Source organism: Tetrao urogallus, assembly GCF_951394365.1.
Source record: "Tetrao urogallus genome assembly, chromosome: 20".
In the NCBI taxonomy this organism is placed as follows: Eukaryota; Metazoa; Chordata; class Aves; order Galliformes; family Phasianidae; genus Tetrao; species Tetrao urogallus.
The window spans coordinates 7,389,314-7,529,906 of NC_136833.1; the positions used below are offsets into that span (position 1 = coordinate 7,389,314).

At 45.9% G+C, this 140,593-nt stretch overlaps 8 protein-coding genes across 9 annotated transcripts in view; 6 read left to right on the top strand and 2 right to left on the bottom strand.

The window, feature by feature from the left end:
- Positions 1-3,035: 3,035 nt before the first annotated feature.
- Positions 3,036-25,785, bottom strand: TRIM37 (tripartite motif containing 37; the record flags this gene model as incomplete). The annotated part of the gene is made up of 25 exons (XM_079545127.1): positions 25,756-25,785; positions 25,343-25,444; positions 24,617-24,657; positions 23,989-24,105; positions 23,286-23,373; positions 22,253-22,375; positions 20,937-21,060; positions 19,384-19,451; positions 19,045-19,169; positions 17,915-17,965; positions 17,422-17,503; positions 16,269-16,345; positions 15,609-15,788; positions 14,776-14,890; positions 14,340-14,552; positions 13,851-13,981; positions 13,068-13,165; positions 11,918-12,118; positions 10,113-10,424; positions 9,544-9,672; positions 8,820-9,006; positions 8,068-8,186; positions 6,377-6,529; positions 5,467-5,551; positions 3,036-3,120 (listed from the first exon to the last, which is right to left on the bottom strand). Exons 1-25 carry the CDS (start codon positions 25,774-25,776, stop codon positions 3,036-3,038), a joined length of 3,027 nt encoding a protein of 1,008 aa, XP_079401253.1. The 5' UTR covers positions 25,777-25,785.
- A 984-nt stretch (positions 25,786-26,769) lies between these two features.
- Positions 26,770-34,060, bottom strand: SKA2 (spindle and kinetochore associated complex subunit 2; the record flags this gene model as incomplete). Its single annotated transcript, XM_079545347.1, has 7 exons — positions 34,004-34,060; positions 30,121-30,210; positions 29,251-29,427; positions 28,903-28,989; positions 27,928-27,967; positions 27,372-27,504; positions 26,770-26,896 (listed from the first exon to the last, which is right to left on the bottom strand). The coding sequence occupies exons 1-7, from the start codon at positions 34,034-34,036 to the stop codon at positions 26,770-26,772; spliced, it is 687 nt and encodes a 228-aa protein (XP_079401473.1). The 5' UTR covers positions 34,037-34,060.
- A 353-nt stretch (positions 34,061-34,413) lies between these two features.
- Positions 34,414-38,202, top strand: PRR11 (proline rich 11; the record flags this gene model as incomplete). The annotated part of the gene is made up of 10 exons (XM_079545317.1): positions 34,414-34,595; positions 34,637-34,809; positions 34,943-35,058; positions 35,843-35,965; positions 36,224-36,490; positions 36,618-36,716; positions 37,179-37,288; positions 37,421-37,480; positions 37,567-37,660; positions 38,134-38,202. The coding sequence occupies 10 exons, from the start codon at positions 34,414-34,416 to the stop codon at positions 38,200-38,202; spliced, it is 1,293 nt and encodes a 430-aa protein (XP_079401443.1).
- Positions 38,203-39,198: 996 nt separating this feature from the next.
- Positions 39,199-44,345, top strand: SMG8 (SMG8 nonsense mediated mRNA decay factor; the record flags this gene model as incomplete). Its single annotated transcript, XM_079545318.1, has 4 exons — positions 39,199-40,918; positions 41,620-41,765; positions 42,111-42,986; positions 44,148-44,345. 4 exons carry the CDS (start codon positions 39,199-39,201, stop codon positions 44,343-44,345), a joined length of 2,940 nt encoding a protein of 979 aa, XP_079401444.1.
- An 854-nt stretch (positions 44,346-45,199) lies between these two features.
- Positions 45,200-56,069, top strand: GDPD1 (glycerophosphodiester phosphodiesterase domain containing 1; the record flags this gene model as incomplete). The annotated part of the gene is made up of 10 exons (XM_079545319.1): positions 45,200-45,335; positions 48,741-48,783; positions 50,893-51,028; positions 51,499-51,544; positions 52,175-52,293; positions 52,733-52,822; positions 53,364-53,497; positions 54,547-54,606; positions 55,415-55,466; positions 55,947-56,069. The coding sequence occupies 10 exons, from the start codon at positions 45,200-45,202 to the stop codon at positions 56,067-56,069; spliced, it is 939 nt and encodes a 312-aa protein (XP_079401445.1).
- A 15,290-nt stretch (positions 56,070-71,359) lies between these two features.
- Positions 71,360-87,033, top strand: YPEL2 (yippee like 2; the record flags this gene model as incomplete). Its single annotated transcript, XM_079545104.1, has 4 exons — positions 71,360-71,476; positions 84,657-84,700; positions 85,462-85,570; positions 86,944-87,033. The coding sequence occupies 4 exons, from the start codon at positions 71,360-71,362 to the stop codon at positions 87,031-87,033; spliced, it is 360 nt and encodes a 119-aa protein (XP_079401230.1).
- A 13,383-nt stretch (positions 87,034-100,416) lies between these two features.
- On the top strand, positions 100,417-113,700 carry DHX40 (DEAH-box helicase 40; the record flags this gene model as incomplete). Its single annotated transcript, XM_079544947.1, has 17 exons — positions 100,417-100,555; positions 100,711-100,856; positions 101,906-102,025; positions 103,131-103,361; positions 103,551-103,617; positions 104,220-104,351; positions 105,146-105,245; positions 105,699-105,785; positions 106,293-106,475; positions 106,916-106,996; positions 107,584-107,741; positions 109,850-109,964; positions 110,250-110,358; positions 110,672-110,766; positions 111,278-111,347; positions 111,770-111,998; positions 113,561-113,700. The coding sequence occupies 17 exons, from the start codon at positions 100,417-100,419 to the stop codon at positions 113,698-113,700; spliced, it is 2,202 nt and encodes a 733-aa protein (XP_079401073.1).
- A 1,840-nt stretch (positions 113,701-115,540) lies between these two features.
- The window catches only part of CLTC (clathrin heavy chain), a gene marked incomplete at both ends in the record, with an annotated part of 28,369 nt that continues 3,316 nt past the window's right edge, over positions 115,541-140,593 (top strand). Inside the window, 30 exons of one of the 2 annotated variants that reach the window (XM_079545143.1) lie at positions 115,541-115,582; positions 122,596-122,827; positions 124,332-124,600; positions 124,691-124,852; positions 125,649-125,762; positions 126,147-126,320; positions 127,155-127,352; positions 128,020-128,220; positions 128,508-128,660; positions 128,933-129,055; positions 129,307-129,444; positions 129,723-129,887; positions 130,007-130,187; positions 130,648-130,811; positions 132,084-132,209; positions 132,800-132,942; positions 133,286-133,520; positions 133,875-133,997; positions 134,089-134,234; positions 134,401-134,584; positions 134,918-135,110; positions 135,582-135,739; positions 135,931-136,095; positions 136,187-136,294; positions 136,407-136,574; positions 136,731-136,880; positions 137,148-137,279; positions 137,446-137,556; positions 138,259-138,429; positions 138,736-138,957. In XM_079545143.1, coding sequence (XP_079401269.1) covers positions 115,541-115,582; positions 122,596-122,827; positions 124,332-124,600; positions 124,691-124,852; positions 125,649-125,762; positions 126,147-126,320; positions 127,155-127,352; positions 128,020-128,220; positions 128,508-128,660; positions 128,933-129,055; positions 129,307-129,444; positions 129,723-129,887; positions 130,007-130,187; positions 130,648-130,811; positions 132,084-132,209; positions 132,800-132,942; positions 133,286-133,520; positions 133,875-133,997; positions 134,089-134,234; positions 134,401-134,584; positions 134,918-135,110; positions 135,582-135,739; positions 135,931-136,095; positions 136,187-136,294; positions 136,407-136,574; positions 136,731-136,880; positions 137,148-137,279; positions 137,446-137,556; positions 138,259-138,429; positions 138,736-138,957 — 4,851 coding nt within the window. The remainder of the gene's footprint in view (positions 115,583-122,595; positions 122,828-124,331; positions 124,601-124,690; positions 124,853-125,648; positions 125,763-126,146; positions 126,321-127,154; positions 127,353-128,019; positions 128,221-128,507; positions 128,661-128,932; positions 129,056-129,306; positions 129,445-129,722; positions 129,888-130,006; positions 130,188-130,647; positions 130,812-132,083; positions 132,210-132,799; positions 132,943-133,285; positions 133,521-133,874; positions 133,998-134,088; positions 134,235-134,400; positions 134,585-134,917; positions 135,111-135,581; positions 135,740-135,930; positions 136,096-136,186; positions 136,295-136,406; positions 136,575-136,730; positions 136,881-137,147; positions 137,280-137,445; positions 137,557-138,258; positions 138,430-138,735; positions 138,958-140,593) is intronic. The other variant, XM_079545144.1, reaches the window with a different exon arrangement.

A 140,593-nucleotide genomic window follows, 5' to 3' on the forward strand; every position in this document is an offset into this window, starting at 1 on the left:
AAACTGTTTTTGTAGTTTTTAAAACAAATATTTCCTATGGCTAGAGGCGCAGCATAGGGAATGTCGTATATTTCTGGTGCTTTTAGTGGCATTTTTCTTCTTTGTCAGTTAAGGAAACTGTTCTCAGTTGGTTTTAATCAAATATGATTGTGCTTCATGCTTTGAGCCAACCTCTCTCCACCGTAACTTCATCTCAGGTCTTAAAAGAAACCACATCTGTGGAGATGTTCAGTACAGCACTGCTGTCACTCCACAAGGCAAATCAGAGAGCTGCTTGCTAGGAGTAACGAGCAATTCAGGAGCTGTTTGGCCGCAGCAGTGACTTCTAGATGGCAGTGGCATAATTGAACATCGGGTTGCAGCATGAAGGACAGTCAGATGCTGCACCTGCCAGGAGCATCAGTGCTGCAATTTGATGCTTTCCACAGTGTGTCAGAAGGGCTGCTGGAGCGATCCAAAGCAAATGGAAATGCCATGGATGCCTATGAGCAGGGGATGCGCTCGGGGGTTGGTGCAGGAGTGGGATTCTCTGACAATCCACAGCTCTGCTTTGGTCCAACCTGAATTTAGAAAGACAAGTGAGGAATGGCAGTAGACCTTATACTGAGTAACAGAGGGCTGCTGATCAAACTTGGGATCAAACAGTGCCCACCAGCTCTGCCCTGCTCTCGAGGTGATGTTAAACCCTCAAGGGAGCACTGAATGAGGACGTAAGTGAGCAGGCTATTCCCATCAGCTCCACTGAATAGGCATCCTGTTACTATTACTTGTTACAGTAAGGAGGAGTATGAATAAATAAGTCTTTGTGAGCATTTATTGTACAATTCATATCATTTTAGCAGTAATAATTTAATAACAGTATTAGTATTTAGCTAGCATTTGCAAAGTATTTTAATATTAAGTAGTCAGGAGATTATCCAACACAAAGAGATGGCAAGGTTTGAATTCCGCCAATTTCTGCTTCTTCTGTCTTTGATGCACTATTTTAAAAGCAATTTTATGAATAGCAAAAGGCTTTGTGAGTAACCAGGAGTTGGAGTGTGGCTTCAGATTCCTTTGATCTTTTTCAGACTTTTTTTTTTTTAAATCTTGTGGGATCATTGGCTCTTATCTGTCATCTTAGTAAGCCTTAGCCGTTTTCTGTGTTCTCTTTAGCTGCAGCATATGTTCCAAGTCAGATTTACTAAGGAAATTTGAGAAACGGTGAAATATGCAACTCTGGGGCATCTCTGTGGTGCCTTTGTTTTAAATTATTCACAGTAATAATAATGCGTTGAAAGTCCATCTTGTAGCTGACTGGTGTGTCTGAGAAGAACGGCGGTGGTGTAAGTGCGATTCTTTGTGCGATTGAACTAGAATGGCAAACTGTCACGGAGGACAAAACTTCTTCCCAGCCTGCTGGAGCGGTTGAAGAGCACTGGACTGCACGTGTGCTGTCTGGGGAAGGATAAAGCTTTTTAGGTGTGGATTCATCAACAATGCTGCTCACACCATCTATCTTGCCAGGAGAACAATCCGCCATCGTAGTTCCAGTGTGGTCAGGTTAAAAAACACAAACACAAACCATTGTATAGATAGCAAGTGTTCATTTCTTCACTAACTGCATATTTATAGAGTAGATAGGAACCATTTGTAAGGTAAGTCCTTTAAAGTTCTATAATATTAAAGTAGTGGTTATTGGTCTGATATATGCTGCTCTTGATTCTACACACTAGACAAAAAAGCAGTGCTTTGTGAAATGCAGTGTTTTCTCTTAATGCCACTGGTGATAGGAAGTAGTTCTCTTCAGTTCAGAATCCTGTGCCCTTATTTGCTGCTTGCTAACGTAAGCAATAATCCCCCTCTAATGGTATCTAAGTGTTCTGTATCTCGTACTTTGATTGTCTATCTGGTGACAATGTAAAAATATTAGGCTAATATAAAAGTATTTAATTGTATTTATTAACTGTTGATACTGAGATTGTCTGTGACCTGTGTTTTGTATTTTTATCGTGTATCTTAGTGGTGGAATTTGTATCACAAATCTTTCCAATAAAGAGCTGAAGTATCCCTCTCTGCATTAACACAACCCGCATCAGTTTCAGTTTACGTATTGAGCGTGTTTGCAGAACCAGGAGGTAGGCAGTGAAAACATTTCTCTTTTAATTGATGCTGGTTTTGAGCAATGGGCTTCAGGCTGCCTGAAGCCGCTCCAAACTCGCTTGTATGCTATTCACTGTGAGTGCCAGAGGGGTTCACTTCATCCCCACTCTGCTAAGTCTCCTGTGCACGCTTTTTGAACGTGCAACTCTGAGGAATGTCTGCGTTGCAGAGAGCAGTATAGCACCAGACCAGGGAGCTGTTAACCCATTTCAATTTGCACTAAAGGTGGGTGGAAACGCATGTATATAACTTTTCTTTTACCTAGAAGTGCCATCAATTGTCCTTGCAACTAAAAACCATTCAGCATTTGAGTTAGATTGCGTTATGAACACTGAAGGACAATGTCAAAGCAGACGAACTTACGCCACGTTTATGGTGGCACATTGTCATAGAAACTCCACGCTGTTTTTGGAACACTGTGTGTCAGTGAGAAATGCACTGTCCTATGGGCAGATCAGATGAGGCATAACGAGTTCCGTGCTTAGAGATATGACTGCTGTAGTTCAGCTCCACTCTCTCTTCACTAAATCTTCCCTACCCTGGCACTGGTCTGCAGGAAAAAATATAAGAAAGATTGGTCTAAATTAGGGGCTGTTTTAGCACAATTTATTCACTCAGCACTAGTCCCATAAACAAAGCCATTAAAGGGGATACCCCAGCTTTGTTCATGCCTGTAATTTAGGGCAATCTTTCTTTAATCCATACCTTCTTTACAACAGGAACAAAAACGTTCTACCCTCGTACTGTGCAATAAGTAAGAATGAAGCACCAACACAACCTCCAACTGTACATACTCTTTTCCAGTCCCTGATGATCAGGCAGTCGCACTGTAATACTCGCCAGCATTAAAGCTAAAGAAAAATATGAATCCCACCTCTTAGGGTCTAGTACAACTATTGTACGTCGCAACTGCATCTTGTCAGTGGTTCTTTTGGTTTTTGTTTTGTTCTCTCCCTCTCCTTCACTCCAGCTGAGATCCTGAAATGGGAACAGGGGAAGCTGGCTGAGCCCACCCTGAGCACCTCCACTTGTAGATGGCCAGGCGTGGGGCAGCTGCAGCACTGGGTGCTCCTGTCCACCCACCTGTAGTACCTGTTTGTGAAACTAACATGTTCTTTGTGCCGTGAATAAGTTAAAGCTCATCATTTAGCAATGTTGGGACTTTCCCTCTGCGATTCTGTTCTACAGTTCACATATGACTTTATAGTTATAACCATGTATTAGTCATCCATATTTTATTTATGAAGCTGTTTATACAAAAACTGTTGAAGTTTTACCAGTATCTTAATAAAACAGTAATTTAAACCACGCTCCAGCTCGTCTGTTTCTTTAAAAGCTAATAAAGACTTCATCCAGATGGTGGTTGCTGTCCTCATTTTGGTGAAAGATTTTCTTTGTGCTATATAGAGAAGAAATTCTACATACAGAAGAAAACATAACTCATTGCTGGGCTACCAGGTGTGGCTACTGGGAGAAAAGCTGCCCATTACAGCTCTCGGGGGTCTGTTCTACAGGCCATGTGCTGTTACAGCACAGGCACTTTCAGGACCAGCTCCAGAATCAGTTGCTTCACTAAGGCTTTGGAACCCGTTTCCCTGCCTCTGGGATAAAACCCAGCAGCACGCAAGTTCTTCGTGAGGTCAGCAAGGCACCAGAGCACTGCTTCCTCCTGTCCCTGCAGATGCTGGGCACCAACTCCAGAACAGATCACGTGGCCAATTCAGATAATTTCCTTCAGCTTGGGCCCTCAGTAAGAGTAAAGCATCCGCGAGTGCTGAAGAGGCAGAGCTCAGCAATCACAGCTAATTGAGCTGTATGTGATAATCAGCATGCCACTCTGTGCTCATGGCATGCAGCTCAACGCAGGCCCAGAACTCAGCAGCAGGAACAAGGGGTGCATAACCCACAGCAAGGCTGCAGCTCCTTCCTTCAGCTAAGCAGCAGAAAGACTCACTGCAGTAAGAGCAAGCATGGGGCTTCTTAAGGAAGCAAGGAGGTTCTACTTGAATGCACAGCTTCAGAATTCTCTATGGACATTCACCAAATAATTCAAGAAAAAAAAAAAAAAAAGAAGTCAGCAGCACCACAGAAGAAAGTTCTGCACTCAGCCAGGCATCACCACCATTCACTGCTGAAGAACCAGTCAGTTAGCAGGGGGTAACAGGGCGCTGCTGCTCCCAACAGATGGTCTCTGTTACATTCCATGTTTACACACAAACACCTCAAACTTCGCATCAGATTTTAACATTCATTTTATTAACAAAGTGCAAACAGTTTTAAACTACGAGTTGTACAGCACTTGCACTGTGGGACATTCATACAAAAACAAACACCAGTAGTCAGATGAGACGAGGACAACTATCAGACACAGTTATTCATGCTTGTCCACTAACCAGTTACTCGGCTTTCATCATAGCTTCACAAGTAGTTTAGCAGCTCAAAATGCAATGCACAGCGGCAGAAAGTTTGGCAATGAGTTCAGGTTGGTCCACATCACAGACTGAGGAAAACAACTTCTGTGCCCACTACTTCAGCCCACCTCCATCCACTGCAGCGCAGGGAGGCAGCAGTCTCACACCATCCATTCATAGCCTTTACAGCAAGGACGTTCAGACATCAGCTATTATTCCAGTGACAACAGAACACATCCTGGAACAGGGCTCCAGCACCTTCTGGACATCTTTACAGAGCAGCTGGAGCTGGCAGAGCCAGCAGGAATGCAGCCTTTACAATGAGGCCTTCAAAGGCCATTTTGCCCCAGTAACAGACTTAAGATGACTGCAGATGAACCACACAATGGTACGACAGAATGCAGTGCACACACAGCCATGAACAACAGCCTTGGACTAAGCTCCAGTGAATAAATGTATGTCTTCCCAGGACGTGACCCAGCGAGTCTTCAGGCCCCAGCGCCGTCCTCTATCTGGTGCAGAGAAAGCCAGCTTTCAGTGACGCCCTCATTCCAGGGCACCAAGGCTTCAACAGACACAGCCTGACAATCCAAAAATCCTACACTACATTCCAAAACCCAACAGGAGCTCCGTCCTGGCAGTTACATAAGCATGCTCAACTCAGCTGCTCCCTCCTCAGCACCACCTCATTTCTGAGGACTGCCTTAAAAACGCAGATGCTGAACAGCCAGAAGGAGGCAGGTCAGCCACACTGTCATCCCCCTGTGGCAGGCTGTGCAAACACCCATCTGTCTACTGGAAACAAAAGAGGAACGTTTCCTTTATTCTCTGCAGCTCCAGGAGCAGCAGGGAAAGGTGCATCCCAGGGCTACAGCCACGCCAGAAGCCAGTGAAGGCAAACAGTTAGAAATACCTGGTGGTGTCTTCTCCATTAACGAAGCTGCGGTCATCAGAACCCATTTGATCACCTCCTGGGAACACTGAGCACCGCTCTGAAGCTGAAAACAAACCAACCAACATTTGTTACCTTCATCAGGTGAGCAATTGGAACAGAGCGAGTTCACTTTCCCTCAGCTGCAAGCACTGCTGTACTGTACTTAATCACCAACACAGCTGCACCCGATGCCTTTGGCACCACATTAGGACTGCCATGGGGCTTTAATTTAAAGGTCACTTCAGTCAAACCCAGATATGAGTAATGCTTTGATTATTCTGATGAGTTGTCAAGTTTTAGTGCCTGCTGCAGACATACAACAAAGCAGTAAACCAATTACTTAAATGAGCCGTTAGGTCACCTGCTAATGCTGTGCGAGATGCTTACTCAAGCCAAAACGCAGCTTCATCCAGCATCAGATGTCACCTTACAGCTTGCAATTTCATCAGAAGGTTAAAGCTTTTCAGAGAGACATCAGTCCTGTTTCAAAAACTCATCTCAGGTTCTCAAAGCACACTCCTGCCAATTAAGATGCAAATTCATGCCTAAGACAGTGGTTACGTCCCTGAAGTTGCAGCCTACTTAGTATCAGTGCTGGTACACAGGGAGTTCCAATTCAGAAGGACTAGAGCTATGGGTTTTCCAACACTTCCCCTGGGAGACTCACCTAAGCTGACTTCTCAAGGCTACAAAGAGCTCCCGTCTCCTGTTTTGATCTGTTTTTAATTAGGATCCCAAGAGAGGAGTTCTAAATCTTATTGGCTCTTACTTGTGCTTAATACCTCTAAGGCATCACCAGTAATCTCTGCTGCAGGAGCAGCCTGCATTAACAGGCACACAGAGGCACCCGCAGGAGCACCTGGGAAGGTTTCTCACACAACCCATTTACCTTCACTTGAGGACTGCACAGAGAAGGCATGGTTAAACCCCTCCGACGTGGAGGTGGCATCCTCCTGCTCCTCGTTTTCTGTGTCACATTCAATGTCACTGTCACTGCTCATGCCTGGCAGGAGATGAAGGACGTGCTTCTGACATGACCCACCTGCCAAAGAAACGAAACAAATCAAACAAAAGCAAAAACAACAGTGGTAAGATCTCATAGCTAAAGCATTTGATTTTCTCACATGCAAGAGTTATCAGAGACCAAGAAAAAGCAGGTTCCAAACTGACTGTGTTTACTAGAGCACTAATGAAATCGACAGAACAGCAGGGAACACTTTGGAACCAGCCTAGTTTTGCTGTGCAGTGTAACTTAAGAGGAGCAGTTCCAACATGCCACCAGCTGAGAGCAGACTCAGGTTCCTTCCTGTCTGAGCTGCATTCCCCGCCAGCTGCTCTGCCTACAAGTAGGACAGAATATGAAGGTGGCTTTTTCGACCATCTACTCAGCTCTACCAACCTGCTGCTCAAGCAGCAATACTCTGTTACGTGCCCTTCCTACACAAGGGAACCACAGCTCTCAAAGTCAAGGTGGTTTGTTTTATTTTGCCAGAACATGGGAGCACAATGGAACCAGCCAAAGACCTCCACCTCCCTTTCAAACAATTTTAGGGGTGACCAAAGGAGTACATTCTGCTCTTCTACTTCTCCAGAGTTGACACTTCTTGCAAAGAGAAAGCAAGCAGTGAAGTGAGATGCCAACTTTACTGCACTTTTTCCTCTGAAAGGAAAAAAAAAGTAATATTTGTTTCCTGGTGTTTTTAACAACGAAGTATTTTAGTTTTTAAAACATTTTCCTGTTTAGACTCTCTGCTATAACAGGAGAACTGCAGGAGCACATCATGATCACGCTGCAGTGACTAAGAGCAGAAATTCAGTTTTGTCACTGAGAGACCTTCTGTAAATGCCAACTCCCACACAATATTGCACACTGCAGATAGAGATGGATGCTGGCACCTTAATATAGGCTTTGTGCTACAATTCAGTCATTGAAATTCAAATTAGTGCAGGGGTGGAAGGCAGGAGAGTTTTAGCAAGATAAGAAAAAACTCTTCTACGTGGACTTTCAAAAAGAATGCCAATAATACTTTTTTCCAGCATGGAAAGGATGCAGGAAGGGAGGGGGGGAAAGTTTCCTCCAAGTCTCTAAGGAAACTGGCTTATGTACCACAACACCCAGCACAAATGGACTGCTGAAGGAGGGTTCCAGTGCAAGTGTGGAGGTAGTTACCACTGTGGTGCATCCCTGAAAGCAGAAGACTTAAAAGCCAAGGTCACTGATTGCTGGTTTAACTAGATAAGAAGTTATTTTCAAGGTCACGATAACAACCAGCTCAGCAAGAGGTAAAAAAAGCAAGTCCAGAGAAACAGAAGGCACCGTGTCACATTACCTGCTAGGTCTCTGCATTCATGCTGTACCATAATATCACTGCTCATGGACAGCAGTGGCACACAGGTGCTCCCCCCCCTCGTTTAGCTTTATATTGCAGCTGCTACACGTTACAGCAAAGTTCAGCAGCCACAGAAACAGCTGTTGTTTTCTCATTCTTTCCCCTTCAAGCTACTTCCATTACAGAAACAAATGACCACAGACTGGAAGCACTGTAACACCGCTTTCTTCCTTTGCAACATCCAAGTTACCTTCCTCTGGTCCTGCTGAAGCTCCCTCAGGAAGCACAGCCTGCAGCTCTCCAGTTTCAGAGCTGCCTTCCAAACCACCCGACTGCGTCCCCTCAGTGCGATATCCTTTGGAATTTGATCTGAAAATTTAGGAGAGATACAGAAATCCACGTTAGAAATCTGGCTTTCATACAGCTCTGGAAAAAAAAAAACACCAACTCCTTTCAGTGCCACATCTTGTTTAATTCATTAAGCCACATCCACTTCCAGCTTTGACTAATTTAAAAGTACTTAAAATCTAAAAAAAATCCTTCAAAGTTTATGGTGAATATATATTAAAAAAGTGATTTTTTTGTTATTTAGAAAAAAAATTAAGTACTCCATTGCACTCAGCTTAGTTACACAACAGTTATTATGAAACTGCTGAAAAGTCACAGCGAAGAATTTTCTCTGAAGAAACCTTCAGTGAGATGATATTATGGCAAGGAATCGTGGAACAGGAGACTGTGCCCACCTTTCTAATCAAAGTAGCAGACCACACCAACTGCTGATCAGAATTAAAGAAAAAAAAAGAAAAGTACAACCTGTACTCTGGTTACAGAGCCAAAAATTGATATCCATACGGAAGAACAGCAACCAATTAAACTTTGAAGCAATTCCTCTTCTCTGTTACAAGCACTCATTTCAGCAGATTGGCATTTTTTTCTTCAAAGATCAAGGGAAAGGAGAGAAGAAAGGACAAGACGAAGGGGAGAACACACAAAAATCCTTACCCTACAGCACCAGATTTTCTGGTCTTCTCCACAGCAGCCAAACCATTTAAGCCAGAAACTCCCACATCAGAATCTGACCCTTCACAAGGCCTTTCCTCTGGCTTAGGCAGTGCCTCAGAAGCATTACTGCTAACCAGGGGCCTGGGGCAGTGATGCCGACTGCTTGACTTTGAACTGCCTACTCCACCTGGGAAAAGAGGGAGAAAAGCTCAAAGCCCACCCACTTTCAGAAGAGTCAATCCAGTCAGTTTACATCACTGGTTCAGTTCAACGTGCACAAGCACACCCCCCCTACAACCTCACATTTTAAGCATCACACAGGATGCAGGTACCACCTGTGCACTTTCTCTGACCACACACACGGTCTCTATTTCCCCAGCTCATGCAGTTAAAGTTCAACTTCTAGTATCAGAGAACTCTCTTCACTACTTTTCCAAGCTACAGATGCAAGGTTGCTCGGCAGGAGCAAAGCAGCCACTCAAGTGGTGAATGAGGCTGAATCAGGCACAGTGGCTGGTCACACAGTGTGCACCATCTTCCTGTGCTTCCCACTACCACAGGTCTGTGCTGGCACAGCAGTATTAGTTATGTTTGCAAACAGACCCAGCCAAGTTTCAGGCAAACTTCAGTTGCCACATACAGGACTTCTCAAAAAAAAAAAAAAAAAAACCAACAAAACACTCCTGTACAACAGATACAACACAGCACAGATGAGCTTGCTTACCTTCACAAGTCTGCCCATCTCCCTTTAACCGAAGATTACTATCCCCACAGTCCATAGCTCTTCGTAGAGACAGACTCCCTGCTGCTCCGGAGCGAACAGGTTTGGGTGAATTACTCTTCTTACTTACAGCTGCAAACACAATTTCAGATGCAACAAGTATTCAACCAAACTGCTTACAGCATTCTGTTTGTGCTCATTTTAAGGGAGGTTAGTGACCAATGAGACCAACGTGGAGCTCAGCTCCCTATAGTGCACAAAACTCCTCCATCCTTCCTGTCAAATGGGATGGAGGAAAGCTTAAGTAAGCTGGGAGCTTCCAGCTCCCAGGCTGGAAGATAGAAAGGATAAGGATAACTAGAAGCACCTCTCACGCTGTTTGTGGCTTCTCAAATTCACCGTTCCCTGAGCTTGTGGCAGTGCTGCAGGAACTTCTCTAAGTGTAGGAATGAGGAGTGGTAACTGCAACAGCAAAATGCCAAGCTTTGCTGTGACCACGTTTCAATGCAAGCCACAAGACTGTTCCTATTTTACAGAGCATCTATGTCCCACTCCCTCCTCTGAGTACTTACAGTTCCTGATGTAACAGCTGGTCACTGAAGACTTGGTCAGTAGTTCCATGCCTATTTCTTGCAGCTTGCTGCAGCTGTCTGTTCCACAGGCAGCTAAAGCTCCTTGCTCAATGGAGAAGAAGTTGGGCTGCCCATCGCACGAGCCAGCATTGCTGCTCCTTACTTCTGATAGCTGGTTTTTTACGTCAGACATTTTGCTTCGTACTTCAGCCATCTGAGTTTTAAGCCTCTTCAGCATCTTCAAGTCCGGCGGCACACGCCACATGGCCTGGTGCCTCCGCAGGTCTCGATCTTTGAGAGAGTACGACGACGCTTCACCAAAGGGAAGAGTTGAACTCAACAGGTAAGTAAACTGTTCTCAGACAAAAATGGGCATTTTTAATAGCCCTAAGAGTTCTACCTTTTGCCCTACTGTAGATACAAGAGATGAGATGCTTTCTTTTGTACACCTACAGCCCTGTAATTTAGGATACTAGAATGGCACAACCAAGGAACAGCACATTTCTGTCCTCTGTCTGAGGAAGGGCATAGACCTTGCTCTTCACAAAGAGCAGGACCTCTGATACTGTGGCATAAATTCTGATGACAGCTGAGTACCCTATGCTGCCAGATAAGCTTGAGTTCATGAGCCTGGTTTCTAATTAAAACATCAAATTTGTTAAATGTTTTCTATAAAATGTGTTAAAAGCCATATAAGATTCTCATACCACCACCATTTCACATTAACATGTAAAACTCAAAGAAATCTGAAACTAGGGGAAAAATCCCCTTAAGTACATAACACCACAAAATTGTGCCAAAGAACCAAGACCTGAGAAAATCTGCATGCTGCTTAGATAGAAATTGATCACCTTTGATGTCTGTTTGAAGTGCTACAAGTCCTATAACCGTTTTATTGCAAATTCAGCTGTTCAGAGCTTTTCAACACCTTCAACTTAGAAAGTGAAGCTCAGCAAACTCCAAATATAACCACAGCTTTCTCTTATTTGCATGACTCAAATAAGATCTGGGAACAGTCAAACCACACACGTACATCAGCAGCAGGTAACTCCAGCTGCATGGCTTGTAGCTTAAGATCACCAAAAACCCATTAAATACAAAAGATGAGCCTAATCTTGCCTAAGTAGTACAGCTCAAAATGCAGGAGCATCTCAGTTTAAGCCGTTGGATTTCATCACTTTCCTGCCTAAGCCCATCTCCTTTTTGCCCTCTGCTTGCTTTTTAACACAGTTTTCCAGTTTTCAGTGCCTTTTTCATATAGAAGTAAATTCCAGGATTTATCTCCTTGCTGACATACACTGTGCTCCCAGTAATCTCAACCACTAAGTGTACAAACTGTGCGAAGCACGAGGTGTAACTGTTTTTTCCTCAGCAGATAGCTGTTTTGAGTTGTTTTGTCTTCCACTGCTAACCCCTTCTAGAAAAGGGCCTTTCATGCATCCCCCACAGCAACTTTGAAATGAACTGCACCAAATGCATCACTACAATGTTACCACACAAAACAGCCAGCCAGGTCAGTCACATCCCCCTAGACGAGACAAGAAGATGCTCCCTGATAAACACTTCTGTTTTCAGTTGAGTCATACAGCGTTCTCATGCTGAGGTCACCCATCAAGACAAAGAACATGTTGAGATGCAGCATTCTGATGAGCACAGAAGAGGACATGAAGAAGTCTAGCTATCAGTGAAAATGATGGCCCCTCATTCTCTTTTTCCCTCTCCACAAATCTACTTCTATCTCTGGAATTGCATTCTCAAGAGACAGCTCCAGTTTGCAATGAAATGGAAATGTGATGTGCAGTTACCTCTGCTCTGTAGAAGAGAGGCAGGTGGACGTGGCTGGAGGCCCCAGAGGTTCTCCATACCATTTCTGTCTTTTAGATCCAACAGGTGGATTAAAATCAAGGGATCAATATCCAGTAAACTGCTGCTAGCTGCTGAGCCCAGGGCACTGCCTCCTCGCCTCGAAGGTCTTCCACTTGCACTGGTGTAGCCATGGCTGGTACCTGAGGAAGAGTTATGGAGACACAGCATGCATGTAAGTGACAAGAGCTGGAGAGTTCAAGCAGATCAGGCACAGAAGCACTCCAAGAAACGTAACAAGGTATCAGTATTATTTCATCCCCTTAAGCATTCTGAAAGCAGTCAGATATACTTCAACAATCTTTAAGCTAAGCACCACCACAGGAGAGGAAGGGAGGAAAAGAAGTGTTTGGCTCATATCTTCCATGTAAATCTCTTAATAAATAGATTGAATCAATCAATTAACAGATCAATACAAACAGCATTTATTCTCAAGGCACGCACATAAACCTTCTACCTTTTTCACCTGCCCCATTAGACTTCCTCTGCAGCATTTCTGGTGTCAGTTCTGATCAGGTCATCTCTATGGTTATCTCTACCATACAGAAATATGCATACATTCAACATTTCAGAGTCTTAGCCTACAGCTCACAGTTTGGGTTATAATGATCTCCAGAAGGCATGAGATCTTAGAACACCTTTCTATTTTAACAATTTAAATATCTTTCTTCTTGACTTTTAAGATTATTCACTCCCTTCCACACAGTTCAGGTTTTATAGTGCATAAAAATCTAGAGTGAATGTATCATGTGCTTGGAGGCCACACAGATACGAGTGAAAAAAAGTCTTCCAAATTCATTTTATTGAAATGGAAGGATTTTCTAAGAGGCAGAGAAATCTCCCTCCTAACTTCCACATCATTTTAAACATCTCCAGATTTCCCCCCACCGTTTTTATGCTTTTTTTTTCTAAACCAAACCAACGAGATGTTTCTGCTATGCTGCAATAATCAGTACAAACTACATGATGCAGCACTTCCAAAAATAGAAATGCCTGCAGAACACACAGCTTGACGTTGCTTCCAAAAAGAACAGGGGAAGAAGTCCAGCAGTGCTTTGCATCTACAGGAATTCTGAAGGCTATTTTTCATACCTGATGCCCCAGGAGCAGCAGCAGCTGCTGCATCTTCCATGAGATCTCCTTCTTCCAACTCCATATTATTGCTGTATTCCACATCGTTTTCTCCAGACCTGAAGAGAAGATTGGGGTGGAAATGGCAGAATTACATATTACATACAAAATACAGTTATTAGATTCTGGCTGCTCCCATTAAACATTATGGCACGCACCACTGAGAAAAACACAAAGCACCATGAACAGTTCCTTCTGCACTCCAAACTACACAAATTAGTGCGTTAATTAAACGGCTGACTAATAACCAGGAGTCTAAAAGTATCACACAGATCCAGGCAGTAAAATCTCATCCTGTAAACCTCTCTACCTGTGCTTGTTACTTGTTACAACACATTCTCACGTTTTAATGGACGCTCTAGATTTGGCATCAGTGCATCAGCTAAGAAAATGAAGTTCTCTGCTTTTCAGAAACTACCTTATCACCACTCCTACTGCATCCCTTTCTAATACCAAGCTCTATTTCATTGTGGTGCTGATCAGCACAGAAACAAATTCCTTCCTGTTTTGTCAAAGAATCTTTACAGGCTATCAAAAACAGAAGCACTATAAAAGCAAAGGAAGAGACCAGTAAGTAAAGAACCAGTGCCTGAAAATTCTTTAACATCAGCTTAAGTTGCTTCCAGCACAGGAAACATCCCTTATGTTGCACTGACTCCCAAATATACTGTAACTCTGTGCAACAAATCAATTTTTACTGCTTGGGAAACACAAGGTGATTATCTGGGATTTTAAGTTACTTACATAGTTTCTTCATCAATATCATTCTCTTCAGTGTTGCTGGTTGCCGTAGAACTAGCTGAGGAGCTGCTGCCATCAAGGTGGTTCACTTCATCTTCTCCAGCAAGATCCAAATCACCATCAGAGAGCTCGTGCTAAAGAACAAGAACATTTCACTCAGACTGCACTGCTTTTGTCAAGAGCTACAAACAGAATCCTTCTCCTGCAGCGGTGCCACCCTGCCAGATAGAAGTGATGGGTCTGAAAGCACAGTAAGAGCTGGTGACAAAGAAAGTTACATTGCTCAGCTGCAACTGGGAAACCTCCTTACAGCAGGATCATGTAGCTCTGCTCCAGAACATCCCTAAGACACCTCCTGCTGTCAAACCCATTGTCTCCTATTTCCACAAAGAGATTAAGTCTCATTTACAATTCAAAACTTCACAAGTGTTTCTACTGCTAACCTATTATAAAAAGCCACACAAGAGAAGGCAAAATAAAGACAGTTCCTACACTGAAGTCTTCATGCTGTATCTTCTCTTCATCCTCTTCCTTGTTATCTCGCATTAACCCTGGAGCAGCAACGTTCTCAAGCAGTACTTCAGTGCTTGGTCCAGACTTTTTTGATCTTGTTTCTTGTCCATCATCATTCTGGGGACTGAGGTGAGTGTCTGGGGGTGAAATGCCTCGTGACTTCTGAGTCCGGGAAAGCTCAATTGCGAGCCTCTTAATTAGAGAGACACACAGAAACACACACAGAAGATAACAATGGAGCAGCATCATTGCATCAAACCCTTCTTGTTGACTTGCACATATATTAAATGCCATCAAAGCACAGTACATGTGGCTACCCAGATAAACAAAAATGCCAAATATGAGCTCCATAACTTAAAACAGTTAATTACGAGGCAACAAAAAGTGATTTTATATCAATGTACATCAAACTTACTTCTTTGAGATTATTTATTTGTTGGATATAACTTGTCTGAGCAGCTTCCAACTGAGCAATATACCAGTGTTGATCTCGACACTTCTGGAAGAAGGTTGGCGAGCGCACCTGAAACCTTCAAAACAGCAGTTGAGAAGTCTGAATTTTCTGACAAAGTCAGAAAAGCCCTGCCTAAGAACACTGGATGACCAGAAATGCCATCGTAACAGGCATCACGCAAGGGCATCCCTGCCCACAGCAGCAGGGTTGGAACTACATGATCTCTAAGGTGACTTCCAGCCCAAGCTATTCTGTGATTCCATGAACAGTACTTCTGTACTCACTATCCTGAATGCAATGAATAGCAGAAGCAATTATAGGACAGACATTATATCATTGTCCCAAACCAACATCAGCAAAATCAACACACTACAAAGCATTTAATAGGAGCAAGAGAAGGTCTGTGTAGTGATGTCTGAAGTAGATGAACAAAGTTCCTACATTTGTCCTGTTATTGCAGCATTACCTCTTACATTACAGACTTCTTTCCTTCCTTCCCAAAGCTCTCTCATGCTCACTACCCAGAGAGAGAGAATACATCCTCTTTCTCACTTGAGTTACCTACAGATCTCTACTCAGGGAGTAGCAGTGTCAAGCATAGCTCCTTCTCAAATAAATACCAACTCTTCTCAACTCACTTTAGCAAGCTTGCCCCTTTTACACTTATGACAGTAAAATCCATTTATGAAAATCATGTCACAATTACTTTAAGTTTAACTAATTGTTTTTTACCTCAGTAGTACATATACTTCATGAAATAATATCACAAACCCCCCCCACCATGTCTACCTTACCTTAGGATCACAGTGTCATTTTGTCTGTTCAAATAGCCTTCGTTAGCTAACAAGTCCAGACGAAAGAATCTGTTGTAACCCCAGCATTCTCCAACTTCAAAATCAGAGGCAAACTCTCTAATTATGTTTTTAGTGGGATCGTTGGTGGACTGGTGAACCATTTCCACGCGGTACTCATACCTACATGTAGGAAGATCACAAGGCAAAGATCAAAACAAAGAGATCAGAACTGCTGAATGCACCGGGCCAAAGCAAGCTGCCCTCCCTGAGAAGCTACGTCCACCTGGAGAGGTGACTCAGTTGTAAGATGTTACTGAAGACAAGAGAACTGGGGAAAGAAGGCAGTAACAGGGAGTCATCTGGTAAACCAAGCCTACAACGGAACGCTACGAGACAGAGTCTCTCATCAGGTGTTCAGCCAGTTTGCTTCCTTCCTTGAACAAGCCACTGAGTAACGGCCTGAAAATATTTTCAGGCTCAACAGCCAACAGGAATCTCACCAGCCTTTTCAGCACCGACTTCACCAGTCCCCTGCAACACTGCAGGACTCCAGGCTGCTCTTTTCCAAACCCTTCAGATGCTTCAGCAATAGAAAAATAAAAACCACCAAGAAAACACAACATCAAAAGTTACTGCTGTTCTCAAAGAAGGTTTGCTTACTTGGATGTCTCTGGCAAGCCAGCTGACAGCTCCAAGAACACAGACAGGTAGTAGCCCCGTACGACTCCATTTCCATCCTTGAGAAAACATAAAATATAGAAATTAACTGATTACAAATAAAGCCAAAACCAGATAAAACCCACCTCTATGCACTCTTGAAGGTTTGGGAAGTAGTTTCAGGAAGCAGTTTCCATCAGATTTTCAGCAGTAGTCCATTTCATACACTACAGCTTTGATTTTTATTTTATTTTTTTTTTTTTAAGTCTCCTGTGACCTAGAACTCTTCCTGTAATTTGAATCAGTGTAGAGTTCTCATCTGGAAATGCATAAACACTTTATTTGTATCACTCAAAACTCAAAGCAGAGCTTTAGTTATTCTATTAAAAATTAGGAGTTCACTTGAGTGGCAGACTGAATGGACAAACAGCTGTCAGTGTACTGGAGCACAATTAACATATGAATGAAAAAGAAGTAAAAACAGCTGCAAGTTTACACATCAGTTTGTATCTGTCCAGTTTCCACTTGAATTCTCAAGATGAAAACAGCTCAGGTCAAATATTAGTTCTGAAGTACTTTATGTAAAGCTGCACTTCAAAGCCACTTCATTTTTGAAGGAAGAGTCATTTTTACTTCTTCAGAAGAACAAACAGTGAAAACGTTATGTCAGTTAACAGAGAAACCATGTCTGAATCACCAGAAAAAAACATTTTGACAGAACTTTCTACCCTCATTGCAATCAAGAACAAGGAATGGCTCAACTTTAACCCTCTGGATTGAAGAAGCGATTCAACTTACCGTTTGAAAATCAGCTTTAAAGCCTTCTAGCAGCACACCTTACACAGCCAATCCTGAATGCCCGTCACCCTGAAGGCTTGCACAGCAGCCCACCTGTGTGCTGCTCGAATACAGCACTGTGCATACATGTTAACCAGATTAACTTCCCTGAGAGCCTTCAGTAAAGGATATCTGGAGGCAGAGGAACGCCCCGCCTGCTCAGGATTAATTCTGCAGCCCTACGTTCCTCCCCTCCCCATCCCTCTGCCCATGTCTGCCACCAAGAGAAACTAACTGATGTCTCCTCACAGCAGAAGCACACGCAGGTCACTCAGGGAGTTTGGATGCAATGACAATTTCAGTTGAAAACGTAACTCACTGGGTAAACTTTTAACCTCCAACAAAGTCCTGACACCTGAAGAGGTGGGCTGTAAACAGGATCTGCTCGCTGACGCAGTGTACTATTGAGAGAGGAGAGAAAACATTTGCTATTGGCACAAAGCAAAACCCTCCAGACACTGCACATACACTTGCACTCTGTAGGACCACCCTTCCTGCTGCACAGATGTGTAGCAGCACGAGGCCACACACAATGTTAAGTCCTTAAGAATATATGTACTCCTTACAAAGTTACCCAATCCTTTGTATAAGGAGCAATAAGTACCTCGTCTTAATAATTAAAAATCCTTATCAATTTCCAATTTAGCTAGGATTAACTGCTGTTCAAAATCAGATTTTGACCAAGTCTGTCACATCCAGCAGCTTTCAACAAAGGCGACTCAGTGTTTAAAAAAAAAAATAATCACACATGAACAGAAGAAACAGAAAACGGCTCCTGAGAGTCCAAGAAATATCACAAGATCCATTCTTACCTAAAGTTTTCCAATACAAAAGTAGTTGAGTCATAGGCTGGAACCAATTCACTGGAAGGAAAAAAATACATTAGAATACATTCAATAACAACCTCTTAATAGATTGAATTTCATATCAAATTCACTGGTAGCACCAGGAGCATGAAGCTGTTGCTGTTAAGTGTAAAACTGAAATGCTTCTACTTCAAGAGCACAAGATACATCATTGGATGATGAGTATTCAGCTTAAGTTTACCTTAGAGAGATCTTTAAATTTTTTTCAGAAGACACTTCAGGACAATACAACTATTGCAACTTGAGATTGCATTTAAAAGCAGCCTAGATTGATTTGAGGGATTCAAATCAATTCCTCAGATTTCTCAGGCTTGCAGTTTTATGGGGATGACTGGCAGCCAGCTTTCTCAAACTCTGCAACTTCCCCAGAGCCCAGCACTAACAGCACTCTCTTTATGAAGAAGTGTTAGGAAGTGATTTTGTCTAAATATTAAGGTGACCTGCAGAGGCATCTCATGAGAGCCTTGCAATTATATACTGAATGATCCCATTAATTAGAGACAAAGGACAAACCAGTAAACTAAGTGTAAAAGGGGAAAAAAAAAAAAAAGAAAAATCGAGTGAGCTGGAACCCACTGTTCTGACTCCCCAGCAGGGATACAGACTAATGACAAAGGCCCTGCAGGAACAGAAAGCCTAAGTGAGGCGTAGGCTGCTAAGGGAAGGCACACAGTTGGACATTTCTGGTGTAAAAACTTGGACACAAACTGAGTCAGGGACACCAAGTTCAACGCCAAGAAATGAACGGAACCACGCTACCAGATCTCTCGCATGGCAGAGAAGTACAACTCCCCTGCACCAGAGGTGGTTATCAGGGAATCTCTCTGAAACCAACCTAACCATCAGAAATTCATCACCCGTTCCTTTAAACCCACACACTGCTATACCTGCCCTCATTTTACACAAGGTTTATGCACATGACATACATCCTACCTCCCAGACTCACTACAACATCCTCCTCCATACAGCTGAAATCTGTTTCTCGGGACATGGGAAATCCTCCTCTATTTTGTACCTAGCAAAGCAGTTACAAGATGCCTCTCACAACTGCAACAGAGAGGAAATGCAACACCTACCTTGTGAAGTCAGGAGGAACAGGAGTAGTGACAAATGAGGCCATAGGCTTCCGGTGAACCTGCTGGAACATCATCAGGATCTCTGAACTTTTGGATATCAGCTCGCTCTTACTGCATGACCGTAACTATCAGGGAACACATAAAGAAGAAGGATGCTTGCACCATCACTGCCAAACAGATGGTGGCCACTTTGGATTTCAAACAAATAGCTCTATATCAGGTAATAGTCACCCCTTCAAGTAACACTTGAAAAATAAGTAAATAAGAAAGAAGGTCAACTGAAGAACTGTCCATGTGTTATACATACAAACGTTACACTTCAGCTGTTTTCATAATCACCTGATGCTCCACTTCCTCAAGCAGGGACTCCAGGAGTTCAGTTTCTTGGGTAAGAGATGTCTTTTGACCTGTTTAAAGACAGGAAGACCTGTTTAAAAACAAGATGACACATTCCCAAGGTTGATTGAGAAAGCATTTTCAAAGCAAGCCTACGTTTTTAATTAGAGCTGTAGCAATGAACTCATTTGAGGTTAAGACAATATTGAAACATTCTCTGTGTCCCAGAAATGGCAGGTTTGTTGTTTCAGGGCACTTTTTTGAACAAAAAAAGCAGGACTGACTTCACTGCATTTGCTTTCCTCCAGAAATCTCTTTAATGTGAGCAGACACTTTGCAAGTCCACCATTTCTCCGGACTTTGATTTTTGTTTTCTTCATTAAAAACAACAACAAATGGAAAAAAAGAAAAAAAAAAACAAACATTAAAATGTGTTTGTGAACTTCAATTAGCATGAAGCCTGAGACAAGGAAGAGCAAAAAAGCTCTGTCACATGTCTGTTTTTTTCTCATGGGGATTTACTTTGTCACTATCACACATTAAGTGCCCCAAGAACGCTTGGTAATCCTTAGAAAAAGAGGTGTTACATGGGAAATGTTCATCTGGACATGCAAATAACCAAGGCTTTCTGCCACAGTTCTAAGAGTGATCTTCAAGCCATACACCTTAAAACAAACCTTACAACACAGATACAGGGCCAACAATGTATTTGCTCGTTTGCTCTGATGTGAGAGTTGTGTTCCTCGCAAGACTGAGTTCAGATGTGTAACATTTCAAGACTGTCTAAAGAGACTGGCATCTCACATCTCACAGAGCTGCCATCTCCAGTATGAGCTGCTATCTGTGTACTTATCAGCATGAAAGCACACGTGGAAAAAACAAGGCACACAGAAGCACAGATGAAAGACTGAGTGAGCAAAGCACGCAGGGAGCTGCTGCCTGCAGAGGAAAACTCAAAGTCAAAATAAAAATACTTTCTAAAAGCATTGCTCCTGTAAGCTTCAGTAACTATCACCCATCTCGCCTCTCTTGAAACCAAAGAACTCAAGTGACCAGCCTCCAAAAGCAAAAGCATTAGGAACTAAACTACAACTCTGATTCCAGATGCCCTGCTCTTCATTTGCAGACTGCCCACACACGTGGCTCTGAATGGCTGCTTAGCAGGCAACAGTGAAACTTCAAGTTCTTTCAATTACATTAAGAGGAGGCAGCATAACAAAGATGTCTCTCTGGGCTAACACCAAAGATCACGGAAACACGGTGCCACTGTGAGACAAAGCTCTACATATCTTCCAATTAAGTTTAAGTGTTCTCTGAGCTATTTATTATACAGGAGTTTGTAACTAACAGAACAAGCTACCTCCAGAAACTCAGGGCTGCAGCACAGTAACTACAATATTAAATACAAGGCCTACTGTAGGTGGTTTTCTGTCAGTTTCCCAGCTTAACCCCATTACACGGCACAAGCAGTCACGATCCAAGGCTAAGGAAGTTTCTCAGCACATTTACACATTTTGAACACATTGCTCCCATTCACATATCAGGCAAACACCCACCCATCAGTGTTATGAGCTTGTTCTTCAGCTGAGTGTCCAGCCGGGCAATCATCATCTCCACTGCATTCCTGATCTCCCGAACTCGTTCATCCTTTGCACTGCGCACTGCCTCCACGTTCCTCTCCTAAAAGAGGGTTCAGGAAAAAAACAAACAAACATGGATAAAGAGAAACTACTCACACTTTTGCACATTTTACTCATCGAAACGACCCCAGCGATTATACAGTGATCTTCCAGAGCCCGGAGATCATAAATCCATACAATGGGATGGAAGGGGCCCTAAAGATCACCTCGTTCCAGCCCTGCTGCCACAAGGCAGAGTTGCCACACGTTAAATATGCAACAAGACCTCCTAGAGCCCCTTCCAGCCATTTTCTTTGAGAAAAAAATAAAAATCCTGGTCTTAAGGAACTCAAGCGTGCACGTTTAGAACAAGAAAACAGGAATGTGTTTTTAGATGAGCTCCATTACAGGTTATTCCTGTTGCCAAACTCAGTACTTCATTATGTTGTTTTACACATCCTTCAACTGCTACTGAACACAGAAGTGTTGCCCTCTGGTGGGTAACCAAAGGTTAACAACAAACTTGAGCAACGTTTTCTCAATACAAATTCACCATTCGAAGATTATTCAGCATCCAGTTTAGAAAATACAACTATCAGTGCTTCTTCTGTAACCTCAGTAGTATAGGAAAAAAGAATTACTTTGTTGGAAACAGGAACAGTTGGACAGAACTTGTGCCCTTCTTCTTGCAAGGGATTTCTCTACACTTCACAAATACCTCCAAGTGAACTCAGTTCTGCACTGAAGCAGAGCTAAGCCACCACTGCGTGCAGCTAACAGCTGCCTGAGCTGCAGCACACCCAGGAACCACTGACACTTGTTCAAAAACAGGCTGCATTTAAGCTCAAGTACACTTTTATTTTATTTTCCCAGAGGAAAGGGAATAAGATCTGCCGTAACAAAGCATTTGTGTGCTGGTTTGGCACAGCAGACTGCACGTTTTATGTTTTACTGCTTATAAAAATAACCTTTCAAAGAACTGCTTGAGTTGAGTTTGACATACCACGCACAAGAGATACATTCCCTGCTAGCCAACACACACCTTTCTGTCTGACAATTGCAAAGACATTGAGAATGTGTAAATGGAACTAAGAAGTGAAAACTTCTGAGATAATCTGTTTACTTTCACAGAATCAACTGTGCACAGGCACCAAAAATATCTCTGAGCATATGAAATTGAATACTATTTCCATTATCCTCTGACAATGGCACACTGCAGGAAAACATGGTGTTATTTTGAGTCAATTTCTTACCACTTCTTGCACTAAACTGATCAGCTCCATGAGTCTCCTCCTAAGCTTTGCCACTTCTTCGTTCACTTTCGTGACGTGCTGTTCATATATTTCTGCCAGTGGCTTAAAAGTATGTCCTCCATGCTATTAAAAATGATAATAAATAAGTCAGGAGAGGAGAATAGAACATATCATTTTAACTTCAGTCTGCTCCTATTAAATTACTGACAGAGGGGAAGGAAGCCTCCTCATGTATCACTCGCTCTGGAAAAGTTCCAAAGCAGACAGCAAGTAGGAAGTCTGCCTCTCGCTTCCCTTCATAAGAAGTCATGAATTTGGCTTTCATAACACCCAAACTTCCTGTCAAGAAGTCCTCCAAAAATAAACTGCTTTATTCACTGGGCTGCTCTAACAAATCAAATAGAGACAGAAGGATCATTCCTACTAAAACAGCCTTCCCAAATAAAAGCAGCATCGTGTTAAAGCAGCATTCAACCACCGATATTCCAAGGCAATGCAGCAGTCTCTCCCTGAAATATTCTACTGAGAGGATAATAAACGGTGTGGTGAACTGCAATGCTAAAACACCTTTGCAGATATTCAGGAATATTACCCAGGATGCTTCCATAACATTATCTAAATACTCTGAGAAAGATTTCTTCCTTTACCCATAAAATTCCTCACCACCTACTGTTTGCCCATCCTGAAGCTTGTTACCTTCCTTGTTATTTTAGTCTCCTTTCAAAAAAAAAAATAATAATATATACACACACACACACACACATATATATATATATATATACATACATATATATATATATACATACATATATATATATTCACTTTGCTTCTCTAATTAGAAACACAAGAAACCCACATTTCAAAACCCACATTCACACTGAGTTATAAGAGCATGCACAACTATAGTACTGGCATGGTAACTCAATAGCCAAATTAAGTTCCATAGCTTCTCCATTTCCTCAGACTGCAGCTGGACTCGATGCTGGCACTCCTCACTGCAGCACCCTGCAGCATTCCAGCAGGCTGCTCTTACCATTCCTCCCCAGAGCGCACACTGGTGGCAGATGCACTTCTTACAGGTCCAGCAGAACACACTGAGCTTTTCGTGATGATTTTCACACCTCAAGCAAAACAGAAAAACAACGTATCAAACACAGAGAATGCTTACAATAAAGCCCAGAACTCCAGTAGAGCATGAAGCATTAGCGTAGATTCGCAAGAACATCAACAAAAATCTTTTTTAAAATAAACATCCTTAGTATTGTCAGGAAGTATCCCACAGAAAAACAAGTGTATTAATAAAAATCAGATTTATGCTCAGCAGGTAGAGGTTACCATCCCTGAATCAAGCTCAGAATCCTATCAGCAAGCCCAGCACAGCCCAGGCAAACCTCCAGTGTGTCTCCCCTGCTCCTCCACCAAGTTTCAGGTATTGCAGAAGGCACTGAGCACACAGTTAGTCTCTGTCCATTTTTCAATGCTTCTGCTCACATTTCCTCTCATTTAAGCTCTATTCATCCAAGTGAGAAACAGTATAATACAGGAGCTTTATGTGCTACTATGACAGAAATGAACTCCAACTTTCAGAGACAACACTGATTACGACCATTAAGCGATGGCACAATTCAGCCTTTAAATCAGAAAACTGTCCAGACTTAACAAAAACAAGATGAAATTAAAAGCTCATTCCCATAAGGCAAACTGCAAACCCTTCACGTGAGGAATGTTCTATTTACTTGTCTTTCTCATTTTCTTCATGCTTTGTGAGGCTGCACAGTTGAAGCGTATCGAGCTGCTGCGTGACCTCCTCTGCCCAGCGACAGTTGACGAGCTCTCGGAGCTGCAGTGGGGCTCTGCAAGAAGCATTGCTGAGAGTTACAGCGAGAACCGTGCTGCAGGAGCTAGCAGAGCACACTGAGATGAGATCAGTTCACCAAATCCACATCACTCAAAAAGTCAGTAGTTGTTTCAGACACACAGCGACGCGGTGTTTTAAGCTGGCTTGCTCTTACTGGAGGAAGAAAGGTCAAACCACCCCACAGCTACACAGGGGCTCCAGAACTACCCTCACAGTCACGTGTGCCTGGATAACACTTGGCAGATATTTCATTTCTCAGCATTTCAATTCTCCCATCACTCAGCCATCTCTACAGCTGTGCTTCAATGAACACCTCTGTAAAACACAGAAATACTTACCTCCTTACAAGCCTTTTAAAATTACACATTAAATACTTTCAAAGCTGAATATGAAGTTCTGCAAAAATGATTGGCTGTTTCCTCAAATACCTCCCCTTCCTTAGGGGAAAATACATCCCACCTTCGATTCACACAGATAATGTATTCCTGGTGTTCAAAATCCCTTACCTACAATGAGGGCACTGAGCTCTTTGTTCTGTCAGCCAACGCTACGAAGTAAAAAGGAAAGTTTTTAAAGAAACAGCAGGGAAAGAACTACAAGCAAGAACAATCTATTGTTATTTATGAGTTAATTCTTTTCATTAGTCTTCTACTTTTCCTTTTTTAGAGATTTGAAATCAAACTATTCAACCACTTGTTACAAAAGAAGCTGCAATTTGTATCTTAGAAACAGGACAGCTGCAGTCCTCAAATCAATCCAGTTAAAATGAATAGAGGAATTCTGCAGCATCCAAAGTTCCAGCAGCAGCCACGTACATACCTGGTGCAGGTTCCCAGAGCTCCAGGCTAACAAATACATCGCAACAAAAGAAAGCAAAAGATACTTCAAAGACCAGGAATTCCTGCTACAACTTATTTCCCCCTATTGGCGCACAAGTTAGACACCTGCAGACCAATGGTCAACCCCACGTGGAACCTCTGAATGTTTCTCCACCAGAAAGTTCCACACAAAGACAAGTGGCTGAGGAAGGAACGTTGAAGGAAGGGTCACAATACAGCTGTGCCTTAAGAGCAGAGGGCTGTTGAACACAGCAGGGCCTGCTGAGAGCACCGTGCAGAGACAGGGAACGCTCAGAACCCCACAGGGAGGGCAAGACAGAACACACCGCCTGCTGAAGAGCAGCTCCTAAGCTCGTATGTTTGCAAGCTAACGACAGCGAGGAGCAAACTCACCCGAATGCAGCTGAAGCAGCACAGCTTGGAGCAGTGAGGGCAGAGCCGCGCATCGCGCAGCTTCTCCATACAAATAAAGCATCGGAACACCTCGGCGATGCTCTGGAAAAGGGCAGACGGTTCCTACTGTCACCGCCTGCTTCGCACGCAGAGCTCAGCACCGCCATCCCGTAACATCCCGCCCGCACACCTCGCGCCCATTTTGCGACGTTCTTCTTCAAGGACCCGCTCCTCCCTTGGATCATTTTCTCTTCCCGAGTTCCGCACCTCCTGCCCGCCCCCCGGCTCCGTTACGGCACCGCAGCCCGCGGTCCCGGCTCCGTATTCTCCGAGCCCCGTTACACCGCGGAGCCACGCGCCGCCCCGCACAGCGCACCTGGGCCGCGCCCTGACGGAGCGCAACCGCCGCTCACCTCCACGCTCTGCTCGTCCATGGCCGCGGCTCTCCCGGAGGGAGCGGTCCCTTCCCTCCCCGGCTCTCCCGCCCCGCGACGGCCAAAATGCGGACGCGGGAAGCGCTAGGAGCCGCCGCGATGAGGCGGCGGACGGACGCCCCGCACCCGGCCGGCCGCAGCCATAGTAGCGGCAACGGGGCGGAGCCGCCCGTCAGCGAGCCAGCCCTGCGCAACGCACTGCGCACGCGCGGACGGGCCGGGGGCGGGCTGGGCGCTGTGCGCGCGCTGCGCTGTCCGTTGCCGTGAGGCGTTGGCTGCGCGTGCGGCGCGGGAACGTCTGCTAGGAACGTGCGTGAGGTGCGGGGAGCTGCCCGCCTCACAGCCCGCACCGCCACGGCACGGCACCGCCGTTCCCCCCCGTGAGCGCCGATCGAGAGCTCTCTCGTTTGACGGCCTTCATCTGTCACAAAATCAGGAGCTTAACGAACTTCAGACCTTCTGCTTTCTCAAATTTGGTGTAAATCGATGAACCAAACACCTGAGGGCGGTCAAAGGCAGCTCCGAGCACGGGGCCACAACCTCCCGTCTGTGTGGGGCTGCGGTTGTGCCGGGGTGTACAAAAGGCAGCAAAGGTAGGGACAGGGCAGCAGTCACCCACACAGAAGAAGAGTAATGAGTGTGTGGACACGCTCTGCTTCCATCATTTATTTATTCAGGAATGTGAGTAGAATGAAGTGGCCCAGGTTATTTGTATCAAAAACCCGGCTCAGGAATGCAAGCAATCACATGGAAATGACACCTGGTTAACAGCGCTGTTCAAAAAACCGCACGGGCTGCAGTCGTGTAAACATCCACGGGGAAATGCCAACCTCAACGGGTTTCATTCTGCAGCTCTTCAAGTACCAGAAATAGCATTTGTGTACAGAAATATTAACAGCCTTCAGCAGCGCTCTGTAACTCCCAGCCATCAAACAGCTGTCAGTGACACGGCCAAGGTGCTGTGTGCCCAGTGAGGGCGGACCAGGCCTTCATTTACACGACTAACTTAACATTGCCTTGTTTGTCAAGTTCCACAATAGCAAGCTCTTTCAAGATCCGTATCCTTGTGTCAGTGGCTCTCATGTTCATTTTGTTCATCTGTGAAATGCTCAGTGCCGCTCTGTAAGGCAAGAAAAGTGCTGAGCACAACGGGGCATGGAGCAGCAGGTCTGACAGAAAATGGCAAAAAAGCACTTCTTGTTTAAGGAAATATTTGTGCACATGCTCTGCCATTCTCAACGTTTATTCAAACTGTCCTCAGCTTTACCAGGCTGCATTAAACTGGAACAGTCACTTCCTGGCACAACTTCATGATACAGAATTCCTGCATCTAAAACTTCCTGACTGTTATCTCGTCACCAGAAAGAACACATCCAGTGAAAACGAGCATAAAAGTCATTTGTATGCAAATGAACTCAGGGTTTTGTCTGACACTCTGTGCTGCACACCCACCCAGAAGGGTGCAGAGGAGCACGATGAAATGCCAGTCACTATAGAGCAGCAGGTGGTAAATGAGCTGTTTCTGTTTCATTTGAAAATGCTGAATTTCTGTGCAGCATATACAATTCTTATTAATGAGTAGCTTTAAGTCTTACCTGTTCTTATTTACAACAAAGTGGTTAAATAAATCCTTGTACAAATTGTTCAAGTCTGCTAATTTAACGGTGCTTCTGATACTCCTTGGCACAGTCAGAAGTGTTTCTTCAGTCAGTGGTTTGAACTGTGACTCTAAAAAATTGCAAATAGAAGATAGTTGGTGCTTCAGAAATCAGGGCAAAAAAGAAGGATACCTGCACTACTTATTAACAAAGCTCCCAAATGAGTCTAAAGGAGGAAGGAGAGGAGGAAGATACTCCCCCCAGACTATCATTATTGCTACAGACACCGTGAAATATAATGGATTTAAGATCTGATGTGGATTTGAGATCTGATGTGCATTAATAGACGTGGTCTGTCAGACACCATTTGGAAAACAACAACAACAAAAATTCCTTTCTGTAAAGGATAAATGGATTAAACAAGGGTTATTTCTGTGGTAAAGTAGTATACCATCTGCTTCCAGACCACAAACATAAGACAAAAACCCAACAAATCACAGACGTGCACACACACACACACAACAACCAGCAGGAAGAATCTTCCACCACTCACCTTCAGCTGAGTCAGGGTCTACAGATTCTGAACAGAATGGCTAAAAATAAACAAAAAAATGTCAGGATTTCTTGTGAGTTTGGCTGAGAAATTAGATTTTTTTACAATTTCATTTCTGTGTGAGCTATTATGTCTTATTTGGATAACTGAGGATCTTGCAGCCACTGAAGCCAACAGCAGAACCTTAGGCATTGAACAAATCCTGGTTTTGAATAAAACGTGCTTAAAATGGAAACAGAAGGACTCAAATGCAAGTCAGACAGAGCTCTTCAGCTTTCTCCTTTGCATTCCAGTGCAGATCTTGCAAAAATCACTGCACGTGCAGAAAAGGAAAACAATGGCTTTCCTATTCCCAAACAACCTGCAGAGGCTGACAGTTCCAACAAGCAAAGGGAGCTGCATCAAACCTCAGCTAGAAATGCAGCCAAAAAATCCCCCCAAAATCTTCACTATTTTGCTGTTATTATGAGACCAAGACCAAATATTTGCAGATAATTATATTAAAATGTTGTGCTATAAATAAATATGGGAGAATATCCAACTTTTTAACAAGTGTTAGTTTAGATCTGTGTTCTACTGCAGTTAAAATACACTTAAATTATTGCTAGTCCCAAACTGCACTGAACTGAATCCATCACATTCTTCGCTGCCATCCAAAGTCTTATTAAATAATGTATTAAAAGAACATTTCCCAATGAAAAATAAATAAATAAATAAATTTTTAAAAAAGAGAGAAACCAAGCAAACAAACAAGGAGAAAAATCTTCTATCTTAACAGTTTTTCCTCTCTAGGCAACTTAATGGGGAGAAATAACCAACTTAACCAGTCAACAACAGAAGAGAAAAAGTTTGTTAGGAACTTCAGCACCATTTCTGAAAAACTCTACTCAAGGTGTGAAGGTGCCAAAGCAGCCCTTCTGATGTCAGCTGCTCGGGACTCAGCTTCTGCAGTACCAGTGCTCTGTGCCTAATTACCTTTTCAACCAGTGATTCCATTTCTTTAGCAGTTTGGCAGCCTAACTGCTGTGCTGCAGCCTGTTCTTCTTCTGACAGAGGCAAGCGCTGGAAAAAAAAGACATTTGTCATCTGAGCCACTGACAGGATAACTTTTAACTCCAAAAGTAAATACTACTGGCTTAACCACTGAGCAATGAATCAGGCTGGCTTCAATCTTATCTACATTTCTACTGGTACACTGTCTTATCTCCGAAGCATCCATGCATGCAATAGTTTCCAATTAAACTACCCATGTTACACAGAGGTTACACAAATGCCTGGTCATGTAGAGCACTGAGACCCAAGTTAGTGACATGGAAGCACTACCTGGAGATCAGTGCGTTGCTGCAGAGCCTGAACGATCCTCATGGTGTTCTCTAGAGCAGCACGGATGCCATTCATGGATTCTCTCTGCTCTAAGGAAACTTTTTCCAGCTGCACACATAACGTTTTGTAACGAGATTTCACCACAGAGAGTTCTTCCAAGAGAGCAACTGGATTTTCCTATGTAGAAAGGAAAGGTCCATTTAAACTGTCCAATAAGAGAAAATACCTGGGCACGTGAGAATTAAAAGCATGAGATTAAGACCAACTCTTTACAATAAAAGGTGCAGCTGAGAGTATCTCTTTTTTTCACAGGCACAAATGGCAGATGCTGTCAATAAACCTGTACAACTCCGTGGTTCCATAATGAATACAAGAGGAGGCCTTTATTGCGACGACAAATATGATATGGCTTTTCTGATTTGGAAGAAGGTAGAGATTTTGGAATAGAAGGGTTATATACCCAAGACTACATGTCACAATGCACATGGCAACAAGGGCTTTCTATGAGATTTTCACATGCTGCCATTTGCTGTTTCCCTCCCCAGCACTGTACTCAGCACTGCTGACCAGCAGGCTCCTCTCAGCTCTCACAAAGCGGCTGCACTTCAGGAACCATCTCTAACATCAGGTGCTACCATTACTGCTAACCTTACTGCTCTCCTCTCAACATAAAACCCAGGGGAATTTCACTGTATTAGAGATGCACACTTTCTGCTCATTGCTGCAGCTCATATACCTTGGTGTACATGCAATAAACATCTTACAACTAGATGAACATTCACATAATTTCAGCTTAAGGAAAAATAACTATTTATTACCAATTTCACGTAGAACGCCATAAAATCTATTCATTTAATTTGAAAACACTACCTCTGCTGCTGGATTATCAGGAAGACTTTTCATTATCTCAAATTCCAGTCTGTGTTGAATATAATCCAGATCAGATTCTGCCTTCTGGAACTGAAACATTCAGGGTTAGCCACAATGTATTACAACCAAAACCCAAAGACCAACCTCAGCCACTTGCATACACTGTATTTCAGGAAGGCAGAAGACAACTGCCTGCATTGTAAAGGCTGATGTCTTTCCAGCCCCCCCTGCCCCTCCATGCAAACCTCTCAGGACAAAGCTGAATCCCGCTGCAGGGGGAGCTCTCTCAGGGCACCACAACCATGCAGCTTTTTGAAACTGGTCTTCACAGCTTGCAGATGTTCCATTTGTTCTCCCCAGACACAAACATATTTCCCAGCAGTTTGTAAAGCTTTTTCTCAGTCAGCTGCTTTGCTTTTCAAACATTAAGAACTCTGCTAGCAAAACTGTAACACTCCATTATTTACACAGCAGAAACTAGGAAAAAAATCAGAGGAGTCGAGTGTAACAGATTTGGCTGTTAATTACATGAGGAGTTAATTCTCTCAGATGATTGTAGTGACTGTCACACATTCCATTATCCCCCACTAAAACAGACTGACAAACAGATAATACAGCTGATGACAACACATTGCTTTCCTTGGGATAAATAAACCACCAGAGAATGATGCCACTGCCTGCATGCAGCCTGCTGACAGCATCAGCACTGCAACTGTAATCAGCACCTGTAACACCTCTGGAGACTTCAGGGGAAGGTGTTCAGTGAAATCATTGGGGGGTTTTACAGTGACAGAACAGACTGTGATAAAAGTAAGTCAAAACTCTTGTAATTTACTTAGCTCAGTGTTGTTGTCACTAATTGTATCAAGCTTAACTCTGAAGTAATCAATACAACATTTGTAAGGATCAAAATAAGGCTGCATTTGTGAAAGCTCCTTATTAACTACTGGGAATGCAGACAATGAATATGGATGGATTTCAACATTGTCCATGAAGATCTGTTCTTGAAATATTTCAGTATCGATCACGTGGGAACGCCAAGTGAATGATAAGCCATGAATGCTGTGCTGCTGCTGTCCCTCAGGACAGAAATGGGGACAGGAATGTGCTGTGTATCCATCCTGCAGCCCTGGCTTCACCCTTTGTGCTCAATGAAAACATGAGCGCAGGATCAGCATTCCTGCTTTCTCCTGAAACTGTGCTAACTACAGAAGAGACAAAGGTTGCTATCAGCAATTTCAGAACATTTTTATAGGCCCAAGGATGTATTATCATCCACCTGCCTTTAGTTTATAACCGTTTATTTCTTGTAGTATTTATGTGACCATACACCTCCAAACCCCCAAGTGAAGGTTATGGGCTGTGCCCACCTGTATGACGAGTTCTGCACAGCAGTCACATGGGAAATGCAGTTTCTGAGACATAAATGTGTAACTTACTCACAGGCTGAGAGGAAAGCAATACAAGTGGAGGCACCACACGCCATCGCTGCACGCTCTGCTTTCAGATGCTTTGACAATACTATTGCACTGCTAGCTGTGAAGTACAGTAGTGCAATAAAGTCAGAGCATTCGTTAGCAGCAACAATTCTCAACAAGCCAATACACCCAAAATATGTGTTGGAAAGAAGAAAGTTGAACCAGGTGGTGCTTGCTGTGGGTCGTGGACATTGGGTAAGGGAATTCACCAAATCCAATTTAAGAGTTGTTTTTCCAATCACCTCCAGTCTCAGACACAACAGCACTTATGGATGCAGCTCCACAGCAGGGAGCACTGCAGACAGCACTGCTGGCCAATGCCCTTTTAACATTGCACTGCTTTGTGTATGATCACTAGTAGTACAACATAAAAAGGGCGCTGGACAGACACCGCTCAGAGGAACAGGCAGGCTCACCCCTCTACCAATGGTAGCAGAAACCAACTGAAAGGCTCTGAGTGCAGCACCTGCCCACTTCTCTACTTCTGCTAATTGTACTAAATGGACGTGTGCAGAATTTAAGTACCTTTCAGTGCAGACTGCTGAAGTACACACTGAAAAGCACTGCAAGTGAGTCAGCTTTACAGTTTCTTGCATAATAAATCTCACACTGTAGATGTTGTGGTTCATTCAACTCTTTGTGTTACTGTGCTTGAGTGCTGGGCTCCATTAACTGGAGGTGACCATTCACACTGCTTTGTAAGCTCCTACAAGTTAGTTTACCCCTGGTTCCAAGAGGCTGAGGCAAAGCTCTGCACAAAACGCGCGTCAGAACCCCTGGGGAAATAAGAAGTGTTATTTCACCACACTTCTGTGGGGAGAGCCAACCTCATGGAAGGAAGAAGCAACAAGCGGAAGGGAAAGTAAGAGGCATCAGTGAACACAGATGTCACTGTACATATATAAATGTATTGACAAAGAGTTATTACGTTTCTATAAGAAGTTTACATACAGGAAATCAGTTTCCAAATGGATTCCCCAAATGATTTTGGATAAAGACCCGGCTATAATCTCAAAACCCCTATCATCCACTCTGTGTCCCTTCAGCGATGTTACTGCGTTCTGATAAGAATTAAGAGAATATTATACTCGTTTTTCCTTTTCTTTAATTAGGAATTGAAACCAGTGCTATCAGAATGGGGGAACAGCAGGCAGGAATCAGCTGGGCTGCTTCTCTGTGTTTGTCTCTGCACTGAGATGTCCTTCTGCCATTCATGTGGAGCCCCTTTCTGCTTTGTAGGTACCTAATTTTGTAATAATTTTACGATAATTTATAATAACTTTAAATGTTTGGGATTCCAAGAATTCCTGGAAGTTTCCACACAGAGAAAAGACACAAAGGAGTGCCGTGCTTGACAAGCAATTCCAGTGAGAGCACTTAACTCGTGTAAGGAATGAAATGATCTCATTAAGCATCTACACGCATAAAATATTCCCAAAGGGCTTCAGATAGAGGAGAAAAAAAAAACAAAAAACCAAACGAGCTATGCATGTCACAAAACGACATGAAACAGCCAAAAAAAAAAAAAAAAAAAAAAAAAAAAGGTTGGGACGCGAAAGGCGCCACAGAGAACTGCGGCTGAAAAGCTCGGCAGCCCTGAGGGTGTGAGAGGACACAGCACCGCCTTCCTTCGCTCTTTAACTTTCTTCCCGCCGCCGGAGGACGGGCAGCGTTACATAACGGCGCTGCGCCGCCGGGCCGCCCGAGAGCAGCGGAGCGCGGTGAGGGCCGGGACCGCGAGGCCGGGCGAGAAGCGGAGCCGAGGGGAGGCCGGGGCGCGGCGCCGTCTCAGCGCTGGGCGGGAAACCGCCGCCCCGCTCCCCCCTACGGCTGTGCGCGCCGATGGGAGCGGCCGTCCGGCCTCCACCCGCCGGCCCAGGTGTGAGCTGCGCCCCCCCACCGCTGACTGAAAATGGATTCGTCCGAACGCGCCGCGCTCCACGCCCCCCCAACCCCTCCTCATGGGGCGGCGGGGAAATGGAGCGGCGCGGCCCAATCCCTCCGCGGGGCCTCCAACGGGCGGTGGTGCGGAGCGGATCGGAGCGGAGCGCGATTCCCCCCAGGTAGAGGGGAGTGGCGAGGCCCGGCCGCGGCGCTCAGGGCGGAACGGAGCGGCGTGGGGAACCCCGCCCCCCCGGGGTGTGGGGGGGCGGCGAACAGAACGGACCGGCCGAACCCGCCCGAGCCGGCGGCGGGCGGCGGCCGCCCCCTGAGGGCCGCGCCCCCGGCCTGCCCCTCCCGCGGGCTCCGCTCGGGGCCCGGCTCCGCTTGGCGGACGGCCGCTCTCCACCCTCGCGCCCCCGGCCGCGCCCGCGGCCCCTTCGCTCCCCTGGGCCTCAGCCCCGGAACTCTCCGAGCCGCGGCCGCCGCCCCCCGGCCCCGGCCCCGGCGCCTCCCGCGCTCACCATGGTCTCGAGCCTGGTAACCGCCGTCTCCATGTTGAATAGTTGACATTCCTCAGGCGGCGGCGGGGAGATGCCCACCCCCCGCCCCGCGGGGTGGGAGAGCCGGAGGCTCCGATTGGGCAGCTGTCACTCGGAGTTCCCTTCCCATTGGCTCGCGGCTGACAGAGGGCGCTCGCTATTGGGCGGGAAGGAATGTAAACCCTCTCTGAGGTAGAGGAGAGGCTATTGGTTGGTGGAAAGGCTGCGGGCGGTGAGTGGTTGGGGGAGGGAAGTCCGCGAGCCACCATTGGGACAGAGTGGAATCCAGCTGCGATTGGATGGAGAAGAGGGTACTGGGCTGCTATTGGCGAGAAAGCGGAGCTCCGTGAGCTGCAGCCTATCGCAGCGCGGCGAGGGCGCGCCTTGATCCAATGGCGGAGCGGAGCAGCGCCCGGCCCACGATTGGCCCTTTCTCCTCTCCCGTCGAGCTCAGGCCCGGCGGCCAATCAACGCGCGGCTGGCGGGGGCCGCGGGTGGAGGCGGCGGAGAACGGCGCTGCCATTGGCTGCGCGCGGCGCGAGGAGCGGTTTGAATCGGCGGCGCCGGGCAGGAGGTGAGCGGACTGAGGGGGGCTGGGGGGGGTTGTGCTGACAGACCCCGCGGTAACGGACCGCCGGGCCTGGGGCCGCACCCGGCGGTCTGCAGGAGCGGGATGTCCCGCTGTGTGCCGTCACGGCGCCGTGAGACGCGGCTGCGCCGTGTGTCCGCTGGGAGCGGCTCCGGCTGGGGCCGCGTTAACGGCTACCCCCTCCTTTACAGCAGCGATGGTGAAGCACAAACGGCGCCGCCGACGGCCGAGAGGCAAAACCAAAGCCGCCCCGCAGTCACAGCGCCCGGCGCCTCCTTGCGATCGCGGCGCTGCCGTCCGCCCCGCCTCGGCTCACCTTCCTCCGGTCGCAGCTGCGGCCCGGCCCTCGCTCTGCCCGCTGCCTTTGCCCGCTGTGACACACGTGGTTCAGCCTTTGGCTGCGGTCGCGTCGCTGCTGTTGTGCTGGTGCCGCAGCGCCGTCGCGCAGGTACGTTGTCTGCTTCGTTGTGCTGCCCGCCCGGCCGCGGGGCTGAGCCGTAAGTGCAGCCGTGTCCATTGCGGCACCTGAAGTACGGCTGTGTTGGATGCTGAAGGAAGGGAGCCTTAAGCAGGAGGGGAGTCGACTCTTGGAAAGGGCGAATAACAGCAGGACAAGGGGAAATGGTTTGAAGTTGAGGGAGGGAAGATTGAGAGGATGTCAGGGGGAAGTTCTTCACGGAGAGAGTGGTGAGGTGCTGGAACAGCTGCCCAGAGAGGCTGCGGATGCCCCGTCCATCCCTGGAGGTGTTCAAGGCCAGGTTGGATGGGGCCCTGGGCAGCCTGGGCTGGTATGAAATGTGGAGGCTGGTGGTCCTGCCTGTAGCAGGGGTTTGGAGCTTTGTGATCCTTGAGGTCCCTTCAACCCGGACCATTCTGTGATTCTGTAACATCTTCAAATACCTGAAAGATATACATTAAATGTGTGAAATGGAGCTTTTGTATTGCAGTATCAAGAGGATTTGCAATGTCTGAAGGCACTGCCTTTCTTTAGTAACAGAGATGACTGCTCACATTTGATGTGAATCAAGCCTTAGAATTCATAAATGGAGTGAGAAGGTCTGTTTGAGAAAATCACTCCTTGAGTTCCTGCTGTTTGATGAAACTGTGTATCTTAATGCTGTGTGTTCTGCTGGCCTTGGTGAGAACTTTGCGCTGGAACTGCCAACAGTGATCAGAGCTCTCTGGAAATGCAACTTAGTGAAAATATCCATGCGGTTTCTCTTTATTTCTAGAGTTTCACGGTGGTTAAAGAGGTGATATTTCCATCACGAGTCTGCTTAAGGGAGCTAAATGCATTCAAAGAGCAGCTGGAAAAGCTGGAAACTGAATTTTCTAGACTACAAGAAATACTGCAGGTCAGTCTCAATCCCAGTGGGGCAGGGTGGTGGTTTTTTGTGTCAGTGAGGAGGAAATCAAGATTTCACTGCAGAGTGTTTCATCTCTCTGCATACAGCGTTGCTAAGCTGCAGTTACTTAATGGCAAAATGGAGCTGGTTGTCCAGTGAGACCTTCTACCTCTTTCTGGATCAACTGAAGCCAGAATCTCCTTTCTCAAAAAATTGCATATGCTTTTAGCAGTGGATTTAACATTCTTTTATTTCTGTTGTTTTCAGAAGAGTGGAATTACGACTTTGTCTGCAGAAAGCTCTCACTGTCAGAGGTGCAGTAAAACAGTTCTGGGTGCTCCTGCAGAAGTGCAGCCAAACCCTCCATCATCAGTTCCTGGGCCTCCTGCAGTGCAGCTGCAGCCTACAGCTGTGCCGCCTCCTCCTCCTCCTCTTCTTCCTCCTCCTCCTCTTCCTCCTCCACCACTGCCACCACCAAAACTGCCTGCAGCACCTCTCCTCCTCAAACGTGGCAACGCCTCTAAAGCACTGCTGGTAAGGATTGAGGTGATTCTTCTACTCATGGGCTGAGTTCTTTTGTGGGTTCATTGGGAACAAATCTTTGTGAACGAGCAGCCCCTTGCTGATCCTCATCTCCCTTCCAACCATGTTTTGTTCTTAGGAGCCATCGGTAAAAAAAGATGCACCGATGCACATCACTCTCAAAGATCTCCTGAATGTAAAGCTAAGGAAGACAGACAGCAGCCTGAAAACAAACAAGGTGAACCAGAGGACTTGTGGATAATGGTGCACTGGGGCCAACTGTGCTTGTTTTGCAGTTTTTTTGCAGTGCTTGTTTTGGCCCCTCAGAGAATTTTTCAAGAAATTAACTATTTCAAAATCTCAGTGATCAGCTCTAAGGAATCCTAATTCTGTGTGTTCGCACTGGAAATGAACAAATTAAATGACTAATGCCAATGTCAGCTCACGTGCAGCACAGCTCTTCTGATTTTAGATGAAGGGCTTTACAGTATCAATATATTTTGCAGTTTCTGGAGGTCTTGTTTGCACTTGTTTGTTTTTAAACAAATAGAAGTTTATCCAAGACATATTGAAATCATCATTCAAAAATGCATGAAAGCCATAAGTCACTGAAATCTTTCAGGATGTGAATCTGAAATGGATCTGTGATTAGTAAGGCCTTCTAAAGTTTATCTGTGGTAACATTATTTTCTGTCTTCAGGCAGGATCCCCAGAGAGGACACGCAGGGCATTAATTACAGTCTCTGATTTACAGAGTGTTAATCTGAGATCCAAATCCAAGCCATCAGCTCACATTACAAGCTCCTTAACGTAAGATGCTTTCATTCTTTCTTCAGTATTACATTCTGCCCTTCAAAATACATCTTTCTGTTCAGAACAACGATGAACACTTTACACAGTGGAAGCAGTTTCATTTAAACCTGTTTTGTTTTCTTGCAGTAGAACCCCACCTAAAAACCAGTTAGATCTTCGGAAACATCTTAAGAAAGTCAATATACAAAGGTAAGCTGCACTCTGTTCTCTTGCTTTGTTATTCTAAATAAAATCAGAGAACTAATCCCAATTGCCCTCATTTCCAACCTTTTCAGAAGTCCTGGTGGCACTCCACTAAATAAAGAAAACACTGAATGTGGGACTGGGCTGACACCCATTATGACACAGGCACTGCGGCGCAAATTCCAGGCAAGTCACGATGTCTGTCTTTTTGGAACGAGGAGCTGGCTTTAAAATCCATGCAGTTTCATATGGATTTTTTTCCTGCAGTGCAGTGGTATCAGTGCCCAGTCCATAAGTATCACTCCAGCGTGCTCATTGCCCACAGATAAAGGTGTTTGTTCTATCACTCCCATTTTGTTGGTGAGGAAACTGCAGAAGGCGAGTGGTGTTGCCCCTCTTCCAGCAGGTGATCTGACCTGGCTAAGGACAAAAATGGCTTTCTTTATCACCATTCCAGTATTGTCAGCACTATCTCTAAGATCAGAGATCTATCTGGGTACCAGGAGAACAGAACCTGAGGATTCATCATAACTTCTACCTTAAGGATTGGCCGCATCTGTTCTCTTTTATGAAACATCAGTTAAGAATTACATTTTGTCTCAGTAGCAATTAATACCAAGCTCACATCCCAAGGTCTGACCCAGCTCTTGTGTTAACAGATGGCACATCCGAAGAGCCCCTCACCGGCCCGGCTGAGCGCTGCCAGCAGCTTTGATGAGCACAAGTAAGGTTTACACAGCAGTGTGTTTTCATTAATGGTCAGGGAGCTCCTTGGATCACGTTTTAATGTCACTGAGGCACAATGAATGTGTGTGAGTGCATTTAAGAAGGGGGCATTCTGAAAGCACTATATCCAAAGTCTGCCCTTTTTAAAGGCAACATCTTTCCACTGCGTCTCAATCTGGTTTTGTATTTTGTAAGACAAAATGAGGTTTTCTCAGTATTTTAATACCTGGCTGCTGCTGAAACAGGGACTGTTGTGTTCCTGGTGCTGATTCTGCTTGTAATATACGTGTGTTTGTTTATGGAAATTCAGTATTTTTTATAACAAGACTGATCTTGACAGCAATTGCACAAATTCCAAGCAAAGCAGCAGTTATGCCCTCTGGTGCTCCTGAAGTGAACGTTTACAGTCTTCCACAAACAATTACATGGTTAAAAGCACATGAGACAACTGCACTATGTATCGCTTTGGGGCCAGATGAGGTCACCTCTGCTATTAAAGGCCGCACTGCTTGGAGGCGGGCAGCTGAAGGCTCCCAGGGCACAGCAATGGAGCTCACTGCCCAGCGTGGACACGGTGTGGCCTTGGGACAGAGCCCTGCTTTACAAGGACTGGGTTTCAGTCGCACTCGGGCCCCTTTCCCAGAGCTTGGCCATGCATCCTGCATGGCTTCTGCCACTGGAGCATCACCCCAGAGCTTCGTGGGAGGAGGAAGAGCAGCGGGGCCGTCCTGGGACCGGTGATGCTCTGCAGGCAGTTCTGGGACCACCCTATGATGAAGCGCTGCCTGACACTCCGCTCCTGCACTGCTTGTCGTGGAATAAACTCAACTCGTTTCAAACCGACCGACCGCGCGTTAAGCTGAGCTCAATGCCCCCGCCGTCACCGCGGCTCGTTCCTCAATACGCGCGCTTCAATCGCCGCGCGTTCAACGCTCGCAGTGCCCGGGGCGGGGCGGCGCAGGCGCGGCGTTGGCGCAGGCGCGGGGCCGGGCGGAGCGATGGCGGGGCAAATCGCGGGGCCGATGGCGGGGCCGGGAGGAGCGATGGCGGGGCCGGTGAGCCTGCGGGAGCTGCTGCTGGCCGGCAGCGAGGCGAGCGGAGCGGCGGCGGCGGCGGCGGCGGCGGCGGGGCCGGGCGCGGCGACGGCTCCAGGAGAGGAGGAGGTGTGCGTGGTGGGCATCTTCGGCAAGACCGCGCTGCAGCTGTGCTCGGAGAAAGCGGCCCTGGTGAGCACCGTGTGCGACCGGCAGGTGTTTCCCCTCTTCGAGAGGGAGGAGGCCGAAGAGGCGGGAGGCGGCGCGGGGAGGGAGGGCGAGACGGCCGGCAGGGACTACAACCATCTGCAGGCGTACTACAGCCAGGAGAGCCGCGTGCTGTACCTGGTGCTCACCTCCATCTGCGATACGCCGCAGCTGCTGCGGGCGTGCGGGGACCTGGCGGCGGCCGAGAGCCGGGAGAACGGGCCCGGGGTGCCGCTGCCCCACGCCGAAGCGCACGAGTTCTGGAAGCACCAGGAGAAACTGCACTGCCTCAGCCTCCTCTACCTCTTTTCCGTGTGCCACATCCTGCTGTTGGTGCACCCCACCTGCTCCTTCGACATCACCTACGACCGTGTCTTCAGGGCGCTGGATGGGCTGCGGCAGAAGGTGCTGCCCTCCCTGAAGGCTGCCATCAAGGACTGCCCCGTGGGCAAGGAGTGGAAGCTGAACTGCAGGCCCTGCCCGCCGCGCCTGCTCTTCCTCTTCCAGCTCAACGGGGCCCTGAAGGTGGATCCCCCCCCGGGCAGGGGCCAGGACCCCTGCGGCCACCTGGAAAAGCCCCCCCCCAAGAAGCACTCCCCCAAGAGGAGGCTGCAGCACGCCCTGGAGGACCAGATCTACCGTATCTTCCGCAAGAGCAGGGTGCTGACCAACCAGAGCATCAACTGCCTGTTCACCGTGCCTGCTAACCAGGCCTTCGTGTACATCGTGGCTGGAGGGGCGCAGGACGGGGAGGATCCCGTGGCCATGCTTCTCGATCAGCTCAGGAGCAACTGCACCATGAGGGAGACGGACTCCCTGCTGGCTCCCACCCTGTCGGGACCCCGGAGGTACCAGATGATGCGTCACGGCAGGCAGCAGCTCTCCTTCTATGCAGAAAGCAGCAGCAGCAGCTCCAGTTCCTCAGGGCAGCTGGTGGACTGTACCCTGAAGGAGTTCTTGTGGCAGCACGTGGAGCTGGTGCTCAGCAAGAAGGGCTTCGATGACAGCGTAGGGAGGAACCCGCAGCCCTCTCACTTTGAGCTCCCGACCTACCAGAAGTGGGTTGCTGCAGCTCTAAAGCTGTACGAAGTGACCATCGAAGGCAAAGACGACGACCCGACTTCACTCACTGGTGAACTGAGCTCAAAAATCATGGGCAGCATCAAAGTTCTGGAAGGCTATTTAGATATAGACACCAAGTTCTCCGAAAACCGTTGCCAGAAAGCCCTTCCCATGGCCCACAGTGCCTATCAGTCCAACCTGCCCCACAATTACACCATGACAGTCCATAAGAACCAGCTGGCCCAGGCCTTGCGAGTGTACAGCCAACACGCCCGCGGCCCGGCCTTCCATAAGTATGCCATGCAGCTGAATGAGGACTGCTACAAGTTCTGGAGCAACGGGCACCAGCTTTGTGAGGAACGAAGTTTAACTGACCAGCACTGCGTGCACAAGTTTCATTTGCTCCCCAAAGCAGGTAAAGAAACTCATTTGTGATTGGTTCTCTCTGCTTAATTTTGTACCTCCTTTAAAACGCCTTCAGCTTCAGTGACCAGTTTGGGCCCTGTGTTCTGAGCAGTGTGTTGCAGATAGGGGGAGCACGTACAGTGCGATTGCAATGCACAGGACCAGGGTATAGAAGGAACTATAGGTGGTAAGGCCTTGTTTCATGCTGTCAGTGTCACATAGGCATTCTCACTCTCAACTATTCTCACATCCTTATGCCTTTGCGTCCTCTGAATTCTATGTAAAACAGACACCACGGCTCCACTCACATGAAGTAAAGTTTAGGAGCAAGCCTGCTCAGTGATAACTTTGATTGTGCATTGCTAATTGGAGGTGTTACACTGGAGCTCTTCTAACAAGAGATACAGGGGATAAAGAAGTTCTTTGGGAAAAGTTCTTTGCCCTCTGCCTCCTTTTACCCAGCTTGATTGAGTGCAATCAAGGGATGGAAACTGAGATATAAGTGTTGCAGGCAGAAGAACTACTTATGTCTTGTAAGAAGCTTCTAAAAGCAAAGACAATACAGTTTAGAGGTGTAATCTACACTGGAACTTTGTATACAAGAGGGGAAAGAGAAAAGGAGTTACTGGTTTTGTTAGGTAAGTAGCAAGGAAGAGAATCAGAGTCTCTAGAAATAGGGAGCGTTTTATCTGATTGGTTTTTTGCTTCTAGGGGAAAAGCCAGAAGCAGACAGAAATCCCCCAATCCTGTACCACAACAGCCGGGCTCGTTCCACTGGTGCCTGTAACTGTGGAAGAAAACAAGCTCCTCGTGATGACCCCTTTGACATCAAAGCAGCTAATTACGACTTCTACCAGGTAATTATTGAGTCTCTATTTTTGCTTCACGCGGTGTTTTTGCATCATCAACACAGTCTGTTTTCGGAAAGGACCACAAATCAATGTCCTCTTAACCTTATCAACATGTGAATGTTGCTTAGGGAAAACGTGCCTGGAAGCACGATGGGCTGAGGGGGCAATTAAAGTCTTCTCCACTGCATGCTAATTGCTAAATCCATCCTGCTCAGACTGTCCTCCATTTGCTGTTTTGATTCTCACATAGCACAGATCTCTTGAGCCTGAATTGTACCTTCTGAACGGTCTGGCTGAACTCTCCTGTGCCAGTGACAAGTTGGAAAGTTAACCACGTTTTGTTTTTCGTAGCTGCTGGAAGAAAAATGCTGCGGGAAACTGGAGCACATCAATTTTCCCATATTTCAGCCAAGCACACCTGATCCAGCACCTGCGAGGGATGAGGCATCGCCTGCCCCTCCAGAGGGCGAAATTGAGAAACTTAAAGAGAAAGAACCTCAGACTCAGGGCGAAAGCACAGGTCTGAGCTTAGCCCTCAGCCTGGGTCAGTCAACGGGCAGCTTGGGCACTTACCCACCAGATGCCCAGGGAGGAGGGGACAATGCAGAAGGCCAGGGGCAGAGTGGGGAGTCCAAAAGCGAGAAAAGGCCGAGCCTGGTGGATCGCCAGGCATCCACTGTCGAGTACCTCCCTGGGATGCTCCATTCAAATTGCCCCAAAGGCCTTCTGCCAAAGTTCTCCAGTTGGTCACTGGTTAAGCTGGGGCCTGCTAAGGCTTATAACTTCCACACAGGCCTGGACCAGCAAGGCTTCATCCCAGGAACAAACTACTTAATGCCTTGGGATATTGTCATCAGGACAAGAGCTGAGGACGAAGGAGACTTAGATACCAATTCCTGGCCCGCTCCTAACAAGGCTATTCCTGCCAAAAGGAGTGCAGTGGTGATGGGAAGAGGAAGACGGAGAGATGACATAGCTCGAGCTTTTGTAGGGTTTGAATATGAAGATGCACGTGGAAGGAGGTTCATGTGTTCAGGGCCTGATAAGGTCATGAAAGTGATGGGAGGGGGGCCGAAGGAGTCCGCCATCAAAGCCCTCAATTCTGACATGCCGCTCTACATCCTGTCCTCGACTCAGGGACGGGGACTCAAGCCCCATTACGCTCAGTTCATGAGACTTTTTGTGGTGGTTCCCGACGCTCCGCTGCAAATAACACTGACACCTCAGGTAAGAAATGGAATCTGTTACCTGCAGAGCAAAGGTTGAGTGCTGAAGCATTAACTGCAGGGCCAGAGGGCGCAAAGTGGGAGCCAAAGGGTGCTGGGGATTTTTCCCTGAGTTGGGAAAGTTCCTTAATGCTGACAATGGAACTCGCTTCTATGATGGGATACATTTAACTACTCACATAGGAACCTATTTCTGTTAGAAGTTAAAGAAGGGTGCTAATTGAGCCTTGACTCAACACCAGAATTCCAGCAGTAATATAAAAGCATGCAGTTTAGCTCAGTGGATACTTAATTTTGTTCTTGTCCTCCTGTCTCACTCATTTCTGATGTTTTTGTGAAAGCCATCAGACTCCACAGGGAGCATTTCAAGTTTATCCTTTTAGAGGAAGGTGGAATGAAGTGGAAGCAAGGAGATGCAGTAAGCAATCTGTCAGCTTTGAAACTCAGGCAAGAACTGAAGGCTCTGTTTCTGCTGCCACCATTTTGTTGCTTATTCCCAGCTTGCATCCATATGACACCTTATAACTCCTAAAAGTGTAAAAATGTTTGGAAAACTTGCTATGCTATGCATTGTAAGTTCCATGCGTCAGTTCCTCGTGTGAATAAGGCTTTCTCAGTTTTCTAATATAGCTTATAGATGACCTAGAGTAAGTGCTGCTGACATCCTTCACTTGGCTTTCAGTAACAGCTCAGTTGTCTCTGTGCCACAGCATTGAAGTCCCATTAATGTGGTGATTAGTGCTGCCTGGAGGGAGGTGGGCTTGTGGTTTATTGAGAGCTGCAGCCTTAAATCCAGCATCTTGCCTACGGTGGAAGCCTATGGATGGCTCACAGAAGTGAGGCACAGTGGTTTCCTGCAGCCTGCTGAAGTGGATGAGATCCTGACTGTAGGCAAGATCAGTAGACTTCCTTGGATTCATTTGACTCTTAAGTCTTCATTTTTCACGCAGAGGAACAGGCTGCCCAAGAAGGCTGTGGATGCCCCATCCCTGCAGGCATTCAAGGCCAGGCTGGATGTGGCTGTGGGCAGCCTGGTCTGCTGGTTGGTGACCTGCACACAGCAGGGGTTGGAACTGGATGATCGTTGGGGTCCTTTTCAACCCGGGCCATTCTATGATTCTGATGGTGATTGACGATCTACTCATTTGCTTCTTCTTCTCAGGTTCAACCCGGGCCACCACCTTGCCCTGTGTTCTACCCTGAGAAGCAGGAAATCACGCTTCCATCGGACGGGCTGTGGGTGCTCAGGTTTCCCTATGCATACGTGACGGAGCGTGGGCCGTGCTTTCCTCCAAAGGAAAGCCAACAACTGATGAGTTACAAAGTTCTCCGAGGAATACTGAAAGCGATGACTCAGTAAGGAGTGCTCTGGGAAATGGGTTTGAGTTTAAAAAGATGGTCCCGATCCAAATTATGGATTTAGATTCCTGGGTATCACTGATTTTGTGACTCCCACTGCGTTTCCCAGGAACATGGAACTGGAAGTAAAGGCAAAGTGAAGAAGGCAGTCCAAGAAAACAGCAATTTTTCTTCTGTTTATTCAGGTTTTGTATGTAAAAAATAAAAGCTGGTTATCACAATACACTGAGCCTGTACTACTGATGTTTGGGTGATATTGCTTCTCCCTCTTTCTAATACTTATTAGGGGGTGATGAAGCATGGAACAGGTTGCCCAAGGAGGCTGTGGATGCCCCATCCCTGCAGACATTCAAGGCCAGGCTGGATGTGGCTCTGGGCAGCCTGGTCTGCTGGTTGGTGACCTGCACACAGCAGGGGGTTGGAACTGGATGAGCGCTGTGGTCCTTTTCAACCCAGGCCAGGTTACTATTAGAGAACGCTTAGCAACGAGCACAGCCTAAGATCACGACTTGTCTCCTGGGCTGAGAGATGGAGCGGCGGGACCTTACGTCATTTCCCCGCTCTCGGTCTCCAATTAGGCGCGCATCGTTTCACTGCCCGCTTTGCAACGCACGTTTCGCAGCGCGCTTCGGGAGCCCAGCGCGGAGCCGCGCAAAGCCCAGCGCCGGGCTCCGCGCATGCGCACTGCCGCCTCCCCGCGGCCCGGAGGCGGAGGGAGCGGTGCGGCTGCGCGGCCGCAGTGGTAGCGGATCCCGCAACGCCGCCGCCCCGCGGGGAGCTGGGCAGGGCAGGGCCGGGGGTGGGGCGGGCTCGGCCGGGCGGAGTGCGCGCTCGGGGCGGCCGGAGGAGCGCAGGATGTCGGCGACGCTCTACGTGCTGTCTACGCTGGGAGGATACGTCCTCACCTCGGCGCTGCTCCTCAAATGCCCCGGGCTGCTCCACCGGCCCAAGCGGCAGCGCTTCCGCTGCCGGCACATCTCGCACCGCGGCGGTGAGTGGGGCGGGGGGCGGTGATGGGGCTCCCTCATTGCTCGGCGCTGCCCCTCCGGCAGTGCGGATCTCGGCCGAGCCGTGCTCGCTGCGCGCCCAGCCTTCCTCCCCCCGCCTAATTTTAGGTGCCACCTGCTGACCGCCGCTTCATTTCAGAGCCGAATTAATCTCCCGGCGTCAGCCGCGTTCAGCTCCGTGCGGTGCTTTCCCGCTCCGGGCGCTGCGCTGACGATCCCCGCTCCGGCAGCGCGGATCGCTCCGTCCTCCGCGGCCCTCAGCGCCGCTCCGCAGTGAAGATGAGCGCGGTGCTAAAAGCGCTCCTCTAAAAGACCCCGAAAGTTTGGGGTTGGGGGTTGTTTTTTTTTTCCCCTCTACCTTCTGCAAAGGGGGAACTACAGAGAAGGTTTCGTCCTGTGCTGATGGGGGTCAGCGCCGAGCCGTGCTCCGTTGGTAGAAACGCCACCCGTTGTCTCCTCGGGTTTTTGCCCTATATTCGGTGCGAGGTGCCGTAGGCTGAGTGCTTTGGATGTGCTTTGTGTGGGCTTTGAGTGCGGTTCCATCGCCTCTCCTTTTCTGTGAGTTATTAAATCACACGATGCGGAGCTGAGCTCTGAAAGCTTTTCCTGCTTGGATTTGTTTCCTTTGCTTTATGGGACATGCTGAGCTTCTTATAACTCATCACCTTAAACATAGCACAAAGCACGCCTCACTCGGCACGTGTCTGCTGCTTGTTTCCTGCTGGGCAGATCATTTTGATTACCACCCATTCATTAATTGAGAAGCCATTGCAAACTTGCGGGTGACTTTGCAGGCACTCGGTGTGACCTCCTTAATCTGCTTTTGTTCACGCCTCTACGCTGCAGCCTCAGCTCAGACGCAGCCCTGAGCCTCCGAGGGAGCACTGAGTGCCACCAGAAGCGCAGAAGGCTTTCCTTAAAGGAAACATTATTCGTCGGGTGCTTGGAGACAGTCTGGCTCTCAGAGCTGCCCTGTGTCTGTGTGAGCAGCACAAGTGCACCTGGGTGGAAATAAAGCCTGAGTGGCGTCGGGGCAGCGTTGCTCATCGCCCGCCACGGGGCTGAGGATTGCTTACATTTCATACCCTGCAGTGTTTACCTCAGGATGGATTCCTGTGGGACTCTGCTGCTCCTTGTGCTGTGGCCTTACATGCAGTGTCAGGTTTCCTTGTTGCATTGCTCCAATTGACTGCAGAGCTCAAGGTAACACTTGTTTGACTTTTTCCTCCCCGAGGTGAGGCTTTGCATGCTTTGGTTTGGCTTCTTTCTTCACGCAGGACTCTGTTATCTAAGTTTATGGTTCCTCAACAGAGACCTCTTTCATACAGGAGCTTTCTTATCTCAGTTCATAGCTCCTCTTGGATGCATCCCTGAGTTATTTCTTTGCTTTTGGCGTAGTTTTGAAATTGCTTGTTGCCAGGGTCAATAATGAGATCCTGATTCTCTGTGCTGGAGTCCTCTGTCTGCACAGACCTAATGGCAGAGCTGTTGTTTGACCAAGGTGGCGTTCTCAGACGTGTGTCAGCCTGTGGGAGATGTCATGAAATGGCAGAGTGGTTGGAGTTGGAACGTGTCTCAGTGATTTCCCACTCAGCAGGTACATATTTTCATCTAGCAGTCGTGGGTTGGACCTTCTGGAGGTCTCTGTGTCCAACCCTGTGCTCAGAGCAAGGCCACCCTCAGCAGGTTGGTCAGGGCCCTGCCCAGTGATGAATACATCCAAGGATGGAGACTCTGTAGCCTCTCTGGGCAACCTGTGCTTGATCACTCTTCCAAAAAGAGGTTGTTTTTTTCCTTGTGTTTAAAGTGAATGCCAGGGTTTCAGTCTGTTCCCATTGCTTCGTCGCATCTCAGTGGTGCCCCATGGCAGGGCTGGCTCAGCCTCCGTCCCGTTGGGTGTTTGTACCTGAGGATAAGATCTCCCCTGAGCTTCTGTCCCCCAGGCAATAATCCCAGTGCTTTCAACCAAGGATCTCTCACTGCTTAACTTTCACAGCCCTTCTCTGGTGGATCCATGTCTCACTTGTATTGAAGAAACCAAATTTAGTAAGGGTCATTGCTTGTGGGACACGAAAGCTTGCTTGCTGTAGTTCCCTTTTCTGAGAGTGGTTTACAGAAGCCATATTGCTGATGTACAGCTCCCGTTTCAGCTGATCTCTGAGTGCTTTTCCTCACTTCCCCATAACACAAGTCAGGCTTTTTGCTTCCAGCTGGTTTGACTCCCCACTCCTCCCTGCCCAGCACATAATTTGTCGAAGGAGTCATCACAATTCTTCTTTTTGTACGTTTCTGCCCATAAATGTTGGGATAATGTTCTGGCTGCGGTTTTCTTTCCCTCTCTCCCAGCTCAGGATATAGGGCTGTATTGTCACGGTTGATAAGTTATCTAAAACTTTTTAATTGTAGTTAATTTATAACTAATAATCTGTGTGCTATGCGGGGCTTTCCCATCTGTTAGGCACTTATCAGAGGTGTCTGATGGGGTTCTCATGCTCTCCTTTATCCCTGTGTCACTTCTACCACTTAACCCTCTTGCTAATGCTAAAGCCAAACTTCATAAAACATCACCAAATGCCAAACTGCAGAAGCTGCAGTGGATTTACCATATGTTAAACCTCAGAGGTTTGGTCATTTGGATTCTGTCAGTTAAGCCTCTCTGTAAGCTTACCAGCACAGGTAACTCAAGGAAAACAGCTGTAAATTGCTGATTGGATGCACGTAGAATTTCATTGCTTTACTGGCTAAACACAGACTTAGATAAGTGTGTATTGACAAAGCCTCGTTAAGGGGCAGGGCCTTGCTGCAGCTCCTATAATTCCTGTTTACAGAGCCTGTCCTTCCTCGCTGCAGAGTAGTTAGGATTTGCATCAATATCCTTCCTTGTTCCCTGTAGCTTCCTGCAGTTCTGCTGCTCCATACGTAGCACCTTTCTGGGGCAGGGTGAAAGCACAGCCCTCACCGTGCTGATGCTTCAAAGGTTTTTATGTAAAGAATGACGAGTTGCAAGGTTTATTTCTGCCAGAGGAAGAAATGAATTGGCTTCTCCTTTCTTTTCTCCACTGGAGTTAATGTGCTTCATTCCCCCTGTGTGAGACCGCTCTCTGCCAGCAGCATTGCCCCTTGCTGACAGGTTGGTGCTGTTTCAGGAGCACTGACAGAAGAGTTGTCACATTTGCTAAAATAAATGCTCTCATTTGTGTATTCAAAGTATGCAGATCCAAGGTGACAGCCTTGGCTTTTCCCTCCCCCCTCCATCTCTTCATCCTAATTCCTCCTAATGTCTTCATCCTAATTCCTCAAAATGTGTTTCTAATCTAAAACCTTTGTATTTCTTTCCTCTACTGAGGTGAAGGAAAGGGTTTCAGTGCCTGTTCTTGTTATTTTTATAGGTGCTGGGGAGAACCTGGAAAACACAATGGCAGCCTTTCATCAGTGAGTACAAATGGAACCTGTATGTCTGTATCTGTGGTGTCCTCATTGTCTTTAATGAGTGAAGTAATCACTAATGACCTGACTTCCACCAGTTTGGGTTACAGCACTGAAGTCATCTCCTGTGCATGACTTGCATGGGTTGCTTAACGTGGCTCTAATTTCACATGAGGAAATCTGGGGTCTCATTTCCTCATCTTCCAGCAAATTAAGCAGTGGTGCTTCTACGTGCGATGGAGATTACATCTGTTGGGTTGTCGTTTTGAAGCTGTTTTTGTAAGTAGCACCAGACGCTTTTTTACCTTCTCAGAAGGTGTTTCAAATTCAGATACCCACGTGCTGCTGCCCTTCAGGCCATCTGAATTTTGGATGCTGGATGCACTGCTCTCCATACTCTGTGGTTTAATGGCGTTCAGTTTCCTCCTCTGTACAGAAGGTTAAGAATTCATCTCCCACTAGGACTGGTCTTAATGTTAATGAACTTAATATACCATCTGTAAAGCTGTTAGGAAGGTTTGAGTTCTGTTTTCTCCCCACACACACATAATTCATTTGCACAATGTGTGAAAGCCTCTTATCTACGGGTTTGCAATCGAGTTGGTACTGGAAAGCCCTTTAAGCCTCCAAGCATTTAAGAAGCGGTGCATTCTAACAGCGTTCTCAAAAGCCCTTGGAAAAGCAGCACATCTCAAACCACAGCCGCCAAAGAGCAGCAACCAAATTATGTGGGCTCCTCTTTGTTCCTTTGGGGCTGCTGTTTGGGTTTAACTGCACAGAGTGGGCTCAGCAGTCTGCACAGTGCCTTGCAGGCGGAGCTGTGCCAGCTTCCCCATCCAAACAGTGCCATTGAAAGTGCTGCAGTCTTTTCTATCTCCATGGAAGCTGAGCAGAGCTGTGTGTTTGGTTCCTGCTGGCCTGCCTCTCTCCAACTCCGCTATGACACTTTCCAGAAAGTGCTTCTTTTTCAACCGTGTCTTAATTGTGATGTAGCATCACACTGGTTTAATATGGACAGAGCTCTTAAAAAGAAAAGTTATGCCACAGCTTGTATTTAATTCTCAGAGCTAAACTCTGTTAAGGACTGTCCTGGGACTCGCGTCGTGCTGTGTGTTAACACTGCTTCTGTTCTGACCACTTTAATTACCTTACTGTCATAGAATAACACATGCACTGAGGTCCAGATCAGTTTTAAACTGATCACAGCTGCCAATTGCAGATAGCATCACTGCGTTCTGGAGAGCAATTAGTTCTTTGTGCCAAAGTGGTTAAAAACATCCTTGTGGACTCGTTGGGCTCTTACCATCGTATGCTGTGAATGTTTCTGTGGTGGTTTGAGATTTTAGAATAATTATTGTTAAGCTAAAGAAGACATTTGCACTGTGTTAAAGTACCTGGGGCTCTGGCACAAAAGAGAACCCAGCAGTTCATTCACAGACACAGCTGTCCTCATTGCAGTGTAGGTTAGTGTTGTCCTGACAGGAAGCTGCTAAGTAAACTCTCCAGATATTTTTATCCTGCTTCATTTCCATTTCTTTTATGATCAGGCTTGCTTTAGAGAGAGAGAGTTTTAAACACTGTGTTTACAGCAATGAAAGCTCCTGGTCAGCTCAGCATTTATAAAATCTATACATTGTGCTTTATTAGGCCTTGCTATGTGCCATGGCTTGAAAACAGTTGAACTTCAGTGAGCAAAGAACTCTGCCATCCTCATTTGCAAATGTGTTCTGCTTTTCAACCTGAACTCAGAACACATTTTGCTGAATCTGGAGCATGCTCTGTGGTGATACAGATCTCACACTGGTACAGAGCTGTGGAGCCAATGATCCATTAAACTGTGATATTGCTATATGTTGAGTGGTAGGTTGCAGTGCCAAGGCTCCCAGTCCAAATCCCAGCTCTGATTCACAGTGCTTTGTTTATTCTTGCATCAGCTTTCTGCTGCAATAGAGTTATTTGTTCCTTGCTTGGCAGTACAGCTGTGAGGATTTGTTACATCATAAAGCAGACAAAGTGCCTTCCCTGAGATTACTTCAGCTGAATAACGCACGTGTGTTAGGCCTGGACCTGTACAAAGTACATGTGTGCTTCAAGGCAGACTTTTTTTGCTTCCAGTGCTGTTAACATAGGAACAGACATGCTGGAGCTGGACTGTCACCTGACCAAAGATGAGCAAGTGGTTGTGTCCCATGATGAGAATCTGAAGAGATCGACAGGAGTCGATGTCAACATATCTGACCTCAAGTACTCTGTAAGTTGAAGGAACATCTTAGTGCTCAGTGGTGCTTAGGAGTGTGTTTGTAGAATGGTTGGGGTGGGCAGGAAAGCTGTGTGTGCATGCAGAGCCTAAGGAGGGGAAGCTTAGCTAACAGGGTATCCTATAACCAGCTACTTGATGGGCAAATTGGAAGAGGAATCCCACCGCACTGCTCTGCTGGACTGCCCTTCCATCCAGTATAAGTGGAATTCTGTTTTCAGGGGGTGTCTGGGCACACTTTGCCTCATTGAGCAGCAGGTAGCAGAGCTCCAAGAGTGCCACATAGTTCCAGAATGAATGAACAGAATGCACAATTGCTTTCTAGGCAAGAAAGAGAATTGATTAATTTTATCTTTAAAGGTAGCTTACCTGGCTTATGAATATCTATGTGTTTTTCAAGAAGAGTCATGATTGTATCCCTGCATTTAAGTTACTGGTGGTTTGGTTTTTTTTTTCCCTTTAAGGAACTTCCACCATATCTCTGCAAGTTGGATGTCTCATTTCAGAAAGGTGAGCTTTTGTCTTTTGCTGTTTGGGTTTGCGGTTTTGGTAACTTATTTTCCATCTGGCAATGTCTTATTTTGGCAAAGGGAGTGGAGAAGTGTGTGTTTGCTTCCATCAGGATCTGGAGAAGTGTCAAAAAGCAGATACAATCGTTTTGGTGATGTGTGGTGATGCACACGTATGATCCACAAGCAGTTTCAGACATTATAATTTGGGGATTTTGCCATCTGTCCCCTCTGCTTAGGGAGTGCTCTGTGGTGCATTTTCCTAGAAGGAAAGATTTTTCTTTTTGCATTTGCTATGTGGCAGCTGAGCCCATGCTGGCTCATTCTTGGTTTTAATGATGCCTGGACTCCTGCTGTTGCAAAAATAATGACTAAATCTTGTGCAGTTTGGACCTAGACATCAAAATATCTCAGTGCGTTTTCATTGCAGGAATGAGCTTTTCATAATTAACTTACAACTATGGGTGAAGGTGGTGCTGTTGTTTCGCTGGATGGCTGATTGAATTTGGAAAACGTGCTTATTTCTGTGCACTGTTTTTACTGCTAAGATAAGAAATGCTCTGACATCTCAGCTTTTGCCTGCAGTATGTTATAAATGGCCACAGTGGCGACAATTCTCTTGTTTCCCCAGAAAGTCACTCTGAGGGAAAAGATAACCGCATCCCTCTCCTGAAGGAGGTGTTTGAGGCATTTCCACAAACTCCTGTCAACATTGACATCAAAGTGAACAACAACGTGTTGATCAGGAAGGTGCGTGTAAAGATGTGAGGCTGAACCTCGTGTGAGGACGTTGGAGTTCCAAAAGAAAAGAGATTCTTGGAGTTGAAGTCTTCCTAGAACATGGATTTCAGACTGCTGGCACCCTTCACGTTAGATCTTGGACCGCATATGGAATAATGTGGAACATAGAGATCTACTGCAAGATCTAACCATGTCAGCAGACAAGGGAGGAGCCCCTGGTGTCATCTGTCTGGCCAACAGTAGGGCCTTTGGCCCTGCCTCCCTTGACATCCTTCTCTCTTTGTCCTGAATGTAAATGTAGTGTAATTATCTTAAAATGGGAGAGGATGTAGGAGATCTGTCTTTCCTGTGGTGACTGATGTAGTAAAAAAGTAGCAATTAAATTATTCTGCGTGTAACAGTCAATGAAAGCATGTTAGATTTCTGCTTTTTGGATTCTGTATTGCAGGTCTCAGAGCTGGTGAGTCAGTATAAACGAGAGCATTTGACAGTATGGGGGAATGTCAATTACGAGGTGGTATCCAAGTGTCTTAAGGAGGTAAGAATGGATCCAGCTGAGCTTTGTTCTTGCCCTCCTGTTGCTGTGTGATGACATGTACAGAAAGCACCCTGTAAATCAAGACTGATGGAGCCATGCCAGCCTTTTAGTAATGATCTCAAATTTTGCATTAGTGTTGTAAGCACAATAAGAACTGTTAGAACAAATCACGCTTAGCTAGCACCCATGTATTCTGCAATACAACACTTTTTACAACAAAGCTTAATTGTTCTGTAATATGTGGAATCTTATGATTTTTATGCCAGGACCTCCTGTTGCCAGGGTTGTGCATCATTCATCTGGTGCAAAAGCAATTCTTATAAAGACTGCTTATTGTATGTTTCTTTTTATTGAAGTAATGGGTTTTGATATTAGTTGCCACTCACTTATAAAGCTGTTTTACAGCTGAAACTGCTATTCCTTTTTGTGCTAAGAAATTATACAGTTTAGAAGTAAATTAAATTATGCCTAGTCCGAAGGGAAGCTGATATGGTTATCTTGACCACGATGAGGTATAATTGTTCATTCCTGGTTCCTGCAGAATGCTGACATTCCCATCATCTTCTGTTTGCAACGTGTCCTTCTGCTTCTGGGACTCTTCTACACTGGTCTGCTGCCATTCATTCCTTTCAAGGAGGAATTCTTGGAAATCCCCATGCCTTCCATCATCCTCAAGTGAGTTGGAGTTGGTTGGTGGGTGCCACAGTAGAATAACTGTAAAACAAGTGGGTGATCATGGCAGCTTGAGCAGTAAATTGAGCCATGAACAAAGAGTGAGGTGGAACATTTCCGAGGGAAACACGCTGCGCAAGCAGGTGGGCAGACAGAGATGTGGTACATTCTGAAGGAGCTGCGCCACAACTTACAGTGAAGCTCTGTTGCAAGGAGTGCTTTTACTTCAGACTGGAGAGATAGGAGGCTCCCAGTTACTGAAATTTTCATTTCCTGATCAAGTAAAGGGGCACTGAGACCTATCTGAATCGATGACCGAAGTGATGACTCCATTGCTGTCAGTGTTCTGGTGGTTTGACCATATCATATTAAAAGTTCTGTAGTGATGCTTGTCCTGCAGAGGTAGAAGTCAGTCCATTCATTTCTGTCCATCAGGTGCAAAGGGTGATTGTAAAGAATATGCTCAGCATCTTTATAGTTCTATCCCAGATGATAACAAATAGTATTTATTTCCTGTTAGGTCAGCTGCTTTTGGGTATTCATAAGTGAAAGTTATGCAAATTTTATGGTCCTCTATGTTTAACATGTCTCTAGCCAGCTCTGAGTTAAACTATTACTAGTGTGGGATCCTTGTGCATATCAGTGTTTGGTAGCATGTCCTGCAAATGCCACCTTCAGGCTGCTGGTGCTGGTGCCATCCAGATAGCAGTATGTTGCAATGCTGGACAAATAACTGCACTTTTCTTCTTTCTTAGATACGGGAACAGAACAAATTAGTTTAAGGCCAGGGGGAAGTCAGTACCAGGGTAGATCTGAGATTTCCCATGCACTTTTTTTCTCATACTATACTGAAAATGTAACACCCATCTCTGCTGCTCCTCTTAAGCGTGGCACATTTCTCTTCTGCAACCCAATTCCAAGTCACTGTCTTGAAATGAAAGGGAAATTACTGCTCTGAGAAACTGCAGGACTAATTCTTCACGTTTCTTTTGCAGAAACATCTCAATACTTTAATCGCTGCCCTGCTAATTTTTTATTCTCTTCCTCAACAGACTGAAAGAACCAGAAAAGATGTCAAGAAGCCAGAAATTTATTATCTGGCTAGCTGACACGTAAGATTTTAACCTGATTAAATGTTTAATCATATTTAGTCTCAGTATTGACAGTTGGCTTAAGCAGCGAAGAGCAAATGATGGCAACAGGTATTTCTTGGGCTGTCATTTCTTTCAGATTCCTCTAGCATTTTTTCAGTGCAACATAAATCATATTCAAATCTTTCCTTTATGTTCCTGTATACTTATTTTTTTCATGCGCACACACAGAAACACCCTGAGATACAGTAACAGTGCAGAGCATTCCAGTGTGACTTAAAATACTTGAGCGTGTGTTCGGTTGTTTGCCATGCAGGCAGATGCACAGCACAGCTCTGTTGTGTTTCACAAGGTTGTGACTGCTTCCTGGTGTTGTCAGAGGAGATGCTGTTTGGCTCACACTGAGTGTCTTGCATTTTAAGGCTATTTGTGCTTCAGAGGGAACTTGGACGATTTCACAAGATGCAGTGAGAGTCTGTGCTGCTTCTGGGTTTGCCATCCATTTGCTTCATTAAGTGGCAAATCAGGAGAGTTCTCTCATCTGATGTGAAGAACAGAAATCTCATCTGAAGGCAAAATATTGGTCATGATACAGAGGTGTCTGTACAGGAAACAGGGATTTGATCTTCAGAACACTGATACAAATACCTATTATTAATTCAGACTGGAAATGTTAGGTGGTCTTGAGTTGTTCAAGCTTTCTGTAGTAACCACTTTCTTGTGGAAACCATTGAATCTAATTGCTATATGGTAATTGTATTGCAGAGCATCAATTGATGTTAAAAATCCCATCTATGTTCATGAACAAATATCTTTCTCTTTTCTGCAGATTGCTAATGAGGAAAGCACTTTTTGATCACCTCACTGCTCGGGGCATTCAGGTACAGTGTGTCAAAGCTGGAGGAAATCTGCTTTAGATCTGAATCTGAATCTGAACAAGACAGACGTGGCCTTAAGATGGGTTCATGTTCTCTGTCCCTTTCTGTGAGGATTATTTCAGTTCAAATCCTTTGTAGAGCTACATAACCTGGAGCAAATCTCCATTACTTGGATTGGGGGTAGATTGGGGGTGGACAAAGTTAAGCTACAAAATGTGCAAAGCTGCTTTCCTGATTGGGGCTTTTCTTGACTTTTGGAGATGCCTGAAGATTTGGGTAACACTGGAGTTGAATTCAGCCAGAAAATGTCTTCCCACACACTGTTTGCCTTTGAGGAAGGATACATTTGTGTGCTTTGGCATCGCAGCGTAATGGTTTTAATACATGTGGCATCATTTCTGTCACACATGAAACAATCTAGGTCAGCAGTCACTACTCTTTATTTGAGTATTTCCTGTAATAATGGGTCTTTCTGTATTGCAGGTATATATTTGGGTACTGAACGAAGAACAAGAATACAAGAGAGCTTTTGATCTGGGAGCAACCGGAGTCATGACAGACTATCCAACAAAGCTCAAGGAGTTTTTACACAACTATCCCATGTAAATACAGGAAAACAAGGAAGACTTTGCAGAACAGATGGAGCCAAGAAATTTAATCAAAAAAAAAAAGAGTTGAGCAACGTACACAAATCACATTGTTGGGAAGGTGATTCCTGACCTTGTCAGGTTGCAACCTAATGTAAAGGCTGTCTATTTATTTTAAGACTTTAATTACATAGTTTACGTTTGTAAATAGATCATGTAGCAAAGGTGCACTTCACTAATAGTCGTGACTAAGAAGAAAGTTGCTGGATAGGATACCTGTAGATAGAAGTGTTGTTTTATCAGGCACAAGTGTTCCTAAGCAGATGTCAAGACACGTCAGTTACTCCAATTATATTTTAGTGTGCAGAAACTAAAGGGTTTCTGAAAGTGTGCCCTTTGTGTATGTATTGCTTGTGTTGCTTTTACTTTCTGAATAACTTGAAGGGTGAGAAAGAGAAACAATGCACAGGAGAAAGAATCTGTGGACAGCCGGACAGTTCAGCCTGTGAAGTGTAGTAAAAGCAGTCACTTTTTTCTTTCTTTTTTTTTTTTCCAAACCAAAACTAACCAATTTGGTCAGTGCAGGTTTCCTCAATTATTATTACTGATAAGAATGCTGAGCTTCAGTTGCAGCTGTATTTAGACTTCTTTTTGATGTGATGGTAACACAGTGACTCACTGGCCAACGTCCAGACACAGCATTTAAGCTTGCTGCTGAGTTTGCTTAGTTCTTCTGCAAGGATCTGGGTTTGCCCCTGGTTCTGAGCTGCCTGTCAGGCTGCCATGGCCTGGCAGCAGTGAGCTGCCCAGAGAGGAAGATTGCACTTGGTGTAGACTACACTTCCTTTGAAATACTCTTTTCACAAAGGAAACTGATGTTTTTAGGAGTCTTTTGCACTTTCATAGTTCTGACACCTCTTGGCTTGATTAACGGGAAGCTGTTTTTTGTATGAGGGACCAAAGAAGATTTTAAATTTGGTCAGGAGTTTTAGAAACGAAGTAAAAGGTTTGTTTTAAATGAATTCACCCAAAGCAGATATATATATGCATATATATGCCTGTAAAAGGAGCAGCTATCAGTCTAGGATGCCTGTAAGTTTTAGTCTTTTTCTCTCCACGTTCAGTATTGATGAAGTCTATGGGCATGGACTCAGAAGTAATTTTACCAGCAGAAGCCAGGAATCCCCAGGTGTCATGAAATGGGGAAGGATAGGAATGTATTTTTAGAAGCTGAGTGCTGTTCTGCCCCTCTGAACAGATGCTCTGAGTGTCAGAAATATTTGAGCCTGTGATGCCCTGGGTTTTGGTGTCGTCATGTTAGGGTTTTTCAGAAAGAATTTGACTCTTTTAGCTCAGTTATTCACAATGACATGTATAGAGCCCAGTCATCAGGTGGCACTGCTGGAACACAGCTGTTGTGTAGTGATGATAGTATCTAATTCCTTATGGACCTCCATGTGAAAATGATATCACTTAATAATGAACACAGTAGCCAGAACAAGAGAGAGATTCACTGCAAGATATACTCATTATTCTAAAAGTTTGTAAAGCAAAGAATTTTTTCCCTTCCCATCTCAGACTTGGAAGGGCTCTTGTTTCACTGCAAGGCTGCTGTGCCATACCTGTAATCATGGAGCATCTTTGCTATTTCATTATGCCCATCCGTGGTAGAATGTCACGTCCATCTGAATGGATGATATTCATCTGTGTTGTGCAATGTCCACTTCATGGAAGCTCCTTTCCAAGGAGTTCTTATGGATGAAATAGAAGGCATTACTGCATTTACACTTTAATTGAACGTGTGACAGTGGTGGCAAGTGAGTTAATGGTGTCCTTCTCAATGTCTGCCTACTTAAGATGGCTGTAGATTCGATTTCCTTTTAATTTAATCAGGCTTGTTGTATACTGAATGGCTGAGAGGAAAATGTAACTTCCTACCTGCTCATAGGAATAAGGATTACATGATTTATCATGTGCTGTGCTTCTTGTTTCCACTTCAGACCAGTTATGCTGGTCAGGTAACTGCTAATAATCAGTCTAGCAATATTTCTTCCTGTTTTCTAATATTCACAGAATAGTTTCAGAATAGGCTCCATATGGATCTCAATAGGAAAAGAAAAACCTTCTACCCTCTCTGTTCAAATTTGGTCTGCTATTCAATTATAGCTCCAGATCCTACATTTTTGTGCAGTATATACTTTTTTTCTACTCAGTTTTATTGCTGTCCAATTTCCAACGTGCACATCTCCACTGAGATACAAGTACAACTCTGGTTTTATCAGATGCTACTGAATAGCACAAGTTAGGACTTCTCTTAGGCTAGGAATAGCTGAGTTTTAAAACACCACTTTTGTTTTCTGGACTCGATCTCTCATGGGACACAACGATGACTTCATTTTTTCTCTTAAGCTTTCCCCATTGCTGCATAAGCAAACTATCTTGCTTTATTCCACATTGACTGACAAAACACTGCTATTAAAATGGACTTTACTTTTACATTACAAGCTACCTGTTTTGCTGCAGCTGCAGTGTTGGGAACTTGTGCCTTCAAAGATGCTCCACACATTTTTCAACCACTGCTCTTCCTACGTCTGCTGTAGCTTTTGACTGTGCTGTTCATACGTGAGCTCTCTTTGATAAATCTGCTACTTGATACCTGAAGTTTAAGTAAGATTTATGGAAAGGAGTGCTGAAAAAACTGCTGAATTCCTTCAGTCACTCGTTTGGACCACAGTAAAGGAGCTAAAGTTTGGTCTCTTGAGGCAGACAGCGTTGTGTGGAAGAAAGCATGGCTCTGAGCTCCACTGCACAATAGGCCGCGGTAACTATCTGTAACAAAATAACATGGAATTGAGGGAGTTGTAGGATGTTTGTTCTGAATTGCTTTGTTTGAATGTTCCATAACCTGCCGCTTGATTTCAAAACCACTTGGACAGAAAACCACTTGTTGAGGTCTTGCTCAGCCGCCCAGCAGGATGTTCAGTTAATCTCTGTCTCCCAGGAGAGATTTTTTTTTTCCCTTTGGGTAATTTTAACTCTAAGTATTGTTTAATACGTACCGTGTTCTCAATCTTTTGCAAAACACGTGATGTATGAAGGATGATGCATGTATTCCATGCACTTTTGATCTGCAGAAACAGTTTTGGACCTCTAGCTGAAAATCTGTGAACTGATATATATATATTTTTTTTCTTTTCTTGTAAGTAAAGATTGATGCTCTTGAAATGTGACACATTCAGATATCTTTGCTCATAAAAGATCAACTAAATACTACTTCTTTATGAATTCTTTGTGTGATTTCTGTTATGAAGCTGTGCTTAGAATGTAGTAAACTTCTTAATGGTGGCCTTTGGATGGATGCTCAGAAGAATTATCTTATATACATTGAACTCTTTGGAAACTTTTGGCACTTATATTGGCTTTCCCATACCTCAGCATCTGCCAGTATGTGTGGCTAAAGAAAGCCTGCAAAGGAGGTAAGCCTGTCTTCTGTGTGCAGAGCCTTCGGAAACAAACCTCTGAAATCAGTTCCTACTTGATTTATCTACAGTTCATTTGAAGACAGAAGCAGTAGAAGATAAACTTGATCATAAATGGAGAAAAAAAAAATGTGATCAGCATATTATGGGGTATTAAAAGCCTCTAACAGGTGAGAGAGCTGCTGGTGAGCTGGTGGCAAATAACCAGCTGTGTTTTGAATGTGGTTGGTGCTGCTGGATAGCATCGTGAGTGCAAACTTCTGTGCAGGTTGTGTGTCCTTAGGTGATGGCCTGCTGTGCTGATAAGCACAGCACTGATGCCAAAGTGCTTTTCCTCATGGTAAGCTGATGCATATTTCCTCTGCTCCTCTAAGTACAGCTACAGCTTTGCTGCTGGGTTGCCATTGATTTACATCTAGTGCTGGGTATTAAGGTCAAGCGTAGAGCCTCGAGGTTCTGTATTAGCTAAGAGGCGAAGCAGGCTTTTTGTAAGCAACAGCAGTTAGTAACTAGGAAAGAATTTGGGCAGGCCGACGGGAGGCGGCTTCCCCGCCGGCTGCGGGCTGCTCCTCGTGTCCCGGCGCTCCCACCCGCCCCTGTCGTACCGCTGGAGACCGCCAGGAGGCGCTGCAGCCCCGCGGGAGCCCACCGGGACCGGGCAGCTGCTGGCGGCTCCGCGCCGGTTACGGAGGGTGCGGCGTAGGGGGAGCAGCGCCTGTGTGTTCGTTGGTGCTGCGAGTGGGGAAAAACCTTTCGCTGCTGACAGCTGAAAGCGTCTTTCTTTGATCTGCCGTACCTGAAGGTGTTGCTTTGAGCTGTCTGAAAAGGTTTGCGGTGCCTTCGTTGTATAACTGAAGAAGCTGCGGCGTCCTCGAGTGAAGAATCTCGATTCGCAAGTCCCGCGGCATCAGCTGCAAACAGAATTTGTGAGCGCTGACAGAAGACTGTTAACAGATCTTATGGCGACCGATTTAAGTACTGTGCAGCACCAAAAGTCATGAGTTAACCGGACGGATTTGGTGCTTTCTCCCATCTCAGTGCTGCCGTGGTACATCAAATAGCAACATTAATTAAAAGGCACGTCTTTTCAGAGGGGGCAGCGTCACGTCTCCTGAATAATTGCCCTTTTCCAGGTTTATCACGTTAACCCGGATCAGGCACCGATCTGTATTAAAAGGCCTCAGGGCTGTTGGGAGGAGCCCGTGTGCCTGCGCCTTTAAGAGGAAGCGGCACTGTTTGTTATTCCCCCTCCGCGCTGCACGCCGGCACGGCCAGCGCCGCTCCCATTGGCTCCCGCCGCCCAGCTGCTGCCTGCGCGAGCCCGACGGCGGCGGGGCGGGGGGAGCGCTGCGTGCGTCTGTCTGTGTGTGGCGGAGACGGAGGGGGGGGGCGGGAGCGCCCCTCTGCCCCGCGCTCCGATTGGTGAGGAAAAAATGGGCTGCGGCCGTATCTAACCAATCGGCGGGTTGTTGCTATGTGCCAGCGAATGGCGATTGGTCGGCGGTGACGCCACTCGCGGCCGACGGGGTGGGCGGGCGTTCTTATAAGGGGAGGACGCCGGTGGGAGGGGGAGGGCGCTGCGGGGCTGCCTGGTGCGCGTCTGCGGCCGCGCTCCGTCTGCGCTGGGGACGCGTTTCGAGGCGGCCGCGCAGCGGCGAGTGAGTGCGGTGGGGCGGTGGGCCGAGAGCTGAGGCCGGGTGCGGGGTCGGCGGGACCGAGCTGCGCCACAGCCGCTTCCTCCCGTCCCTCCATCGGGGCGCGGGCCGCCGCTCCGCCCGGCATCGCTGCTTCAGCGCCGCGCGTCCCGCTGACGGGGGGGAGATGGAGAGGAGCGGGGGAAGTGGGGATGGCGGGCAGGGAAACGCACCGGTGAGCTGCGGGGCCTGGGGTGAGGCCCGCCGTGCTGAACTGAGGGCTGCGGGGGCTCGGAGGGGTTCCGGCCCCGGTTCGCTGTGGGGGGGGGGGGGGGGCGAAGGGCCGCTCCTTTGTCTGCTGCCTTCCGACGGGAAGTTTTGGGTTCGGTCCAGAAACGGCGGAGAAGTCGGGGATGGCAAAAGGAGCCGCGGGTCTGGAGCCGAAGGTTGCGGTGTTGAATTTGGAATCCCGAAGAATCCGTGTTTTATTTATAATTGTTTTATTTCTTTTCAGTTTGAAATGCGGTCGTAGCGATGTAGGAAAAAAGGAGTTTTGGCCTCTGCCCTACGGCTGAATCTGCTGCTCTGCCACCTCTGCATGAGCGAACAGAGAGAGGAAGCTCTGAGCCGTGCCTGGGCTCACGCAGTGCCTTCCCAGGGCTGTGCTCCCAATAAGGATTTTCTGCTAATGCGTTTACAGTTACTTAAAGCTTAGGCTGGGTAGCACAGAGAGGCCTTTGCTGAGTTAGGAGGTTGGAAAGGAGCAGATGAGCTGTGCTTACAGTGCGTGAGAGGATTCTGCCCGGATGGGACGTGTTTGGTGACTTCATGCTTGCAGAGCAGCCCTATCTGTTTTGTTCAAGACCTCGTTGTGGAGGTCTCCATGTCTCTGGTTTCCTTTAAATGCTGCTTGCTTGGCAGTGCTTGAATGGGGAATTAAGAGGATGTTCTTTTCCCCTGCTGGGGGGAGAAAGAACCTCAAATATTTAAAAGTGAACCCTTGGTTCTTTGAAGGTAATGTTGGGAATAGTGATGATGTCCAGCACTTTTTTTTTTTTTTTTTTTAATTATTTTCTTTCATGTTGCCAGTGTTGGAACAGCTGGCAAAAACTGGTCACTGATCTCCTTTGTGTTCTCTGGACCACAGATCTTGACTTCTCTGGACCACAGATCTTGACTAAGTGATTTCCTTGCTGCTTGGTATGGGCAGTTGAGTCAGGGCTGCCCTGCAGAAGGCAGCGTATCTACCTGTAATTCCACATTCCCTCAAAGGCTCATGGATGAATACCTGCTGCTGAGAGAGGATTTAATTAAGGAACTGGTCACTCTGGTGTAGCTTTTTAGAAAGTGGGAGCTCCTTGATCTAGTGTGGTGCTATACAAGCTTTACGAGGATTGAGGAGGAGTGAAAAACATTTATTTGTTGTTCTTGCATCATGATCTTACCTTTTGCCATGTGTTAAAGGCTCTTGAAGAAAAGTCAATAAAACACAGGCCTTCATTGTGCTCTGGTCATGAGCTGAGCTGGCAAAGCTTTGTTAGCTTGAAGTTAAAGTGAGTCTTCATTAGAGGTCAGCTGTGAAGTGCCAGAAAAGTGGAATTCATGAGTGATCACAAAGTGGAGCTTTGAGTGGAAAAATTGAGAGTTATTGAGAGTTGTTTCTCTTAGCTGCTTTGAAGCTCATCAGTGAGGTGTGAGGCAGAATTGCAAAGCAGAGTGGATTTATCACTTTGAAACCACTGCAGACATACAACTTCCCTTCTATTCTGTAAGCAAGTCCTTCAGTTAGTTCCCTCTTTTCTGTGCTTGTTAATTCTGAGGTCTTGTCTTCTAGATCTAATGACAGTAACAAAAGGCAAAGGACAGGTTTTCTTTTCCTGAAGCCAGGGCAGGTCCACAGAAGAGATCTGCCTACTCACACTGGAGGACTTTTCATTTCCTTAGAACACATCTTTATCTGGAAAATCAGTACATGTGCTGGTGGTGTGATGGACCTCTTCTTACAGAATCAAAGCCTCCCTGTAGTTTGGCCTCTGGTGGGAGGAGAAAATGCTGTCCAGGCAGTGGCTCTGCAGCGTGTGAGCTGATTGCTCCCCTGTTCTGGTCGTGCCAGACCTGTCTGAGCACCTTCACCAGGGCAGGACGGCGCATCGGAAGCGTGGCTGGACTGGCCGAGCCACTTAAGGCTGCAGGAAGTAACGTAATTAATAAGACTTAGCTCTCCCACATCTTGTACCTGACAATCTCCAGTCACTTGACAGTGCTAATTAAAGCTAATCGCACTCCTCTGTTTTTAGTAAATAGCTATTATCCCCACTTCACTCTTGCTTTAATGAATGGCAGTGTCAGATGATGTGAATCACTGGCAGCGGTGGGAATGCAGCCTGTGCATGATGCCTTCCTGTCTTTGGGCCTGCTGACATGTCTGCCTGGACGTGGCTTCTTCACGCCTGTTCCAGCACTGTTCCAGCACTGTTCCAGCACATTAGAAGGTGGGATGTCCTGCTGACTCACAGAAATAGATAACTTTTCACCTGACTGTGGTTGCCCTCGTGCAGAACCGATCTCCCTGCATCTTGCTAAAGCTATTAAAAGTTGGAAAAGCTGAGGATGCTTTGAGTTTGCCCTTCAGAGGAGCTTTTGATCCTCTGAGGGGGGAGGCAGAGTGGTGTCAGAACTGCACTCTTGCTTCTCCTGTTTCACGTTGGCAGCAACTTCATTATGAGGAGAAAAATGTAGTGTGGTGTGACCTAGAGATTGCACAGCTCAGCCTCAGAACTCTGCAAGAGTTATATTTCACTCATGAAATGTTACTAGAGGATGGCTCAAGCAATGTGGTATTAAAAACAGATAGTCCAGCCTCACAAAAAAAGAGTTAATAATTAACTATGAAAAAAATATTAATGAGAATCCCAGGAACTCCCTGCAGAAGCGTTTGTCTGTAGGCACAGAACTATGAGAGGCGAGTCAGCTCGCATACCTTGGCAGCACTGTGCAGGCTGGTGAGGATATCCAGGAGGAATTAAACCACAAGCTGGTAGGGTAACAGCTGACTTGACCATTTAAACTCAGGTTGGTTATAAAGTATCTGTTGTGCGTGAGGAATGGAGCTGTAAATCCTCACCTGTGTTTTCTCCCTTGGCATAGGTACTTTGTGCTGTCAATGGAAATGTGAGCTAGAAGAATGATGACTGAACTGCCATGGAAAGCATGTACCTTGTTAGTGTGGCAGCTGTTGCATAGAAGAAAGTGTTTCTGAAGGAGGTTGGTCAGAATTTGGGTTGTTATCCTTTGCATTAGTTAGAAAAGGAGGTCTAGTAAAAAGTAAAAGGCATGGACTCTCCCACAGCACATGCTTCTGGGCAGTGCAGGCCCAAAGTGATGGGGCCTTCTGTTTTGTAGGATGCTATATGTGCATAACTTGAGCAGAGCATAATATCCTCCACGTGCCACCACCGTGTTGAACACGCAGTTTTCTTCAGCAGGAAGACGGCTGTGGATTGAGAGCCGCAGCTTGTGTGCGTGAGCCACGGCTGCTCCCTTGCCCTGCTGCATTGGATGTACCTGGCCAGTTTGGAGGAAGGACTGCCATCCCTCAGTGTGGGATGCTGGCATGACTTTTCTTGAAATGTAAAGGAGGAAATGGAGTCATTTGTGTTTTAAATGACTTCAGCGTGCAGTTTTTATTTATTTGTGGCACAAGTGGGATTTGCTGGTAGGAGCGAAAGTAAGTGCTGGCTTGTTCCAAATCTGTCCAGGCTGCCGTGCTGCTTTTCTGCATCTATGTGTCCTCCTCCAGCTTGGCAAAGTGATGCTGGCATCTGTTGTGACTGATGGTGGAGCTCAGCCATGCCTGGTACCTGCCAGGCGCAGGTGGGCAGCGCGCAGCTCTGATGCCTGCAGTGCTCCTGTCCTCAGCAGCGCAGGCTCTTCTGCATTGCAAAGATGCTGCTGCCAGGCAACTCGCAGGCAAGTGGGATGAGAATACAGGCAGAAGTGTCAGTCATTCTCCTGGCAGAGGCTGAGCCTTGCAGTCCGTGTGCATGTCATTTCAGAGGCAGGCCCAAAAACAGTAGCTAATTTTGAAGGCAACCCTGTACGTCTGTCCCGGCTGTCCTGTCCTGCATCTTTTTGAATTGATGAAATCGTAGAGAGAAGCATTTTCTGGATTTTTTTCTTCTGCCCAGATTTATTTTTCTCCCTTGCTTTTCGTTATGGTGCCTGTAGTGTACTGGATTGTTTTGAACAGGATGCTTTGTTCTGTTGTGCAGGGAGAGATGAGTTAGCAGTTCTGACGCTCGGTGGGCCTGAATGGGCTGAGTCCAGTCCCAGCACTGTAAATAAATCCAGCAAGTTCTCTGCTAGTCTGCAGCCACATCTCTACAGCATCTTGCTGAGATACTTTAACCTGTTCCTTTTGTTTCCAGTCAGTCATGAGCTGTAGGTTAATGCAAGAAAGCTTCTGCTGAGAATGCAGCCATCCTCTGGAATTGCTGTACTGACACCATTGCACTTGAGCTCCTGAAAATGCACTGATGTGGATGTTGGCTTCTTTTAAACCTTTTTGTTTTTTTTTTCCTGTTTAATTTGATTGAATCTCTAAACTAGCAAAAGGTAAATCAGCTATTTAAAGAGCAGTTTTTAATTATTTTTTTTTTTCCCCGTAAATTACTTTGGTTTGTGGACAAAGTGTTAGTTTGCATAGTAACAAAGCCAGACAGACTTTGTGGTGAGGGGAGGAGGGGAAATTAACCTAAGTGAGATGTGAAGATTTGCTGTTTGCTCCTTTGATCGGTACAACTCTGGTGATGTTTTTAGCCTGGATAGCAGAGCTGTAACTGATGCTTTTCCTGACGAGCTGTGTGGAACACGGCAGGTGCAGCACGGTTGGTGTGCCTGTCCTGATTCGTGATGGCCAGGTAGCATCTGATTGCTGCTTTCTGCATCTCTTCTTGATGCCCTCTAGTGGTTACGTGCCGGCTGTCTGCAGTATTTTTGGTGTCAGCGTGGTGTATTTCCATCCACCTCTGCAGATGCTTTTTCTCAGCGTCACGGAGTGCTTCCTGAGGTGAGGACTGTCTCCAGGCTGTGGATGAGGGAGCCAGGGCCTCAGAGATGAGTGGCTCATGGAGATGTGTCCAGAGGAATAACGGAATGAGGCTTATTTCATTTTGAGAGTGATCTAAGAGAGAAACATTCTCCATTCTGTTTCTGTCGTGCAATTATGTGCACCAACCTGAACAGAGTAAAGGTAAATGTAGTCTGTTGTTTCACTGTTATTTTCCTTTCTCTGTGGGCTTGCAGAGGTTGGAGAATGAGCTGGAGGAACACGGGCATTAAGAGAAGACACAGCTCATGTATCAGTAATGACTTCTGTTGACCATGACAGTACTGCTGGCACTTCTTACCAAGTGTTTGAAATTGGTGCATTTCAGATACTGGAGAATTAGGGAAGTGTTACTTACCCCCATATTTTACTTAAGCATCTTTTATTGTTTTTTCCATTGTGTTCCATGTTTAATTTCAAGATGATCACCTTTCTTTCAGGGCTTTTGGCTACATATATCATCCTTTGCTATCTTCAGATCTAGCTTCAACTTTCCAAAGCTGTTGCTGACCTATGCTGTGGTGTGAGTCTCCCAGACTGCCCCAGGATCCTCACTACAGAACTGCATCATCTGAGTGCAAAGACTCCCAGCTCTGCCAGCTCTCTCTGCACTTCTGATATTAATCCTGCAGGGAATGGGGAACCCAGCCTGCCCTCTTACTGTGCTGTGTGTTAGAGACCAGCCTCTCTCAAGCTGCAGTGCATTAAGCATTGTTCAGGTAGCTTCCACGTGAAGAAAGCACTGATAAGTACATGTGCTTGCCACAAGCCTTTTATTAAAACCATGCTAAGAACCTGGAGCAGTGTTGGCTGCTAAGGTTGGTGACCTTGTGGAAACAAAGAACTCCCCAGTCTGATTCCCCCTATGCTCTAATTACACTCAGCATAAGTACATCTCTAGTTCTTCCTATGTTAATGAGAAGAGACACCAAAGAAGGAAGGTTGGGTTTCCAGACAGATGGGCTTTTTCAGAACTGCTCCAGACAGCTTTCTGTGACATTTGCTGTGTTCTGCTAAGCATTTTACCAGCTAAAGTCTTAAAAAGCAAATAATCTGTAATACAAACCCTCAAACCCAACAGACCTGCTGTTTGTCCTTTCAGAGTGAGCAGGAACACTTGCCTCTGGGCTGCATTGCACATGGGTTTCATGCAAAACGAGGCTGTATAATAGCCTTTGTTCTCTGCTGCTGTGGCATATGGGCTTGTACCAACAGTAACCTCACGTAGCCAGCATTTGGCACAGGCTTTGCCTTTCTCCTTTTTTGTGTTTCCTGAATTACTGAACAGCTTAATGTGAAAAGTGGCTGTTAGGCAGATGAAGGCTGAGTGCTGAGCTGAAAGCTGTCTGAACAGCAAAACGTCATGGGATTTTTCTTCTTGGGGTGATATCTGACTTTGCAGGACTAAGCAGGGCAGCTGTGACATGCACACTGCTCTCCAATGGTTCTGTTTGCCACAGCAGATGATGCAGATAAGCTTTTCCCTAGAATTCATTCCTTTTGTCTCAGCCAGTTTTCTGACTTCTTGCAGGTGAATTACTGCGTACAAATTTCTGTTCCACTGACTCGATTGCATACATTCCAAAATGGAATTTCTCTTGAATAATAAAAAAGAAATACTGGATTATGTGGAATGCAGATTCTCATCTCTCTAATTGTATTGGGCACAATAATTAAAGTCATCAAAGCTTTTTTTTTTTTTTTTTTTTTTTTTAAGGCAATGCTTATGTGATTTATGGAGTTCATCTCAAGTTTAGTTTTTGTTTTGTTTTTAAAGCCTTACTCAGCATCTCAGCCAGGTTTCCCATCAGAGCCTTACTTCCCACATCTCCTGCCTTTGGTGAAGTGATCCATTTGTTTTGCCTTCTCAGCACAGTACTGAGAACAAGAATCACAGTACATCTCAATCTGTGCCACAGATACCTTCTCACTTCAGTTTGTCTCCTGAAAGGCCGCATGTTTTTACTGACATTAAATGTGTTATGAGATCAAATGAATGAGTTCTCATGAAATATTTTTTCTGCACATAAAGGTGCAGCAGGTAATGTGTGTGTGTGTGTACTCTGGTTTCTCTGTGATGCCACGTAGCTGTAGTTCTTCCTGTTCTACTCATTGTTCCAGAGCACTGATGCTTAGGTCAGCAAACAACAAACAAGGCATTCCTCTTATGTTATTCTGGCTGGGCATTGTTTGTGTCTCCATTTGGCTTGTAAGGTGCCTGTGGAGTGCTTTTCAGTGCTGCAGTGCTGAGTTGTTGTAGTGGTGGGCAGCTGATGGGAAAAGAAACGTTAGGCACAGCAGCCTGGGAGGAAAGTAGTAGAGCTGCTGGCTGGTGTGTTTAGCTGCTCATCTTGTAGAAAAGGGAGGAAAGAGAGAGAAGATCACACCATTTGATGAGGTCAGTGTAGACATGGGATTTAAGTCTGCTTAATCAGAAGTCAGGTGAAATGTTGCTTGTTCCTCACCTGGTCTGTCTGCTGTCAGGTGTTGCTTTCTGACACCACTTTGCCTTGGAATCTGGTTGCTTTCGGTCCCCATTCTGATCTGCTGAGGTCCAGAGGTGCAGCTGTGCACCAAACAGGGCACAGGTTGGCCAATTCCACCCCTGACAGAGCCTTTCTGCCTCAACGGGAGCAAGTTTTGTTTCTGACAGACTGGGGAGTGAGCCCTTCTGTGTCAGGATGGGCCTTCCAGAGCTCTGGCTGCAACTTTAATTGCAAAAGGTTAATCTGATTAGTTAGTGTTTGCAAAGAGCTTTAAGGATGAAAAGTGCCATGTAAGTGCTGACTATTATGATGGTGATAGATGGGCTTTATCAGCAGTTTGCAGGATGAATAAGAATCTTTTTCCCATTTGAGTAGAGGAGGAACTGCCTTCTGAAAAGCAGGAAAAAAAAATATATTTTTGGGGGGGGGGTGAGGGGGGAACCTAAACCAACAAACCAAGTATCAGGTTGGCTTACCAGTGCCTACCTCCTATTGACCATATTGTGGTGAGCATTGGGCTGTGCTAAATGGTGCCCATGTATATCTGTGGCAGCTCCCCACTGTAATGCTTGCAGTACTGTGCTGGGAAGCTGTGCACACAAGGCAGGCTCTGCAGGGCTGCCCAGCCTGCAGTAGGTCTGGAGGGGAATGCCTTTAGAAGCACTAATGCATCTTTGGTGCCTTGAGTCTTCCTTTTCAGCAGTGACAGGAAGATTTAGGAGCAGAAGTGTTAAGAGGCAGAGCTTTCCATAAATGATGCTTTGGTACCAAGGTGATGAGTTTTGGGGTGGGTTTTTTGTTTTTTTGACAGTGGTCACACATGAAGCTTACCAGCAGGCAGCAGTAATGGATTCACAGCCTGATTCTTACTGCTCTTTCAGTCTGATGTGCTGTTCATTAAGTGGGCTGTGGGCAGGAGTTCTGCAGGACCACCTCCTGCAGCAGTTCTCTTGGGTCCTGCCTGCAGTGCCTTAATAAACATTTTGGTTTCCATCACACTCTGATGGAACAGTTTCCCCTTCAGTAAATAGAGAGATGCATTTGCTTAGAATCATCCAGCAGCACTGTGCTGTGAACCCTGAGCTTGGTGCTTTGCTGGGGCTGTGCCTGTGGCTGCCCATCCTGGTGAGCTGCATCACAGCCAGCTCAGCATGCAGCTCCAGGGAGCTCTTCTGGCCCTGCAGGGACCTCAGCTGGCTTTACTGTAACCTGGAAGATAATCAGATACACTTCAGGGCAGTTAGACGTACTGGCTTAGAGACCAGCTTTAAGCTTTTCTACTTTTCTGTTTTGTTCCCTTCAGAAATTGCCATTGCAGGTCAGGTTTGGGTGATGTTTTTTTCTTGTTTTATTTTAGAAGAGGGGATTGTTGCAGTATTTGATACACCAAGTGCAGACTCAGGAAGTGAGCACAATCACTTATTGTATGGAAGGGAAAATCCTCACGGCAGGAGCAGCCATGGTTAATTTCTGGAGCATGCATGCACACCACGTACCAGGCGGGGAGGGGAGCTGCTTCACTTCTGCTGCTGCTTTCATCCTTAGAGAAGCATTTGTTACCTGGTAAGGTTTGTGCAGGCAGGATCTGAAAAAGTGATTTCTGCCAGCAAAACAGCCCAGGCTTGAGCTGCCTAGCAGGTTGTATTGGGTAATGTTGGAAGTAAATGGGTGTTTGCATCCTGAATAGGATTTGTAGCTGTGTCCCCTGTTATCAGGGGTAGGCTTGGAGGCTGATCCTCACTTTGGCTGCTGTCAGATATTCTGAGGGTAAAAAAAACACTAGAGTGCAGTTGGTGGAGTAACTCCTGCCTTCAGAGCTCACAAGCAAACTACAAAGATGAGCACGGTGAAGTAATCCTCTATTTCCCATGTGGAAGTTGGAGCAGATGGGAGGGCAGAACTGGTCTGGTGAGTCGTGCACTTGTTGGTGGCAGAGGAAGCCCAAGCTCAGCTCCCAGCCTTCCTGCAGCCCGCAGTGCTGCATTGCACTGTGCCAGGCCCGGCTTTCTCAGGAGCTGCTGGAGTCTGGCTGCTCCTCGGGCTTCTGCAGCGCTGGGCCTGGGTGTGTGCTGTTCCCTGAGGTGTCTGGGAGACGAGACTTGATGAAAGTGAGCTTTTTAGCATCTTTGTATGCCTGTAGTTCTTTCCAAATCCATTAAGTGTTGGAAGAATGAACAGAGATGGTGAGAGCTTGAGTGATAGGAAGATGGTAGATAGCAGCAGCGGGAAAATGTGAGGGCAGGCAGCCAGCAGGCATGAATGCGTGTCAGTCTGACCTGCAGACAGCTCACCTCTCCCTGGCTGCTCACTCCTCTCTGCTTGCCATCAGACTCTTGGCCAGGAGACCACTGTAGCTCGTTGCGACACCTGTGCTGAGTGTTCCATCTCTGTTCTGTTTTAAACGTAGGTCTTTGTGAAGCCTTCCGTTCCCAAGACCTGAATCTCTTCCTCTGAAGCTGTCACCAGCGTGTGGAGCCTGCCCCACACCCATCCCCTGCCAAACCACGGCCTTTACCTGTGTCTTCCGGTGTTTCCCGTGTGACCCGTCCTGCGGCAGTGCCTCCTGGGCTACCCCGGAGTTCACGCAGCGCTCGGTGGCTCCAATGGTGAAGATGACAAGGTCCAAGACTTTCCAGGCATATCTGCCTTCGTGCCACAGGACCTACAGCTGCATTCACTGCAGGGCTCATCTTGCTAACCATGATGAACTCATTTCCAAGGTACGTACGTGACCTCACCCTGCGGGTGCGGTGCATTTGCTCGTGCTGCAGATCAGTCTGTGTACAGGTGAAGGCCTGGCCTTCAACAGCACTGCAGTTTCTGCTCAGAAAATGGGCTCTGAGACTATCGGATCTGTATGTAAGCTGCTGTTTTTCTTTGAAGTCGCTTGGAAAATAGCTGCAGGGGATGGGTTTACAAAATGGGGGCCCTTAGAGTGCTTTCTGGGGGGTCTGTTTCTTCCCATGATATTGCCTTCTCCCTCTCATTTCCGGCTGTAAAACTGCATTAACTGATGGCTAGGACTGCAAGTTGCCTTCCCAGTACTTGTTTGTGTACATGCTTGTCAGCATTGCCAAAGGGTTGTTGCATGATCAGGAGCTGTAGAAGTGCCTGGAAGTGTTTTCTCTGTTAAATATTGATCTGTTCCAAGCAACTTCCCTAAAGCCCTTACTTGAGGGAAGATTTGCTGATGCTTCTACTGAAATGTTAGATGTCTTTACGAAGACTGTTGAGTTGTTGTTCAAATCCACATCATTTTGACAGCCTCTAAACTAAAAAATCTGTAGAGAAAATGCGAGGGATGGACGCTGGGCTGTGCTCTGTGCTGGTAAGGCTTGAAGGATGCTTTCTCTCTTATGATCTCTCAGTCACAAAGGAAAGAGTCTTGAGGATAAGCTGAATGAAAAGCATTCAGAGCTAATAAGTTAGGGGTCTTTGCAGGGGAAACAGGCCAGTTAGAGAAGCTGAGGTGCAAAAGCTGCTGCTAAACTTTCTTGGAGCCTGCTGTGCCTGGCTGTGGTCAAGCATCAGATTTCCAGCTTTTGGCTGCCTTGGCAATCAACTCTTCCATAAAGTTTATTCAGCTCATAAAATATGTGTTCAGAAAAAAGCAGACGCACTGTAAGATTTATTAGCTGAGATGAGAGGAAATTGCACTCGAGCTGTGTGTGTATGTGTGCAGCTTCAACGAGTTTAGCTTCTGGAGCAGCCTTAAGAGAGGGCAGGATCACAAGGCACAGAGGTGCTCTGCCTAGTGGAAAGGGTGTCATGCTTCCCCCTTCCTGTTTGCACAGCAGAGATAAGAATGTGTCACCTTGCATCAAGGGCATTGGTTGTACAGCTGGGAAGATCCTCTCAGATTCTTTCTGTTAGCTGCTCAGATGTATCATCTTCCATTGGAGGCTGCCTCTTCCCTTTTTCTCTTGGTTGTTGCCTTTTTGGGTTGGTCTGCACCTCTGTGATGTTTTATCTGTGTGCCTAGCAGTTGAATTTCAACATTCTGCTATGAATTACGCTGATTGCAGACTGTTACAGTTGTTTTGTTTGTTTGTTTTCAGCTTCTGTAGACAAACCTCCTCTAAGGCTATCACATCTGAGTCATTCTGGGCCTCCTGGGGGCTGCTCTTGTTCTGGTACAGGGGCAGCGGCTCTCAGCAGAGGAGGGCTATAAAGCCTCCAGGTTTTAAAGAGCAGGAGGTTGTACATTTCCACAACAGAAAAAGATTTTGAAATGTTAATGTCAACAGCAGAGTTAGCAGTGTGTGTGCCCAGGTCTGGGCATGAAGCACATCCTGCCACTCAGACCAGCTGGGTGCCTTCAGGCCCTTGCTCCCATGCTCGGTTCGGATATTTGTAAAATGAAGCAGTAGAATTTGTGCTTTGTTCTTTCCAACATGCCTGGTGCTGAGTGAGGGAGAACACATAGCAATGCATGCCCATTGGTTTTATCTTTGACACTTCTTTCTCCTCCTTGTTCTACGTCTGTGCCCCTATGTTCCTGTGTGCAGTGCAGCCAGCTTTACAGGTAAGTAGCTTCCAACTGGGCAATACCTGCTTGGAATTAGAGCTTCCAGCCATCAAGGCATGCAGGATCTGCCCAGGAATGCTGATTGGTAAAATATGAATGCAGAAGAAAAGATTGGAAAACACGAAACAAAGCTGTGTGTTGAATTATGGCAGTGTTAGCTACATTGTGGTGGGATGCTTGTGTCTGCTGGTTGTGGACTGGGGTGTAACCTTGTAGCAGAGTTGGGAGAGAGCGCTGCTGATGGAATATTAGTGGGTCGTGCAGCTTCAATCCAGAGGCTTTGGGGTTTTAGGTTTTATTTCTCACAGTTATAAACCTCAGTAAGATACATTCTTAGTGTAATTGGAAACTTTATAAAAATAATTGTGCAATCGTAATTTGTACAACAGACCATTAAACTGAGAACAGAAGGGCAGTCCCTGCCTCAAGGGGTTTCCAATATGTGCAGAGACTTTCCCAGGCAAACTTAAATAGTCATCTTTTTATCTGTTTGAGTTAGGATTTAAACATCTCCCCGAGGCCTTCTGCAGTGCTTTCATCACAGACTTATATTAGCATCTGAGAACCAGGAGGTGGAATTGCCACGCTCATTTTCCATATGAAAATCTAACAAATTGAAGGAAGGAGCAAGCGCTGTGAGGACTGAAAAAGGATCAGGAGATTATTTCAAACCAGTCTTTCTCAGGCTGCAGTGCACCCATCTTGAACCTGAGTGTGGTTTGATTCAGAACAGCCTAAATGGCCCATCTTTGGAAGCCCTTCCCAGAAAGCAGGCTTTTATGTAACAGCAGGGTGTCGGTGTTTTTGCTCACATAAATTAATTCCTATATTCATTTTGCTCCAAGTTGTACAGAGACCACATGAGAGCTGTGCTGCTACGCGTGCTGTGAGCCTTCAGCGCCTTTTGGGCTCATGCTGCTGGCTGAAGCTCTAGCTGGAGCTGAATCCCACTATTGTTCTGGGTCAATCCATACTTTATTTCCCTTTCATCCCTGTGTTTCTCCTCTTAGTCCTTCAGCACCAGTGTTAAACTTTGGCTTCAGTGTTTTGCTAGGACTGGATATCAGAAACTCTAACTTTGCTAGGACTGGATATCAGAAACTCAACTAGAAACAACAACGCCTTTGCAGGACTGATTTTTGCTTTCTTTCCTTCTTCAGGAAAACCTTGTGCATTAAAATGGATGGAAGGTTTCTCAATAACCCATTGCTATTTAAGGAAAATAATCGATGCTGAAGCTTTTAAGAAAATCTGAAGCTGTTACGTGAAGCCTGTTACTAAAATGTTGCCCGTGCACTTGGCCTTTTATCTTCTGCAGCCAAAGAGAGAAAGTGGTTTAGTATGTCTGATTTGTAATGAGATCCCAATTGTGGGCTGGGTCGTCTGGCCAAGAAAGGTTTTACAGACTTCGGAAATAGAAGGTGATCAGATAGATGGGTGGAGTGGATAACTAGTTCTCATTTAGGTATTCCTTCAGTGCCTTGCATTAATGTGAGTGGAGGTTCTTGTTCCCTCATAGCAATGGATGATTTAGGAATGAGTGCCAAGCATAGTGCATACTCTTATTTCATTGCTTTTTCCAATGCCTGAGTGGGCTGAGACTCTGGGAACATAATCTAGGCCTGCAACAAGTTCCTGTGTGATGCTGTGTAAGTCACTGAATGTCTTTGTTCCTCTTTTCCCTCCCATACCATTGAAATGCTGCTGTTTTCTCCAGTCTGCTTGGAAGATAAAGCTCTGGAGCAGGTACTGTCTGCTCTTGTGAATTAGTACAGTATGTCCTAATCCCCTTTGGCTTTACTATAAAAACCAAATATCGTGCCAGGCAACTGTAGTTAAAAAGCATATTTCAGTGCTTCTTATTTCCAGTTGCCAAAAAACCAAGTCAAAGTACTTGCTGCATTTCTCTTTCTCAGGCACGACATCCCATGGATTTTGGAACCTTTAAGAAAGAAGTGTTCTGTAGTCAGTGATGGTGTAGCCCCTGTGGGAAGGGGATGGAGGGCCTTCTCTTGAGAAGTCTTCTTAAGAAGACTTCTTAGTGTGGCTTGGGGAGCAGCTAACACAATAGACATTCAACAGTGTAAAGAGCATTTCCTCTCTTTTTTTCACACCTGCAGATGCAGCGCTGGTTTCTATCTGCTCTGTGCCTTTCAAACTGTCAGGTTTTTTCTATAGGAGCTCGTATGGATCTGGTGTCTGGTGGAGAAGGATGGGAATGAGCAGAAGGGCCGAATAAAGCCACATTGGTGTCTTGGTTGCTGACTTTTTTTTGTTTGCCATGTGAACAGTAATCCGGCAGAAATGTCCCTGATTATGGAAGTATGTAGGGAATGTCTTGTGGGCGTCTTGCAGTTTCTTTTTCCATGCATTACTTGATCCAAATGCTAAATATTATGCAGTGATGTATCCTCTGAAGTTGGCCTAAGGCTTGCCTAAGAAGTTTAATGTTTTCCTTTGATGTCTGCTTGGGACCCATACTGAACATGAATGTGAAATCCTTCAACACAAAAGGCTGTGGCAATGCCAGCACAGAGAATTTAGGAAAAAAAACCCAACACTTGTGTGTGCTTGACTTCCTCAGCTGGGTTGGGTTTGGCTGTAGAATACACTTACAAGCTCTTTGCTGTCTTTTGAGACAGGAGTTATGTGGTTCTCAAGCAAACCTCGCTCCCAATCATTATGCATCCCTGCACACTGTGCATGCCTGGCAAGCAGGCTGCTGAGCTTGCTGGTACAGTAGTCTCAGTGATCCTGATGGCATATTGAAAGCTTTGCTCTGTGTTACAACTGTGGGATCTTAAAGGATGTGAGACTTTGGTGGTAGCTTTCAAATAAGTCATGTATGAATTTAGCTGCTTCAAAGCATTCCCCTGCACCTTGTATAGGTGTTGTGTGTGGCTCTGTGGTAAGTGGCAGTTGTTGGGCTTTCCTTTTGTCTTTCCCCTCTGGGCACAGAGGAAGGCAGTGTGTGACGTTCCTAGAGCCTGGCTTCCCATGCAGCAGTGCTGCCAGGTCAGCATTTGTTTGTCAGCTCACCTTGAAGACATGAAGTTACTTGCTGGGGGGGAGGGAGAGCACGCACGCAAGCTGAAGAATAACCCTAAAAAGGTGATGTGTGTATTTCAAAACTTTTATCTGATAGGAAAAGGGTTCCAAAGCTAGTCAAGGGGAAAATCCTGCATTTCTAATGTGGGGACAAGCTAAATACTGTGGGGAAAAGTGTGTGTTCCCTTTTTGGGATAAAGTTCTTGCCATTTTTCGTCCCACTGTGTCCTTCTTCCTTTAAAAGTAGGTCTTGTTTCTTCCCAAATATGAACTTCAGCTCCCAGCTCGGCGCTGATGAACTCTTAGGGTCAGGAGGGACTATTATGTCTAGCACAGGCCAGTGGGTTTCATCATGATTGCAGCATGTCGTCCTGAAGAAGCATTTAGTCTTGATTTGAAGACTTCAAGAGAAAATTCACTGCTCTCCTTGGTCATTTATTCCAGTGGTTAATCATCCTTACTATTATAAGTTGGAGACATCAGATTTAGACTTGTCTGGCTTGTGCTTCTAGTCATTGACCATTCCTTTCATTATTAAAGAATAGATAGATACTGCCTACTATTTCTCAATATAAAAGCTGCTGGTACGCAGTGACCCGGGTCACTTTTGATCACTGTTTTGATGGGCCAAACAGATGCAACTTTTTCTGTCACAATGAGATATTATTTTTTCCAGTTCTTTATCATTCTTGTGGTTCTTTTCTACATTTCAACATCATTTTATAAATGGAAACAGGGCTGGTCTCATTGTTCCAGCCTCAGACTGAACAGCACACAGCAGTAATATCTTCACAGTGTATGCATTTCATAATTGCATTAGTCTTACTGGCTCAGCTCTGCACAGTAAGCTTCTGTTCATTTATTCTGCTGTTAGCTCCTTATCCACCAGGTTTATCCATTTTGCACACATTTCTTGCAGCTGTCCAGAGGCTTTTCCATCCTGCTTTTCTGCTTTTGTTCTCTAATGAATTGTCTTTTAGATATTATTTGGAGCTTTGTTCCCAGCTGCAAGTATTACTAGAATTCAAGCTGTAAGTGATGAGCAGCAAGGCAGTTCTGGAAGAATTCACGAGTGGGTCTTGGTTTTGTTTTGCTTTCTGCTTCCTGTTTGACTGCTATAAACCTTGAAGTAGGTTTCCATGCAGCTTAAAATAAAGTGGGCACCTCTTCCCTTCGTGTGCTGCCCAGGAGACAGCCCTGGCTGGGCAGAGCTCCTGCAGGCAGGGTGCTGTTAGGGACAGAGCGGAGCCTGCTGGCCTCAATTGAAGCTTGGGGACAGGAGTGGGTCTTGGCAGCTTTGAAAAGCTTGTGTTTGAAAGGGAGAGGGAAAATAAACAAACAAAAGAGCCCTTTGCTGGAAGAAGTCAGAATATGAAATCTGAGCGGCGTCATGAGTATTTGTAGTACCTGTTCCATAGTGCAGCTACCTAAATTAGATTTTTGTTCTGTGTAATTGCTTCCTCTGGGGCTTAGCCTGCGAGTCACTGTGCTTCCTCCATTCCAGCTGGTCTTAATGGGAGTGGAAGGCGGTCAGGATCAGGTCTCTGATGGAGCAGGATGTGGCTGCTGAACAGAGAGAGCCCAAGGAAAATCGTGCCTCCTTGTGTAATTGTGTTTATACAGCAATTAATTGCTGTGTGATTTTTAAAGTATTTCATTCTGTTCCAAAAAGGAAAAAAAAAAAAAAAAAAAAAAAAAAAGGTAGTAATTCAAAATGGTTTAGAAATCCTTGTCAGGGAGGATAAAAATGGATTTCCTCATCAATCACTTTCTTTATGGAAATAAGTCTCCTTTCACCTGCTGCTTCCTCTGCCTTAAAATTGATGGCCTGAGCATAAATAAAAGAGAGTTCCCATTTATTATCTGGGGAACTGCTGTGGACACACTGGTTTTGCTGAGAAGCAGATCTGCTCTCTGTGTCAGCCCTGGTGCTGTTGTGAGCTCAGTGGCTGCATTAATGGAATACGGTGTTCTGCTGATCTATGGATAGCTGCTATTATGCTGCTAATTAAATATCTGTTGCATTAGCAGTTTCCATCTTCTATTCCAGTTCTGTCTTGTGTTTATCTCTAAAGCCCATATAGTAGCAATAATTAATGTGGAAAGAAAGGGCGCTACCCCTTCCCTGCCACTCCTTTTCCAAATAGTTTCTTTGTTGGATGCTTTGAGCCACCATCACCCAACAGGAAAACAGCCCCACGTAAAAATGAGGGGAAAGAAAAACACACTGCTGCTGTAGCACTTGTAGATTCACAGGAACACACACATTTTTTCGTCATTCTGTATCCAGGAAGAAACTGCTGGGCTTTGTTCTCACCCTGTAGATTTTTCCACAGTAAGTAATAAAGTGCTGCTGTCTTCTGCAACAAACTGTAAAGGGTTGCATTGGGTGGATGTTGTTGGTGGCTGAAGTGCTGGGGGTTTTCTTTTGACATAGGGGGGTTGTACAGGAATGTGGGCAGCAGTCACTCCGTGCTCCCATGGGAGCATGCATAGCTTCTTCCACATCCATCACCCTCTTCTCAGCTCAGAGAAACCCCTTCTTTGTCTCATGGAGCTGCTCTGGTTTTGCGTGCCTCCCTATATGTGGAAGTAAAGATTGTCTGCTTCATTCTTTCTGTATTCCCATCATTTTTCATTCCAAAGTCAAGTTTTGAAGTGCACCAGCAGCAACCTGAGGCCACCAGAGATGGCAGGAGAAGCCCCAAAATACTATGAAGTCATATAGACCTAATAAATTTGGTATAATTTTATTTGTCTTCTGTTGTTTGTGCCTTTAGCATTCACATTTTGAGATTTCCCTTTGAAGTCTGTGGGCTAGAAACACAAAAATAAAAGCAGAATATAGAATCTCAGGGCTTGCTGAAATGCATTGGGCTCATGGTAACTTGGTGGGACTTTGGGTTGTGTCAGAACTTTTGGGGCAATGAGGGGAGCCCAATGGAGGGAGAATGGGGCAGAGCTGTTTGCATATAGTTTCTGAATGTTGAGATGCTTTACAGAACTTTGGCTTTAGCTTAGCAGTGTGATGGTTTAAATAGGTATTGGAAATCTGTACCATAGGGAAAAAAAAAAAACAAAAAGAATGCTCATTTGTCTCAAATACTGATTTTTTTCATTACTGCAAAGCAGGGAAATCTCTCCGCACTGCTGATAATGGGCAGTCTCAGTGGCACGCTGCAGAGCACACAGCTCCCTAGCACTCTGGGGAGTCTTGTGAACAATGCTGGTTTTTCTTAGCTTTATCTCCTAGAAACCTGAAAAGATGAAAGCATCTCAAAAAAAGAAAATTAAAGAAGGCTCATGGTTGCAGAGAGAACGAAGGGCTTCAGTGAGCGCTGCTGCTGGCAGGGTAGGAGCTGATAACATCTCCTGTCAGCATGAAGAACCATCACAGTGACATCATCCATCTCTGAGCTGCAGCTCCCTTCCCTTCCCACAGCCTGTGTAGCTTGAGATGCAGGCAGGAGCAAGCTGCTGCTTTGAGGGTGAAGCACAGAGCAGTTATTCACTGTGCTACAGCAGCATAGGCTGCTAGGGAATAAGACCATGCCAAATTAATTGAATTTACTTCAGAGATGAGTTTGGTCCACCAATTCCATATTGACTTTGGGCTTTAATTGGTGTTGAAGCTCAATGAGAAGTCAGGAGTACAGCTGGAGCAGGGCAGGGGCCCGGCTGTGCACCAGGTGGAAGAACATAAGCAGTTCCCTTGACCTGGGTCCATATCCAGCATCAGCAGAGCAAAATTGAATCTCAGTTAAATCAGATCATTGGCTGTCCCTTGTGGGGAAAGCTGGGTGCAATGAATGAACCCTGCACAGCCTGGTGGGTGTGAGGGTTGGCTCACTGAGCTCATGCTCCCCCAGAGCTGCAGCGCCTCTTCCTTATTCCATTTCCAGTTTCTTTCCACTGCACAGTGACTCATGAGTAATCTCCTGTTAGAGCCATCCTATACCTAGTGCTGTTACTAGGCGTACTGGTTGCTGTAAACACATAGCAAGCTTTTTTCTTTGTCATCCATTCATTTTTGCCATAATTAATAGGGCTTGAGAGGTGCCATTCAGGCAGAGCTTTCAGTGTGATGTTGGTTGTTGGGTGGGACAGCAGCTGAGTAGAGTTGGGGTTTAGTGCCAGAGACAGTGAACTGGAATTGCTGAGTGTAAGAACTGCAGCTTTCTCGGTGTAATGGGGCTCCCTTGGGTTTCTACACATTCTTTTTGGGCATGGGGAGCCTGTGTCACAGGGCACAGCTTTGTAGCAAACTCACTCCAGTCGGATGGCCGTTGCACTTGGGCTGTACTCCCCTTGCAGGCTGTGTTTTTTGTTAGCTGAAATGTTGTCCTAAGGTGTTCAGAGCCTGAACGTGCCTGGAGGTGCAGGCAGGCTGTGGGCTCCAGTCCTGTCTGTGTGCTTGCAGTGAGAACTGTTTGCAGCTCTCCCAGGGGTAGCTTGCAGGGGCAGGTTCTGTTCCTTCTTCCCTCCCTGGGACCCGTAGCCTTTTCATTTTTGTTTTATTGGTTTGCTAAAGGACTGCCAGCTGGACATAGGTAAGGGGCAGCACTCTCTTCAGCCTGCAGAGAGCAGGCAGCAGTATGGAGCCGTTTAGTCCTGGCAGCTGCTTCCTGGTTTTCCAGATGATTCCAGACAGCTTTTTTTGTGTTCAGCCTATTGTCAAAGCTGTCTCAAAGACTTGGGATGTTAATCCTGTCCTCTGTTCGCTGAGCGGGCTGCATACATGGTGAATGGGAAGCTGTAGGTACTGAGGGACGGGATGTGTAGGTGTGGGCACATTCAGTATCTATGCTGTTCCTTGGCTGTGCTGATTGAACCTGCAAATCCCCTGTTGTCTCCAGTGGTCACCAGGGACAGGAAGGTGTGAGTGCAGAGCTGATGGTGGAGGGGCACAGCCCTTCTCATGTTTGCCACGGTTTCCAAGGGCTGTAGCTGTACTGAGGAAGGCTTGGAAGGACTTGAGCATCTTGCCAAGGAACCACAGGCAGTGCAAACAGAGCGGTGCAGTCAGCACTTCCATTTGAGGTCAGAATATAGCAAATGGACTGAACTGAAATGACAGCTCCCAAGGTCGTGGGTATTGAATATGTATGGATTCAGTTCTGGATCCTGCAAGCTCAGTCTGTCTCCGCTGTGGCAAGCAGCATGTGCCTGCCACAAAGAGCTCCCACTTTAGATGCTGCATCCACACTATGCTTGCTTCTGCAGCAGATCCGATCTGCTGTGAAGCCCCAGCTCCTGCCTTGCAGTCTGCTTCTTGCTGGAGCTCTCATTCTGCACTGTGAGTCTCTGCCAGTAAATTTAGATTAAGAACTCCCTACACAGAGTGATTTTCCTCTGCCTCTGTACTGTGATTATTTATCAGTTTGTGTTATTGTCCTTTAAGCTGAGAAAGAAAAGGATATTTAAATCCCTGCGTGCACAAAAGAAGTATTTGTTTTTTAAAAATAAGGATTTCACAGATCTTGTTTGGAATCAACGTGGCTGAGGGGCTGTAATGAGGTTCTATAGATTGAATGACAGGTACTTCTTCAACCACAGCAGCTGCCAAAGGCATCTTCACATGGAGCTCTTGTTGGAACAAGAGGCAGCTCAGCCTGGGAGGTGTTCCCACCTGGGTGCTCAGCCCTGCGGTTCTTGGGTGCCTCTGCTGACTGGCACAGCAAAGGGTTTGGGATGTGAGCAATCAGGAGGAGTAAGCTGTTGTGTGCTGCACATCACAAAAGCTTGTTTTGTTTTTTAGAGGGCTCATGGAGGACAGAGAGGGAGCACTTTGTTACTGGCATATACACAGATGTGTTTCCAGCCAGACATTCAGTGTTAGCGGTGCAGAGAAAAATATGTGCTTGGGTTTTCAGCAGGAAACAACAACCAAAAATCCTTTCCGTTTCTTTCAGCTGGAAAGTGGTGCCAGGAGCTGTTCCTTTAGAGAATCTGAAGTCTGGATTTATATGCATGTGTGAGATACACTTTTGAATGTATGCCTGGAAAATCTACACAGAGAGAACATACAGCACAGAATGTATATCTTACTGCTGACCTCACTGTGCAGCAAACACCAAGCGTGTTGCAGAGTTCTTTTTCTGTGTGTGTTTAAAACAGACAACTCACTACAAAGAAAAGGACATCTGATTGGGTAAATCAGGACATCTGGTTTTGTAATGCCCATTATAGCATGTGCCATTTTTTCTGGAGCCCCAGCAGAGAAGGGACTTCTCCAGAAAATGCTGAGGTTGCAACACCCAGGTAAAACCTGTCTGTGTGCCTTTATAAAGATACCGACAGCTTCCTCTTGCGGACAGCAAATGCATTAGTGACTTTGAGGTGGCTGCCAGACCTTCCTCACTTCTTTTTATGTGATTTGCCGAGGCCTTGACTAGCTGGCGGGTGGATATCAGGACAGGCAGCAGCACTGAGAGCTGCGTGGTGGCACACAGAGAGGTCCTGCTTGGGCAGAAGGTTATTTGTGGGACTTCTGTGTGGTGACCACCTCAGATACCCTAAAGCCCTGGCTGAGCTGTAAGGAAAAGCATCTCTGGGGATGCCACTGTCCTGTGGGAGTGCCCAGGGAGCCCCAGGCACAGAGCCAGTGGGTATAGTTTTGTTGTTTATTAAAGACAGGCATTTGCACAGCAGTAATGGAAAATCCTATTTCTGTACCAATAAAAACTTTTCTCCCATGGTTGTTTTTATTGGCAAACTTATTCTCTTTGGTGTTTATGGAAAAGTATTTACTGGAAGAGCTGGATGGCTAGCAGGCTTCATCTGCTTTCATTCTGCTTTGATGACACACATGTTCCTGGGGGACCTTCTGTTTCATCCCATACCCATCCACAGCCCGAGGGCTGCCAGGGCCCTGCTGTTCAGGGCAGCAAGTTGGTGTGTTATGTGGGTCTGGCCTCTGTCTTCTGCCCTGGGAGGGGGCAGTGGGCTTCGTGCTGTTCCCATTTCCCACCCAGGTGCTGAGCCAATGCTGCCTGCACCTCAGAGTTACCAGGCCAGCCCTGCTTGGTGTGCGGGTATCAGTCAGCTGATAGCAACAATAAGGGGCTTGAGGGCTGCAGAAAGATTAAAAGAAGCTCCTCTAACAAATGCAATTACACAAACATACTTGAGCCATGTGTCCTATTTAATTCCTTCCCAAGAAAAGAGGCATTCCTCAAGGCAGTGCTTTTGTCTGAGTGAAAGAGATATCCTCGTGCCCCAGGCATCCATTCCTTCTGCATCCGAGTGCCTCTTCAGTGCCCTAGGAGGTAATAACATGGGGCTCCAGACTCAGCTGAAGAGCAGCTTCTCCTCAAGGACTCTTCTTTCCTGGCACTGGCTTGTTCCTTGGCAGGGTGGTTTTAAATTGCTCCTTCAGTGAATTTTGATTTCTCACGCTGGTCAAGGCAGGAGCTGTGAGTGCTGGTGGTGTGGATGGGGCTAACTGCTCCTAAAGCAGCTCTCACTTTGCTTCTCCATGAGGCCACCTGTGGTCATGCAGAGAATCACTCAGGTTGGAAAAGAGCTCCATCTGTAGAAGCTGAGGTTTAGGAAAACCATTACATAGCCCAAGGTTCCTGGTCAAAGAGTTAAATAATCCTGAAAAGCTTCTCTTCAGCTCTCCCAGCTCCTCAGCCCTTGATGCGTGCGTTCCCTGAGGTATCTCCTCAGGTAACTTGTGCTCAGACAGCACCTGTGCTCTTGCTCATAAGCACCAAATGTTTAATTCAGCATGTGCTTGTCAGAGCGCGTTCACATTGCAGGTAGCATTTGCTGTGTGTGAGCTGCTGCTGCCTGCGAGGCTCTGGGCAGTGCAATGGGACAGCAGAGCAGCCTGCTGGCTCCCAACCACATGGCAGCTCTGCAGGACTCCCTGGTTTTGCAGCAAGGCCCTGGGAGATGTGGAGCAGAGGGGATGTGCCCAGACAGCACGAGAGCAGACGTGTGCTCAGCGTCTTGCACAGAGCTTCTGCGCTTGGTTCAGTTTGGCACGTGCCCATGAGCAAGAGAACAGCTGAACTCTTGGAAATAGGCTCTCACGGCACGTAGATGCTGGAGATAGCAGGTGATAAAGCAGGTGAGGCTGCCAGCAAGATGTTGTGTGGGCAGAGGAGCCCGAGGCAGCTGCAACCTTCCAGGACAGGGCCTCTCTTTATCCGCGCTTGTTGCCTGAAGCTGTGCCTCTTCCACCTGGAGGCACCACTCAGGCCCTGGTAATGGACAGTACTGACTATCTGTGGTCATTAAGGTGTTGGGAGTAGTTCGTGGTTTAGCCTTATTTCTGCCAACCAACCCAGGCTGAATTTTGTTTTCTTGCCTTTCAGTCCTTTCAAGGAAGCCAAGGACGAGCATACCTCTTCAATTCAGTGTGAGTAGAACTCCATGCATGTCACCTTTGCATGTTTTTATGATGCATTTAGGAAAACTCTCCTAACTAGTACAGAAAAGTTTTCTTGTAAGAAAACCTCTGCCCAAGCCTGCTGAAAAACAGTTGGAGGAAGGCAGGAAATAGCACTGATTCATGTTTGATTTTACGTTCAAGTTTCAGATAAGCAGCTAGGAAAAGGTGTTCATTTTCATCATCAGTTTGAGAAATCAGAGCTGAGAGGTGACTCATCTCTTCCCAGAGAGGGAAGTCGGACAGAGAGTCAGGGCTTTGTAAATGCAGAGAATACAGAATAACCAAGTGCAAACTTCTTTTTAGAGCTGGCATAGAAGTTAACTGTAAGTTACCCAATAACTGAAAGTAGTTTTGGTCAGGCTACTGCTGGGATGTCTGTCAGAACTGCTTATTTCAGTTGCATTTCCCTAATTCCCACTTGGGAAAGTAGAAGTACCATTCTGGCAATTTGGAAACAACAATCTTTCTCAAGTGCACCATGAGTGCGATGTACTAGAATGTTATTAATCTTCTGCTCAAAACTTGTTAGAATGTTGAGTTAAATAGAGACTCTATTTTACCTTTTCATTCTGTTCTGGAACTGCATGAGACTTCTTTCAGGAACAGCCATGGTACTCAGTATTCTGAATTTCCTGCTTGTGCTTTCAAGCACTGCAGTTCTCAGCTTCGCAGCAGTGTCTTGCTGTGGGAAGATGCACTAACAGGGAGCTTCTCTCCATTTTCTCCAGAGTTAATGTGGGTTGTGGCCCTGCAGAGGAGCGGGTGTTATTAACAGGATTACATGCGGTTGCAGACATTTACTGTGAAAACTGCAAAACCACACTGGGCTGGAAATATGTGAGTATCAGCATCATTTGTTTTTCCTGTGGATGTCTTTGCTGCAGCTCTTGCTGAAGGTTTGTGTGGTAGAACGTGGTCTGGTGGAAAGATCATTGACTCAGGAACCAGAAATGTGGATTTTGGTCTGTAGCCACGTTGTTTTTCCTTTCTGCATTTCCATTTTCCCTCCTGTCCTTTGTTTATTCTCTCCTTTCAGACCATGAGCTCTTTGTGGCCGATGTTTCATCTTTCTAAGAATTTCTGGTGTGGGTTTGGTTTTGGTTGGGACCCCCAACCAAACCTCAGTGGCACTTGATGTAAAATTCAGTCAGCCTTTGTGGTTCACGTTGTCTGTTTTTCCAGACCATCTCAGAATAACAGAGGGATCCACATATTGCTAATCCTGTGTCCTTCCCACTAGAAATGCTATTGAACATGAGTTGATCTGTTTGCTGTCTCTCGCGCTCCATAAATTCAATTACCTTCAAATAAAGGCTTATGCTACGTTCTAATTTCTGCTCCAGGAGGCACACGGTATTCTTGTTTGTCAGAACATTTTGACCACTCTAAACAAAGCATCTATTGCATCTGTGGCCTCTGGACAGAAATATTCTTTAAAGTCAGTCAAAAGGCTATAAAAAGCAAAGCATCAAAAATTGATGGGGTGGGAATCCGTGCAGAAACACAGCGTGGATCTCACAAATGGAGAAGGACGCTAAGTGCAGAAATTGAGTTTATTGTAAAACACAATCCAGAATTCCATAAACGCAGCAGTAAGCTCAGGTCTCTCCAGCAACAGAATTACATCCTCTCAGATGCATGACACAGGTGTGCGTGCAAACAGTGAGCCTGAGCTGGAGCTGAACTGCCTTTGAGAATGCAGCCAGAATGCATAAGTGGAGTCTCTCCTGCTTAGAGATCCTATGCTTCGTTCATCCTATCTCTGTTAGAATGGGTGCTTCCCCTCAGCTCCGTTTCCAAGTGAAGCTGTCCACAGCCCAGCTCACTCCCAGTGGCAATGCCTTTGCAGCAAATTTCCCCAGAGTAGCTCTGGATTCCTAATGTTAATAAACCCTCAGAATGCTCCAGAGAGGGTCAGATTTCATCAGTGATCATTTCTAAGGCATAGTTCAAGGAGCAGTTGCCAGTAGCCTGCCTAAAGCTGCATGCTCACAAGGTGCTGGTTGTGCCTATGAAGACGACTAGAGTCAGATTTAAGATCATTCCAAATGTAATTTTTGCAGAATGCCCTCAGGAGCTCCTGCAGTTTGACTGTCCTACCCAGCAGACACATCTCCTTGCCAGGCTGGGACCCAGACCAGCATTCCAGGTTCTGTCAGTGTGACCATACCTTCTGACCATACTGATTGCGTTCTTTCTTCTCCTTTTAGGAACACGCTTTTGAAAGCAGCCAGAAGTATAAAGAAGGCAAATACATCATTGAACTAGCTCACATGATCAAGGATAATGGCTGGGATTGAACGGAGGGAGCCCAGCCCTACCAGTGTGTAAGAGAATGCCATCCAACCGAACATTATATCCAAGAGTGAGAGAGTGACTGAACGCTTGGTTCCATGCATTTAGAGGCTCTGCAATCTGGGAGCATCTTCACACCCTTCTCCATCTTTATTGGTGACTGGCCTCTAAATTTCTGTCTCTCTGTCTCTTTGCTTTGTATCTGTTTGTGAGTTGACCCTGGCTGCTTCTCTCTCTGTTCTGGCGTTGGCTAAGAGAATGCACCGAATGCCCGACAGCCATTCCATGTTGACGAATGCTTACGTACGAACTGAAGTTGGCTCTGTGGTGGCATTTTATCAGCAGGTCTCGGTGCAGGAGGAAGACCTGAGTTTTGGGCAGGAGAACGTGATAGGGGGTGGGGAGTGGGCCCAGAGGGAGGTCATTGGGAGTAAAACTGCACTTCTCCTTTAAGTCCTGGTTAACCAAGGCTTGAAACTGTCTGCTTGTCTAAATGGACAGAAAAATACCTCACGGCTGCATTCTCTCCGAAGCATAAAACTGCTGCTCCACTGGTGGAGCTTCAGTCTAAGCTGGCTGAGCACAAGACGTAACCAGTTCTTCCTGCAAGTCGCAGATCTGTGTTTTGTTTGCTGTTTATGAACTTGTTGTCTAGGGGAGGTAGGGGAAACCTGAAGGCTGGAGAGATTCCCTGCCTCTCCTTTTTCTCTCTGTTTCAGGGGAGGTAGGCCAAACGTCCCAACAGAGCACAGCTGTGAGAGCATCCTCACAGCTGGAGAAACCAAATCCTGACACTTGAGCCCTTCAGAGAGAAGGAGAAAACCACTTAAGGCACAAGGAGGCTGGAGCTGGAGCTTAGAAGATACAGCAGGAAAAAAAAACGAAGGCAGGTGCTAAGTAAGAAAGAGGAAATTATGTCGGAGAGGATGGGGACAAACTCAGTAACGTAGGGTACCCTTTGACTTCCTGTACTCCTCTAGGTGTCCTTGGGCTTTTTTTTTAACCAAGCCTTCACGAGTACAAGTAGGAAAGTGCTGTTAGAATATCTTTCAGTCCCACGCCCCAGCCATCAGCTCTGCTTTTGGAGCCTTTCAGAGAAATGTTGTGAGAGGGGGGATAAGGGGGAGCAGAGGAAGCTGGCAGTTTAGCAGTATTGCACAGGTGGATATTTCAGGCCATGAGGTATCCCACAAACCTTCCCCCCTTTTCCCACTCCCTGAAGCCCGCTGGAGGCACAGGGGAGACAAGAAGGAAAAAGGAAACTAAAGTATCTTCCCTCTACCCCGAAATTGTGCTCTGGAGTCTAAGTGGGAGAGGTGGATGTTGTTATTGAAACTGCAAAGGATAAGTCCTTCGCTGTGAAGTTTTTCAGACCGATGAGTGTGGACCTTCCCGAGGTGATGGGTGGGAAGGAGCACTGTGTGCGAGCAGGGAGCTGCGTTAGGCATAGAAGACAATGTGAAGTTTGCTCTGCAGCAGTCCAGCCACTGTCTGGTGCACGGCTCAAAGACTGTTGAACCGAATTAGTGTTATCTCTCTGAGTGAATTTTTCTTTTTGTTTGTGGAATTCTTTCAAGTAGGTTAATCCACTGGGGGGAAATCTTTCTTAATCCAGAAAGAAAGAGTATTGTGCAGGGGTTTGTAGCTCCTTATGAAACCGAAGCTTTGGAGCTGTAATCTCTTGTTGCTTGTCCCCACCCCGAGATCCCGTGAGCTGGGGACCAGAGCGGAGGGGCTGGCAACAAAACCATTTGCTGTTCATGAAGGAGATGTGAGCAGAGATGCTGCTCATGGGTTGGGGTGGGCTTTACGTGTTGGACCGAAGCCCCGGCCTGCTGGCCTGTCGAAGCAAAAGCTGCTTTTCTCTTGAACCACTATTTTGTGACAGCGCGTTGTTACACCTGGCAGGGGAAGGTGAGCTGTAGGCTGCTGGAATGGGTGGAATTGGCTCATTTTGTGGCTAGCCTGTTCGGAGATAGCTTCTGCCTTTACCCTTTCTGTTGTGGTTGTGTAGCAGTTGCTTCAGCTTTCATTTCTGATTGTCTCTGCTTCCATCATCCACATTGCCTTAAGCGGTAAAAACCCAGAAAAAATCACGAGCTCTGCAGTACCCCCCAGCTTGTTGGCACTGGCACTGGCCTGGTCCCCTTGTCCTGTCCTTCGGTTGTTGATCTGTGACAATTGATTGGGTTTTGCCTAGTGGGAAGTAATATGCATTCTTCAAAGAGCTCCTGGTCTCCCGCATACACAGCCCTTGAAGGGATCTGTTTGTACCTGGGAGGAGAAGTAAGGGATAACCCCAAATTGTTAATATGAGGTTGAGAAAATTACCGTGCGTGAGTTCATGGTTTTAAGTTGGTATCACCTATAGATAAGATACCAGATACAAATGCTTTTATCCTTATATTTGGGACAGGAAAGGATGATGTTCGTCAATCAGGCTGTTTTTAACCGTTCCCTGGGGTTACGCTTTTAATGGCAACCAGTCCGAGCCTGAAAATGGCAAGATCTTAATCTGGTTTTAATTGGCTTTGTCTCGTCAGCATCCACAGATTTACGTTGCCCAGAATGTGGCCTCATGTCCCGATAGGAAAACATGAGTGTGTGCCCATGGGAGCCCACACTGTGCACAGTCACCACAGGCTGCCCCGTGGCATGGAAAGCAGCGTGCTCAGCTTAACCAAAGACTGCACCCTGTGCTGGGGCCATGGGTGGCCCACAGAAATGCCCCCTGGGGAAGCGTGGGCTGTAATGTGGGGCAGCCTCAGCCCTGTGAGCTGTGCTTCCATCACCTCACGCTGCCCCAAAGCTCAGCCTTCGCCGAGTTCCAAATTGGTTGTGCTCGGGTGGATTATCTGCTGTGAGATCCCTCTCCCTGTAATAAATACCCAGATGGTAATATATACAAAGCAGGAAGAAAAAAAAAATAATAATAATCATGTTATCTTGTGAAGTATACTTTTGTAAATAATATTTAATTTAAAAATAATAATAATAATATATTTGGTGCCGTTTTCTCGGAGCTCCTCCCTGCGAGCACTTTTCTCGTTGTTTATAAATGATCCCCTTCCCTTCTGCATTGGTTGGGAAATACTTTGAGAGGGAAACAAACACACGCATGGATGTTGTCCTGCTGGGCAGCCCATGCTGGGGATGTTGGGGTTTGGGGGATTTGAGGGCTGGGGGGGATGTGGGGGCTGCCCATGCAGTGCTGGGCAGGGATGCATATGGCTCCGGGTGCAGGAGCACAGATCAGCTGTGAGCTCAGCATCACCACTTGGAGGTTCGTAAGGAGCTGTTTTTAAACTGAAGGAAGTCTTTGGACACAGATCCCGAGTTTCTTTTTGTTTTGTTTTTCTTCGTTATTAAACCAGGCTGCTACATAATGAACTAGAGTGCAAGTTTACCTCTCAGGCAGCAGAGTTCGTTTCTTTGTTTTCCCTTCTGTCCCGGTGCCCCCCCCCGCTCCCCTCTTTCTGTTTTTATCTCGTTGGGTCTCTGTTTGATCCCAAAGTGGACCAACAGCCTGCACAGCTGGGCTGCATTGCTGAGCAAGGAGCTGTTTCCAGCACTGAACTGCTGCTGCACGCTCCCTGATCCTCTGATGCTGGCACACATCATTTGAAGACAGACAGGGAAAAAAAAACCAGAAAACCTACAGGTGAAACTTGTTGTTCTCGTGGTGAGGATTTTCTCTGTGTGCATTTTCCTGCCTGGTGTGTGAGTGTACAGACAGCACTGTGCTGGGTGGGAGGTGTGCTCTGCTCTGCTCTGCTCGGTGGGAAGGAGCTCCCAGCAGGGCCAGGCCTTGGGGGCCGAGCACTCAGAAACAATGATGTTACACATAGAGGCTGAAGAATCCTGTTTAAAAGAGGGGGAAAAAAAGAAATCATAGTGAATTCAAAAAAGAAATGGACGTATTTAATGCAAGCAGAATGGCACTGTGTGTGGTACAATCACAAAGAAGCTGTTCTCGTAGCTATGAACTGTATTTATCCTTTGTTTTGTTCTTGTAAGGAAATGGGAATGCTTTCCCCGCTGACAAAACTAAAGGACAGTGTTTCCAATACCAGCCTGTCTATTGATGCTCTCGTGTTTACAAATTGTGTATACTTTTATTTCTTTGATCTTATTTTAATTTTATTTTTTGTCGTATTCTTTCAGGTCATTTGCTTCAGTAATAAATGCGATTGTTTGTTTTCAAGTAATTGGTTTCCACCTTTTCATGTATTTGTACATTGTATATAGTTCTTCAGTATTAGAGGGAGCCGTATTGTTTGTCATATTTACAATATGTGTCGGTGCTCATTTGAGAAAATAAAATTTTCAAGTACTAAAGCTGTTGTTCTGGGTTGCTGCGTCCATCTCCTCCTGTACTGTGTGCAAATTCTTAAAGGCTGAGGGCAGCAGAAGTTGGCTGTGGAGCACATGGTGCATTTAACTCAGAAATAGTCCAACCGCGCTCCTTGCTGCGCCCTCAGTGCTCCAAAACCCCTTCAGCACATGAAGGCCATGCTCACACAGCAGTATCCCACCACCTGGGGAGCAGCTCGTGCTTCAGCAGGGGGAGTGCAGGCTGAGGGTGTGCTGTGGAGCAGTCCCTATGGATGGCAGGGCGGCTGCTCCATCCTGCACATGCTGTAACACCTTTCTGAGTTGTCTCTTGCAGGTGCCGGTGCTCCCAGTGTCCATCTGATCCCTGGGACCTGATCCACCGCTCTGAAACCCCAGCGAAGCCCCGGTCAGGTTGGGAGCAGCACTTTATTTCGGGTGTTTCCAGTGCGCTGCTGCAGGCTCTGTCCCCGTGCCCTGACCCTGTGGCTGCAGCTCTCTGGGATTCCGGAGCTGGCCAGGTAAGCTGGGGGACCTGGTGGGGCCAATGCCCCAAGCACAGCACCACCTACAAGCAGATGTGGTCACGAGGATGACTGTGTTTCCGAGATATGAAGCCATACCTCTGGGCTCTTTGTGACAGCCTGGAAGTGGCCACAGGCGTGGTTTTTGCACCCCGGTCAAGACAAGCATTTCCTTCATTAACAGAGAGCTCACCACAGCCCATTGCCCAGCGGGGGCACGCATGGCAGGACAGACCAAGGCTGAAATCCTGGGGCTGCTGTGACCTTTCTGTGCAGCCGGAGGACGGCTATAACGGGAAACGCGGCTCAGCGCGGGCAGCCCCCGTCACAGCCACAATGATTTCTGGAGAAGACAATCATGGAGCTATAAATACTGCAGTGCTGTGGCCTTTCATCCCGGGGCAAGAGCAATCGGACACCCGGGGCAGCTGGAGCCGGGCTGCTGGGTGACCAGGACGTCTCTGTCCCCATTCCTGCAGGGACACGGGTGATGCTGTGTGTTGCTTCCCTGCCATCTCTTCTCTCTGTGTCCTTGATGCTCTGTGTCCCTTCATGACATCCAGGCTGCGTGTCCTTTCTCCCAAGCCCTACATGGGAAAAATGTCACCTTTCAGCCACCACAGGAGGATTCCCTTTGCCTCCCTGGATTTTTCCAGGCATAGGTTTGGAGCAGTGCTGTGCTGGTGGCACCAGGAGACTTGGCTGCACTCAGTGCACATCAGAAATGGCTTCAAGCTTTGCTCCCTCTGAAACATCGCATGAAATCCCCATTCTGCACAAAACCCCACGGGGAGACCTCCCAGCCCCACTGCTCCTGGCTCTGCCCTGGGCAGGAACTGCTCCTCACTTTGTTCTCCATGCATGGAAACTTTGGTGTGGGTGCAGTGAAAGGTTGGAAAAAAAAAAAAATAAGTTCTTCCCCAGGGGCTCATCCTCACCTCATGGAAACATAAAGAATTTCTGTGCAACGTTTTGGACGCTTTACAGAAATAACAGAGAAGTATAGGAGCGTGCTTTTATTTAGCTCTGCTTCCTTGTCAGGCTCTGGTGGTGTTTTTTTTCCACTTGGATGAGGGTTTTCTCAGAATGGTGTTGTTTTTGCAGAGGTTCCAGGGCAGGGGCTGAGTCTGGGTGCACCAAGGGCTGCAGTGTGGGGGTCCTGGCTGTGCCCATGTCCTGCAGGTTTGGACATGGGGTGTTCCATGCATGCATTCCCTGTGGCTGTAACACAAACCTTGTGAGTTCATCATAAATCACTGCAAGTCTTTCTCTACCAGGCAGGGTGTGAAGGTGAAGCCAACCTCATGCACCAATGCCCAGTGGGGATGAGCACCCACACCCCGCAGTGCTGCTTCTGCAGGCACTGGGGTCATTAGCAGGGCAGTGACAGCATCATTCATTCAGTGCCACCTCTTCAGTCACAGCCACATCACACCCAGCATTCCCACGTGTGACCACTCGCACGTCCCGTCCCATCCCATGCTGCTTGGTGTCCTAAAGCTAGGAGCTGCCAACACACACGGGCACAGCTCACCTTTCTCCCAGCTGCAGCATCCCCAGCCCTATTGTGCCCAGCATGTGCTGAGCTGCTGTTCTCCCTGTGCCCATCCCTGCCCTGCTGCTGCCTTCCCCAAGCACCCCATGGCCCCACATTGCGATACGAAAAATCCAGGGACCAGGCAAGGTTCAAACCTGGGGAAACAAACATTGCTGGCGAGGCTGATGGAGGGGAGCTTTTGGTTTGGATTAGTAAGAAAAGCTATTTTGAATTCAAGTCTGGAAACGTTGGAGCTAATCCCAGGTGAAAGCTGATTAAGGGCTGGATGGTGGGAGCGCATCCCGCTGCTGTCTGTGGCTGTGCTGGAGGAGCTGGGGCTGTGGGGTCAATGAATGGGCAGCACACAGCCAGCACAGCCCTGTGGTTCTAGTGGGGTCCTGGCACTGGCACTGAGCACAGTGAGCACGTCTGCCCTGTGTGCATCCAAACAAAATATTCAGGCTTTGGCCACTGCTTTCAGGGTCCTGTAAATGAGTTCTGTGGGGCTTGTGCCCTGCATTGGCAGCACTGCCAAGCAATGTTATCTGCAGGCCTGCCTGCTTTCAACCTTTTAAATCTTTTTCTCCATCTCACCCTGGCGAAGCATCCACAGAAGCGCGGTGTAACAGCAGCCCTTTGGCCGAGCCCTGCAGCTTCCCCAGGCAGCACAGTTTGTGCATCGCAGCTGGAAAGCCACAGCACTTCCTATAGGCATCAGTGCTGCATTCTTTCCTGCACGGCTCTGCGCTGCCAGCACTGCTTCTCCAGCTGCATAAACACCAGGCAGCGCTTTGGCACACGGCGTTTGGGGTAAACATGACCTCGTTTCCCTTCCAGAAAAATATTTACTTGCCTCTCTGGGCACTCTCAAATTGAAAACACATTCAGAGCAGGCTTGGATGGAATGGCTTAGAATGGGTTTTTCAGCTTTTCTCCCCCAAACATCACCGCAGGGAGCCTTGGGGCAAACAGGGCTTCCTACAGCCCCGGTCTGGGGGTTCTCAGCACAAAGCACTGCTGAGCTCAGGCTGCGCAAACAGCCCATGTGCCATCAAAGCCCCGGGCGAGCTCTGCATGCAAATCCTACATGCATATATTTGCATACATCCGAATGCAGTTGGTGAGGTGGCAGTGCTGCCTCTATTCAGTGGTGCCCAACCACCTCCTGTAGCCACACAAAGGGCACTGCACTGCTGTTCCCCTCATATCTACCCTGCAGAGAATCAGCCTTCCCTCTTTGCTGGAAAGCAGCATTCTGCAGTTGCTGTGCAGCGCTTTGGGAAACACCCAGGGCAAATTCAGGCTCACTCACATTCAGCTGTGCTCCGTACTGCGAAGCCTATGCTCAGGATATACACATTCTTGGACTCTTTGGAAGCCTACAGCCTGAGCAGCTCTCTCTGATCCCTCATTTTCTTTTCCAGGGCATTGGAGCAGTGCTGCTCAGGCTGTGCCCAAAGCACAGTGCTGGGGACGTGCGGGCTGAGCCGTGCCCATGCACGTCACTATTTCTGTCCGGATTAGAGGGAAATTAAAATTAATCCTCAGAGTTTGGGGAGATCTCTGGGGCTTAGCATTTTTTTTGGTCCCGATCACTCATTATTTTTAGCAGCCGCTTTTTATTTTTAGCAGCTCATAAGCGCTGCCAGTCCTCGTGCTCCCCAGCCCTGAGCAATCAGCTCCTTCCCTTCCACTGCACAATAGCACAGTGCTCTTCCTGAGTTCCTTCTGCAGTGTTGCATCCCTCCTTCCCTTACCTGGAATGGAAAACCCTTTCTGTGATCCCCTGTCCGTGTGCTGCTGCATCCCTGCAAAGCCAGGGTCTATTTGGAGGTGGCTGCAGCTGCACAGGCCCCGCTCCGAGCAGCAGTGGGATTGATTTCTTGATTACAGTCTAACACGTGGTGATATAATTAAGGAAATCTTCCTGCTTTGGAAAGTCATTAGGAGGCAGTTAATTGGGATGGGGCTGGAGGAGATGCGTGACATCTCCAAAGAACTGCAGCCCTGTGAGTCCCAACCAGGCCAGACATTTGTTGGGTTTGGTTTCACATTTTGCATCTTTCCTCCCTTTTTTTTTTTTTGCCCATTATTACATACTCCAAGGTAGTCTGCATGTCCCTACACAGCATGTCCTCCTGCAGCCTCAGTGCTGCTCATGTTTTTAGGCTCCTGCTCAGTGCTTTTCTCCTGGATGCTTCCCAGCCAATGCATGGTGCCTCATCCTGTGGTTCACTGATCATGGGATGTGGGTGCTGATCATGGGATGCTCCTGGTGCTGGTTATGAGATGCTCCTGATGCTGGTTATAGGATGCTCCTGGTGCTGGCTGTGGGATGCTCCTGGTGCTGGCTATGGGATGCTCCTGGTGCTGGCTATGGGATGCTCCTGGTGCTGGCTATGGGATGCTCCTGGTGCTGGTTATGGGACGCTCCTGGTGCTGGTTATGGGATGCTCCTGGTGCTGTCTATGGGATGCTCCTGGTGCTGGTTATGGGATGCTCCTGGTGCTGTCTATGGGATGCTCCTGGTGCTGGTTATGGGATGCTCCTGGTGCTGTCTATGGGATGCTCCTGGTGCTGGTTATGGGATGCTCCTGGTGCTGGCTATGGGATGCTCCTGGTGCTGTCTATGGGATGCTCCTTGTGCTGGTTATGGGATGCTCCTGGTGCTGATCATGGGATGCTCCTGGTGCTGGTTATGGGATGCTCCTGGTGCTGGCTATGGGACGCTCCTTGTGCTGGCTACGGGGTGCTCCTTCCTGCCTTGGCAAAGGTAGAATTCAACTCACAGCCCAGCAGCTCCCCATGGTTTGTTCTCTTTGGTTTTATTCGCAAAATGTTAATTGCACAGTAAATGCAGCTCTGCCAAGTAGATGGGATGAGAGGATCGACTCACGGTTGGATGAGGGAAACATATTTTGAGGCGGAAAGAATTAATTAGGCAAAAATCCGTATCTCTGTGTGAGTTATTAACACAGGGAGCAGACGTGTCTGATGGGCTTTTCGTGAGAGAACTGTTACAGAGAGATGAAATTTCACTCTCTCAGATGCGAGGTGAACCAGACTGTATTTTCACTGTGCTTTTCCAGGAGCAGTGGGGGTCGGAATGGGAAGTGATGGCAGCTGGGGCCATCACCCTATATCATCTACAGACCCATTCCAGAACTCCCTTAGCTCCTACGTACGTATGTGTGAAGCAGAGTGCACAGCATCAGCCATCATTGGGTACATCTGTTTCAGACACAGCCGCCGTTCTGCTGCCGAAGCCATTAAACCTCTGGCGTAGCTATAAAGGCACAGTGAGTCATTTTTTCAGCATCTCAGGAAATCCTCCACTTTGGATGAGATCAGAAGAAGCCATTAGCGAGGAGGGATGAGGATTCATCTCCAAACAAAGGCAGATACGGAGTAATTGCAGCTCTATAAACACAGCATCGCTTAAAGAATTCAACGGTGCACTCAGCATCTGGGGAAGCATCCAAACTTTGTGTTCCATCTAAAGAGAGATGGATGAAATCCACTGGGAGCCTCACAGCTCAGCACCAATCTGCATCATACGTTTTAGTTTGCCCATTGTAGAAATAGGGAACAGGTGGGGGGGCTGCAGGCCTGGCTCAGGCTGCACGCTGCCCATCGGTGCTGTTAAAGTCAAATCAGGTTTTAAGTTCAATTCATTTCTGCTTGTATGGCATAAATTATCCCCAGGGCTGGAATCGTTAAAGCACCACATCTGCTCTGTGAGGCTCAGACCATGACTGCTGGTTCTGCAAACGGTGTGAAGTCAGCAGCAACTGGGAGCGTTTGTAGTCAAGGCCAGAAAGGCCCTTAGCATGCACTGACAGATCAAAGTTCCCCCTATTTGTAGAGCATGATAGCCCAGGGTTGTGCAATATCCCCTTCTCTGTGCAGTGTGTGGAAGTGCAGCACTTGCTGTACCCGTGGCCATTAATGGGAAGCACAGCACAGCTCCTGGCAGGGCTGCGTGCTCTGCCTGCTCATCCACTGCCTTCCCTTCGGAAGCATCACTTCAGCTGAACAAATCACTAAATTTAGCAGTGAGATCACGGGCTCAGGTTGCATTCTGCAGAAGGTCAGGCTGGAGTATCTCATGGTGCTGCCTGCCTTCCATGGGGAAATGCCATTTGGAATAGAGCTGCCCAGCACCTTTCTGTGCTGGTGTGCAGCTGAGTGTCAGCTCACAGCTGAAATACACCTGGCTGCTTTTGCTGTGGGGGCACAGGGTGGGAACATCCCATGCAGAAGCACTTTGGTGTCACTGAGCCTCGCTGCTGGAGCAGCTGCTTGGGGGCAATGCCTGGGGACAGTGCACTGCTGGGGGATGAAGCTGCACAGGGCAAAGGCTGGGGCTGGATGTGAGATTAGTGGAGAGAAAAGACCGTTCATTAAAATTCATGAAGGACTGCAATTTAAGGTCCATGTATAACAGGGTCACGATGACACAGGGACAGGGGTTTGGGTTTCTTTCTGTTTGGCCATTAGCAGGACACGTGTGGCTCTGCCCTGGTCACCAATAGCTGATGTTACCAAGGAGATAAACATGGGGACAAGCAGAAACTGCAAAATGCAACCTCTGCTCCATATGGTCTTAGATGAAATACAAGGGCTGCTTTCTTGTAATTCTGTTTCAGAGGACAATTCCAGGTCAGTGCTGGTGCTCATTTGAACAACCCAGGTGTTCTGCACACGCTCAGGCTCTAGGGAGACCATTCCCCTCTTTTGGTGCCCCTTCATTAAACCCATTGGTGCACATCTCAGGGCAGCAGCACTGCAGGATCATTTCCAACATTCCACCCTCACCTGTCCACTGTGTGAGGATGGATGGACAGACAGATAGTGCCTCATATGGGAATGCAGACAGCTGAGCCTGGATCCCACCGCCCACAGCCTTTCCATGCAGCCACTCTGAAACAGCTGCAGCTCCAGCACTGTGCTTAGATATAAAAAGGGTGATGCCTTCTTTCTGCACTGCTCATCCTCTGTTTTAAGAATAACACTTTTCTGATAAGGAATCAGAGCTGGTGCCACAGAAATCCAGCTGACAGAGCTGCTGGTTGGCAGGCAGGAGCTTTGGGCTGCACCGCTGGTTGGCACTGAAATTAAAGCTCTGGGATCTTTCTTCTAGAAAGTGGCCCCACTTTGAGATTCCAGGCACAAAGCAATTATCTGCCTTCACTCACTCAGTGTAATTAATAGCTGTACTTTCCTTCACGTGCATCAAGGGACACCACGTTCATCGTGGCACGCTCTGTCCGGGACAAGAATTCAGGCCTTTCCTCTGGGAAGAGTAGTGAACGAGCTGTGGGATTAGAGTATTTCCTATATCCCACTATAACTCATCAGAAGAGAAGAGATATCCTCTGCTCAGGAAGGAGAAAAGATCCTCGGGAGTAACTGAACACAGGAAGCTGGCAGAGCTACAGCCCTTTATCACCTCTACGTGTAATTTGCAACCCTGCACAAAGCTCAACCTTAGGACAAAAGCAATCCCAGTCTTTTTTTCTAGCCTGAAAGTCACTGAGTTTCCCCATGTAGCACAGTGGCAGGCAGAGCAGCCGTGTGGGTAGAGATGCATTTTTACAGTTCTCAGAGCAGGGCATTGTGCTGGGATTACTGGGTTCCTCTCCCAGCTCTGCCTTTGATTTGTGGGTGTGTTCAGCCCCCTTAATTTTTTTCTGTTTTCCCCATCTGTGAAACTGAGATAACATCACAAGGGAACCGTAGAGTGTGATTCATTAATGCTTATTAGACAGAGGGAAATCCTTAAATGAATGGCACTCTATTGCAGGAGGACAAAATTCAGGGCTGCTGGGAGGCTGGTTAGACCCAAACCTGCTATAGATTAGGAGGATGAAAAAGAAAACTGAAAAACCTTTTGTACCCCAATGTGTGCCAGCACAGTCTGCGTCTTCTTCAGCACTCAGGGCTGCAGATCGGTGACAGCAACCTCACTGCTGGGCTGGTGGCTTCGAGGGCTCACAGAGCAGCAGTGAAATCACTTCAGGTCAATGCTATGTGACTGCCACAATCCAGAACAGCAGATTTTTCCCAGCAGAACACCTTCATTTGTCCAAAGCTGGGATCTGCACAGAAATGATTATTCCTGCAGTGGGTGGACAGCTGGTGGAGCTTCAGGGGAGGGATTTGTCTTTCTGTCTATTTCTTTCGCACAAATTGTTTCAAAATAGCAAAACCCCGGATATCTTCTGTATCTGCAGTGCTGTGCTGGAGCAGTTACTGCAATTCCTCCTCTCCAGCTGTGTTGGTAAGAGCAGGAAAGCAGCCACCAGTTACCATGCCAGGCGCTGCACAGACCGAACAAACACAGGCTTTAGCAACACGTGCCTTCAGCAGAAACAAATATTTACAGGCTTTAGGACCCGGCTGTAGCGGTGGTGGGGTCGAGGTGAGGATTTCCCTGCAGGTGAGCCTCCCTCCCGCTGCACCAGCACCGCAAGCTGGGGCTGCTGGGAGCGGGTTTGCGCGCTCGGTGCATTGCGCGTACACAGCGTGCCACCTTCAGGCTGTGCGTGTGAGCTCGGTGCTGGGCAGCAGGCCCGGGCGGCACAGCCGTGCTGCAGTGAGCTCTGCTGGATTGCTGCGGGCTTCTCGCGCGTCAGCGGCATTACGTGCCCTGAAGGGGAAGTGCTGCGGGTGCGTTGATGTCACGTCCCGGCTCAGGAGAGCTCTGCCCACACTGCTCACCGCGCTTCAACCCTAGAAGGGGGAACGTGGCAATTTGAGGAGGAAATCAAAGCCTCCTGCTCGATAACCGGGGCGTGCCGCAATGCGGGACCGCCCTGAAGAGGGGTCACGTGGATAAACCTCGGGGCGTGGCTCTGTGCGGAGGGGCGTGGCTTGCGCAGGCGCGTGTCATCGGCGCCGCTTCCGCGTGGCGTGACGTAAGCGGAGGGCGGGGTTTACCTGACAGGGCGGCCGCGCGGGCCGGGGGTCCCTGAGGCGCGGCCCCCCCCGCCATGGAGGGCGGCGCGCTGCCCATCCGCCGCCATCGGCGGGCCTTGGTGCGAGCCGTCAGCGAGCAGCCATTCCTCATCGTCACCGGCGAGACGGGCAGCGGGAAGAGCACGCAGCTGCCCAAGTACCTCTACGAGGCAGGTGAGGAGCCCCGCGCGCTGCGGCTTCGGGGCGGGCGCGGCTCCGCGCCGTGAGGGCCGCACCGCTGTGGCGGCTCCGGCTCCGTCTGTGAGTCCGTCCCGCGCGTCCGTTTGCGTGTCCGCCCTGAGCCGCCCTCCTTGTTCTCCTCCTCGCAGGCCTCGCCCAGCACGGAGCCATCGGGGTGACCCAACCCCGGCGCGTTGCCACCATCTCTGTGGCGCAGCGCGTGGCCGAGGAGATGGGCTGCGCTCTGGGCGGCGTTGTGGGGTACCAGGTCCGCTTCGACGACTGCAGCTCTGAGGTACGGCCCGCCGTGTTGCGGGGAGCCGGCTGACCCAGCGGGGGGAGCTGTGAGGTTTCCTTTTGGCCCGAGCTGCTCCGAAAGTAATGCCTCCTATTTTATTTAAAACCGTTCTTCCTCGTCTTATCGTTACCCGCCTTTGGGAGGGGCTGTGTACGAGGGTAGGTGGTAGAGAGAGAATGGTTTTGAACTGATACTTTGATGTTAGGAGGAAGTTTTTCACTCAGAAGATGCTGTTGCGCTGGAACAGGTTGCCCAAGGAGGCTGTGGATGCCCCATCCCTGGAGGCATTCAAGGCCAGGCTGGATGTGGCTGTGGGCAGCCTGGGCTGCTGGTTGGTGACCCTGCATATAGCAGTGGGTTGGGATGAGATGGGCATTGTGGTCCTTTTCAACTCAGGCCATTATACGATTTAAGTGGAAACTACAACAGGTACAAATAGCGCAACAGCACAGTTTGATTCAGCAAATTCTCAGCTGTGAAATGCTATTTTTCAGTGTAGTCACCAGCACTACCTATGCTTTTTTGCTTGCGGTGGACAAGTCTCTGTGCTACACTTGTGCAAATCTGCACCAGTGGAAGTGACCCACTGTCATCACTGCTGAGATGCTCCACCCGCTGCCTCACTGTGCTCGCATCCACTGCTCTGTGTCCATCCAAGTTCAGCAAGCGTCATGAATGTCAGCGGGTGCAGTTACACACTTCCATGTCAGGCACCAATCTGTCAGTCTGCCCCTCTGCTGCCATCTGTTGCACAGCAACAGCATGTAATGGGATAATGGTGGGAAGTTCTGCCAGTATCTTGGGCCAGCATAATAAAACAGGAGGCATTACTTTTGGAGCAGCCCTGTATAATTCTATGATATGAATCCTGTAATTCATTTTATCAGGTTTTTGAAAACATTACAAGTGAATCATTGCCAAGCATGAGTGATGATGCGCCTGAGCATGTGTGAAACAATGTCACTGTGTGTGTGCCGAGTGAATATCTGATCTGTGTAGCTGTAAATATCCAGCACAGCAGCTCAATGTCTAATTAAACTTCTCAGGAGACTGCCATCAAGTATATGACCGATGGCTGCTTATTGAGGCATATATTGGCAGACCCCCTTCTCAGCAAGTACAGCATCATCGTTTTGGATGAAGCCCATGAGCGAAGCCTCAGCACTGTGAGTGTTGCCTTCTTGAATGCCAGGTTTGTTTGGTATTGGTAAGGGGGAATTTGGAATTCATGGGTAATTTGGAACTCGTGGCTCTCTTCCTTCTGGTCTATTTTCCCAGAAGTGCTTTACTCTTTTGTTGTCCTAAGAGCATAGGATCACTGCTTGGCTTATTACATGCTATGTATCCTGAAAGTAAGATGCTGCCTGTAGTCCAGTTGGAATTGCTGTAGCTGTTGTTCTGTTTGACAATAGTTATACCTTGGCTGGCATTTTGCACCCTGCACAGGGTTGTCAGGGTTTTGAGGTCAGTACAGTTAACAGTAACTCCACTGTACTTTTAAAAGCAGCAACAAAACAGCTAACAAGGAAGGCTCTGAAACATCTCAGTGCAAGGCCTAATGTTTTGTAGGGTGTGTATCTGACTGCTCTAAGAGATTATGGTCGTTGGGCTTATGGAAGTATCTAGACTAGCCTAAGTGCCAAAAGGTCAGTCTGACCCTTTTGTGAGAAGAAAAGTGGGATTCAAATGACCCAGTCCTCACGAGTCTGTGTTGTGGGTCACAGATGTTGGGTGGGTGTGAGGGAACACGAGGAAGCCAAAGAACTGCCAATAGCAGGACATCTATGTCTGCAGAGTCCTAAGGAGTGTGCCATGAGAGTGGAGGAAAGCAAACAACCCGTGGGTCAGGCTGGGGAAAAGGCAAAATGCTTTCTGAATCCAAGTTCTGTCCTTGGCCATCCGAGGGTATTGCAAGTAAATGAGCAAGAGTGATGTAAGAAGTCACTGCTTCAACACCTGTATCTAAAAGGAGCAGGTTTTTAATCCTCTGTGGTGCACAGTAAAGTAGACTTACTGAAGTCTTAACAAGAAGTAGAACAAAGGAGGATGCACACTCAGGTAGCATCCTGGGTGAATATGATGACTTTTCTTTAATTGGTGTGAGATATTGCTTGCCATTGACTTGACCATGTGAATATAAAAATGAAAAGCAAAGAATTTGATTTATAGGCTGTGAGAAGAGCTGATGAAACATTAAATTCTGGAAACCTTTCATCAGGCACTTCTAGAAGGACTGAGGAACTAATATAAATTGCTTCTGTTTTCTATTAGGATATTTTATTTGGCTTGCTGAAGAAACTATTTCTACAGAACAAACCACCAGGCAGGAAGACAGAAATGAAAGTAGTGGTGATGTCAGCCACCCTGGAGGTGGATAAGCTCTCAGAGTTCTTTGGGCATTGCTCAGTGCTGCATATTCCAGGAAGAAGTTACCCAGTAAAGGAGATATTCTGCAACCTGCTCAGCCCACGGGACACTGGAAGCTCTGCATATGTTACAGAGGTTTGACCTGCTTTGCTTGATTTGTGTCACATTCTCTGCTCTTACTATGATTATTGTCAGTGTAAGACCACAAGAATCATCTGTTGGGTTGCTGTGTTGTTAACATCTTCCCATGATAATGGGGAGCAATTGTGAGGATTTTGAATGAGTATTCCCAGCTGATGTTGGCTTGTTTGTTGCTTGTTTCAGGCTGTAAAAGTGACATTGGATATCCACTTAAATGAAGCAGAAGGTGACATCTTGGTTTTTCTGACAGGTGAGAATTTTTATTTCGACAACTGATGGTTCCTTCAGGCAGAGCATTGCATTGTCAGCAAAAACACTGCAGCCTTCCGATGACTTTCCAGTCAGCCTCAGAGCAGTAAGTAGAGAAAAGAAAGCTGCAGAGTGACAGGCAACTCTTTCAAATGAGAGTTCTTAGAGCATGTGTAGGTATACCTGGCCCTATGAGATGTGGAAAATATTTACAGGATTGGTCCGTGTTCTTTTCTTTCTTTGCCAGAATTACTCTGCATTTATATTGTGTCAGATTTACTCTTTATTTGTGTGATTTTTTTTCTTTAATGTTAATTCAAGAAGGTGAAAATTCTGCAACTCAAAAAAAAATCCAAAAAAACCCATCAGCACATGGAGCAGGCACACACAGTGCATTTATGTTTTAAGGAAGGTCCTCAGTAAGAGGCAGTGTGGAAGGACTGGGTTGTCACCACCAAGCTAACTCACAAATACTGCTTCCTTCTTGCAGTGGGCTGGGTGACTGTAACATGGGCAAGTCAGTCTTGCAGAGGTGTTGCAACTGAGGAAGAGAATTGTAGTTAAATAGGTCACTTAAATGCTCTTGTGTGTGTGTTTTTTTAGGTCAGATTGAGATAGAAAAAGCCTGTGATCTCCTTTTCAAGAAAGCAGAGTCTATTGATTACCGGTATGAAGTACATGATCAATCTATTGAGGGACTGCTTATCTTACCATTGTATGGGTCAATGTCAACAGGTGAGAGCATTAGTGTTATGTGAAACTTAATTCTTGTAAATGGTATCTGCAGGAGTTATTACAAACAGCATCTTACCCAAATGTTTTCATTGTGACTGGAAGAAATGGCATTCATTAATCCGCTTGTTTTAGCGCTCTTCTATTTTGTTGTTTTTCTGTTCCTGTCGTGTTCATGAGCTAAACAAACTTGAGCTTTCTCTGAACTGGCACAGAAAGCTCCAGCCAAAATTCCTATCTGCTGGAAGTGGTGAGAATGGCAGGAATGGCTTCAAATAGTATCGAGGTTTCCAGCTTAGAACGAAGCGTTGCAACTCTGAAAGGTCAGGTGTCTTATTTAGGCCCTCACACTTCATTTTATGTGGGAAAGGCATCCCCAGTATTTTGTCAAAGACAAAATTTGACCTGTAACAGAAGATTGAAAGAATGCAGTTACACAATATAGAAAGTATAGATTATCAGTGTGAGTCACTCATATTTGGCAGCAATACAGCAGATAATTTTGAGGAGTTAAAAAACAAAGCGCTTTGCCCTTTGTTGGACACAACTGCTGTATTTTTGGATGATCTTGAGTGCAGTGTTTAAATGTGGAGGTGCAGTTTGTAGATCAGGAGGCTGAATAAGTGTTCAGAAACTCTCGGATTCCTAACATATGCTGAAATCTTGAACTCATGTTTCATGTTTCCTTTTCAAATTTCATTGAAATGAATTTCACTAAACATCTGGGGAAATTTGTCTAGTGTCAGAGACATGACTCAATGTCAGAGCATTGTTTTACTGACTGCCTGTCATTTTAGATCAACAGAAGAGAATATTTTTGCCAGCTCCTAAAGGAATCAGAAAGTGTGTGGTATCTACAAACATTGCTGCAACATCTCTGACCATTGAAGGAGTCAGGTATTGTTTCCTGTCCTTCACAAAAGGTGTAACAGAGGGAATAATTCAGAATGCTGTACTAGGCTTGGAAGAGCTTATCTGAATTCCTTCTGCTTCTGTACCTGAGCAGCAATGACTCTGCTGCCTCTGTGTGTGTTTGTGGTGGATTAAGAAAACCCTCAATGCTATTGCATGGTCTTACAGATGACTAATATTGTTGGAACCTCGTTTGAAATTGAATTTCAGCTCCATTCAATCAGCATAATCTCATTGGGTGTGGGGAAGTATTATCTGTAACATCCTGTAGACTGAAGCATGGCAGGGCTGCAGCTAGCCAGCAGATTGCAACTCCCTTTTAGCAGCAGTTGTGGCAGAAATGTGTTCTGGCTCTGCTTGGACGCGTGTGGCAGCTGCATGTCAGTCTGTTGAGACCTCTGTTGTTTGTTTCTCTGACAAATCACAGATCTTTTCCAGGTATGTGGTAGACAGTGGATTTGTGAAGCAGTTGAATCATAACCCCCGGGTTGGCTTGGACATACTGGAAGTGGTTCCCATTTCAAAGTAAGTTTCGTAAAAGTAATTTGTGTGGTGTTCCTGGGAGTTGCTCTGCCAGTGTTGTGTATCAGATGCTCTTAAAAATAATAGAACAAAAAAGAGGGGGCACAAAGCCATTTCGTTTGGTGCTTAAGAAGTGGTTCAGGACAAATCATTTCTTAAAGATACAGGCATTAAGAAGGAGTTGAGAATGCACTGTCTGTCTCCTGAATAGTGTCTTATGTTTGCAGAGTATAACAGCCTGATTCAGAGAAGTTTTTAAAAAATAAAAGTCTTCCTTTGCATGATAATGCTGCTTCATTCTGGTGTTTCTTGTAGCTGGATTCCTCAGTTGCTGCACATATTATGCCTTCCATATAAAAGCACAGAAATTGCTGTTGTTTGTCATAATTACGTGCACTGTTTTGGACAATACCAGAATGGCTCAAGATCTGGTTTGGTTTGTTTGTGACTGGTTTCATTTTTAAATTTTTATTATTATTTTTTTCCCTCCCCGCCTTTCTTTTTTGGCAGGAGTGAAGCAATGCAGCGAGCTGGCCGAGCTGGCAGGACATCATCTGGAAAGAGCTACCGGCTCTACAGCACAGAATTCTGGGAGCAGTGCATGCCTGACCACACAGTTCCCGAGATCAAGAGAACCAGCCTGACATCTGTGATCCTGACCTTGAAGTGCCTTTCTGTGCATGATGTCATAAGGTAACCTCTCTGAGGAAGGGGGATTATCGTTTTCTTCCTGAGTCTGGGAGGCAGGGCAGCACAGGCACTGGCTGCCTGTTGGCAGGAGCCAAGATTAGATCCCTGGCCAAGTGTGATGGTGCAGTGCAATCAGCTTGTCAGCTTTTCTGTTCCTCTCGGAGTCTTTAATGACAGATTGGATCCTGAGCCCAGGTTCGTCGTGAGATTCTGCCGAAGCTGCCTCTTCATCTCTGAAATCGTTAGTGTTCCCTGTGTTCTTTAGCTGTAATTCTTCACCATGAGGCTCTATGTGCTATCATACCCGTATACTGAGACTGCTAGTGCATACTGTGGTCAGTAGTTTCTACTGGAAAGTTGGAAAAGTATTTTAATAAATATGAAAAATAGTGAAGTTAAACAGAATCTGAACAGTTAGATTTTTACTTCATTTTTTATCGTAGATTTCCCTACTTGGACCGTCCTGAAGAAAGGCATATTTTAGAAGCTCTCAAACAACTTTACCAGTGTGATGCTATTGACAGGTAAAACTGAAGGGGTGTGGTAACTACGTGAATTGAAATTTAATGGTTTAATTATTGTTAATGAGTTATTCATGTGGGTGGAAGGACTTCCCCTAGCAATAGATCATTTCCTCATTTCACTAGGAAGTTAGCTAGTGGGTGTTAGTACACTGTAAAAAATTAGGGTTAGAGCATGGCTTAGAGCTTCAGAGAGATGAATTTCTTTGCATTGCCCCAGAGTTCCTGAGTAACCATGTACAAATTACTTCAACTCCCTGTGAATAGTTCCTGATCCCAAAGTAGTGTGACAAAGATGCTGAGGCAGTGGCTCTGAGGCCCATCCAAGAACTCAAGACAGGAAGGGAGATCTTAGTGCTAGCTTCCAGGAATTCTTCTTGCAAATAAATAAACCTGAAGTATCTGCTACACTTAAAAAGGCAGCTTTGCCTGCCCTGAGGTAGGCATAGGCAATCTGAAGGAAGGTGATACTTTTTGTCTTTCCTGCTCTTTATCTATGTTTGGTGGCTGACATTGTACCTGCACGTTCTGATTTACATTTAAACCTACTTCTGTTGAATCTGGTGTTTGGATCTTTTTCCTGGGATAAGGAGAGGCCGCGTGACGAGACTGGGTGAATTCCTGGTGCAGTTTCCCCTCCCTCCCAACCTGTCCTGTGCTGTCATAAAAGCTGCTTCTCTTGATTGTGAAGATATGCTGCTTCCCATTGCAGCCATGTTGTCTGTGGAAAATGTCTTCATTCGTCCAGGTAGGAAGCCCCTTACCTCAAAGCAGCTTTGGATGGGTGGGGAATTCTGCTTGGATGGGAACTTCTCATACAGTGGCTAGGCAACACACAGTGCTTCATTTGGAGACCTTTTCTACAGATTCTTTGTGTTTGTTTGGGTGCTTTCTGGGCTGTGTTATCATGTAGTTTTCTGTGCTAATAGTTTGAGGTCATTCATATCTTAGATGTATCTTAAGGTTTTAAAATGGGAGCTGATTTTGCAGTTTGAACAGTGGTAGAACCAGCCTTTACTTGAGGACAAAAGATACCCTGCTGGGGAGCAAGCTGGTCTCCTCAGTTTGGTCCAACACTGTTGGAGAGTAAGTACTTGCCTTAAATGAATACCCTAAATAACCTGTATATTGCAGTGTGAGGAAGATTCCTCAAGTGCAGTGCCTTGTCTCCCAGAGGCAGATCTGTAGGGAAGAATGTTGAGATTAGGACAAATATGCAGGTGCCCTTAATGTTCCTGCAGCTTTCTGTGCTCTTGGAGGCAGGGCGTTTTTGCATGCTAGGAATTGAAGACTTTGGAATTGCCATTGTCCAAAGGAGCGTGGAATTGGGTTGTATTTTTTTCCAAGGCTGTGAGCTGTAAAGTGACATATGGGTAACTAATGGATTGCTGAGAGGTCATGAGAGGGAAAGCTGTGCAAAAGGAGGAGGGGAAAAAAGAAAAAGACAAAAAGCACATCACAGCAGATGTTTTGTTGGTGGTATTTGCTGTTGGTCTAATTGTAGATCAGATAGACTGGTTAATTACATTTTAAGGAATGGGGTCACCTACAGATTGGTTTATTTGTTCAAACCTTTGTTTAACTGATTAAAGCTTTCAAGTTACAGTGGGAAGCTCAGTATGTAACTGCCTGCATTTCCAGTGTTTTTCTAAATGGGAAAGGTGATTTTGCTGCCATTCTGACTTAGCACCTCTCTCAGATGTTAATCTCAATCTCCCTTGTCCTCCTCCCCATCTTGTTTTCCCTTCATCTTGATCCTCCAGCTGACATCCCACCCCCAAGTGAGTAAAGACTGTATGTAGCACAGTCTGTGTGGGAGACCTTTGTCCCTTCAAGTTGCTCATTGGCTCATGTCCCGTTATCTCTGTAGTCTATTAACTGTACCCATTAGTGCAGGGGCTGAGGACACTGCTGATAGTATGGATAGTCTGGATCTGTTCAGTAGTCTTTCCCAGTCCCACAAGTGTGAGCTTGCTTTCCCATCCTCCATCTGGCAGTGTGCACTTGTTATCTGTTCAGCCAGCACAGGCACACACGGTCATCACTCTCCATCACACATTAGGACACAAACACAGACTTTCCATTCTGAAGACAGTTGTTCATGTGTGATACGGATGTGAACAGGCCCCCTTACTTCATTCATCAATGTTACTCACAGTGCCCACAAACTTCTGACATCTGTAATACAGCCACAATGCAGTGTGCCTTTGCCAGTCACTCTGTGCCAAGGGGAATAGATTGTACTGGGGAAGGAATTCTTTGAGTATTCAGAACTTGGAAGAACACTCTGGAAATATTGCTTTTACCTTGTACATTCCTAGCATTTAGCGAAGGCAAATTCCCACTAAATTCATGGAGGACATATATATATATATATATATATATATATATATATATATATATATATATATATATATATATATATTTTTTTTTTAAAAGACTTATTTTTTTAAGACCTCTGTTATTACGGTACAGAATGAAAGCTGAGAGTCGTAGATTAGATGCTATGCTGGGGTGTTTGCCTCAGGGCAAAGCTTTTGCTTGATTCCTGTGAGCTGTTTGTTCAGCATTGCTTCTCCTTGATCTTTTCATGTTGGCATCTGAATTGACTGCGAGAGAGCAATACACATAACTTCTCATGGAGACTGGTAGTCTTCATCTCTAGTGCTAACTGATGAGATTAATGGCTGATTTAATAGCACCTACATATTCTTGTTACTGTGTAGTGGAAGGGAGGGAAGAACTGTAAGTGCAGCACGGGTAAAGCTCCCACACTTTGGAGATAGGCTTGTAGGAGAAAGAGGAGTGATAAATAAAAATGACTTTGTTAATGTGAGATGTAACTTATTTCCTCAGGTGATCCTCAGAGGCAAAAGGAGGCAGAACTTCAACACCAGGAGCTTTCCTCACAAGTGGGAGGATGCAATGACTTTGCAACCCTCTTAAACATTTTTGAACAGTGCAAAGCAAGGTATAACGTGATTCCTGATAACAACTGGCTTTGTTTTGCTGACAGCTCCCAGCTGCTGATGGTTTTAAAATACATTCCATATATGCAAGTGTATGTGCTCATTTGTAATTGCAGATGTATTTCGTATTGTGATCTGTAATTTGAATCAAAACACCTATTATTTAAACTAACAGTGTCTGGTTGTGCAAGGTTGCCTTCTTTGTACGATTGTGACAAAAATACAGGCAACTTTCTGCCTTCACTTTACAAAGGGCTGCTTTATAATACAAGTATTTCTGTTCCCAGCAAGTCTCCTTCAGCATGGTGTCACAAATACTGGATCCATTGGAGAGCTGTAAAATCTGCTCTTAGTGTGGAGAAACAACTTCGGGAAATAACCAGTAAACTGAAACAGGTGAGAAAATACACTGCAAATCAAAGTGATGCAAGTTTGTATTTAAGATTGTACTGAAACTTGGTCAGATGGTCGATACCTTTCTCCAGTAGAAACAAGTTCACTTAATACTCATTAGAGAGTCTTGCTGCAGCTGTGTAACCAACGTTTCTAGGGGTGGCAACATGCAGGAAGGAGTGTTTTCTTCCTTTTCTCATGGTTTCTGTGGGGTGAGAAACCTTGAGTGGGATGGGATGGGATCTGTGGGATGGAGGGATTACAGAGATTTTCTTTGGCAAAGATCCATACTCAAGTTATTTTCTTATTCATCTAGCTGCCAGACTTCCCTAAAGAGACTTTTGAAGGCTCTAGAACTGAGCTACTAAGGAGATGCCTGTGCGCAGGATACTTTATCAATGTAGCAAGGAGGTAAGTCATAAATCTTGAAAAACTTGAGGGGAAAAGATACTATTAAAAGATGTAGCTGCATGTCGAAACAGAATAGCAACAGTGTGCTGTTTTAAAAGTAGCTCAGGGCTAGAAGTCTGCTCTGCCTTCTAACCCTCATTACATCTCTGGATAAGTTGCTTACTCCTTGCAACAATAGTTTTTAAAACATCTGTTAAATGAACTTGCAGGCTGGTGACTACTTCCAGGTATTAAGCTAAAACACTTTGAAGATATCAAATTATCATGGCTGTCAAAGACTGCCATCTCAAACCCTGCTGTTCATTGTATTGCAATACCTACAATGTTACTGTAGTAAATTAGATATGTTCTATTCCTCATCAGTTTTGTGCACTTAATTCTGGAAGGTTCTTCCCCTCCTTCTAAATTTGAATACTTTCTGCTCTGCTGCTGCTGACTTGCTTAGTTTGTACTGCTGTCTAATTACAGCAAACCATGATTCAGTACATGGAATTTTTCACAACCCTTTTAGATCTGCAGCCAGGACCTTCTGCACAATGGACGGACATGGCAGCATAGTCTATATCCATCCTTCATCTACAGTAAGTTGCCAAGTTCTATTCATAATGTAGCAAAAGGAATCCATGTAAACTCTGTAAAAGAGTGCATGTGAATTCCTCCCCTTGGTTTGATTTGTGGTAACTTCTGTCTGGGAGAAGCACTGATGTGGTGTCACAAGAATAGAGTTCATTCTGAGAGTGAGGAAGGGACTTGCATCTTCAAATCAGATAAATGTTTGGTTTATGAAATGAGTGCTGTATAGGCTGAACTTTCCCTCTGGCTGTTCTTGGATTTCCTGGGCAATTTTGAACAAGTCTTGCTGCAGTTTCTCTCTCTGCAAAGTTAAGGTAACGTCAGCTTTGCCTCATTCCTGGATCTGAAGCTTTGCAAGATACTGAGAGTGCCTTTGATTTTTATTTATTTATTTTTAAATCAGTTTTGAAATAACCTTTATCTTTTTAAGCTATATAACCAGGAAACTCGACTTGAGTGGATTATCTTCCATGATGTCACAGTGACATCCAAAATCTATGTCCGGACAGTGTGTCCTGTTCGCTACGAGTGGGTGAAAGACTTGTTGCCCAGACTGCATCAGATTGATGCGTATGAACTGAGCAGTGTGGCACGGGAAGAAGTAACTGAAGAGGAAATAACCAGGTGGAAACATAAGGAGGACCTCAGAAGGCAGTGTGGTAAGCACATTACTGGTCTACACCTATGTCACACGTAGTTTTCTTGGTTATGTTGAACATCTGTGTGTATTGTGCCATGAAATGCATTCTGGACTAGTGTTAATTTTGATGTGCTTCATATGTTTGATATATGTTGTTCCTGTCTGACTGCTATATGATCCTCCTTTTTGTGCCTGTAGTGGTGTTTGTCTACTGGCCCTTTCCACGCTCTCTTCCTTTTGGTTTAGTGTTGCTGGCAGGAGCAGAACTTAGCCAAGAGTGGAATAAAAGCATTTTGTCTGCTATTTTAAGTTTGCAGAGGATTTCCAGTCATAGAAATTAGGGTTGCTAAAATAACACTGACCTGAGGGAGAAAATCCCAAAGGACTATTTAAAAAAAAAAAAAAAAAAAAAAAAGCAAACAAACTCATTCTGGTGAAGATCTCTTCCTAACAATAAATTTAGTGCTGTATGTTTGAATAAATTGCCATTTAATTAAAACTGGTGCGTGCTAACTGATCTGGCTGCTTGACATTCTTTGGATTTTTCTGTCAGCAGGTTTTGTAGAGCAGCCAGATGTTCAAAGGGCCTCTTTACTCCAGAGCTGACCCTTCTAAAACGTTAATGCAATGTACAGCACAGCACTAGCAATCTAAACTCTCTTCAGTTTCCTTAAAATGGAAAAACTGCAGACTCTTGTGCTGGGACCAGCAACTATTTCTGTCCTGTATTACTGTATAAAACAGGCACTTTAAACAGTAAAAATACAAATTGGATTTGGTTGGTAAAACTGATAGAAAGGATATCTGAATTGCTGGAAAACAGGGGAGGTCTCATCTATTAATCCTAAATCCAGAGAGCTGAGAGTAACCTTAGTTCTCCTTATCTCCCTTAGCTTTTTTACTTTACCTGGTGATTGTGAGTTTGAGATCATCCTTAGAAGTGTTCCAGCTTTAGTAAAAATGAGGGTTTGAAGGGCTGACAAAAGCTTTGAATTAGTGCAAAAAAAACCCAAAACCCCAAACCTGAAAGGTGTCTCCTGCTTTTCTTTCCTTTTGGGAAAAAATATGCTCCCAAGGTCTTAGCTCAGTGGATGCATTTCTAAGGAAGTCTGAACAGCACTCCTTCCCACTGCTTTATCTGTGTGTTACCTTCCCTCCCTTTCCCTCCTATCTCCAGAAACTTAGAGTTTATTCTTTATTCTTTTCTAAACTTTTTTTCCTGTTCCCATTGCTGTCCTTCCACCTAAATCTGAGTTAGAGTTGTGGAATTTAGAGAAGAAATGACTGCACAGAATACAAAGATGCATAGTAACTCTTACAAGAAAAAGCAAGATTATACTTCTGGGTAGGATGAGCCCAGCTGCAAATATTGACATGGGATTTAAAGCATGATTTATTTATTATTTTTCTCCCTTTCCTGGTACTGTCTGTCCTCTCTGAAAGACGTCTGAATGACTGACTGGTGCTTGGGAAACATCTAGAATTCTGTCTTTCTTTGGGGGAGGAGGCATTGTACAAATTGGAAGAATTGTAATGCTCTTTTTGCACACGAATAATATATGTTCCTCTTTCTCCCCACAGAAGGAGCCAAAGACAGCCCTGCCAAAAAGCTGGAGAAAAGGAACGATGATAAATCGATTCAGGATGCCCGAGCTCGCTATCTTGAGAGAAAGCAGCAAAGAGCACAGGGTTTAAGTGGCCCATTGAAAGAAGCGAGCTAACGCTTGTGACTGCTCTGCTCCCAGTGTTAGGACAGGCGGTTGTTCTGGCTGTGTTTGCATAGAGCAAAATAGCTGTCTGGGATGATGGAGAAGTTCTGTGTGGTAAGTTGGACTGCTGACGTGTGCAGAGATGATCATCTTTCCTGCATTTTGTGAGGAAAAGTTACCAAGCTGAACTTTGTTGCCATGTGTCACAGGCAACGATCTCGTGGCTTCAAATGTAGATGAAGACACAATGCCTACTGTGGTGCCAATTCTGTGGCATTTAGCTGACTTAGGATAGGCTCAGTGCCTTTTAATAAAACTTTCTTAAAGTGGTTTTTGGTTTTTAAAGCTGTGGAATTGTCACTTTTTGTCCAGGTTACCTTGTATGGCTGTGGCTGTACCCTCTTTATCTGATACTAAGGAAAATGTATAGGAAGTGCTCTTTTAATGATAGATCAAGATGATTCCAGATTGAAAAGGACATTTGCCATGTGCATTTTCTTCCAACTGTATATTCCTACTGTGTACAGCAATGGTTTGGGGTGAAGATGTCCTTGTACTTAACACATTTTGTAAACTTTTTTTTTTTTTTTTTTTGGTCAGGGATGGTATTTTCCATTCTGATAAATTGCAGCAGGCACTGCAGTCTGGCAGCGGGCTGCAATTCTCAGTCTGGTGACTGTTATTTTTGAACTGTATGGATTTGAGTCTGAAAAATGACTGTTTGTATAAAGAACACATCAAGAACCACTACACTTTTCTTCCCCTAGTAAAGATGCTTTGTCATTTTAACTTCATTGCTGAGGAAATAGTCTCCGTCTCTCACCTTAATCCCAGGATGTCAATGTTTCAGTAAGCCGTGTTCTAAGATTTCCCAAGCATGGGAATGAGCTGTTGTCGCTGTTTTGTGTCTCTGTGTGTCAGCTTTGGGTTCTTTCGTGAGTGTTGTGGCAACCTCACTCTTTGTAAAGGAAAGAGGGGGGCTGTACTTATTAAAATGGAAGGAGGGGGAAGGAGCACGCTTTGTGTCTGGCCTTGTGGGGCTGGAAGGGGCTGCAGTGCTGCAGGGGAGAAGCCAGCAGGCTGACGTTTTGCAAACAAACCCCTCCATGATTGCCCTTTTCTCCCATCTCTATTAGCAGTGCCAGCCGCAGCTCCCAGCACCGCTGCCCCGATGCTTCTTTTTTAACTATCACATTTAATTGGAGGAGCGCAGAAGGGCGGCTTTTCCCTCCCTCGTCCCCCGTACTGTGCGGTTATGACACAGCACGGCCCGCAGCTCAGCGCCCAACGAGGGGGAGCGGACCCTCCCCAGGGCCCGGCCTCATCTCCATGGCAACCGCCCCCCACCCGCGCGCGGATGGACACAGCGGCGCGGGGCTGCGATGCCGCCTCGAGTCACCTTGCCCGGCCGCGCTGCCCCCGGCACGTGACCAACCGGGGCGGCGAGCGCGGACCGGAAGTGACGCAGCCGCACCTCGGTCGCATGATGTGGCAAAAAAAAAAAAAAAAAAGAAGGGAGGCGGAGGGGGGAGGAGGAGTGATGAGACCCGAAATAGTCCCTTCCGGTGGCCGATCCCTCCGCCGCTCCCATTGGCGCTGCGGCGTGTGAGTGACGAAGCGCGGTGGGATCCTTCCGCGCAGCGCAGGCAGCGCCCGGCAGGTGAGGCCCGGCCTCTTCCTTCCGCGGCGGTATCCTTCCGCCGGCGGGGGCAGCTTCCGGAGCGCCGCGGCTCTCCTCTCCCGCTGTGGCCCGTTCCGCCATTGCGGTGCCGCTTCCCCGCGCCTCCCGCACCCCGCTGAGGCGCGACGCCGGTCCGGCCCCGGCCTGGAGCCCCAGCCAGCAGCCGCCGCCATGGCCCAAATACTGCCGATCCGCTTCCAGGAGCACCTCCAGGTAGGAGCCGAGGTGCTTGGGGGGGGAGGTGAGGCGGGCCGCTCCTTTCGGTGGGGCGGGAGCGCGCGGCCGGGCCGCGTTGGTTCGCTCTGAGCTGCGGGCGGCTCCGAAGGGCGCCTTCCGTGCGGGTGAGGCTGGCGCCGTGCCCGGCTGTCACCTGCGGGCGGGAAGGGATGATGGGGGGGGAAGAAGGTGGGGGGAAGAAGGTGGGGGGAGACGGCCGAGAGCCGCTGGGGCCCGCACGGGGTCTGGGGACGGAGCCGCTTCGGGCTGGAGCCGCGCAAGGAGGGCCGGCCGCAGCCCTCGGCCGTAACGCGGGGTTGGGGCTAGGCGCGTCCTTCGCCTCGAGGAGAGCCGCGCGTTGCGGTAAAAGTACCGCAGGACGCTCTGCGCTGCGGCTGTGGCCGTGCGGGCGCGGCCGTGTCGGCTCCGCGCCGCTCCCCGAGCTCTGGAGCGCTGCCCCGTTTGTCTCGGCACGGAGGAGCCTTCGGTTCTCTCCCGGCGGCCTTGTGAGGGCCTCAGAGCCCAGTCTGCTGCGGGTTGGGGGGGGCGGTGCGGTGCGATGCGATCTTACACCTGGCGGCAGGGCTGCACCCCGCGCTGCTGCGGCGGTTTGGATCTCGCGTCCGCTGCGGAGGAGCGGCTGTCGGTGGAGGACCCGTGTAATGAGGCTGTGCGGGGTCTCCTGTGAGCGGCTTTTTGCGGCTCTCCCGTAGCCCCGCTGCCCCGGCTGTCACCTTATGTGCGTGCCACGCTTGTAGCTGGCTGTGACTGTAGTAAACGCTGACACAGCAATGGGTTTGCAGGGTTCCGGTGACGTTTCTCTCACCCAAATAAAAATAACTTACTTTCTGGATGCCCTGTTAAAATTTATGATATAAATTCCCATAACTGTATTGTCGTTAGTGGGTGGTGGGCTCTCTGTAGCATAGCCCACCACTGAGCACAGCCCCTCTCTGTGACAAGAGCAGGACACAGGCTGGTGTTGTGAGCACCATGTGCGCAGGTGAAACTCAATTCTGTGCAGCCCGGCTCTTCATACGGCATTGTGGCAGCAGGGCGCTCCTCTGGTGCATTATTAAAGATACAAACGCTGCTTGGGACCCAGTGCTGGGTCTGATGACATGAGTGCAATTACATAACGGGGCTCATCTGCTGCACTCCAGGGGTGCTGATAGGTTTCAGGCCACTGCGATTGCAGGACGTGACCGTTTGGGCTAAAGAGTGATTTATTTAACTGTTTATTCCCATTCCTACTTAACGCGGAACGTTGACTTAACCAGTATCTCTTACAACTGCCTGAACGAGCTGGTCTTTTGCAAGACTTGGTGCCCACGCTTCTGAGCCTGCCTACGTGTGACTCTTGCCCGTAATGCTTCAGTTTTTGCAACTGCTGAACTTCCTCATTTCATTTCATTGAAAAACTCAGAGGAAGTTGAATTTTCAGGGGTGCTGTTTTTGTGCTGAGGCATCTGATTTGCTGTTGGAGTAAACTTGGAGAGTGGGAGCATTGACATTGCTCTGGTTTTGCTGTCCAGAATGGTTTTAGCATGTCAGGCTGTTGGTAGGAATCTCAGAGGACTTCAGTTATAGAATGTCTGGAGCTGTGCCTGACCTACTCCACATAGGGGAATGCCATCCAGGCATTGGGCAACACTTGCAAGTTGTAGCTAATGTTTAACAGAGTAGTAAGGCACCCAAGCAGAGCCTTATTCCGGAAAGGGCAGGTGGTGGATATGAATGGGAAACTTCCCGTCAGGCTGTTATGGGAAGATGATGTGAGTTAATCTCAAAGAACGACAATCAGAGCTGCGTGTGATATGCTGATAGCTATCCATGGATCCCCTCCTGCAGGTCGGGGTATGGTCAGGCTGCTGTGTGAAGCTTGTGCTGATCTGCAGCTCCAACCCTGCTGCATTGCATATTGCGCCTCTCAGGGCACACTGGCATGCGCTGTTGCTGCCAGCATCTCGCCAAGGTGATGTTGGAATGAGCAGGGAAGGGCCCCAGAAGCTCTGCACCATTCTGCCTCTGCATGCCGTGTCTCTTGGCTACCTAGGACTTCATGCCTTATAGCCACAACTTGAACTGAAGAGTCAGAGCGCTCAAGTGAGATGTGGCTACTTAGCTTCCTAGGTGTAAGGGAGCATTTAAGGCAGCTGTTAAATATAAAATCGAAATGTGTAGTCAGGCTTTGTTTGCCAGGCTCCAGTCCTGCTACGGGGCTTTGAAATGTCAGCAGTTGCAGATGTGTTGGATGTTATCTGTGTATGGTCTGTGGCAGGTGCCTGTCTTGCCGCACTAACATCAACAATATGCTGTGGGGAAACTTTCCTTGGGAACTGGTAGGGAGAAACCTTGGGAGGTTTCTCTGCTATCAGAACTACCGGACTCTGCCATAACATCTCAAAGTGAAAGCCTTTATTTAAAGTAACTATGAGGAAGGAGTCCAATGGGCATGCAGTGGAAGATCAGAGTTCAGTATGTTGAATGATTGTAGATCTGCCTGCTCGCATCCAATGCTTAGTGTTTCCACAAGCTGCTGCTTCTGAGTTTAAGGCATGAAAGAAAAGCCAAACAGTTTGCACAGCGTGGGGAAGTTGTCTGTGCTGAATGAGAAGGAACCAGGCAGGTTAGTAGGTGATGAACTGTGATTTAGCTGAGCTGTACATCCTGAAATAGATAAAAACTGAACTTGGACTGGGCACGCTGGTGTGACTGAGGACATTAAAAAATATTTATCTGAAAATGAATATATAAAACACATTCAGAATTATTCTGTAGACCTTTCTAGGCAGTGCAGAAACCTGCCAGCTCGTGTTATGTACTTGATGCTGGGGCAGAGCCACCCTTTCTAACTAAGGAGTCTGTTCCTGTGTCTGCCATTGGTGAAACAAGCCTGGCTGCCCCTTGTGTGGGTCCAGCATTTGGTATTTGTTGGCATTTTAAGAAGATGGGAATGGAAGGCAGCACTGCTGTGCCTAATGCTGCTGTGGTGGGGCTTCCCCCTCTGCTTCGTGGACGCGAATTCCTAAAGCTTGGAATCTTCTGACAGAGGGTGTAGGGAAAATCTGTAATGAAGAATCCAGACAAGCTGAGTATGCGCACCGACTAATTGGATAGGAGCAATTAGTTAAGCAGTTGATAAGCTAGGCCTCTCACCAAGCCCCTGCCAGCGGGAAGTGGGGGCAGCAGCCCGCAGGGCCCTGTGCTGGGATGGGAGGATTCCCCATGGGGAGATGGCCACAGCAGCAGCTCTGCCCCAGGCTGCAGGGCTTCTAACCCAGACAGTCCTGCAGTGTGTTGGTAGCGGTGGGGGGTGGAGGGTTGCCTCAGGCTACTGAGGGTCAGGCAGAGAATAGGAAGGATGTAAAAGTCTTCAATATGATGGAGGTCTCTTATCTGTTGAAAGTGTGACCTTCCAGTCTGCCTCAAGCTGCATCTCCCACCTTGTAGCAGTAAACATGGGCTGCTTCAGAGCTGTTAGCATACTGTGGTGCAGCTGTGTGGTCACTACCTCCAACAGATCAGCGTGGACATGAATCTTCTGTGTGACTCAGGTCTGCTTTGCCAAGTTTCATGGATGGAACTAGATTAGTGGCTGAGATGTGGCCGATTGCAGTATGTGACTCACTGCACACCAAGGTGCTTTACTTAAACAACAAAACAACCACTGAGAAACCTGCAGGTTTCTCAAAGGGCTGGGAATGCCTCTGCTGATGGTATATCTCAGTGATGTGACTTCCAGCAGCACACAGATAAGGGCTGTCTGGATGGAGACTGCAGCTGCCCGTGCTGCATCCTGTTGGGTGTAAAAGCCGAGGTGGAATGCGTGCTCAGCAGTTCTGCACCCTTCCTTGTAGGCAGAGGGAAACTATTTGACAACTAAGCAAACTGTCACAAGAAAGCCAATGTTCCAGGAAAGGGTCATCAAAGTGACTGTTGTCAGCAGTTTTACTATTCAGTTTGATGTCAAACACGCATGTGCTACCACAGCTTCCCTGGGTAAGTTACCCATACTTGAGGCATACTGCAGTGAAAAAATCATCTTACTAATCAGGCTTTCGTTTACTTGTTAGAGCCATTCGCTTCTCAACACTGCCCAGATAAATGCCATCATGGAATTTGATGGTTCAGTGCAGCCCACAGTTGACTCAACTCTAACCTGGAGCTAGAGGATTCCTTCAGGACTGAGTCTGCTGAGCAGAACAGATCCTGCTGTCGGTGGCAATCCATCGATGGAGCAGCTCCTACACAGAAGCCTCTCTTTCACTGTGTTTTCAGAGCACTGCTGGAGCTGAGCTCTGCCACAAACGTTAGTGTGTAAAACAGCCTGAACCGGAAACTGGTTGCCCAAGCACTCCAGCAAGTTCTGCTTTTGTATCTGTGTGAAAGCCAAGGAAGTGTTTTTCATAGCATAACGTAAGAGTGTTTAATGATTCCTTCTTTTTAGACTCGTTCCTGAATTGGTGAAAGCTGATGGACCTGAATGAGTGTCGTGTTAAATGATTGCTTTTATTTTTTTCCCTCAATAATAAGAGAAGAGGAAGAAAAAATCTGCTGTAAAATCCTTTTAGTTGTGAACTATGAAGCTCATCCATGAAATAGTATTGAAATCTTTCTAATAAAAGCCTACTATTATGTTCCCTGGTAGTAAACTTAGTCTCTGTTTACTTAACTTTTAAACTCTTGTGCCTCAGTCAGCTGAACTTTAGCCCATCTGGGGAAGGGAATTACCAGTACTGGGGGAATAAGTCTGTGCTTGAGGAGCCGTGGGCATCGGGTCTGGGTGGAGGCAGGGGAGTTCCTGTAAGCTTTACCAGTGAAGCAGATGGCACTGAGGCTGGTGAAGCTCTGTGTAATCGAGTGCAGAGATTGCCACCAGCAGGGCAAACCCTGTCCTGGTGCTTAATTCATGCACCTGGATCAGTCTGCTGAGGCTCAGAGATGAAGTGTAAGCAAAAGGCCCTTGTGTGCTTAAAGAGCTTGCTAAAGGCCATGCCTCCATCAGAAAGTTTTCCTGGACTTGCTTCAGAACTCCAGTGGTAACTCACTTTTCGTTTTTTACCCTTGAAAATCTCAGTAAGTTTAAGAACAACGCATCTTCCATGATTAACCAGGGCTGGATGCCTCAGGTGTGACCCCTAGCAGATGGCAGCTTCATCACAGTTCAGATCTGTTTGTCCTGCAGTATCTACACAACTTTGATCCGGTGGTTACGTCTAGACCTCCGTAAGATTTCTGCCATCTGCTCGGACTTGCTGCTTTGGTTTATTCTGCTAACCATGCCCATCTGAATGTGGTGCTGTGAGTCACAGCCAGGAGGAGTGCCTGGTGCTCTCAAACTGCTCTCCTCGAACAAGGAAATGGAGCTCTTGCTGAATGAAGCAGCACTTGTTCAGCTTGCAGCCCTAGAAGGAGGAAGCATTGCATCCTTGTGAGTGTTTTCCAGAAGAAACTGTTAGTTAGGTCTCCAGACCCTCTCTGCCTGCAAGGATACGAGCAAGTCATGTGTTCAGGTGCCACTCTTGGGCCTGGAGGATCCTACCAATAATGGTGTGAAATGGAGATGTGAACCAGCTTGCTTAAATCAGTTTTGCTTCTAGTCTTACTGTCTTGCCAGAGAACCATAGTGAAGTAGTGCCCTTTGAGACAAGGGACTTCATGCAGGGTGACTGTAGAACCAAACACAAAGGCTGAATCGTTTTCCAGAAATACTCTCCTTCAGCACGCCCAAGGAGATAGAGCTGACTTGCTCTGGGCCTCAGAGCTAACTGTGCTGAGATCTGCCATCTCCATCCCCTGGCTGATGCTGCCCATCCATAGCAATGCCTGTAAGCAAAGCTTGCTCTGCTAACTCCATGCAGTGCAGCTCAGCTGCTCCTCCTGTGTGCTGCCTGAGAGTCAGGGCATAGAGAAGTGGAGTAAAACACCCTCTTTATCCGGAGCTGCAAGTAGGCTGAGACAGCCTGTCTGGGGTGTGGTCACCTCCAAGCCTGTGCAAAGCAAGGCTGATAAGGACTTGGCTGTTTCTTCGAATGAGAACAATGCTCTGAAGGAGCCACATCTCCCTGGGGGATGCCAGGGGGCAGAAGTTCTCATGGCCTCCTTGGGAGCATGAAGTGTTGGGAGGGATGAATGCTCTGGTGGTAGAAAACTGATGCTAAGGTGCGTGCTGCAAGCTGGATGTCTGCGTGCAGTATGGAGTAACCAGTTTGGTTTCCCCTATTAAAAATGGAGTAAATGTTGTTTCAGTATTGCCGTGGTGATACATTTGTCCAAAAGCACAATGAAGAGGCACCAACTAAACTGCAGTTTGTTGCAAGCTGTGCTAGAATTGTCATTTCACGGTTTACAGAAGCAGACTGGCTCAGCAGAAAAGGAGATGACTTGTGGATATCTTGAGTATTAAGTAAGGCTGTGATGAGCCATTTCTGATTGCAGTAATGTCCATCCTGTTGGTTGGATCTGCTTTCTTGGTGATATACAGCCTCACTGCTAGACAGGACTAGGCTAAATGCTAGACAAGTAGCTTTTTTTAACTCCACAAGGATAAAGATAAAGCTCAGGCACCTCACATGTGGCATTAAGCTTGAAATAGTGATAGATGCCAAGATCAAATGGAGTGAGATAGGGCTCTGGAAGCAAAGCCGATGGCAGTGAGCACTGAAGCTGTGACCCAAGCACTGCGCTGGGAGCTGCCAAGTTCCATGGCCCTTAAACCATCTGAGGGGTTCAAAGCCTGAGCACTTGAAGCGAGTTGCACCAGGCCTTGTAGGCAAGGAATCAAGTGCTTGAGCACTGCAGAGCTTCTTTGGGGAGCCAACTGGGAGTAACTGAGGGTGGGCAAGGAGTCTTACATTGTGCCATTCATGGGATGTGTGCTTTTAGTTGTGTTGTTATGAGAAGGTACAGGAAGGCTTCCTATCTCCTGTATCTTCTGCGGCCTTCACAAAAGCTTTTGATGGTTATGCTGATGTAGTAACTCAATGCTAAACTTCTTTGTTTTTCAGCTCCAAAATCTGGGCATCAACCCAGCAAACATTGGGTTCAGCACTCTGACGATGGAGTCAGACAAATTCATCTGCATAAGAGAGAAAGTAGGAGAACAAGCTCAAGTGGTGATCATTGACATGAATGACCCCAGCAACCCAATTCGAAGACCAATTTCAGCTGACAGTGCTATCATGAACCCTGCCAGTAAAGTCATTGCATTAAAAGGTATGCAAGTCCTGGTAAAGAAAGGTTTGAGGTAGCTGCAGAGCTCTCTGTAGTGCTAGTTTATGACTGATTTAATTCTCTCAGGCAGCTTATGTGGGAGGATGCCTTTCCAATTTTCCACAACTTAATGGGAGCTTTGAGTTCAATGCTTTTTTCAGTTATTCTGAAAGTAGCTGGGTAATAATTTTTAGTTAAAGCTTGCTACTATTTTGTTGATCGTCAGGATAAACCTTTCTGCTTTGCAGTCAGAATGCTTACAACGTCAGTGCAGGGAGAGCTGGAAGGAAAGCTCAGGCTTTAGACTAGTTCTGGAGTGATCTTGGAGAGAAGAAAGAGCTGATCTCCTGAGCATACAGGGTCTGTTAACTGAACTTCTCTTTATAGATTGGGCAACAAAGACTGGGGAGGAAAGGAAATATTCCTGAAGGCCATAGTCTGGCCTTGCTGGAAGAGACTGGTGTACTGATCAGTGCATATTTGTTGTATCTGTCAGAGATAAGAGATGTAAAACTGCCCATGGAAGACTTGTTTAGTCCAGGAAGCACAAGGTCTCCTAACTTGGTATCTCTGGCAATACAGTGAACAAACATGCCCCTGAAGTCTCCAGCAGTGTTGTTTTTTTCCTCCCAGGAGTCTTTGAATGTTCTGTTGCTCTTAAAATGAATGTATTGCTAATGAAAATGTTTAAATGCGCTCAATGTTATGTAAGTTTGACTTTAATACTGTGCTACTGTTTTGTCACAACTTTAATGCTTTCTTGTGTGTGCAGATGGTGAGTTATCTCAATTGACTGTACTAGTTGCTGTCTTGTCTTATGAAAACAGAAAGCAGAATCAAATAGCTCAGGTTTATGGTGGACATGGCTGATTAGGCATGTTAAACAGCTGAAAGCCTAACATTCTGAGGTTTTTCATTCACCATTCTGTGTAATTAAAGTAACTTGTCCTTTTGCCTTTTAGAGCTTGTGTTGGTTGCTAGATTCCTTTCCTTGCACAGTTTGTGTTAGTCTGGTTTGCAGCCAGTAGCTCTGTGTATCCCAATAGTGTGACTTGAGGGCTTTGGTTAATGAGTCTGAATTATGACAGCTGTCTAGCAGCTCGACTTTTCCATGTTATGTTGTGTTATTCTTGAAACAGATGTGGACTTCATTTTGAATGGCACTGACATAGCTCTCCTCATGACCTCTGAGAGACTCAGCATTACCATGGCCTGGATTTGATGTACATAAGTATCACAGGGCTTGTGTAGCTGAAGCTTTTGTCTTCTACCAAGCTCTTTTCCACATCTGTTTGGTCAGTGAATGGCAAATTCAGACCAAAAAGCATACGAATACGTGGTGGTAAAATTAGGAATGCAGTCTGGTTAAAAGTAATAATGAATCACTAAATGATGCTGCCAATATACAATAGCATGGTCTAAAAAAGTCATGATAGATTAACATCACAATGCAGCTCTTCTACTTTTAACCAGTGCTTGAAGTGACAGGTGGAAACTGCAGCAACCTGGCTAACAACATGATGTTTTCCAGCTGGAAAAACGCTTCAAATATTTAACATTGAAATGAAGAGCAAAATGAAGGCTCACACAATGACAGATGACGTCACCTTCTGGAAGTGGATCTCCCTGAATACTGTTGCCCTTGTAACGGATAATGCAGTCTACCATTGGAGTATGGAGGGAGAGTCCCAGCCTGTGAAAATGTTTGATCGCCACTCTAGTCTTGCTGGCTGCCAGATCATCAACTACCGTACTGATGCGAAGCAGAAATGGCTGCTGCTAACGGGCATATCTGCACAGGTAATTCAGCTTAGTATGACAGGGTGCTCAGTAACATTAACCTGTGTGAAATTGCTGGGCTGCATCTGATTGTTGTTCTGTCTCATCTAGCAAAACCGTGTTGTGGGAGCAATGCAGCTCTATTCTGTAGACAGAAAAGTTTCACAGCCGATCGAGGGGCATGCAGCTAGCTTTGCACAGTTCAAGATGGAAGGAAATGCTGAAGAATCCACTCTCTTCTGTTTTGCAGTAAGAGGGCAAGCTGGGGGTAAGGTAAGACTTGGTTCTACTTGCTGTAGTCTTCAGTGACTGATCCTGATCACCTGCTGTCAGGAAACAAAGTGGCTTAATAGACCAGGTTGCCATAAAGAAAAAAGTGAAGGACTGTCTGTTAGTCTGGATGCTGCTTCTGTAGTGTGTACGAAAACTGGGGCATGAATAGTTTCACAGCAGGACTACCTGATGTGGAAGCCTGTTTCCAGTCATGAAGTGGAAGCGAAGGTGGCGTGTTGTGACTGCAAACTAGTTACCAGCTTGAAGGATGTGACTCCCAGTTTCACAAGTGAAGCTGAAGTGAAAAGCTGTCGTAATCTCTGTGCTGATTCCCAGTATCAGACTTAACTTCCAAATTACTGGATGAAGAAAATGAAACAGTGATGTTGCCACAGTCTAATGCCAACACCAGAGCTATATGAACTACTGTAAGTGAAAGCTGAAACAAAGTAAAACTAAAGCTCTGTTCAGAGAAACATTTTCAGAGCTGTCTCTGTAGAATGTGAGCCAAGTTGAAAGAGTGCAATAAAAAGTGACCTAAGAGAACTTTAAGCTTCTAAGTAGCTAGAAATAACTCAAGATCATGCTCAAGTCATTTCTGTCATGCAGGGAGCGTGAGTACAATATGCTACACCTTACACCTGTGCAAATATTCAGGAAGACTGGTTTAGCTCTTCTGCTTGCATAAGCTTTGGATTTAGGCTTGGCAGCAAAAGAGTTGCCATATCTTTATTGTTAAATCTCTTGTTACATGTGTTACATGGTAACTAACAAACTAATCTTACCTATTACACAGTTGCACATCATCGAGGTTGGCACACCACCAACTGGGAATCAGCCGTTCCCAAAGAAAGCAGTGGATGTCTTCTTTCCTCCTGAAGCACAGAATGACTTTCCTGTTGCAATGCAGGTATGATAGCCATACACAGGAACCAATGTGCAGCTTCTCTTGGTGGGTATGACTGAGTAGAAGGGCACTGGGAGCCAGGTGATCAATATAAACCTGAACTTAACTAGTGTGATTTCTACTTCTGCTCCAGTAGTGCTAAATCAAAATGGGGACTTAAGCAGTGTGTGAAGATGGTTCATTCTTATTTATAGAACAAATATCCATGTATATTGAACAGACTTCCAAGCTATTAAAGCCTTAGTCTACTGTGAGAGTACTCAAGTATTCAGTAAAGATGTAGCAGCACTTTTAGTTCTTTTGAAGTGATGTAATTATCTGACTCTCAAAAGCATCCAATCATTTTATTCAATACCAAAATTGATTTAATCTATTCCTGTCTTGCAGATCAGTGACAAGCATGATGTGGTGTTTCTGATAACAAAATATGGCTATATTCACTTGTATGACCTGGAAACTGGCACCTGTATTTACATGAACAGAATCAGTGGAGAGACCATATTTGTTACTGCACAGCATGAAGCAACAGCTGGAATTATAGGAGTAAACAGGAAGGGACAAGTAAGGAATGGAAACCACTTGCTTAGCCAATCCCAGTGAACTTTAATGATAAGGCTACAGAGTTCATATTGGTACTTAAGTCTTCACAAATGAATGAGACAGAAATCAGAGGGAGGAGTTATGGTAATATCAGTTATCTGAACATTAGTGCAGCTTGTCTGTCTAATAGTTTTTTTACAACTCAGGTTCTCATTGCATAATTATAAATAAGTATTTTTAATGGCAATCAGTGGATCTAAGCACCATCCTACTGTGAGGATAGAACGAGATATACTTCCTTTAAGGTAGATGTTGCCTTATTACAGAGCACACGTTAAGGCAGTCTTAATACACTAACTTGAAATTCTTCATTCAGGGCATTTCATTTCTGATCATGTTGTGAGCCCCAGTGAAAACATGCTAACGTGTCTCCATAAGTATCTAATTTGGTTGAACAGTCTGCTGACATACAGCTATGCCTCAGGACTGAACTATCTCACCTGTTGTTGCTTGTGTTAGTAATACTGAGCAGATTTGTTCCATTTCACCCTCTAGGATTGGTTACTTAAGATGCTGAGTGCACATTACACAATTGTGATACTTAGATCTGTTATTTCTGACTTTTATAAACAGTTCAAACAGACTGTTACTCGTCTCCCTTGTGCAGTAAGTGGTTAAATAGAGGTTCTTTCCAGCTAGAGGTATGTTTCTCAAATAATGGCAAAACTTTGCCATTATCAAGGGATGGAAAAGCTTTCCATGTATGCTATAGCTTTTGTTTTAGAGATGAACTTACCAGTTGGCTTTCTTCTTACATTTGAACTGACTGGGTGCTTTCCTTGATAATTTATTCAGGTGTTATCAGTCTGTGTGGAAGAAGAGAATATTATTCCCTACATTACAAACGTGCTGCAGAATCCTGACCTAGCTTTACGAATGGCTGTCCGCAACAATCTGGCCGGAGCTGAGGAACTTTTTGCCAGAAAATTCAATGCATTGTTTGCACAAGGGAACTATTCAGAGGCAGCAAAAGTGGCAGCTAATGCCCCAAAGGTAATGGTTGAGCATCCAGAATGGTACTGGTCTCTGCTGGCTTAAGCTTTGTACTTCAGGAAGGTTCACTGGACTTCATTAGTGGCTACGTTAATCCTACTGTCCTATCGTAGTGCTTCTTAACATACCTATGAAGAACCTGTACATGGTGTTCTGACAGTACTTGTATGCCAGAAGGTTCTAAAGCTGGGATAGAACCCGCAGAGAGAGAGGAATAATTGAGGTAATGTCTCTGTGGCTTAATGTTTCTAATATTTACTTTAGTCCCCCCAGTGATAGGAAAAGTCTCTGAAAGGACAGCCTCTAGCAGGGACCATACCTGTAAATAGGGTGAAAAAGGGTGACTAAGAGCAAAGAGTATTTAGCATGCTAAATTCAGATGAGAGGAAACTGGTTGCAAGGAGAAGAATGTCTTAATTCTATAGGACTGTCCTCTGAACTTAAGTCTAGTATCAGTAGCAATACATATTTAATAGGTCATTATTGCACGCCTTCTGTCAAAACATCTCCAATGCAGTGTTCAGCCATCCTGCTTCTGGCAATTTTTCTGAGTTGGAAAAAGGTAATGTTGCCATAGTAAGCATTTCTAACTTCAGCTTTCTGGAGGAACTCTTGCCAAGCCACAATAGCAGAACAGAGAACTGAAATGCATCTCTATTTCTGGCAGGGAATTCTGCGTACTCCAGACACCATACGCCGTTTCCAGAGTGTTCCAGCACAACCAGGACAGACTTCCCCTTTACTCCAGTATTTTGGTATTCTGCTTGACCAAGGGCAACTGAATAAGTATGAGTCTCTGGAACTTTGCAGACCGGTGCTTCAGCAGGGACGCAAGCAACTTCTGGAAAAATGGTTAAAAGAAGATAAGGTATTTTTGGGGTGGATATTTGTAAAGACTTGAAGGGACATAACTGCCTAAAAATGCCTTTTTTTTTGAGAGGAAAACTCAGCTGGGCAGCTCTTCAGTGCACTAGGGTCATCAAATGTCTGAGATAAGATGAATATCTATCAATTTTCTTCCAAGAGGATGCTATCAATATGATTCTTGATGTTTTCTTGTTTGCTTAATAAACAAGAAGAAAAATAAGGAAGAACATAATAATGCACTTTAGTGTAACACAGTCAGGGTTGACTTACTGTATTTATTTTTAACAGCTGGAGTGCTCCGAGGAGCTGGGAGACCTTGTGAAATCTGTAGACCCTACACTAGCACTTAGTGTCTATCTGAGAGCCAATGTTCCAAACAAAGTCATCCAGTGTTTTGCTGAAACAGGCCAAGTCCAGAAGATTGTTTTGTATGCTAAGAAGGTAAGAGGAAACTTGAGTGCTATATCCATTCTCTGTTTAAGAATAATTGGTATTTTAAATTCTATGTGGTACCTACTTAGATCTAAGGTTCTGTTGTTATTAATTACTCCTGGACTTCGTACGTGCATCCTCTTGTACTTCCCTATGTAGCCTCCTCCAAAGGAGGAAATTGTGACTGGGTTGTGTAAGCTGCTGACAGAGGCTCTTACTGAGCTCTTTATGTAACAAAGCTTGCTCTCTTGCTGAATTACTACTTTTCACTATCTCTTCAGGTTGGGTATACTCCAGACTGGATTTTCTTGCTGAGGAACGTAATGAGAATCAGCCCTGATCAAGGACAGCAGTTTGCCCAAATGCTTGTTCAAGATGAAGAGCCTCTTGCAGACATAACACAAGTAAATAATTTTACTGCTATGAAATGTTAACTCTTGAGTCCTTAAATTGGTAAAAGGAGTTATATTACATACAGTTCAAAATCTTTCCCTAATGGTGTGTTTGGGTTCACTTCACTGGGGCAATGCCATTTCTTGCTTAGTTTTAAGAATATAAGTGGCAGCTTAATGCAGTAGAAGCTGCAATGGATGTTCCTTTGTCTAAGTGTGTTTCCAGGTTCAAATTAAAAGCCTGCTTTTTCTTTTTCTTGCAGATTGTGGATGTTTTTATGGAATATAACTTAATTCAGCAATGTACAGCCTTCTTACTGGATGCACTGAAGAATAATCGCCCCTCAGAGGGTCCCCTGCAAACACGTTTACTTGAGATGAACCTCATGCATGCACCCCAGGTATACTTTGAGAGTTATGCTGGATCAGGCTTGTCTGTAGCTGGACTAGCCACTAGTTTTTGTGGTCTGTATCAGATGGCACTGATAAACAAGTAAAATTATTAAAGCATCTCTGCTTTAACTGTAAAATTATAATTTTTTTTTTCCTTAATAACTACTTCAAACCCCTAAGATAGTTTCTCTTCAGATTATTTCTTGATAGAATTTCTGTGTGTTGCTGTTTATATGGAGCTAAGCAATGATTTGTGGCAGTAGCAACTGATGGTTATTACTTCTAGGTTGCAGATGCTATCCTGGGAAACCAAATGTTTACTCATTATGATCGGGCTCACATAGCTCAGCTGTGTGAGAAAGCTGGCTTGCTGCAGAGAGCACTCGAACACTTCACAGACTTGTATGACATCAAGCGTGCAGTAGTTCACACTCATCTACTCAATCCTGAGGTATGAAATCAAGTATCCTCAATCTAGTAAAAGCCGGGCCATTAATAATTTCTTTCAACACTGATTTCAGCTTGTACAGTGTTTTACTTGGGTCTGAAATGGCTGATGTGTTTCTGCAGTGGCTAGTGAACTACTTTGGCTCCTTGTCAGTAGAAGATTCTCTGGAGTGTCTGCGTGCTATGTTGTCTGCCAACATCCGCCAGAACCTGCAGATCTGTGTGCAGGTAGCTTCAAAATACCACGAACAGCTGTCAACACAGTCACTTATTGAGCTGTTTGAGTCCTTCAAGAGCTTTGAAGGTGAGTTCATGCTTCTGTCTCTAGAAAAAGCAATTAGTGCTCACCTTTGTACAAGTGTATATGAAGGGCTGTCTTACCTGTTGAAAGCCATATTTAGCTTAAGAACCTCTTCCTCAAAACTATCTTGAAACCTGACCTAAAGCTTAAAGCTCCTCTTTCAAGTTGCCACCAACACTCAGTGTCGCATATCTTGATTGTCAGGAATATTTCAGTTCTTTTGAATGCTACCAGAAAGCTTTGAGCTGTGGGCAACCTAAAAAGTCAAGTATTGCAATTGAAGAAACTGCTAGCGTTCTTCCTTTGTCCAAAATGCTCACCATAAATTTGTGTAGCCTTTGTAAACTTCTGCAGTAATCCGATTTCGGGTTTTCTTGTAATCAAAACTAGGCAGACTTTCTCAGAATCTAGTATTTCTCCAATCAAATACTAGCAAAATAACATGTTGACTGTTTCCTTCAAGGTTTGTTTTATTTCCTGGGCTCCATTGTAAACTTTAGCCAGGATCCAGATGTGCACTTCAAGTATATTCAAGCTGCATGCAAGACAGGACAGATTAAAGAAGTAGAAAGAATCTGCAGGGAAAGCAACTGCTATGATCCAGAACGTGTTAAAAACTTCCTCAAGGTAACATTTGGATAGGGGTGGATTGCCTTGAATTGTTTGGGGTTCTGATAAAACATTGTCTGCATTGCTAACAAAGTAAAGCTTTGTGAAAGCAAGTCTTCTCCTTTGGAAACTTGAGCCAAGTGAACTGTGGTTTAGCTCTGCTAGGATATGCCAGTCAGTGTAAATCCATGATAACTGACCATTCCTGCTGGGATTCAGAGCATTTCGGACATAGCTCAGAAGAGTGAAAAAAGACAGTGCACTCTAAGATCAGATTCTATAGCCTATGATCAGTACTGAGCTCATTGATGAATGTAACTTCGTTGGAAATAGTAGAAGCAGTGTGGGAGGGGAAAACTTTATCTGGGAACATTTCCTGCCTTCGTGTTTGTCAGTTACATAGTATAGTCTTAGATTTTGCTGATCGTATCTGAAGATGGCAAAACTCATTTGAAATGAGAATTCTCTTTAAAAGAAAAACAAAACAAACTGGTTTCACTGAGGTGTAAGGTATGTAAATTGATCAAGCCAGCTAAGTTAAGTTATCGAGCTGTCAAATTCCTGATGAAAGCTATTGTTTTTTGTGCTGTTCCGTGTCTGGAATGTGCAGGACATGTACCAGGTAAATCTCCCAGTACAGGCCTCCCTGTGTAAACTCCTTAACTATAATTTGTACATGTAGGATTATATTCTGGGATGTGCATGTTCAAATAAGTGATCTGAAATGCATGTCTGGACTAGTGTCCAGCACATAGGCAAGCTTTAGTGCTGTAACTGTTGTAATCTGATGCTTGGAATGGTTTTAGCTATCTTAATCTGGTTAACAATTTTAGTACTAGTTTTATTCTTACTGTTCTCTAAATCCACTGCTGCAAGGTATCACAGGACACGTGACGCTTAAAGTCAATTCTGTTTGTAAGCTTTCTGTTCTGGTCTACAACTCAAGTCTTGGTTAAATTCCTTTTGAAATCCCAGAGTGCTAATCCTGCACACTGAACATCAGTGGCAACTAAAAATGCTACTTAGAGCTTAGACTTACAATAGCTGTACTGTGTTGTAAAACTTCATAGATCTTGCCATGCAAAGAACCACGATTAACCTTCAGAAGGCTTTTTGCTGTATGCCCTGATAGGGGCGTGAGTACTCTCTTATGCTGCATATTGCAAACATGAAGTTGAGTGATACGCTGTTATTTGATCAACCATTGAATTTTGAACTTTCAAGTTCAATTGTATTTGTCTGCTAAAGTCTGAGAACGAAACCAAATAATGGAAGTTCTTCTCCTTGTAGGAAGCTAAACTCACTGACCAGCTACCGCTCATCATTGTGTGCGATCGCTTCGACTTTGTCCACGACTTGGTGCTGTACTTATATAGAAATAATCTCCAAAAATATATTGAGATTTATGTACAGAAGGTAAGCTGCAACTGGTCACTTGGCTTTAGTGAGTCAAACTGATCAACCTTTCTAGTACTGTGTCCGACCATAAGCATAATGTTTGCAGTTATTTGGCAAGAAGTCCCATACTTGAGTGATGTCTAAGTATCTACCAATGGCCTTTGACAAGCTAACCCTTATGGGAGTCATATCTTTTATTCTCCAGTCAAATTGAGCAGTAACCCTGGTAATAAAACCTCATAAAGAAGGAAGGCTTGGTAGAATAGCTATGGGTTTCTTAAGATGGTTTTAACTTCCAGCTTTGGGGCAGAGAGGGCAGGCAATTCTCCTGTACAGTTTCCTCCAGGGACAAATTAGTTTGCTCAGCAGCTCTTCCTGTGGGGAGTGAGCACTAGTGAGCCACTGGCTGTTATGACTGGAGAATTGATTTGGTTTTTTTCCTGTGTTCAGAACTCGGGAGATGGGAGAAAAGGGCAAGAAGGTGAGGTCACTCTGAGCGAAGTACCCTTTATGTGGTGTTCTGGGGAGAAGTATTGAACTGTATAGTATAGTATAGTATACCTGTGCTGCATGACAACGTGCTGACTTCTTAAAATGATCCTATTTAGGTGAATCCAAGCCGCCTGCCTGTTGTTATTGGAGGACTGCTTGATGTGGATTGCTCTGAAGATGTGATAAAGAACCTTATCCTTGTAGTGAGAGGCCAGTTTTCAACTGATGAACTTGTTGCAGAGGTTGAGAAAAGAAACAGGTATTAAATTTCTGCAAGTCTCCTAATACTGCTAGACTGCTAATGGTTATAATGTTCATTCATCCGTGCATGTCCTCATTAAGGAACTAAATCTGGTAATGACAGCCAGAAGTTGTCTTTGGGTGAGAAAGCAGCAGCAGTCTGCTTTAATTCTTGGCTGATGTGAGGACCTTCATTAAGTAGCCTTCAGTTGTGAAACAGAATCTAAGCCAAAAATGGAGTACTGAAACTCTGGTTTAATTACTGACTTCTTCATACACTTAAGCTGACTTTCACAGTGAAGAAACCATACAAGTGGTTACTTACTCAACCTTTAATGTGAGAAAACCCACCTTTCTTCTAGGCTGAAACTACTTCTGCCCTGGCTGGAGGCAAGAATTCATGAGGGTTGTGAGGAGCCTGCAACACACAATGCGTTGGCCAAAATATACATTGATAGCAACAACAACCCAGAAAGATTTTTGCGTGAGAATCCTTACTATGATAGCCGAGTTGTTGGCAAGTACTGTGAGAAGAGGGACCCGCACCTGGCCTGCGTGGCTTATGAGCGTGGACAGTGTGATTTGGAGCTGATCAACGTACGTATGGCCAAACAGTGGACTTGTGGGTCAAGTGCTAGCAGGAATATCACGGGGATGAGTACTTTGGGCTTATGGCTGACAACAGCATTTACTTCCTAAAAAGCACTAAGCTAGAACCTGCTCACTTGCAACAGAATGGTAGCTGTTTGATTGGCCCTCTGCATATGAATGAGAAATGGGACTTTCCCCTGGAAATTCTAGAATGGGGGGCTAGTGGTAGTATCAAAGCCTGAGATTTCTAGCCTGCATCTCAGGGGAGCTGATTTGATGTTGCAGTACAATTAGTTTGTCGGCTAGTAGTAGGCTTACGTGGTTGTGGCTTCATTCTAAAAAGCCTTTGCCTTTCACTAGGTGTGCAATGAGAACTCTCTCTTCAAAAGCCTTTCCCGCTACTTAGTTCGCCGTAAAGACCCTGAGCTGTGGGCCAGTGTGCTGCTGGAAAGCAACCCGTACAGAAGACCACTAATTGACCAGGTATAACAGCTGCAGTGCTAAAAGCCTTTACTGTCCTAACCTGACTTGCTTGCACCTGACTCACCTGACCTGTCAATGACTCTGCCCACAGGTTGTACAGACTGCACTGTCAGAGACCCAGGATCCTGAGGAGGTGTCTGTTACTGTGAAGGCCTTCATGACTGCAGATCTTCCCAATGAGCTTATTGAACTGTTGGAGAAAATAGTTCTCGATAACTCTGTATTCAGTGAGCACAGGTGTGTAATGTCAAAACTGGGTCACAAGAAACTTGAATTTATACCTGATGTGAGCGTTGAACTGCTGTAACGTGGAACAGCAAGCAAACTAGGAACTTCTCCAGAAGAGAGGGTGAATCTCTTGTTCTTTACTTGATTTACAGTAGTATTTTCTTTCTCTGTGTAGGAACCTGCAGAACCTGCTGATTCTCACAGCTATTAAGGCTGATCGCACCCGTGTCATGGAATACATCAACCGCCTGGATAACTATGATGCTCCAGACATAGCCAATATAGCTATCAGCAATGAGCTGTTTGAGGAGGCGTTTGCCATCTTCAGGAAGTTTGATGTGAACACATCAGCTGTACAGGTATCCTAAAATCTGTCCATGATAACTGTGACATGTGCATCCTCACGTGAGGATTTTGTTGTTAACTTGTGACTTTGGTAGTTAATACCAGTTAGCACCAAAAGCTGCTCTGTGTCGTGTCCTGTGAAGTAGAACCAGTATTTGGTGTGTATCCAATCCTGTAGTGAGGGAAGCTTCTTAAGCATAAAATCTTAGTACTGTGTGCATTGTGTAGTGTTGTCTGTTTTTTGAAAGCAACTGTGGATTCACTGAAGAGCTGTAATATGAAACACGTATCTTAGTATCTTGTAAAACTTAATAGACAGTGACTGATCATGGTAACCCTCTCTGTAGGTATTAATAGAGCACATTGGAAACCTGGATCGTGCATACGAATTTGCTGAGCGCTGCAATGAGCCTGCTGTGTGGAGTCAGCTGGCTAAAGCACAGCTTCAGAAAGGAATGGTAAAGGAAGCAATTGATTCATACATTAAAGCAGATGATCCTTCCTCGTACATGGAAGTTGTTCAAGCTGCCAATGCCAGTGGTATGAAGAAGTTTTATATAAAATCTTGCTGTTGATCTTGCTTAGTTTTTTTTTTGTGTGTGTTTTTTTGCATGATCCTCAGAAGCTGCAGTTCTGCCAAACCTATTTCTTGATGTAAGCAGAAGAATCTGATGCTTCAAAGACTGCCCTCAAGAAGGGTGGGAGAAGATACTGTACTGATTTTGCAGATAATTAGTTGTCTTGTGGCTACCTTTTTTACATAGCTGGAGGCTTCTGTCAGAGCAGTTGCTTCTAAGGAGGTCTTTGCATGCAGTTAATACCAGAATTCACTCAGTTGGGCCTGTCATAAAGTGACCTTATCTAATGTAGCACATGCAGTATAAAGGCTGGCCTTAATTGTTGGGGAATGTCTATTGAACTATTTATAGAAAACTAGGTTGAGTGGAAGTATAACTAAAGCACCAGTGATCTCAGTGGTGAGAAGTAAACATTCTGAACTCTGTTTGATAGGAAACTGGGAAGAACTGGTGAAATATCTTCAGATGGCACGCAAGAAGGCCCGGGAATCATATGTGGAAACAGAATTAATCTTTGCTCTTGCTAAAACAAACCGTCTGGCAGAGCTAGAAGAATTTATCAATGGACCCAACAATGCACATATCCAGCAAGTGAGTGAGACTGATTTTCAGTTGTGCTATGTCAGCAGTGGGGGTTGTTGTAAAGTGGCATTGGATCTTCTATCTCTTTGGATATGTAGGTCTTGAACCTTAAAGGCATTTCCATTTTGATAATGGCTTGAATGCTACGTATTTTAAGTCTGACTGAACAGCTCTTATAACTCGGTTATGCTCTCCTGCAGGTTGGTGATCGCTGTTATGATGAAAAGATGTATGAAGCTGCTAAGCTGTTGTATAACAATGTGTCCAACTTTGGCCGTTTAGCCTCAACTTTAGTTCACCTAGGTGAATACCAGGCAGCTGTGGATGGTGCTCGGAAAGCAAACAGTACTCGCACGTGGAAAGAGGTAAACTTACTGCTTGAATAAGTTAAAGAACTCCAAAGCTCTGGCCTCTTCAGAGGCTTTCTACAAACTATAACTCAACTGTTCTTTCCAGGTCTGCTTTGCTTGTGTTGATGGAAAAGAATTCCGCCTGGCCCAGATGTGTGGACTTCATATTGTAGTGCATGCAGATGAGTTGGAAGAGCTTATCAATTATTACCAGGTAATTAAGCTGACTGCTATTGTACAGTCAAAGACTGCGTTGCCAGTAGAGTAAAGCTGACAGTCAGTGAGATTTGTTCCTAATGTGAAACATCTTTAACTGTGTTTTTTAGGATCGTGGCTACTTTGAAGAGCTGATAACTATGTTGGAAGCAGCACTTGGACTTGAGCGAGCACACATGGGGATGTTTACAGAGTTAGCAATTCTTTACTCCAAGTTCAAACCACAGAAGATGAGGGAGCACTTGGAACTGTTCTGGTCCAGAGTCAACATCCCCAAGGTGAGACACCTCAGAGTTGTTAAACCTGGAACTTAAAACACATCTTCAGGATTGTGTGTTCCCTAGCTTTTGCAATAGCAACACTTGAGTAGTGTTGGATGCTGATAGCAATATATGTATATATTGATTGGAATTTCTAAAATGCTCTTTGCTTAGGTTCTGAGAGCTGCAGAACAAGCCCATCTCTGGGCTGAATTGGTGTTCTTGTATGATAAGTATGAAGAATATGATAATGCCATAATCACAATGATGAATCACCCAACAGATGCTTGGAAAGAAGGACAATTCAAAGATATCATAACTAAGGTATTACTTTCCTAGTGGAAGGAGGTAAACTTTTAAACTTTACGTGCAATTCCATTCTTCACCTGTAGTCTGTTTAAAATTGAAAGTTCTTGGTACTGCCACATAATTTCAAAAGAAGACAACTACAGTAACTACGACGACTTCTAGAGACAGTCTTGCATTTGTGGCTTGGTTGTGCTGGAATGTCTTAAGGTTATGTCCATAATTCATTTGGATTCCTTTACAATCAAGTTTCTGCTCTTAATGTATGTCCTTGTTCATTTCTAGGTGGCCAATGTGGAGCTGTACTACAAAGCAGTTCAATTCTATTTGGAATTCAAACCTCTGTTGCTCAATGATCTGCTGATGGTGTTGTCCCCTCGACTTGACCATACTCGTGCTGTTACCTTCTTCACAAAGGTAAATTTTCTACTGTTCAGATCAAAAATAAGTTGCAATTGGAAAAGCATTTAGGTATAGTAGCATTTCAAAACGTTCTGCTACTTCACTGCCTTTCAGGGAGAATGCTAGGGGGTGTCTGGAAAGAGTTACTGTGACTTAAGTTGATCTGTCTGCTTCCTTGAAGGTTAAACAGTTACCCCTGGTTAAACCTTACTTGCGCTCTGTTCAAAATCACAACAACAAATCAGTGAATGAGTCCCTGAACAACCTCTTCATTATTGAAGAAGACTACCAGGTATGTATTGTCTAGAAAGGGTAGCTGCTGAAACAGAAATGGATTTGTGTTATGTGTGATCCAAAACAGAAGGATCTACTTGTGAACTTCAGATGAAGTTCTAGCTGGCTTCTGTGTCAGTATTAACCTAGTGTTCTGAGTCTGTCTTTAATGTTCAGAAACACAGGTTTCTCTTGTTTTCAGTCGGTTTGGCCTGCTTGCTGTTAACCTACATTCCTTAAGTGTATGTGTTCTCTGTGGCTTCAAGCAGGGTTAGCTGAGGCTAGGGAAGGATTAAGTGAAGAACTGTCAGTGACTTCTTGGGAGCTTTCTGGGTTGTTCCTGCTGAGGAGAGTGGCAGATTCCTACCTTGAGTGTTACAGATCTAGCCTTTATTTTAAGAAAACAATGGATGCTAAAGAAAGAATTTGAAGAAAGGTCAGTTACGTCTAGCTTTTGTACTGTTTGTAGGCTGTACAGTAGATATTCAGTCTCTTAACCTCAACAATCACTGCTGAAACGTATGAACTGGAATACTCTGAGCTCCATATGTGTCAAATGCTAGCTTGACCAAAAAATATAGATCTTTCTGCAGGTCTAGTTAGAATACCTGATCTTCTTAGAATTACAAATATAGAACAAAGATGCAATTATTTTCCATACATCTTAGAGGATGCAATTGTATTTGTGAGATGTGAGTAACTTTTGTTGTTCTTGACTCAGGCCCTTAGGACTTCTATAGATGCTTATGACAACTTTGACAACATTTCTCTTGCTCAACGTTTGGAGAAACACGAGCTGATAGAGTTCCGAAGGATTGCTGCATATCTGTTCAAAGGAAACAATCGCTGGAAGCAGAGTGTGGAACTCTGTAAGAAGGACAGACTGTACAAGGTGAGACACATATGCAGATCTGGTTTAGTATACTTGACTTATTTGAGGTCTTTTGACTGACTCCCAAACTCTCAAATTTGATCCCTCAACTTTCCAGTCGAGCTGCATCTTTTTGGATGCCACTAGGTGGTGCCTCTTGGTACTCTTAGTAATCTGGCAAATCATGCTGGGGAATTCTTAGAAACAAATTGTAGAATCCTTTTCTTTGCTAATGTCAGTAATAAGTTGCAGCTTAGTTAAATACCACATCCATGTCAGTGAGTGTACCTTGGTACATCAAGCTAACCAGTCTCTCTCCTGTTGTAGGATGCAATGCAATATGCTTCAGAATCCAAAGATACTGAGTTGGCAGAAGAATTGTTGCAGTGGTTCTTGCAGGAGAACAAGAAAGAATGCTTTGGTGCTTGTCTCTTTACCTGCTATGATCTTTTAAGGCCTGACGTTGTCTTGGAAACAGCGTGGAGGCACAACATCATGGACTTTGCCATGCCATACTTTATTCAGGTCATGAAGGAGTACTTGACCAAGGTAAGAGCAGGTGCTTCTCCACCACTGAAAGCTCGTTAGTCACTGTGGTGCGTATGCCTTGAGACTGTCTGCTTGCTACTAACATTGATATGGGCTTTGTCAAATGTCTGTCTGTCCATGTCCACACTTATTTTTCAGTCCATCTGGGGAGAGACTTCGCCCTCTAAGAGACTGAAACATTTGCAGACTCCGCCCTTTCTACCAGTTGCAGAACATGCATCAGTAGTATTTGCCTGGCCATGGGCAGTGTCTTAAGTAGCTCCAGGATTCAGGCTTTTTATGTGCCATGTCAATTGGAAATCCCAGCAGGGAATAAGCTAACTAAATTCTAGTCTGTGTACTAAAAAAGCTTGATTATTGCTAGAACTTGAGTTAACTTTGTCTGCTGTGCATTTAACTTTAAAATATGGCTCTGATGCTTAATGACACTAATTATCTGTATGACTCAACTCTTGCTTGAAGTTGCATTAGGATGGCAAAAATGCTCGGTAGTTTTCTGAGAGACTTGAACCAGATTAGTCACAGCTAAATGCTAGCTGTCAATTGCAGAATTTGTCCTGCTGAAGCTATGTCAGTGGATAAAATGGCCTAAATCCCTTAACGTTCAAAACTCTTCTCTGTGAGAAGTAAAAATTTAGTTCAGTGCTTGAGTCAGTGAAGTCCACAGTGCCCCTTTGTCCAGTAGACTTGACTGGCTGTTACACAGAGGCAAGACTCTGTAGTCATATAGAGATCTGCTATCCTTGAGTGCTGTACCCTGGGGGAGGTGGGAGCTATGTAAGCAATAATGTTGCTTATCAGATATGCCTGATGTACTGAGGTATTACTAGGCCTCTCTTGGGACTGGTAGTCCTGGAGTAGGATTCTTAGATTAAAATGTGACCTACTGAAAGATGAGGTTATAATTCTAGTTAGCTGATGAAGTCAATGCAGTACAATCTGGCAACAAGCAGAGCTGCCTTTTTAAAGCAGATACTTCTGGTGTATCTTTATTTTCACTCTCCTGTACCTTAATTATTTCTTCCCTGACACTTTTGTTTCTACCTCTTATATGCTAAATATGGAATTTGATTTTTCTAAGCTGCACCTTCTGAATTCCTTTGCAGGTTGATGCAATAAAGGAAAAGGTGAAAGTTGATTCTTGTTTTCCATCTTTAAGTCTGGAGGACTAAGTCTAAGGATTCTGCATGAGTTTTTTTTCTTTCCTACGTTTATTACACTGCTGCTACTGCTTTTTCCCCAAACAAAATATCACTAAAGCATATGCAAATCGTTTAACTTTATGAGTAGCTAGTGCAGTAGGACAAAAGTAGATTCATTGCTACTAATAAGCTAATAGAACCTCAGGAAGGGCGTACAGGTGATCAGCTGGATCACAGTCAACCTGATGTCAAAGGGATAAACAAATCTTGCTATCTGACTGCTAAACTGACCAGAAGAATGACCTACAGTAAGGAATAAAGTCTTCTCAACTGTCTCTGAGCCATAAATCAGTATAGCATTTGCTAGTTACAAGGACTGTGATCCAGTTTCTGATCTCTTGACCACTACTAATGTGTGCTGACAGTAGGCAGAATAGATACTAGCTGCTTCAGAAGAGACTCTTCCTCATTCAGGTTCCAGTTCTTATGGTGCT